General features: G+C 43.2%; 7 protein-coding genes and 2 long non-coding RNA genes across 15 annotated transcripts; 6 read left to right on the forward strand and 3 right to left on the reverse strand.

The window, feature by feature from the left end:
- Positions 1-3,257: 3,257 nt before the first annotated feature.
- col11a2 (collagen, type XI, alpha 2) lies at positions 3,258-45,630 on the forward strand. Its single transcript, XM_076302061.1, has 65 exons — positions 3,258-3,762; positions 11,697-11,858; positions 12,764-12,974; positions 13,694-13,853; positions 14,338-14,460; positions 16,070-16,189; positions 21,529-21,657; positions 23,088-23,309; positions 24,658-24,711; positions 24,952-24,993; positions 25,130-25,192; positions 25,395-25,469; positions 25,681-25,767; positions 25,909-25,965; positions 26,151-26,204; positions 26,373-26,426; positions 26,667-26,720; positions 26,815-26,868; positions 27,103-27,156; positions 27,365-27,409; positions 27,905-27,958; positions 28,047-28,091; positions 28,308-28,361; positions 29,267-29,311; positions 29,406-29,459; positions 29,857-29,901; positions 31,331-31,384; positions 31,764-31,808; positions 32,102-32,155; positions 32,369-32,476; positions 32,748-32,801; positions 32,913-32,966; positions 33,555-33,599; positions 33,862-33,915; positions 34,009-34,053; positions 34,146-34,199; positions 34,301-34,354; positions 34,523-34,576; positions 35,050-35,247; positions 35,492-35,545; positions 35,690-35,797; positions 36,090-36,197; positions 36,320-36,373; positions 36,486-36,539; positions 36,689-36,796; positions 36,927-36,980; positions 37,238-37,291; positions 38,418-38,471; positions 39,083-39,136; positions 39,227-39,334; positions 39,426-39,479; positions 39,715-39,768; positions 40,161-40,214; positions 40,310-40,363; positions 40,506-40,613; positions 41,112-41,165; positions 41,277-41,438; positions 41,849-41,902; positions 42,606-42,641; positions 42,757-42,810; positions 43,041-43,305; positions 43,649-43,761; positions 43,979-44,047; positions 44,252-44,494; positions 44,956-45,630. The coding sequence occupies exons 1-65, from the start codon at positions 3,648-3,650 to the stop codon at positions 45,100-45,102; spliced, it is 5,436 nt and encodes a 1,811-aa protein (XP_076158176.1). The 5' UTR covers positions 3,258-3,647; the 3' UTR covers positions 45,103-45,630.
- A 2-nt stretch (positions 45,631-45,632) lies between these two features.
- LOC143140909 (uncharacterized) lies at positions 45,633-47,539 on the forward strand. The gene is made up of 2 exons (XR_012990701.1): positions 45,633-46,117; positions 47,073-47,539. It is a non-coding gene; the product is annotated as an uncharacterized LOC143140909 (long non-coding RNA).
- Positions 47,540-48,066: 527 nt separating this feature from the next.
- hsd17b8 (hydroxysteroid (17-beta) dehydrogenase 8) lies at positions 48,067-52,674 on the reverse strand. 2 transcript variants are annotated; one of them, XM_076300999.1, is made up of 9 exons: positions 52,593-52,674; positions 51,362-51,564; positions 51,112-51,228; positions 50,906-51,001; positions 50,383-50,468; positions 49,679-49,763; positions 49,291-49,333; positions 48,793-48,867; positions 48,067-48,344 (listed from the first exon to the last, which is right to left on the reverse strand). In XM_076300999.1, the coding sequence occupies exons 1-9, from the start codon at positions 52,642-52,644 to the stop codon at positions 48,325-48,327; spliced, it is 777 nt and encodes a 258-aa protein (XP_076157114.1). In that variant the 5' UTR covers positions 52,645-52,674; the 3' UTR covers positions 48,067-48,324. The 2 variants fall into 2 exon arrangements, with proteins under 2 accessions (XP_076157114.1, XP_076157113.1); XM_076300998.1 differs by lacking the exon at positions 52,593-52,674 and adding an exon at positions 52,342-52,519.
- A 180-nt stretch (positions 52,675-52,854) lies between these two features.
- Positions 52,855-57,550, forward strand: LOC143140911 (uncharacterized). Of its 2 annotated transcripts, none has more exons than XR_012990703.1 (3): positions 52,855-53,082; positions 54,990-55,263; positions 55,733-57,550. It is a non-coding gene; the product is annotated as an uncharacterized LOC143140911 (long non-coding RNA). The 2 variants fall into 2 exon arrangements; XR_012990702.1 differs by having other exon boundaries at positions 55,781-57,547.
- Positions 57,551-57,583: 33 nt separating this feature from the next.
- Positions 57,584-70,859, reverse strand: brd2a (bromodomain containing 2a). Of its 2 annotated transcripts, none has more exons than XM_076302063.1 (12): positions 68,579-70,859; positions 64,699-65,014; positions 64,242-64,379; positions 63,609-63,756; positions 62,990-63,180; positions 62,278-62,751; positions 61,730-61,858; positions 61,081-61,302; positions 60,516-60,802; positions 59,827-60,131; positions 59,504-59,632; positions 57,584-59,271 (listed from the first exon to the last, which is right to left on the reverse strand). In XM_076302063.1, exons 1-12 carry the CDS (start codon positions 68,608-68,610, stop codon positions 59,141-59,143), a joined length of 2,502 nt encoding a protein of 833 aa, XP_076158178.1. In that variant the 5' UTR covers positions 68,611-70,859; the 3' UTR covers positions 57,584-59,140. The 2 variants fall into 2 exon arrangements, with proteins under 2 accessions (XP_076158178.1, XP_076158177.1); XM_076302062.1 differs by having other exon boundaries at positions 61,069-61,302.
- A 7,434-nt stretch (positions 70,860-78,293) lies between these two features.
- On the forward strand, positions 78,294-96,833 carry ago4 (argonaute RISC component 4). 4 transcript variants are annotated; one of them, XM_076302065.1, is made up of 18 exons: positions 78,294-78,481; positions 84,097-84,271; positions 84,420-84,540; positions 85,353-85,534; positions 85,747-85,883; positions 86,072-86,206; positions 86,718-86,805; positions 87,255-87,402; positions 87,683-87,802; positions 89,032-89,193; positions 90,496-90,644; positions 91,161-91,345; positions 91,728-91,887; positions 92,254-92,569; positions 94,463-94,597; positions 95,236-95,337; positions 95,712-95,911; positions 96,168-96,833. In XM_076302065.1, exons 1-18 carry the CDS (start codon positions 78,463-78,465, stop codon positions 96,274-96,276), a joined length of 2,643 nt encoding a protein of 880 aa, XP_076158180.1. In that variant the 5' UTR covers positions 78,294-78,462; the 3' UTR covers positions 96,277-96,833. The 4 variants fall into 4 exon arrangements, with proteins under 4 accessions (XP_076158180.1, XP_076158181.1, XP_076158182.1 ...); XM_076302066.1 differs by having other exon boundaries at positions 90,511-90,644; XM_076302067.1 differs by having other exon boundaries at positions 89,032-89,160.
- Positions 96,834-104,824: 7,991 nt separating this feature from the next.
- On the forward strand, positions 104,825-105,678 carry cldn35 (claudin 35). Its single transcript, XM_076301000.1, has one exon. It carries the CDS (start codon positions 104,830-104,832, stop codon positions 105,517-105,519), a length of 690 nt encoding a protein of 229 aa, XP_076157115.1. The 5' UTR covers positions 104,825-104,829; the 3' UTR covers positions 105,520-105,678.
- Positions 105,679-106,694: 1,016 nt separating this feature from the next.
- Positions 106,695-109,014, reverse strand: airim (AFG2 interacting ribosome maturation factor). The gene is made up of 4 exons (XM_076301001.1): positions 108,449-109,014; positions 108,173-108,371; positions 107,964-108,087; positions 106,695-107,631 (listed from the first exon to the last, which is right to left on the reverse strand). The coding sequence occupies exons 1-4, from the start codon at positions 108,715-108,717 to the stop codon at positions 107,594-107,596; spliced, it is 630 nt and encodes a 209-aa protein (XP_076157116.1). The 5' UTR covers positions 108,718-109,014; the 3' UTR covers positions 106,695-107,593.
- A 228-nt stretch (positions 109,015-109,242) lies between these two features.
- On the forward strand, positions 109,243-114,878 carry cdca8 (cell division cycle associated 8). Its single transcript, XM_076301002.1, has 11 exons — positions 109,243-109,326; positions 109,821-109,917; positions 110,155-110,286; positions 110,414-110,451; positions 110,614-110,683; positions 110,769-110,833; positions 111,543-111,625; positions 111,727-111,822; positions 112,048-112,177; positions 112,372-112,458; positions 114,156-114,878. The coding sequence occupies exons 2-11, from the start codon at positions 109,824-109,826 to the stop codon at positions 114,189-114,191; spliced, it is 831 nt and encodes a 276-aa protein (XP_076157117.1). The 5' UTR covers positions 109,243-109,326; positions 109,821-109,823; the 3' UTR covers positions 114,192-114,878.
- The last annotated feature ends 27,021 nt before the right edge of the window (positions 114,879-141,899 follow it).

Here is a 141,899-nt window from a genome sequence, read left to right on the forward strand (position 1 = left end):
GGAGGACACGGAGACGTGACTGACTGCTGAATAGTGCATTTTCTCAGAGGAGAACTTGCCCTTGAGTCCAGACTTTTTGACTTCCCCATGATGCGATTTCATTGCCTCATAAAGGGTTTTGAGGAATAGCCAGAGTTCTGTGTTAATGTTCTATTTCAGTGTGGGACCTAAAGAGGATCTCCTCATCTTGTGCACATCTGCTGCTGTTGCTGAGGCTGCAATGGCTTTGATGAGCAGAATTTCTATGGTGATTTAACCTCATTGCCTTTATATTGCACTGTGATGATATTACCAAACACCAGCTTCTACAGGTCTGGCTTGTGCAGAGATCTACTGTAGCAGTTTGTTTTCTTACATGGAGTAAAGAAGAGACTATTTTTTTCTTTTCTGACAGTTCTAGACATGTTCAAATAGTTTATACCAGATGCCGTATAGGACACTCAAGACTCACTCATAGCTTTCTATTGAGTGGTGAAGATCCTCCATTATGCCAATTTTGCAAAATGCCCCTGTCGGTGAGACATATTTTGATATGTTGCCCTGCCTTGAAAACCAAAAGACAAAATTCTATAGCTGATGTTTTTAGTAAGGTCCCACCTTTGAAGGTTTTAGAATGTCTAACAAGCATAGATTTAAAAAAAAAACATATTTAAGCTTCTATAGCATACAATGCTCTTGCCATTAAATAGCCTTAGTTGCCGAAATGGCCTTAAATAAAACAAACAAACAAACAATCTTACATGGAGTAAGACCTAGTCCTAGACTTAAACTTCAATGATAATCTCCATTGCAAAAAACATTCAATCTAGGACTTGGCTTAATCCATGTATGGGAAAGTGGCAGTAGATGTTCATAGGTGAAGCCAGTGTAATTGGGCCCAAAACTATATTCCCCTTCCATTTACGTATATCCAAAAATATCCTAATTATATCTCAATTTGGATTTGATTTGTTCATCACTACGGAAGTTGAGGATGAATGTAATAACCTATCCACTTATCAGTCAGTTACATCCCCTTTTTCTAAGTAATATGTCCACTTTCTTTCTCTGTCTGTCTTAGTCTGTCTCTGTCTGTCTGTTCCTGTGTCTCCTCTTCTGTGCCACTGTCAGTGGCTATACCACAGCCCTGACACAGACTGTCATTATGTTTTAATATGGAAACGAGTTCTGGACCAACATGGCACCAGGCCCGGGGAAGCACAAAGTCATGCAACATCCCTTTATCTATATTTCTCTCCGTCTCTCTGACTCTTGCTAGCCCTCTATTGTCAGTTTGTGGCATGTGGAGGGCAAAGGGACTCTTGGCCGAGCCCCAAGGTGAGATGAGTGTTGTTAAAGTATTGAAATAAACCGTCTAAATATGTCTAGATTATTGTTTTTTATGCATCTGAAAACAAAACAGACCCAAGTGGACCTCTTGAATGGCCACCCAGCCACTCAGTCTGGCTCTACATAGTTGTTATATTTGGTACTGAGGCCCAGTTGAGGCACTGGTCGTCGTATTGATATGATCTCTACATGTCTCGAAATGTCGTAAGCAGTAGGTCGGCGGGTGGCCATTCATTTAGATATGGTGAGTCAGCCTTTTTTTAGCTTCTTATGAAAGGATGTTCATTTGTTGCAGTCAGAGGATAATTGAAGTATTCAATTATGAACTGTAGCAGTCAGGCAGACATAAGTGAAGGTCTCAGTTGCTTAAAGCAATTGCAATTGTAGGCTACTGCATCTATGTATGGTAGTGACTGAAAGCAAAGGAGGGGTAAAATACCACTAGGTAGGCCTTTTCGCTGAATCAAAGACAGAAATAGGGAGAAATGAGAGGGACTGAGAGAGAGAGAGAGCTAAAGGGAACGAACATCAAAGCGATTATGCTTAATTATTGCCTGCTGCTGGCATATGCCATGACGCTGAAAGAAAGTGGCCTAATGCCAGCTATATAGTGCCCTGCTGCACTGAACTCTATGAGGTTGGTAAGATAAATGAACAACATTAAAATTACTTTATGTTACTAAAAGAACGATGGGGGAAAGCTGAAAAAAGGGGATCAGTACTTTAATGAGATAAATAAACATTAAAATGAAATATTGTAATCAATTGAAATATAACACATTTATTCTTTGAAAGTGAGTATTGTACAACAATTCAACATTCAAAAAACACACTGAATTGTTTGATAGAATCATGACACTTTCCATGAAATTGTGTACCAACATTTCTATTTGCAGTAAAATATATAATGCACCAGCATAGGATCTACCCACCTTTAATTCCTTTAATTCTTGCTTAATTGAAACAACTAAGCATATCTCAACTAACTGGGTTAACACTATTAAATGAGAAGTTGTGACCTTGCTTTGTAAGTTTGTGAGGGTGATGGTGTGCAAATTACTTTTTACATTTTGACAACTTTCGGTGCAACCTTATTCAGCAGGATATGTCAGCTATGGCTTTTTCTATCAGGGCTGCAGTAATTACATATCACAGGAATGAGGACATTCCACTGGTTCTTAAAAGATGATTTTCACAGTTATTGGCATTACGCACATAATTTCACATTTCAAGAGAAATTCTCTCTTTCGAATAAAAATGGGAAATCCTTTGTTTACCTTCCAAGTTGCACCTGACTTTTACGCTACGTGGGATTGGCCAATCAGGAAACGCAGTGAGCGAAGCAAAGTCAGTTGAGAGGTCTGTAAATGGGCGTGGTTTCACGCTATGGGTAACGGAGAATGCATTCTTTCACCTGATTGGCTGCGCTACATTCTTTCAGAATTCCTCGGACCCATCGGTCCCATAAGGTCCAACTGTGTTATCGGAGATAAATACGGACAGAGATAGTGATTATAGACAGATAATCGCTCGAAGCAAAAAGTCCAGAGTTGGCTTGTCATCTGAGCCAGGGAGAAAGACATGAATTGGAAGTAGGATCATTTCCAATAGGTATGACAGACAGTGATTCAAACAAAAATGCTTTCAGTACAAGTAAAATAGGGTCTTTTCAGGCTCCGAGATGTAAAACAAAAGTCACTGAAAGTAATCCAGTGAGTAACGTATGTGCATGCCAGGGTCGCTAAGGTCACCGTTTGATAACTTTCCATAAAGCCCCCTTTCTGTATCTTTGTCCGCACCTTTAGCTCATTTGCACACGTAGCCTACGTGTACCGGGCGTATTCATGCACAGCTCTCCCTCCCTCTCTCTCCACTGTGACTCTCATTCACTCTCTCTCTCTCCACACACACACACGCTCCCTCACTTTTCGTGGGAGAAAGTTGGAAGGGGGAGAGCGAAAGAGAGAGAAAGGGAGAGAGAGTGATTTCAAGTCTCTCTCTGCTCTCTCCACTTTCGGCACTCATATCAACTCTGCTGACTCAATGGGGCTTTAGCATTAGGGAATCAAGTAAAAAACAAAATATTTATTTCCCGAATCCCTATTTCTATTTAAGTTTTTGTACATAGGATAGGTAGATAGGTAACTTATTCAAGACAAGGTGGGTGTGAGGTCCAAGGCATCTCTTAAGGCGTGCCATTTTCATTTTCGCCTCACAGAAAGTTCAGTCGGTTGGGCTGACTTTCTGTGAGAGAAGGCATCTCTAATTCAAACCTGTCCTGCCTTGTAGTACAAGCAATCCGTCAGAAACCCTTCACTATGGATATTGGAGAATGCCTGTTTCGGAAGAAGCGGAGACCGTGGCGCATGGATCTCTCGTTCGCCTTGGTGACTCTGGCTCTCGCCCTGTTCCAAACGCCTTTGGCACAAGCAGGTAAGATCGCTATACTTGTTTTGGTACTTGAAATTGCATGCAATTCCTGCTATTTGTATATACTTATGTTATGTTTAAATTTTGTTGTGATAACGTTGCTCTTATGCGTCAGTAAAAGTATGCGGTTGCTGCGCTTTTACGCACACAGGTGCGCTAATCTCAAAGAGAGCTTGTTAGACGAGATCTAAACTTTCACTTTGCGAGCTTTCTTTGTAGCATTCAGGGCAAAGTTCTGAGTGGCATTTTAAGTGATTAATGTTGATAAAGTGCTTCCTTGACAGATGTCAGTATATCTACGGGCTGCCTTCACACGATTTGTGACAGCTACACTTTATTGTATGGTCTTTAAAATGGTTTGGCGTTTGTGCTACTGTGTTTTTTTTTGTGTAAAAATCCATTTTTACATTTTACTGGATCTAATCTGACGGTGTGCTATGGCGCCGTTACGCAGCACTGATGTGTTATCCCAGACGGGGCCATAGGGTAGGACGGTGCATTTTACTGCCAAGGTTTTTACCAGGCTTGCCCATAGTGAGTTGGCATCAGTGTTGTTGAGATTTAGCGCCCACCAGCCTCCTGCCCTTTACAGACAAAAAGTGGATTCACGGAACACAGGTTGAGACGGTGTCCACGGAAAAGCTTTAACCACTTTATGATTTCTGAACTGGTTATCTAATACTCTACTCCCAGTTTGCCTATCTATTTGTTATGCAAATGCCTGTGCCGATCCTTTTCAAAGTGAATAATTGAGCAGGTGATCAATGTCATAGGGACATCTTTTTCTGTGTATGTTTTTTTTCTTGAAAATTGGCTGGAATAGTCTTTGTTTTGCATTTCACACACTGTCCGCGGGATAGTATTGTATTTTCCCTAAATGTACATATTTCTCTTTGGTTGCGTATTGTTTAAGTGGTTTTAGTGATTAGATGTCTTATCCAACACCAGCAACGGAATACTACAGCACTACATGGTCTCAGAAGTAGTTTTTATTCTCTTCCCATTTTCAGGATGCGATAACATCATCTAAAATTAAAGTTCAGTTTTGATGACATTATTACCACAAAGCCATTGGACAATGTCGAACAATGTAATATTGGTATTTTCTGTTGTTATTTCAGAATCAATAGGTCTTTATGAATATATTAAGGCGACCTGGGGTGGCTTCTGTGTGTTTAGCTGTTGGCGGTTAGCGTGCGGGTTTTTCTAGCAATTTGTGCGTTCCGTTGTGTGTTCCTTGGCTCAAGGTCCAATTTCAGATTGCAAGAGCGATTGCGCTCTCCCTCGTCTGACTCCCGTGTGTATTTTGGAGGAAGTCTGAATATTTTCGCGTCTATGAATAGGTTATTATACAGCGGTGAGCTTCTGTGAGAGCGGGTCCCAGGGAGAGAGACGGGCAGTGAATGCGTCAGTGTGTCGCTGTGTGCGCGTTCTGTACAGTTATGTTTGTGCAAATGCGCGTGTGGAGACCTGAGGGGATTTTTTTCAGCTAGTGCCTCAGGCCGCTGAATGTACCCCCTGTGTGTGTGGGTTTGACACCTTAGCTTGAAAAGCAACGCATCAAGCCCGCAGATGTGACTGGAGTCGAATATCGAGCTGCATTTCACTATTTGAAACATTTCTCTCCCCGAGCAGCAAATACCCCCCTCCCACACGCCCCCTCATCCTGCGTTCTCTACTGGGCGTTTTGGTTGAGAAAGTGCGTTTGTTCATGCAGGCGCGTCCACTCAACCTGCCCCCTCGCACTCACCTGAGGAGCAAGACTGCAGTGATTCTGCAGTCTATAGTTGAACAGTCCATTCACTTCCATGAAGTCCACACAGAACCAGTATTCTAATTTTATGAAATGACAAAGGAGAAGCGAGTGTGGTTGGAATAAAAATGAAAGCATGTTTTTGTGATGGAAGAATGTAGGTGGAGGATATTTGTTTAACATGGATGTTCCTTAACCTCATTTCAAAGCAATTGCTCTCAAAGAACAGCCTGTCTGGCGTGCCCTAAGCAAAACATACCCACTCCCTCCTCTCCCGCTCCCTTACCCCTTCTTTCCCCTGCTCCCTCGGTAGTGGGCCGTGAATGGAGGCACTGTGTGGGGAGGAAATGCCCGGGATACTCGACTGCGGGTGTGCACGTGAGGGGTGTCACTGTGCCTCTCGTCCTCCTCAGCGTGTCACCTGCGATTAGGCTACTTCCATTTTCATCTCATGATGTCCACTCACTGCCACTGCCACTGGTCTTTCAACTTGTCCTTTTGTTCATTCTTGCAGTCATATAGAAGTACAGTAGGCCCCTTTCCGCTCTCACTCCCTCCGTTTCTCATTTCCTCTCTGCCAGTAGTTGAAGCATCACTATGAAACACTTTGTAACAGTTTTTGACGTTTGCTTTTGTCAGTCTAGTTTTGATAGTTTTAGTTCACCATCCTCAAATTCATTTTGATGGTATCATTCCCACCAGCTATTATGGATATGGTAGCAAGCCTTTTATCAGTGCCCAATGGGGCTGTTGGTGGTGTTTGCAAGGTTTTGCATGTCTTTATATAAATATCTAGACCAGAACTCCTCACTGCTGTTTAAAGCCATATCTAATCACTCTCTCAGGTAAACCCAGGTGTGTTTTTGTCTCAGGTAAACTCAGGTGTGTGATTGCTTATCCTCTCTGTTCTGTCCACATCACAGCACACAACTGCTCTTACATGGCTGGTGCAGAGGTCCTCATTCCAATTTGAATGTCACACAAGCACTCAACTCTGTGCTGTCATGGCCGTCTCCACAAAATCGCAACAACACTAAAAACATGAAATACCCATCCATTGGTGGCTGAGGTTGCAATATCTGCAGAAAGATTTCAGAAGGCCTCAATAGCGCCACTTTGTGGGGAAAAGTGTCATGACACTCGCCCCTGCTGTGAACAAAACTTTGGCTTTAGCCTTTTGAGGCTGCGTTCTCAAAGAGGTTTGAGGTAATTGCACTGGCCACTGGACTGGTTTTCAGTATGGAGGGGTAACTGCTGGCAGTGTCTGCCCTTGACCATGTCCACTACTCCCAGGCTCCTGCCAGAAGATGCTTATTTAGGTGGCAGCAGGAAGTGGAACTGGGAGTTAGTGGCATCCCAATGCATTGAAATAGATCAGTGGATGTCTTCCCCAGACTCAATGCATGGCTGCTGCATGCAGTCAAGGAATTTGTGTAATACAGTACGCCGCTGAAGTATTCTGCATAAATAGAAGTTCATTTTGGATCCAAATTTTGTGGAAAAAGAGCATGATTGCTTTTCGGTCAGTGTATTTACATTGTATTTTTATACACCAGCATCTCCTAGACACCCTGCTCTTTGGAATCCAGACAGAGTTAAATTTAAATGGCACTTTCTGGGCAGAATTATGTTGAGTTAGGGGGCCCCTCACTCATTGCCCCTCTGTCATAATAGTGCATGTATGTGTGCATGAAATCACTTGAGCATGTTCATGCCAGTGTCATCCCATTTTGGGATTTAAGGTACTTCTCTACGAAGGTATGGGTAATTTCACATCAGGGGATTTTCCTCTACTCTTAATGGGCTTTTCTCAAAGGCAATGATAACTACACCCTTCTTTTCTTTGGTCTTCACTTCACACCATTCCTCTCATTTTCTGAGGATTCCTTGCCACCATTCAGACAAACATAAATCATGTTTTAATTTCACCCTGTTTCTTTGTAAATTGAGTCCAATCAGTCACAGGTAATGTGAAGTCATAAAACCTCAAGCCTGTACTTAGTATCTGAGAGGCACTTATGGAGAGGCACTATGATTTTTTACTCAGAGAACAAGACTCTTTGGTTTGTCCTAACAAGAGAACCCTTCATTTTTCTAGAGCACCTAAATAGTGTTTCTGCAATATGTAGCCCCAAAGGTATTCACTATAGCCTTTAAATACCTTTAGAAGAAGGTTTTGTTTATTACTGCTTGACTTAGCTACCAACACTTTTAATGTATTTGGACTAGAGATATTTATATATATGTGACAGCTGTTCCAGTGGGTCAGGTGAAGACTAGAGAGATTGTTAAGGCCTGACGCCCGGGGCTGGTTCTCCAGTGTAGCGCATAAGCCGCAGGACGTTTACTTGGTGTATTTACAGAACTCTGTATACAGTCTAAAATGTAGTCGAGGGGGCACCATTTAAGCTTTATATCTTTTTGCAGTGGGCAGTGCTCCTTTAGAGGCTACTGTGGTTGGTGCACCCACCCTCGCAGCGAGAGTTTGGCCTCCCAGGCTGGCCAGATTGAGTCATGCCCAACCACATGTAGGGCATATGTGGGCACTCTTCTTGGCAGAGAGAATATGGGTAGGGATTATGGCATACTGCTGGCAGAGTGGGTATATATGCCAGATATTTCCATCAACCATTAAGGATGTTAAAGGACTCAGAGGGAGATGTGATTAGTTTAATTCTTTTTAGAAATCATGAATGAATTAACCTTTTGACTTTGTGCACTTGTTCTTGGATCCTGGAAAAGAATGCAGACATCTGGTAAACCTTGTCACAGTAACAAGATGTGCATTGCTTTCATATTAAATGTTTTTTTTAATCCAGAGTTTTTAATACCCTGTCATTATAGTTGTTGAGGTTATGATAGCTATTCTATGTGCAAATGTAGAGCATTATACATACATCATAAATATAGAGGATGATGATGCAAATTATAGACTCTGCTCGTAGCTGTGCATACACGCCTAACTACTGCGGTTGTCTGTGGAGAGCGACACGCAGAGAGGGGAGGAGATGAAGGGCACAGACTCTGGCTGTCTGCTCTTGTCTTCTCAAACCCACTCTGCTCTTCATCTTCCTCTTCCCACTTTTTCATTGTTTACTGTCATCTTGTGTTGTTTTGTGGCCTTTGGCTTCCAGCGCTTTCATCTATTGCTAGTTCTGTCTTTTTTGCTCTTCTCTTTTCACTGCTCTCTCTCTCTCTCTCTCTCTCTCTCTCTCTCTCTCTCTATCTGTCTGCCTCTCTCTGTCTCTGTCTCTCTCTCTCTCACACACACACACACACACACACACACACACACACACACACACACACACACACACACACACACACACACACACAGTAGCACCTTTGTGCCAGTGGAAAGGTGAAAGTGTAGAGGTCAAGGTGTCAGATGGTGTATCTCTCTGGTATTTGACACCGGCGCACAAGTATGAAGGGAGGAAAAGTGAGAGACTGCGAGCGAGAGGAGTGCAGGGGTCGGCGAGAGGGGAAGGGGGAGGAGGGGTGGGGGGGGGGGTGTGCTGGGGTGGCATCCGCAGGAACATCTCTTCCTTGTTCACTGTTTGGTGATTACGGCGGCTAGCAAACATACTGATGCCTCAGAGTTCCACCAGGTCTGTGTGAGAGAAGCCTGATCATTCCCAGTGGTGATCTGAGCGTTTCTGTGCTTCTGTTGTCTTGTGTGTGTGTATGTGTGTGTTTGTATGTGCGCTTAGGCCACTCAAAGGGCATTTGTTTGTGTTTGTGTTTGCTGTCGCCTAGTGTGCTTTTTGCACGTTTGAGCTGAAGCTTTTTGTTTGTTCGGGCATTTCTTTTTCAGGGTGCCCAGTATCCAGTGGTGTGAGGTTCAGGTCACACATACACATACACACAGATAACCCCCCCCCCCCCCCCCCCCCGCCCCCACACACACACACCGTATTTACACATACAGATCATTGCACTGATGTTTCTTATGTTTATTTAGCCTGTGGTTTGTGTTTGCTAGGATTTGCATTTTATGCATTCTCCAACGTGGAACGCCTTCTCCAGGATTAACACAAGCTAAATGAATGTGTTAGCCAAGGAAGGGAAAGCTGATTGAACAATCCATCTTCACTCTTTACACTTTAATCAGCATAGTACTTTTAATATTGTCCCCCTCTAGTGGTCAAACATGGCAGGTCACAGTTGTAGCTCTTCTCTCACCAATGCTCTCTACACAGTGCAGTCTTACATTACACATTTGGCTTATTTATTCGTTAGAAAAACACAGAAAACTTAAATATTCTAAATGATACCCACCCTATTCATTATACATGTGATCTTAAGCCAGGAGTTCTCTGCATGTCCGATTGTCCAAAAACAAACACTTTACTGTATGAGATGATGGTTAAAACCGAGGAAATGGACCCTGAACGAGCGGCTGTTGCCAACTAATGATGACTGAAGCTGCCGGGGGCCTGAGAGATAGTATCTGTTCCTCATCTGCGGTTACCAGAGGTCCCCCCCGTGTCGCCGCAAGCCTGCTGGGCAGTGGGGTGGTCCCGGGGCATGTGTGAGTACTTAGCAGGGTGGCAGCAGAGGAAAGCGCACGGGGGCCTCTCTCCCTCGCTCCATTCATACGCCCTTCCTGCCGTGTCCATTCCAATTTTTTGAACCTCTGAAATATACATGCCAGTGCGTATGGGTGTTGAGATGTGTGTGTGTGTGTGTGTGTGTGTGTGTGTGTGTGTGTGTGTGTGTGTGTGTGTGTGTGTGTGTGTGTGTGTGTAGGTGTGTGTGTGTGTGTGAGAGAGAGAGAGAGAGTGTGTTTTTGTGTGTGTAACCTGAGGTGGTGTTTTTGTCAACATATTTTTGGGGCCTCCTCTGGACAGGGAGACTGTGGGAGCAGCTGTGTATATCCGTGTGTGTGCGCCTGCGGGCATGCATACGTGCACGTGTGTGTGTGTGTGTGACTGTGGCTTTTTAAACAGAGGCTCGCATTGTGTGTTTTCTTTCTGCTTGGCAATCTGATACAGTAGCTGCCATCTCCACCACTGCTTCTTTCTCTCTCTCTCTCTCTCTCTCTCTCTCTCTCTCTCTCTCTCTCTCTCTGTTCACGTTCCTGTGTGTGGATTTCAATGGCTTGTTGAATTTAAGTTTTCCATTGGGATTTCCTCCTCTCCTTATGTTTTTTACCCCCCCCTTTCTTTCTCTCTCTCATCTTGATAGCAATAGTCCATGGCGATGTGCTGTATTAGCACAACAGTCTTCTGAGACTATTTACTCTATGTGCTAACTTACAATCAGTATCTATGGCTCCAACTTGGGAAATGTTTCAACATGAGAGTACTGGACTTCAGCGCTCGACAGACCCATATTACCTCCCCTTGGCATTTGTACACTGTACAATGCACTTGGATGACTTACCAAACCAAATTAGAGATGACATCTGTTTCTGCGAATGCGGCCAGGAAGCTGGCAAGGCCACAGAAGAAACTCTTGACCACTAAATTAAAAAGTAACCGTTGTAGTCTATTTGCGGTGGCTCAAAAACCCTTTACATAACTACATAATTTAGCTTCAAGTCGATTTATTGCCATTACATTTTGTTAACCAGTTTGAGGCAAGACACCGTAACCCACAAAAATAACTTGTGTTACTCCACTGCAGTTATTTAGTCTTCCCTCAGTTTTGGTGACGTCAGCCAAACGGCAACCAAAGGCTGAAGACAGAACCACTTCAAAGTTGAGGACTGGTGGATCTGGTGTGCTTAAACAGATGAAGCTACAGAATAGATGTGGAGAGCTTTACAGCTATTTTACAATTGACAAAAATGTGAGGGGGATCTGGAATGTTGTTTCTAATTTTGTCACATTCTAGTGAATTTCCTTGAAAAATTCCACAAAAGCACTCTGGGAGCATGAACACAAAGCTTGTGAGCCACATTGACTGTTACTATCACCAGCCCAGCACCATGTCGCTTAGTTATTTTAGGGTGAAAATGCTAATTCACAGTCATAAACATCTGGACTTGAAAAGAAGAGTGCTGTCAAATATGTTATTGTGTTGTGAGATATAAAACTTTTTTGTTCTTATTTGAAGATATCTCTAACCATTATTTTTTTTCTTCCTCCCCTCTCCACCTCTTCACCACCTTTTCCCCTCTTTCTCTCTGTCACTCTCTTGCTACCTCTCTCCCTCCCTTGCCGTCTGTCTCCCACAGATCCAGTGGATGTGTTGCGGGTGCTGCAGCTGCCCTCTCTCCCCGAGGGGGTGCAGAAGGTTCCGGGCTTCTGCACGTCCCGTCGTGCTGGCACCGCTGACCATGCCTACCGCATCAACAAGAAGGCCCAGATCTCCGTCCCCACCAGCCAGCTCTTCTCAGGTACCATACCTGGCCTCTTAGCGTAACGTCATGCCTCACTTAATCAAAGAAGATGCATGACAAATATTCATTGATTTACTTTGCATTTGTTGTTTTGATGTATACAGTCAGTGGTGTCTGCTATTCTAAGCGAGTTTTTCCTAAAAACACACAGAAATGTTTTTTTCCCTTCCCTTTTTTTCATGATTTGGTTTTGTAGTTGTTTCGGTCTTGTTGGTTTTATGGTGGCTCCATATTTCTTTTCTCTGCTGCAATTATCTTGAGAGCCTATGGTGAGACTGTGATGTTGCTGAAAATGCTTTGAATTCTCACCATATAATTTACAAGTTCAAGAACAAGTGCGCTGTGCGAAAGCCAAGACATGTTGAACATAAAAATCTTTGCATTGAGGGTATAACTACACCATATATGGTTACATAAAGGAACCCAAGAGCTACACATTTAGCCAACTGGTTTAGTCTGTGCTTCAGATCTCACTTCTCACACCTGTGAGGTGATACCTTTGAGGATTTAAAATACAGTATACTGATGGTGTTTGATGATCCATACCATGCAAATGATCTTTTTCTCTTTGTTCCCTTTCTTTTTCTCTCCTGTTATTTCCACTTTTGTCTAAATCCTGGGTTTCCATTATTTCTTCATTCATTCATTTTGTGGCAACAACTCTGTTCCACTCCCCTTTTACTGTTTCCTTTTTCTGTTCTATCCATCCTAATTCTCCTCTTTGCATTTCCTCTTCCTCTCTCCTTCCCACATTCATCCTCTGTTCTTCATCTTTCACTCCCACACTCTGCACATTCCTCTGGCCCTGGCTCTCCCTCCCTCCCCTCTCTGTCTCACCCCCCCTCCCTCCCTCTCTCCCTCCCTCCCTCTCTCCCTCTCTCTCCTGTGTTTGTGCACAACAGGTCGTTTCCCAGAGAACTTCTCCATCATGACCCTGGTGAAGGCCAAGGCCGGCCTGCAGGCCTTCCTGCTGTCCATCTACAGCGAGCAGGGCGTGCAGCAGCTGGGCGTTGAGCTGGGGCGCTCGCCCGTCTTCCTGTACGAAGACCAGCACCGCAAGCCTGCCCCAGAGGACTACCCGCTCTTCCGGGGTGTCAACTTGGCCGACGGCAAGTCAGTAACCCCCCCTGCCCCCCTGCCCGATCCCCTCACTCACCTTACTGTCCCCACTGTAACAGTTCAGACTGTAATATGACAAACCACGGCAACACTTTGATAGCCTACCAATAAGGTCACTTTATTACACAGCTGGCCATTTCATAAGACTTGCATTCATATCTATTACATAAATGGCTTCAGTTCCAAGGTACAATGTATTACATTGTTAGTACTTATCTTTTTTTATTACAGTCTGGACATTTACACCAACCTAACTATTGCTCTGAATCTTGCCAATACATATTTTGAACTGTGCTATTGTGCTACTGTGTTGTAACTGCTTTTTACTCCAGAGTGTCCAGAGTGAGTGTTCATGATTCTAAAGAATTCAAACTTTTCCCTTTCTCATGAACACAATATTATGTATTCATGATGGAACTTGGAGTTTATGTGCACTTGTGTGAGTGATCCCTGTGTCATTTAAACCCACCACACACACGCAAGTATATGGAACCGTAGCCACTCACACACACTCTCTCTCTCTCTCTCTCTCTCTCTCTCTCTCTCTCTCTCTCTCTCTCTCTCTCTCTCTCTCTCTCTTTCTCTCCCGCCACACACACACACACACACACACACACACACACACACACAGACACACACATCCTCCCAGGCTCCAGGTGTGTGTTCCTTTTCCACGTTGACACCATTATGTTGTACCTCCTCCCCAACTGCAGGTGGCACCGCATTGCCATCTCCGTGCAGAAGAAGAACGTCACCCTGCTCTTGGACTGTAAGAAGCGCATGACCAAGTCCCTGCCCCGTAGCAACAACCCCACGATTGACACCAAGGGCATCACCGTGTTCGGTTCTCGCCTGATGGATGAGGTGTTCCAGGTCAGACTGAGGTCATGGTCACTGGGTTTGTGGGATAGTGGTGGTCCACGTTGATGAAAGGGTTTGAAAAATGTCTGCACTCTCAGCTGGAATGGGTATTTCTGTGTATGAACTCAGCTGTATAATCTACAGTAACATATAACCAATGCAATACTGCACACTTCATTTTCCATCCACAAATAGTCCTGCTACAACCGCCATCATTTGCCTTATAACTGTGGAATCCACAGCAACTCAAGTCTCATAGACACACCTTTATACCACCCACAACCTTTAAACTGTATCATTTCTAAATGAGATAACTGCTCTCATATTAAGCGTAGTGTGTAGTGTAGTGTAGAGTGTGTGTGTGTGTAGTGTAGTGTGTTAGTGAATGTGTGTGTGTTGTCTGTATGCTACTGAGACCTTGAATTTCCCCTGGGGATCAATAAAGTATCTATCTATCTATCAGTATTAATTTCTTCTCCGTTGTCCTCTCTTGCAGGGTGATATTCAGCAGCTGCTGATTGCATCCAACCCTCAGGCCGCTTATGACTTCTGCGAGCACTACAGCCCCGACTGTGACTCCCCTCTGCCCAGGATTCAGTCCCAGGACCCCAACCCTCCCGTGAGTAGCGCCTCACCACACCCTGGGATACACACCCCACGCTCTCCATTCCCAAAAAAACAAACAAAATGCACAGACTTAATTATGAAGGACTGGCTGGCCAGCGCTTTCCTTCAGGAGTCACAGTGAGTGCTTGTTTGGCAGGCTTTCTGCGATGCCAGTGGACTCAGTGTAATACTTTCTCCTTAGTGGACCAAAGAATCCTTTAGGATCAGTGACAGACCACCTTTGAGGACTCTTGGTAGAATTCATTTAATGCTTGTTCGCTCCAGAACATTGAAACACAAAATACTAAAATGTGTCTCGAGTGTAATATTGGCTTCTTGGATTCTGCTCTTACTTTGGATAACCAGACAGCTGGTGATTCTGTAACGGATTTGGCCGTGATCTGGTGAGGACTAGATGGATCTGGATCGGGATCAGAACGAGATCAGGGTTTGATCCTTTACAGAGACAGCTACTGTCTGGCTAGGAAGGTTGGTCATGTGACTAAATACACATATGAGAGGAAGGCATTGACTTTGCACTAGGGTTAGATAAGCATACGGTATAGAGTTGTGTGCCTCCACCTTTCCTTTTGAGGCTACATATACATACATATTCACTGTGACTCTCTAGGGACATGCTGTTGCCATTAGTCAGATAAAGAAAAATTCCATTTGACAAAAGAATGTGACACTAATTCCACAACAGGTATAGACATTGTGACTTTTGAGACAAGTTTGTCTCAAAGGTATTGTACCTTAATTTTCCCCTTAACATAACGGTGAAAGCTAAGTTACACTACCCCCCACATAAGACTTCACCCTGGTCATCTGGAGCTCATCAAAGTTCAGCTCTGTCCTATCAAACACAATTTGTATCAGTCTTTCTCTCTTGTTTCATTTTATGAGCAATCTTTTTTAAAACAGCAGAGCCCTTGAGAGTAGGAGAGAAGAGATGCATAGAGACATGTGGCTGACATCTCTCTCTCTCTCTCTCTCTCTCTCTCTCTCTCTCTCTCTCTCTCTCTCTCTCTCTCTCTCTCTCTCTCTCTTCTGTCTCTCGGATGGGCTGTGATGATTTCACAAGGGTCTGTTCTCACCTCACCACCAAGCTTTATTTTACATCTTTGGGGAAACTATTCAGTGTACATCCTTGAGCATTATCCAATATTTCACTTCATATTATGATATTACAAAACACATGTATTTCATGTCACCTTAAAATCACTTCCCATAGTATAAAAGCCCATTTAATTAGTCTTCCTTTCCTAATATAGAGGTGTTTCCTTATCTAAGGGAGGATATTATTATTTGTCTCTGGGTGTGCTCATAAATGAACAAATGTGTTTACCTATCACTGTGCTTGTGACTGATTCACAAAGGTGCCATGTCTGTCATCAGTGTATGCAGTGGAGGACCCATGCATCATGACATACCGGCCCTTTATGAATAGATCAAACTCTGCTTTGTTTGTTTTTCCTCCATGTTCAACTGTCTACTGTTTTATCCCCCTCTTTCTTTTCTCTCCTTCTCTTTTACATTCAACCGCTCACTCTCCTCCTCTCTCACGCATTCCACTGGCTCCTCTCTCTTTCTCCCCCCCCCCCCCCCCCCGTTTCCCTCAGTACTTTGATGAAGAGCGGGATGACTATGAATACCCCTTTTATTACGAGGAAACAACCGGCACCCCCTTCCCATCATCCTCCTCCTCCCCTTTCCCTTATACGGGGGCCCCTGCCGAACAGGTAAAGAGGGAGTGAAAGAACCAAAGGAGGAGAGGAGTGAGAGAGAGAGGGGGGAGAGAGAGATGAATGAGATAATGCTGTTGTGATCTGCGATCGTTGAAGTTTGATCTTCCTAAAGTTGTGTGGCTATGATATTGTTAGTGCTCAGTTTTCTCAGTATCTTTCGGTCTCAGCATTTCTCAACAGTACTCAGTGTCTCTCTAGTCCACTCGGTCAGTTTAGCTTCTCTCTCCTCTCCGTCCATTTTATACTTGACGCGTTTGTGTCCTTGTCGTCCTCATCCGCCCCCGCACATCGTATGCACCATCCGTCAGTGGTGTTGTGTTCTCCGTTGTCTGGATGTCATTTTCCCTGTTGTCAGTCATCTGTTGTTTACATGTTTGTATGTTTGTTTGTATGTATGTATTTGTATAACTGTGGAAAAGTGTGGAAAATACAGGGGCACTGGGGGTCGTTCACTACAATGGTCTGTACACACACTCAACTACATGTGGACATAAAGACTTCTAACACACACACACACACACACATACACACACACTCACACACACACACACACACACACACACACACACACACACACACACACACACACACACACACACACACACACACTCACACACAAATATGCCCCCTAAATCACTGGGTCTGACCAACTGCTTAAGAGATAGATTTGCATGTCTGATTTGTCCTCATGTCTAATTGACAGACAGAGTGTATGCCATCTGCATGACTTTGTATGTGATTTAGATTTAGATTTATGCACATGATTTATCTGACTTGATATTTGTGTTGTCCGTCTAAGACCACTGAATGTGTAGTAGTATGGTTGCCTGTCTGTCTTTTGATCTGAATGCATCTGCATCTTTGTGTGTCTTGTGTCCTTTCTGTGTTTGAATATTTGCAATGCGTAAAGTCTCTTTTAGGTTTATGTATGTGTCTACCAGCATGCGGTATTCATGTTTCTTTCGGTTTTGAATAGAATCTAGTAGTCTCTTCACATGTGTCTGCCATAACAACAGAAACTATTCATCCACTGGAATTAAGTGTATAATACTCCTACATTTATGCACACATAAATATAGCACCATAGTTATACTGGTACATAATACTGTAGTATCTTTCTATTAATATTTGACACTTCCCAATGGTAATATACTGTAAGTTGCTGCACTTTCATATAAAGCATGTCATGCATGTGTCTGGCAATGAGATGTAACTATCTCACTCCATCTTATGACATGCTTTGTGTGACCTCATGTAGAACCTCTTGTAGGATCTGTAGCATGTCCGTCTGGCTCTAATGTTACTTCTCTTTGCACAGTTGGCTCAGTGTGATTTCCTGTCATGACTAGTACATTTAGTAGCACTGGCTTTACCTGAGCAGCCCCACCGCCACCCCAACCCCAGCCGAACTTGACCCTTCCACCCAGTGCCCCTGCAAACCATAAGCACAAAGTTGCTGCTTTTTTAATATGGAGGTTGGCATTACTGGAGAAAATGGCCCTAATAGTTTCCTTGTTGTTTGACAAAATTGTACATTATTTATCATGCTGATGTAGGTGTCATTATAACACCCTTTGGGTGTGATTTTTCTAAGTGAAGTCTGCCTTTTTATGAGGCTATATCCAGTAATGCCAGAGGAGTCTCAACCAGTCATCCAAGCTTCATTGTATCTCAACACATCAACCTTTGTCTTTCTCTCTCCATCTGTCCATCCCCTTTGATTTCAACCCCTCCCATCCCTGGTCTTTTTTTGTCTGTCTCTGTCTGTCTGTCTCTTACTGTCTCTTTCGATCTCACAACACCCACATCCATTCAAAATAAAACAACAACAACCATATCACATCTAATCAACACACGTAATAGGGTAGCAAGGCAAGTAATGGTGAGGCCAGCAAACCCAAACCTGCTCCAGCTAAAGCTAAGCCTGCCCTCGGCAAGCCTGCCCCATCAAAGCCTGCCGCAGACAAGGCCAAGCCAGTTGTGACTAAAACAGCTAAAGTACCTGCAGCCCAGGCCAAACCTACCAAACAAGCCAAAGTAGAGGCAGCTCCTACTGGAGCTAAACCACCCAAGGCCAAGCCCACCGCCATTGATATCCTTCTGTCAAAAATCAAACCGACAGCAGCAGCTCCCAGAAATGGAGCTGAGAAGAAAGCCAATGGTAACGGCAAAGGGGCAGAGGAGAAAAAAGTCAATGGGGAGGTGAAAGTAAATGGCAACGGCAAAAATGGTGAAACCAAAGTTAATGGCAATGGTAAGGGATCTGAGGAGAAGAAAGCCAATGGCAATGGTAATGGCAAAGCCAATGGCAATGGAAATGGGAAAACAACCAACGCTCCCGCCGTTGTTGAGAAAAAAGAAAATGGCAAAACCAAAGTGGCTGAAGAAAAGGTTACAGTTGTTGAGGAGAAAGTAGTGACTGTTGTTGAGAAAAAAGCCAATGGCAAAGCCAACGGTAATGGCAATGGTAATGGTAAACCTGCCACTGATAAAAATGGGGCTGACAAGAAACTTAATGGCAATGGCAAAATCAATGGCAATGGGGCAAAACCAGCTAAAGCTGAAGTGAAAGTAGAGACCACAGCTGTAAAGAAAGTTGTAAAAGCTGAAGCTGCCAAAGCTGCCTTAACCGAAGTTGTCAAAGAGGCAAAAACCAAGGTCACTAAAGTGGAAAAGAAAATAGAAAAGACTGATGCAAAAGCCAAAGTGGTAAAAACTGAGAAGAAGGAGGTCAAAGTTGCACCAGCAAAGGCAGAGGTTGTGAAAACTGAAACTGTAAAAGTGGTTGCTCCCAAACCAGAGATCACCAAAACGGAGACTGTGAAGGTGGTAGCTGTCAAACCAGAGGTCACCAAAACAGAAACAATAAAAGTCGTAGCTGCCAAGCCAGAGGTCACCAAAACTGTGAAAGTGGTAGCTGGCAAACCAGTGGTCACCAAAACGGAAACTGTGGAAACTGTGACTGTCTTAGTCACCACACCAGAGGTCATCAAAACAGAAACTGTAAAAGTTGTAGCTGCCAAGCCAGAAGTCACCAAAACAGAAACAGTGAAAGTGGTTGCCGCCAAACCAGAGGTCACCAAAACTGAAACTGTAAAAGTTGTACCCACCAAGCCAGAAGTCCCCAAAAAGGAAACGGTAAAAGTGGTAGCCACCAAACCAGAAGTCACCAAAAAGGAAACCGTGAAAGTTAAAACTGAGAAAACTGAAGTTAAACCTGCCAAAGCAGAGGTTGTTAAAACTGAGATCAAGGTCACAGCAGCTAAACCAGTCACCAAAACCGAAACAGTTAAAGTTGTCGCAACGGTAGCAACCAAATCCGAAGAAACCAAAGAGGTCAAGGTCACTGCTGTAAAACCAGAGGTCACTAAAACAGAAACTGTTAAGGTCAAGACTGTTAAAACTGAGGTGAAGGCCCCTGTTAAAGCAGAGGTAATCAAAACAGAGAAAGTCGAAGTTGTTGCTGCCAAGCCAGAAGTCACCAAAACTGAGGTGGTCAAAGTCAAAACAGAAGTCAAAGTTCCAGCTACAAAACCACCACCTCCAAAACCAGAGGTTGTTGTAACTGAAACTGTTAAGATTGTTGAGGAACGTCCAAAACCTCCCTTTAAACCACCACCTAAGAAAGAGGCACCAGCTCCTGTACCCTTACCACTTCCTCCTCTCCCCAAGCCAGAGAAGGCCAAGGTTACTGTTGAGGTCAATAACGTCAAATCCACCTCCAAAAATTTCCCTCCCTTCGACAAGTCTGTGGTCAGCGGCACCACCCTTCCAGTGCCAGAAAAACCGAAGAAACCGACCAACGGTTATCAACAGGTACAAATAGAGAGCCCGTGGTGGCTGTCCAGAGCTTTATGTCCAACCCGATGATTCTGGGGACCATGTTACTTTCCACTCAGTTGCCTGCTTGTAGGAAAACAGGGCATGGCCTTGTTCAGATGCACCCTTAGTTCTGATGTTACGTTTTAAGCTTGACGCTATAATTTTGCAATGTGTGATTTGTTCATGTCGGGATTGTTGCAGCACAGTTCATTCATTTGGAAAGAAATGTGGAAATTTCCCTTTCTTTGTTAGTAAAGCAAATCAGATAGCTTGGAACTAGACAGGACAAAAATACTCAGGGATCTTTAAAATAATAATAAAAAAATGGCAACCTGGTCCCCAGAACGTTGGTACATACTGACCTAGACTCTCTCCACCATATCACATATCAATATGATCAGTACGATCATGACAGACGATATGATATAGCGGACTGTGATACTGCCGCATGACTATCTGTACAGTCTTCTATCTGTTTCCCATTTTGATCTCCTGTAACTTTGAGTCTGCACTCCAAGTCCTACACTCGTTCTGCTGTCTCTCTTGTCTAGTGAGTAGTAAGAAGAAAACAAAATGATGCGCATGCTATCTTTTAAATAGTGACTTAGTACGCTACCACACAAACACATACAAACAGTCTGTAGATGTTAAAATAATACACCACAAGTTTCAAATCTGTCTGTCATTTTCTCCTGTCTTGTCTTTCTTTCATTGTGTATCTGGGATGCCTCTGTCTTGGTCATATTTTCCCAAAATATGAGTAAACAGTCTCACAGAACAAAAGAGTCAATTGTTAGCATTCTCTCATTTGATCTGCATGGTATGCTAATGTAGCAGTACAATGCAGGTTCAACACCACATTGAAGCTTATCATCCAACGTTTGCTTATATACCCAGCAAACAAAGTAAATATGTTAAGGTGCAGCTGAAAACAAATGATTTATTTATGCTCTTTCTGTGAGGCTGTGATTTGCAGTGATGTATTGTTCACCTTCTGTCCTTCAAATTTCTTTAGAGGATCTTTTTGACCTAACAGAAGACAACATAACTCACTTTTTAATGTGCTGGAGGCGATGACTGCAACTCTAATCAGTGCCAAAGGACTGGTCAGGTTATGGGCCTGTTGAGGTCATTTGCCTGACATTCTAAGGGGTTTACCCCATCATGGCATTGTGGCACCTTTAATATGTTCTGGAATTTTGGGGAAGAAATTCCTGCTGGGATATTAGATCTTGTTGAATGCCATAAACCTTTGGGATGACAAGGTTTATGGTAAGATCTTTCATGCCAGCTTCAAAATTCTTTTTAATCATAGTGTAATGTCATAATAACATTTAAATTACAATGTTTGTCAGCACGGTCATTTGTGCCAACAAACATACCTTCTGTGGCCCTTGGTCTTCCTCTTCTTCTTTTAACACAGTCATTGGGATCTTAACCCCAACTAACCACTCACTCTTCCTTAAATATTCTTATCTCCACCCTGAATCCACCTACCCCCATCCAATCAGGACATAGATCCTGCCTACTCAGAGAGTGGTCCCACCCCCACTGAGACGGATTATTATTACACCTTAGAGGAGGAATCAGCCCCACAACCAGATGGTGAGGTGATTGGACATGATGCAACTCCTGGCCAGGTAAACCTGACACTTTGGTAGGAGTCACAGAACCCCCCCCCCCTCCCAGAAAAAGTAATAAATTAGACATAATCATATTTAAAAAATACCATATGAAACATGAGTTTAGCAAACCAGGTCATACTTTGTCAAGGAATATGTTCCACTAGAGATTTAATGAAAATAGCCTGTCAGATTCCTCATAGTCAATGGTGGCAGTCAGATACCTCAGTGTAATAATGGTGGAGGTGAGTCCAGTCCCCTTTGGTTGTGAATTAACATGGAGTAGTACAGTCATTCTAACCTGTTTGACTGGTTCTAACACACTGTAGAAGCACTATCAATCTGATTTCTTATCAGTGTATCACACCTCAGCCAACAGTGCCATGAGAAGTGCAGCACTTTTTTTCTGGAGAAGAATGCATAGCCTTCATTCTTATCAAACATACTTGTATGCCACACACTCTATCTAACCCCAAGATAAGACTTTGTTCTCATATCAAGACAGGAGACAACAGCTCTCCACTTGACATAAGAACAAAAATCTTGAAAGAGTGCGAGTCATATTGGAATGTTTATCTTCTAAGAGAATGAATATCATGCATTCTATCTCATTCAACAGTAGTCATCTAACAATACAATATGGAAGTAGTCTATTTTCTGAAATGTTTATTTTTGGTCATTTTTGGGGGTATTGGTAAACTGTGTTGTGTATACATATTATATAAAATATATTATACAGTATATTAAATACATGGTAAATCTCTCATTGACATATTCATTAACGTGAAGTTACGGTAAGACAACTTATAATAAATTTGTGTCAACTGAAAGGTTTTTCATTGGGAAAGTATTTTGTTAATCTCAAACTAAATGGTAAGTTAGCTCTAGTGCATTAGCCATAGTTGTACAGTAGCTGCCAATGTCTCTCACCAAGCAAAACACATTCATGACATTGCAATGTGGTGATTCATAATATCATTCTGCATTCTGTACCTAGACATTTCACATTTGGGTTCAAATCAGGATGTATACCATTATGAAACATCCGCTGTATGAAGTGTCATGCTTTGGTGAAAGACAGTATTTGAGAAAGATGGAATGATGTACATGCAGCTAGTGAAATTCCATAGACACTGAAAGAGGATGCCTGCTTTGGGTTCACAAAGAGGCATCATTTGCAACTCAGGGCCTCCTCCAGTGTCTATGTATCATCTCAGGTAAGCCTTATCTCATTTGAATCTCCCTGCCTCTTCCCTCCTCTTCCTCTTTGACCTCTCTTGACTCTCAAATACTTACCTTCCCTCTTTCACTCTACTTTTGAATCCTTGATGAACATTCATCCTCTTCCTGTCACCCTCCTGTTCCATTCTGTCCAATTTCTGTCTTTGGTGTTTCCTATCTGCCCCCCCCCCCCACCCCCACATCCTCTTCCCAATGGTCTGGCCCAGGTGGAGGAACCAGTGGTGGAGGAGGTAGACATGACCAAGGCAGGTGGCGAGGGGGCGTCTCAGTCTCCCGACGAGACTTTCACAGAGGAGTATGTGACTGGTGATTTTGGCATGAAGGAATACGACTATTCCTACAAGGACTACAGCGAGCCTATGCCCGAGGGAGAGACCGACGCTGGCCAGATGGGCCCTGCTCTGTCCGCAGTGACGGACGAGGGAGGCGTAAGTCAAGCCCGCTTCTCACCAAATCCCCATTTCAGAAGTCACACACAGACACTGAAATGGGATTTGTGCTTGTAATTCTTTTCCATACTGTTTGCACATTATGGAGTGCAGATATGCACTACAGTTCAGAGCGGATTTCAGGGAGCCTGGCGATTTGGAGAGGACCACTGTGACACATCCAGCAGAACAATCATAGCCTTGTGCCTCGTTAGAAGTGGATTTTCTGCTGACTTGTGCCACATTTCTCGAATGTCGTTTGCTACAGTGGATCAAAACCTGAACCCAAATGCTGTGTGAATCAGGCCCTTCAACAGAAAAAATAAATAAATAAACAAACCTGCTGTCTCTTCAGTATCCTATTCAGACAGCTTTGGTAGAAGACTAGCTACATTTGTTTCAGCTTCAGCTATGTTTACACTGACACAAACTGTGCTGAGCCTTGCCAAGCGTCATGGAATTTGAGTCAGACTACTCCTAGCTATACTAAAATGCAGAATGGTTCGTTCATATTGGGTGCATTCTGTATGTGAGATTAACTTTCTCTGAATAAGGTTTTGTTGTCTAAAGTAATTTTAAGGCCTAACTCAATTGTGTCAGAGTAAATCATGCAGAGTTGTATTTGTTCATTGGAGAGAAGGTTGTCACAAGCACCTGGTAATGTTACAGGTAACAGTTTTCATCTAATAATTTAATAATTCTGGGCAAAGCTAAGTTAATTAGGCCGATGGGAATATTGTACAAAGGAAGCACATGGTTTGTATATAGGAGTGTGGTGCTGTATTGAATTGTTGATTACAAGTGCAATGAAATCCCTAACAGTGCATTGGTATATTGGTAGCAACACGGGTAAAATGCCACAGAATCAAATGTAAAATAGGTGCATAGGGGCATTTTTGTGGAAATTCTCCAGACTAGAATGTAGCTTATTTATTTCACAAGACAAAAATGTCATGCATTGTCAGGCATGTCTCATACATTTTTGTTAGACCTTGTGGACCATCATGTGAGCATGACATAAGTTCTCATTTTTCCCAAATATGTGTGGCTGTGAAATGAGATAACAGCCTTCAGTATGAGCCTCCAGTCTCTATGGTTCTACCTCATACTGGAGCCCCATCCACGTCATTCACATGGGTTCTTCCTCACAGTAGCCCTTCACATATCTGATGTCAACATTTTCTCTCTCGTTCCACTCTGTTTTCCCTCATTAACCGGTCCGTCTGTACTCTTTGCCCAAGAGGCCAGTTCAGCTGAGGGCAGTGGGCCTGGCGTTGATTAGGGCAGCTCTCTCGGTTCCCCTGCACTGACTTAGCTGTGTTTTGGGTTACATATCTGTTTCCCACAGGCCGCCGTGAGTGCCCAGAAGGGAGAGAAGGGAGAGCCTGCTGTCCTTGAGCCTGTGAGTGGGAACTGCACTTACACCTCCTTACCTACAGGGGGCCCTATCCAAGTCAAATGTGTTCCGAACTCAGACAGTTATTGTGCTTCGTGATTCCATTTTTCATTTAACAGAATGATAATTTAAATAACTTTTTGGCTTAATAAATATCTAGGACATCTTAGTTTTAGTCTTAGTTTCAAAACTACAAGTTTTGAAGACTCTTCCACTCCTCCCTCACTCTTACAATGCATCTTACAGGGCATGTTGATTGAAGGACCCCCAGGACCTGAAGGACCAGCAGTGAGTGCTTCTCATATTTCATAATATCCATGGCAATTCTAATCATGTCCATAATTCATCACTGTATAAGTCCATCCATACTGTTAATGATATGTGTTGTAGTTACACATATACCCACAATGCCTCTCATTTTCAGGGTCTCCCTGGTCCTGCCGGCCCCTCTGGACCGCCTGGCTCTGTTGGTGATCCTGGGGAGAGGGTGAGTGTGTCAGTGTGTGTTTGTTAGTATGTAAGTTACATATGCTATGCATATATTTATGTGATGCGTATGATTCCATTATGACCCCAGGTAGCTCCTATGTCCAAAATATGGATGCTGATGTGGAGTAATGATTTAGTGATGTATCGGTGCGGACCAGTGTTATGATCAAATGGTTGACCGCAGCACTTTCCTCCGTCAGGGTCCCCCTGGCAAAGCTGGACTGGCTGGTGCTGATGGAGTTCCTGGACCCCCTGGCACCTCTGTCATGCTGCCCGTAAGTCTCATATACCTCCACCTCACCCAGCCCAGCCTACACACAACTTACACACTTTGCACCCGCCCTGCACACACGCCCTGTTAGGCCCTGACTCTTACTAATGTCCCTCTGTTTTGTCCTATAACATGTCCTATACCACAGAAAACAAGAGTGTACCTTTACATGCATGTCATTAGGGAGAACCAATCTGATTCCCTTCTTCTTGTAGTTCCGCTTTGGAAACAGTGCTGGAGAGAAAGGCCCAGTCGCCTCAGCACAAGAGGCCCAGGCCCAGGCTATCCTGTCTCAGGCTCGGGTAAGCAACGTCTTCCCCCTATGGACACTCCTGTAGTGTCTAAATCACCTGTGTGTGCTGACCAGTGACAGTGTGAATGGTGAGCAGGACTAGGTAAATGCCAGCTTGATGCTGTAACTGACGCTGTCTTTGTCTCTTTAGCTTGCTATGAAAGGACCACCTGGCGCAATGGGCTACACTGGCCGTACCGGACCTGTGGTAAGAAGAAAAACACTGCTGTTTATCTTGACTTCAGATTCTTACTTACTGCTTCAAATTCTTGTGGCAACATATCTGAGAGTGTTTTTGAATCGTAACTACTGCAACACAACAGGTTTTCTTACAGAAAATAAAAACATATCAACATAATGAAAAACACGAAACATCTGCCTTGTCTGTTTTAGGGAACTCCTGGTAGCCCTGGCCTGAAGGGAGAGAGTGGAGACCCTGGACCTCAGGTAACAAACACTCACTCCCGCAACAACACTACAATTCATTTGATAACAATTCAACATTGATTATGCATCTAAACACAAGATTGTTGTAGTTGTTGGGATTTATGGTTGATAATTGTTGTGATCTGTGATGTTGGGCACACTAGAGACACCTCTGTTGTTTTTCCGCAGGGTCCTAGAGGACCTCAGGGATTGTCTGGGCCACCTGGCAAATCTGGACGCAGGGTGAGTCAGTGCCGCAGGTGTGGTGCCATCTGTTCGCTTGAGATCTGAGATCTGTGTTTGACAGAGGGGTAAATTGAATGGGTCTTTAAATGAAGGATTGATTAAATCAATGTTTAAATGACAGAAGAATTGATAAATAAGCAACAGCTCTTTGCCTTTAGTGTGTGTTATAGTGATTGGAAGTGCTTCTGTAGATCTGAATGGTGGAGATGTTTTATCTGTTCCTTTGTCTCCTCCTAGGGCCGTGCTGGAGCTGATGGAGCCCGCGGTATGCCAGGAGAGTCTGGTGTTAAGGTAAAGCTAACCTATTTAATACAACTGCCAGTGCATCCATTGTGTCAAAAAATCAATAGTTTTGTTCAATTCTGTTTCTACTTGTCTTTCTTAGGGTGACCGTGGCTTTGATGGGCTTCCTGGGTTGCCAGGAGACAAAGGAACGCGGGTAAGTGTCCTCAGTTTCTCCACAGCTCTGGAGTCAATTTGGCATTGAACACCCATCTCCTGTCCTGACAACTTACAATTGTATTACAACACGTTCCTTCATCAGTGACAAGCAAGCAAAGACGCCACAAGTCCACAAGTCCGCTACACAAGTAGATCTTGTGTAATTGAGTAATAAGTGGGTGATGGGAATAGTGTCCAATGTTTATGAGTGTTTGTGTTTTCTGCTCTGTAGGGTAACACAGGTGGAATGGGAGTCCCAGGATCTCCTGGCGAGGATGGAGAGAGGGTGTGTAAAAACCATCATGACAAACATCATTACGAAAATGTGTTCTGCCAGCTCTCCAACTTTGTGTACTGACTCAGGAGTGCAACAGATATGTGTCTAAGGGAACCATGCTGTAATAGCTTAGCATAGAGCACTGGGTTTTTGGAAGAAGGTAATTGTATTTGCATCTATGTCCATCTGCTCTCATGAACCTCTGTCTCGTTTCCAGGGAGATGACGGAGATGTCGGACCCAGAGGTCTTCCAGGTGAACCAGTAAGTGTTTCTTGAATGCCTCGGCATCAAAATCCTACCTGACTGTTGATTTGATTTGGATTTATTATGTGCTCTTTCTAGTACAGAGACAGCCGTTATTGGCGTATTATGGTATCTTAGTCCAATTTACATCCAGGAAGCCTACTTTAGGGAATAAATCATTAGGAAATGTTATGATTGTGATCATTTGCAGTATTGAGGTTTAAACCACATGCTGGCAGCCCTGTGCTTTATGTTGTCCTCTTGTTTGCTATGTCATCATACTTTTCTCCAGTTCTTCACAAAGATAGTTAATTAGTGCCCATTTGTATCATATTGTAAGGATATGACTGAAAGCAGAATCAGGTCACATGTTAAACGTTTGGCCACAGTGATTCTGGCAGTGATGATATACATTGTCTATACATTACATTGCAATATGTGTCTATGTCTATACATTTCCCTCGTGTCCATCTCCTGAATTGTGTCTGTCCCCCCCTCTCTCCTGTACTTTAGGGACCCCGTGGTCTGCTGGGTCCCAAAGGTCCCACTGGTCTCCCTGGACCTCCTGTAAGTATTGATGCACTCAGATTATCAGGGTTTTCATGCATGTATGTATCTCTACTTATCCTCTAATCATTTTAATCTCTAATTTTAGGGTGTGCGTGGAAATGATGGTCCTCATGGTCCTAAAGGAAACTTGGTTAGTTGTTCTTTGTTCTATTGTTAAAGTTACACATTTGTCGAAAGTCATCTGTATCACCAGACAAAACTTTTACACATATTTTCATTCTTGATTCTTGGGCAGTGTAGCAGTAATTGTATGTTTTTGATATGATATGGACAGTAAAAACTATGGCAAGAAGTAAATGGTCTGGTAGCCTTACTCACCATCATTTTTCCTGATCTTCTGTTTTAGGGACCCCAGGGAGAGCCCGGCCCACCTGGGCAGCAGGGTCAACCAGGAACTCAGGTAAGAGGTCAAAGGTCAATTTGTATATACATTTGGATGGGGGGAGCGGTGGCACAAGCGGCTACAGCATCCATACCACATTCAGGTCCAAGTGCCCACATGGACCCGGGTTAAAATCTGACCTGCGGTCATTTCCCAATCCCACCCCATCTCACTCTCACTGTCCTATCTGAATAAATCCAAAAAGTCTAAAATATATATATATACTTAAACAAATTGCTGGACAGGCTCAAATGTTGGATGTTTACCCTATCTTTTCAGATTTGTCTTATTTTAGCCTGGAAAATGTTTTTCACAAACCAGAGGTTCCAATTGGAGACCTATTTTAATCTTTTACCAATTTGCAAGAGGTGATGCCTTCTATACTAATGGACCCTTTCCAAGTTGACTTTTGGCTAGATGAACACATTGGCTTTGACATTCACTGCATTTCAGGCTACACAATGAATAGATTACTATTTACTATTTTTAAAATAGTGTCTCTGTCCATTTCAAGCCAGGCCCAACTTTTAATGAGTGCCTATGCTATAGGCTAGTGCAGTATGCAAGTGTATAATTATAGCTAGTCATATAGGCTGCTGACTTTGTCCATCAAACATCCCAGAAGTAGCTAAAGCACATCCTGATGTGCATTGATAGTATACACTAGTTGGTATCACTATGCTGCACCCATAGAATGTATCAATAAACCCAAGTAGTCCAGTAACTCAACAGAATCACTTCATCAGTAGTTGGATAAACAACAAGCTTTGTTCTGATTGATATTGTCACAAAGCGACTACTATTATTTCCCCCAGCAGTTTGATCAAATAGCAGCAGTCCCATTACAACACGCACATTGTTTCGTATTAAAATATGCTGACTTGTAAAAGATGTTAACATGCAATATTAACATGGGATTTCAGGGAATGTCAGGACCTCAGGGAGCTAACGGACCGCCAGGCGAGAAGGTAAACACAAACTGAAAAATAAACTCTGTCATTTTAAGTTGGCATCTTTCACCATGCATCAGAAGTGGCATGACGCCGATTTGGTTTCTTCCAGGGACCAAGAGGAAAGCCCGGTCTGCCAGGCATGCCAGGAGCTGATGGCCCCCCAGTAAGTACTGTACCGTCCCTCCTCTCTGTGAGAAGGAACCAGTCACCTCCTGCGGAAAATCTACGAGTAGTCTGTGTCTCAGCATACAGACCAAAAGATTGACAGCTGTTATCAAAATCCTACAGAATTTCCATGTATCTGATTGGACTTGTCAAAATTACAATGCAAAGTCCATATATTGACCAAAATTCCCCAGCAGATTACAAGTAGCTATCAACAGATAAGCCCCAATAATTAGGTTTTTTGTCATGTGAAGTCAAGCATGAACAGCACAGTATGGCACCAGAGATTGTGCAGGCCAATAAATGTATGCATTCATTGTGCTGTGGATTAAAGAATTCACCGATCTTACATACGTCGAGTTTGCCCTCCTGATCTCTTCTCCTCTTACCCCCAGGGTCACCCAGGAAAGGAGGGACCTGGTGGCACCAAAGGAAACCAGGTGGGTTCAGATCAAATACCCTGACTGATTAAATATCACCTTCAACAGGGAATAACTTTGTATCAAGGAACATTAACTAAAAATCTATGAACCTTTTGTATGGGAAAAGAATGCCCTGAGTGTAGACATGAATGAAAGGGTGCCTTTGAGGGCACTTTATTCATGTGGGTATTAAGGGATATTGAATCAATGACTTTAGAAAAGCAACAGAACTAATAGTCACTTGTTTAACATACTAGTTTTTGTTTTTTGAGTTGATACAGTAAAGAGAAAGATGGAATACATAATTTTAAGATCAGCAGTAGTTAGAGAATAAATTAACCTTAAGAACTCAAGAAAGTCATGTCTGTACTTTTTGTCAGTTTTTTCTTGCAAACATCGATTGTATCTCCTTATATTTTTGAAGGAGCCCTGTGATTTGGCCACATTTGGAAATATGTAGCAATGTAATTTTACAGAATTACATTTAATTTAATTAAATATCTTTAAATCAAATAAATAAAAAAGTGAAAAAGCAAACTTGCACAGTTGGGTGCTTGCCAAGTCATGTGGACAATTCCCATTTCAGAAAGTGTAAAGCTTCAAGCTTTACCAGGATAGAGCCTCACTACTTTTTCTTCTGATTTCTACTTGGACTGATTGCTGATATATTATGTTGTGTTGTTAGCTAATATGCTACATACAGCTTGTCATTACATATTATGTGTAGCAACACTACAAGTATGCAGGTTTTTAAACCATTTTAAGGTATTTATTTGGCTGCAGTTAGTTAACTTTATAATATCGATACAATAAAACTATCATCAAATTATATCAATTATTAATTATTATATTAATTGAAATTAATTGAAATTATTTATTCAGATATAAAATTACCCAGGGGTCCCACCAGCTGCCAGTGCTTTTCACAATGTATAACACATATCTTTTGTAGCACTATGTTGCCAAATATATTGAACATGCCCAAATACCACACTTCAGTTCACTTCAAGTTAGCTACATTTTATCAGTGCTGTTGTAGATGTTTGTAAGCACTTTGGTTGTTAGCTAGTTAGCTTGTCAGTTTTATACAAAACTCTATGCTTACAACTCTGTGCTTAAATGTTAAGGATGCAAACTATTATTTAGTTCTATGGACCTAATTTAAATGCTGCCTAATAACTATGCAACATCTATTTGCAAATGTAATACCACGAGAAAGCTCCTAAGCACAAATATTGGTGGGTCAGCTGAAATCTGTCTCACGCCACGTAATGCCGTTAGTTCATGCATGAGAACTTTGCTCGTAGACTTTACACTTTTCCCTGCATTCAAATTAGGCCCCCTAGTGTTAGTTTGCAGAGTTTACACAGATATACTGGTATGTTACATTGTATCCCAACTTCAAAGAATCTATTTTTCTCATGTCCTCTTTCTTATCATATTCCAGGGACCCAGTGGCCCTCAGGGTCCTATTGGCTATCCTGGCCCTCGTGGAGTTAAGGTAAGTCATGATCATCGGTATTACCAAAATCATACCATATTGTTCATATTTGGTGAAATATGTTGGTACGGTGTGACTTTTTACATCATGTTTAACTTGTCTATATCCAACAATGCATCATATTTTCAAATGGCAGATGATTCCATCCTCATTTGTTAAAACTGTTTTATTTTACACAGCATTATACAGCATAATTTATAGGCCTGTATTTTGTATCTTATAATATTAATTAGCCTAATTTCCCTTTTAATATATATTTAATTAAGTTATACACACTGTTCTATTGTTTCCTATAGTTTTACTGTCATTGAATTGTTTGTGTAACAGTACTGCACTTTTTGAAATATTTACACAATAAGTTTCCACACAAACATTACAGGGCGAGCAAGGTATCCGTGGACTGAAGGGACACAAGGGTGAGAAGGTACGTGACAGTTTACGTGAACACTGTTTTATCTTCTGTAATGCAAACAAGTAAGACTTATGTGCATATTTTAGAAATGTTATCAAAATTATTCAGTGGATAAACCATTGAAGTAATGCAATCAACAATGTGCATGGGTGTCAATTAGAACAGCTGTGGATGCCATCCTTCTCACCTAGCATGTTCATTCATCATTTTGTTTTAAGTGTTTTTGTCCCTGACCTCCATATTGAGGTTGCTCACCATCGTAATGAGACACTGAATATTCATGAAGTCATTTTCTGGATTGCTAGGGTGAAGATGGATTCCCTGGAATCAAAGGAGACTTTGGAGCAAAGGGAGAGAGAGTAAGACTGATCTACATCCTTTTATTTACATATCATCACACTTACATCATCATTCTGATATTATCTGATATTTTCAATCAGTGTTTAGACCACCAAATATTATATTAACTTCTGTACTTCAGTCATTTCATGCAGATAGGTTATATATCAATAATAACTGTGCACACTATTTGTTTAATTAATTGAAGAATAATGCATTGAATGATCTGATAGGGAGAGTTGGGAGTTCCTGGCCCCAGGGGAGAGGATGGTGCAGAGGGGCCAAAAGGTCGTGTTGGACCCCCTGGTGAGATCGGCCCTCTTGGACTCATTGGAGAGAAGGTGGGTCAACAAAAAGAATCTTTCATCTAAAACGGACCTGGATTACACAGATAGATTCTAGATAAGCCCTTTAAAGGACTCAAGGGAAACCATTACCAGTCCTCCATGAAAGACAATGTGAAAAACTGTATTATAGATGTATGTGTAACTTTATGTATCCTTTATGTGTTTTTTTTTTTATTTAAAGTCTAATGGTTTTATAGTTTACAATGTTTTTCTGAAGTGAGACATATTTTAGTTGTCTTATCCTAAAACTTGTATCTAATTACAGGGTAAACTTGGTGTTCCTGGTCTGCCTGGATATCCTGGAAGACAAGGAATCAAGGTCAGTGACAGAAATTACTATAATTGATTTACTATGATAATTGACTATGATAATTGATATGACAGCTACTGTAGGTGCTCACAAACCTGACTTTATGTGTTATGTCCACAGGGATCTCTTGGTTTCCCAGGATTCCCTGGTGCTAACGGCGAGAAAGGCGCAAGGGTAAGGGCCATTACAGGCATAAAGGATAAATTAGATTGCAGAATGAATGAATGAATGAAATGAAAAAATATGATGGAAGTGAAAAATTTCAAACAAAGCTCACACTGCCAATGTCAATGGAGATGGTATGACTATATATACTTTATACCGTGGCCTACTGGTTAGTGCTTCGGACTTGTAACCGGAGGGTTGCTGGTTCGAACCCCGACCAGTAGGCACGGCTGAAGTGCCCTTGAGCAAGGCACCTAACCCCTCACTGCTCCCCGAGCGCCGCTGTTACAGGCAGCTCACTGCGCCGGGATTAGTGTGTGCTTTACCTCACTGTGTGTTCACTGTGTGCTGAGTGTGTTTCACTAATTCACAGATTGGGATAAATGCAGAGACCAAATTTCCCTCACAGGATCAAAAGAGTATATATACTTATACTTATATTGACTTTTTAACATTGTATAATGGCGATATCATCATGCTCAATCTGTTATTACTTGAGTAATGTAAATAGAGCAAAATAGAGAGGACATACTTGTTCAAAAACACCTGTTTCTGAAGTGCATATGACTTTAACAGCTCATTTTTACATTTTTGTAGGGTATTATTGGAAAGTCCGGTCCAAGAGGACAGAGAGGACCAACTGTAAGTTGCACAACACCACTCACTTTAATAGATTTACAATAAAATGCATTAGATATTTATGATGAAATTAGTTCAGTTCACTTTTCTTGGTCAGTCTGCATGCGTTCATACACAATTTAGGTAAATTCAATTGTACTGTTGTATTTCAATTCCAGCCCCATTCTGTTTCAGTTTACCATAGTTCAGTTAAACTTATTTAAACATTTGTTGGTGCTTGTGGGCAACTTTGAATTTATATTGTTATGTGTTGCATCTCTTTTAGGGACCCAGGGGTCAGAGAGGTCCTCGTGGTTCCACCGGAAAGCTTGGAGCCAAGGTGAGATGCCAAAAATGAAGTTTATTAAAAAGGAATTATCAATACACGTGAGCTCAAGTAAACTAATTGCTCTAAACATTTTTTTTCTCACAGGGTTCATCAGGAAGCGATGGCCCCTCCGGTCCACCAGGAGAGAGGGTGAGTGACTCATCGATGACGCTTATTTATTTGTTATTAGATTTTAACAAATATTACTATCATGACTCACATTATATCACTGTTCTTTACAGGGACTGCCCGGGCCTCAAGGAGCAAACGGATTCCCTGGGCCAAAGGGACCTCCCGTAAGAAAGACCATTGTGCATTAATGCAATTTACACAGTCTAGCAAGAAAAATGCTATGTCACTGTGTCATATTTGAACTTTTTCCTTTAATCCATCCAAGGGACCACCAGGGAAAGATGGACTGCCCGGACACCCTGGACAGAGAGGCGAAGTCGTAAGTTTTAAAGCGTTATTACAGTTGCGCAGTGATTTACAGTACTCAAGTTACAGGGGTACTCATTGCTATTTCATACAGAGCTCATTATTATTATTTGAATATTGTTACATACCCTAGGAGCCCATGAAGCATCATGACTGAACCAAATAATTCTCTCTTTCTCAGGGATTCCAAGGCAAGACTGGCCCTCCTGGAGGACCAGGAGTTGTTGGACCTCAGGTAAGCCATTTTTGTTGCTGACTGGTTCAACCTTGGGGTACAAACCCATGACCTCGGGCTTTGGCTTTCTAGTACTGGGGGAAATACACTTTCCACTTCACTTTTTACCGAAGCCTCTCAAGATTTGAACACTTCCAATATATATGCCCTTAGTCATAATTATTTAATTGAAATAAATTGGAAATGTGTGAGATTTGGCTGTGTAGCCTGCATATTCAAGGGATCACACAGCAAAAAAAAACATTGTTTGCCATCTATGGATGTGTTACCTGATGACACCTATTGGGAACCTATAGTAAATTGGTTTATTAGATTAATTACTGTTGTCTATGTTGTCTTCTATGATGTGGACTGTATCACCTGATCTTGATTGATTGATTTGGGTGTTTGTATAAAAACACCTTGCATCTGTATGTCAACACTGCATCGTGTCAGGTCTTTTTACTCAACTATTGTGTTATGTATTGTCATAGGGTCCTGCAGGCGAGACCGGCCCAATGGGTGAGCGTGGACATTCTGGCCCCCCTGGACCACCAGGTGAGCAGGGCTTGGCTGGACCTTCTGGAAAGGAAGGAACCAAGGGTGACCCCGGTCCCCCTGGTGGACCCGGAAAAGATGGACCCCCTGGTCTGAGAGGATTCCCCGGAGAGAGAGGACTGCCAGGAACCCCGGTGAGAAGACTGACCAACCAACAGGGTTTTGCTAAGTGCTAATGCTGGATTATGCTAACGTTAGGATATTGTTTTGCCACTAAAGGCCTATTTCACCACACTGATGAAAAAAAATCTATATTTTCATTTATCAGCCACAGAATGACCAAATACAAGATACAAAAATATGTTGTATTGCAATTGCTTCACACAATTGTAGGATGGATATTCATGAAATGCATTAAACCGTTATGCTCTTTTGTAGGGCGGCCCTGGACTCAAAGGAAGTGAAGGCCCAGCTGGTCCTCCTGGCCCAGCCGTAAGTCTCTCAAACAAAACAACCATTAGATGTTATCACTACTGGTGTTATAGATGTTATGAGCCACTTTACTGTGGGACATTCACAATATCCATATTCATAAGTGGGACTGGTGGTGATTAAATGTTACTTCCATAACCCCAGGGATCTTCAGGTGAGAGGGGCTCAGCTGGCGGAGCAGGCCCCATCGGACCCCCAGGAAGACCAGGACCTCAGGGACCACCTGGAGCTGCAGGAGAGAAGGGAGTGCCTGTAAGTTTGTCCTCCTCACACAAAGCCTGTGACACAGGACATATTACATTGTATTGTATTGTATTGTCTTTGCTATTGCATAGTCTTCTGTCTCAGCATCGGTTATGATTATTTCTTACTTATTTAAAGTATATTATTTTGTCTGTTATTATCTGCCTCTCTGGTATCATAATATAACGGTCATTAAAAGGCTAATTGGTAAAATTAGTTGTTGACAGTAATGTTGGTTGGATAGTGTGATGCAGTCTTGATTCACTTCTTTGTACCACTTTACTTCTTCCGTCCCTCTCAGGGAGAGAAAGGACCTATGGGCCCAGCTGGTCGTGACGGACTCCAAGGCCCAGTGGGTCTCCCTGGCCCTGCAGGACCACCAGGAGTTCCCGGAGAGGACGGAGACAAGGCCAGTGACCCATCCAATACCTCTAAAGCTGTTACCATATGTTGCCCGTTTTAAGAACTTAGGAGGCTCTGGAGAGATTTGTTTTTGTGTACCATGTCCGTAATGCTTTGGTTTTGCTACAGGGTGAGGTTGGTGAGCACGGCCAGAAGGGAGCTAAAGGAGGAAAGGGAGAGCAGGTGAGTAACACCGCAGTCTTTGATGTTGGTGTACAGTGTACAGTAATTGGACTGGAACATCGGTCTCTCTCAATATTGCCTATCCCTCAATATCTGTTTCTTTATTCCAAAGGGTCCTCCTGGTCCACCAGGATCAATGGGTCCAGTTGGCCAGCCTGGTGCTGCTGTAAGTATGAGAAAAAACATTGCTTGATGCGCTATCTAATAGCTTCTGATAGTTCACATTCACATTGTCCGTTGGCTTGGATGGAAGTTGATGCAGGAAGTTCTGATTCCAGTTGGAAGTTCTGATTCCAGTTCCTATGTGCTTTGTAGGGAGCTGATGGTGAGACCGGTGCCAGAGGTCAGCAGGGTATCTTTGGAGCCAAGGGAGATGAAGGAACAAGAGGATTCCCAGGACCTCCAGGTCCTATTGGTCTGCAGGTACACAGACATTTCTTTTCTTTTCACACATTCACAAACATAGTGTGTCTGTCTGCATATTTCTTTTGAACCTTCATAGTTTGTGTCTGAAGGATAGTTTGTGTCTGAAGCTGTTCTTTCCTCTGTGTAGGGATTGCCTGGCCCATCTGGAGAGAAGGGAGAGACTGGAGATGGTGGACCAATGGTAAGTTACCACTTTCGATGCATATTTACATCATATCCACATCTCATGATCTATAGCATGTATGTCCCTGTAACTAGCACTGTATCATTGGTACACTGCAACTACACACCATCAACAAATCCACCCACAACAGCAAAACCGATTATTGAGACTTGTGCCTTGGTTTGATGTCTTTTTGCAACACTGATCATTAATTGAAACATAAAATGGAATTAATAGTGTGGCTGACTTGGCTCTTTTTTGGGTTTTCTCGACAGGGACCTCCTGGTCCTCCAGGACCACGTGGCCCAGCTGGTCCCAACGGTGCCGATGTAAGTCTGTCTGTCTGTCTGTCCATCTCTCTGGTCATCTGTCTGGTTGATATGTTACCATAGTCATAGCTGTCTATCCATTGTTTTGGATTGCTTGAGCTAGCTTTGCAGCACAAGTTGGCACTTTAGACCAAAGTAATAGGCTGGAGTAGGAAAAATTCCCCCCCTTACACACACCCCCACACCCCAGATTGTCACAAGTGGTGAATGAAACACAAAATCAGCCTGATTCTCCTGTGAGATGTGACAACACAGGACATGACCGTTCCGCTTCCTCCTTCCTCTCAAGTTACTGTATGTCAGTGCCACATTTGGACTAAAATAACATAATGTCATCCTATCACTGCAGTCGAGGACATCATGCTGTTCTCATATACTCTAATTATCCATGTATAGCCCGTCATGGTGGTGTAAGCTAACGATTTAGGTGGAGAAACTCGGATCGTGTGCTGAGACATCACCGACCAGAGAGCATAAGGGCAAATACAACACGTTTTCACAATAGCTTCTACCCAGCAGCCACCAGACTGCTGGCTAAGGACATTGTATCTGGTTTAGAATACCCTGTCCCACCTCAGACGCGGACTTGACACACTGGGACACATGCGGTTACGCACACACGCACACACGCACACACGTACACACTCACTCACACACCTACCTCATCTTGCTGTGTAATCCCTAGGGGGACAAGCTGGCACTAGTGCACTATGTATTTATTAATTTTATTAATTGTATTGCTTTTTAGTAGTGTATTTTTAATTGAGTGAATGAGAATGAGTGTTCTGTCTTTTTATACATGCGCCTGTTTTGCAAATGGCAAAAACTTGACTTGATATTCTCTATGTTGGACTATGTATCATTTTAGTTGTAGTTTTTAACCTTACTGAAGGGGAATCCAACTCGTTCAAATTAGCGAATTGCCATCTCAATATCAGTGTTGTTACAATGCTAGATGCTAACAGGTACTGTAAGATTACATGACAATTGTTTCACTCAGAACAATTGTTCTTGTCATGTCAAAGACACAAAATACACATGAGCAAATTAAATGTACATTATAATAATTGTATATTGCTAATAATTTTTTTGATGCCCACTAATGCCACATATGTTTCCTCATTAGGGTCCTCAAGGTCCTCCTGGAGGTATTGGCAACCCAGGTCCTGCAGGAGAGAAGGTATGATTTAAAAAAAAATGTAAATGAGTTAAAATTTGAATTGTTAATTTGTCACTAATGACTGATGTGCCTGGTGGGTATAGAGTCAGCATCCTCAAGGAACCATACAACAAAACACAATTGTGTGCCTCTATGTTTGTAACAAATAAATATCAATGACAATATCAGTTATGTTAGTTAAGAGTGAAGGAGTGATTGTGACACTATTTCTATTATGTATACCTTTGCAGTCAGTAAATTGCTGATCATTGGTAGTTGCACAAGTGTTACATATTGCTTATTTATGGGCAGCCGTGGCCTACTGGTTAGCGCTTCGGGCTTGTCACCGGAGGGTTGCAGGTTCGAACCCTGACCAGTAGGCACGGCTGAAGTGCCCTTGCTTCCCGAGCGCCGCTGTAGCAGGCAGCTCACTGTGCTGGGATTAGTGTGTGTGCTTCACCTCACTGTGTGTTCACTGTGTGCTGAGTGTGTTTCACTAATTCACGGATTGGGATAAATGCAGAGACCAAATTTCCCTCACTGGATCAAAAGAGTATATATACTTATACTATTGAGAGAGTTTTAACAATGACTGAAACCATGGACTAACCAAAGATATCTGTCACTGACAGGGAGAGCCTGGTGAGTCTGGTCCACCTGGAATTGGCGGAGAGCCTGGAAAGAAGGTAATTGTTTACTTCTGTCATCCCACTCATACCTGAAGTAGACTACATCAAATCAGGTCTATGACTGACAGCCATATTGTCCAATGACAGGGTCCTCGTGGAGAGCGCGGTGAGAAGGGAGAGTCTGGACAACCCGGAGTTGCTGGACCAGGAGGCGGAAGAGGACCTACCGGAGATGACGGACCCAAAGGAAACCCTGTTAGTGAAAACCATGCATGTTAGTCAGTGCAGGAATACAGAATCTTAAAACGTGTAAAAAATGTATTAAATATTAAATGTATTTTTGTAGGGCCCTGTTGGTTTCCCTGGTGATCCTGGCCCCCCTGGTGAGGTTGGCCCAAGAGTAAGTACAGACCGATCATTTATCCTGTAAATTATGTCATACGTTTGAAAATTCAGCATTAGATATTTTGAGATAATAGCATGGAAGATATAGCTTGGTTATACCTCTGATTTGCAAATGATGGTCAAGATTTTTGGTTTAGGTTGGCTGCAAGTGATTGCCTATGATTAATGCAAATAAGGCTGTATCAAGCCAAACCAACTGAGTTTTATAACATACATTTGGTCTTTTCTAGGGAGCTGATGGAGCCAAGGGAGAAAGAGGAGAGGACGGTGAACAAGGAGAAGCTGTGAGTACCTAACCATCACTCCTGTTTTTACCTTTGCAAAGTACCACTCAGCTTCTTTTCTTTTTAGTTACCATGGTTACTACTGCAGTACTTTCAGACCCTGTCAGCATACTTGCTGTCTGGCAAGTAGAAACAAAAGTACTGTATTCCCATTGAGTGTCTCGGGTACAATAGCATACACAGTAGAAATAGACCATTTCTTCTTCACTTCTGCTCCTTACACAGTAATAAATTGCATGTAAAATTATTGTGACCAAAATGCAGATGCATTATACTGGTAGACTGAATATGATGCAGTTTAATTATTTAAATCTCAAAGAATTGCTTTTCATCACAATGTTATATATTGTGTCATTCTGATGAACGGTTTTCTCTTATTCACTCTAATCTAGGGCTCTCCAGGACCTTCTGGTGAGAACGGACCACCTGGGCCTCCCGGAAAGAGGGTATGTATTCTGTGGAATATTAAGTCCAGCCACTGCACATCATCAGTGTTCACCCATGAGTAATCATCTTCAACTTGTGATTGTTCAATGTTCAGGGTCCTGCCGGCACAAGAGGACCAGAGGGACGTCAGGGAGAGAAGGGTGCCAAGGTAAGTGTGGCCAGGTGTCACTAATGATGCACTTTCTGTTATGGTTTCTAAAAGTAAAAAATGAGGCATTAGCCAGACTGTACTGATTACAGGCTTAATGCAACTGAATGCCAAAGCGCTGCTTGCTCTTCTTCTGCTTTAGGGAGATTCAGGTGCTACTGGACCTCCAGGAAAGACCGGCCCAGTCGGAGCTCAGGGCAACCCAGGAAAACCAGGAACTGAGGGTCTGAGAGGACTTCCTGGATCAGTGGTATGACACTACGCTTTTCAGCCATTCAGACCTTTCTCCAGGAAACTGGACTGGGCAACCCAGGCCATCACAGCAGGGAACCGCACAATCTCCACTGCTGTCTTGCTCCAAAGAAACAAACAGTTATTTTGCTTAGTTGAAATAACCCTCCGGTAAAAATAGCCCAGTGTTAACAGACCTCCCCGAGTCTTAGAGCAGTTCAACAGGAAATGTTTGAATGAAACAGCTGTTGTGAGATTATAATGGTTTGGCCCCCAATCCTCTCTCTCTTTACACTGACTGTTTGTGGCTGTGTTCTGCAGAATAAAGCAGTCCAACCCAATTCAATACAGTGATATTTATAGCACACTTGGCAATAACCACTGTTATTGAGTCTAGGGTATCTTATGTATAGGCACAATTGCATAGGCCAGTTGCAAATATTATATCATACCTTTTTTGAGATTTGTTTAAATCCTTCATGGGTGTTGATCAAATGCTTCCCTCTCTCTCTTTCAGGGTGAACAAGGCTCTCCAGGCCCTGCTGGCCAGCAAGGACCTCCTGGACCTCTTGTAAGATAATCAGATAACCTTATTAGAGACTCAGATAATGGCCGAAGGCAATTGGAACTCTACTTCCTGTATTGTTTCATTGACGTCTGTCTATTTCTTTCTCTTTCCCAGGGTCCTCCAGGTTTGCCTGGTCTTCACGGAGACCCTGGTGCCAAGGGAGAGAAGGGACACCCAGGTATGATCGGTCTGATTGGACCTCCCGGTGAACAGGGAGAGAAGGGTGACCGAGGACTTTCAGGACCCCAGGGAACAAGTGGACCCAAAGGAGAGACTGTGAGTGATATCCACCATCACTGTTTTTCCCACGGTAGTTTGTACTCTCTGAAGACACGGCTAAAATATACACCTTTGGGAACCTTGGGGAAAGTTGCTTCAATCCTCCGTGGAAGTTTTTTGGAGTATACTGCACGTTTTCAAGGGGTTAGGTTAGCAATAGCATTGGGCTTAACTTGCCAGATTTCCAGGATAACTGTATCCATTGTGTACCATAACACCATGCGTTGTGCTGTTGAACTGAAGTTCTTTGACATTATCAGAGCGTGTGTTTGATGCCACAGGACTTTTGGCCTTGTTAGTGTTAACATGACTTTGGTAGAGACTCTCAGTTAGCAATATCTCCTACTGTACCATGAAATCATGTTTTGCATAATTATAACCTTTGTGTATGACCTGCTCTCCTGTAGGGTATGCCTGGTGGTACTGGACCTCTCGGCCCTGCTGGTCCTGCTGGTCTGCCTGTAAGTCCATTTAACTTACTTATTGTGCTATATTTTGTGTTTCAAGGAAAGATCTCCATACATTTACAAAAAAACATGCTAAAAGATGTGTTGTCCCTCTAATGAGATAAAATAAATAAAAGGTTCTGACTTCCATTGTTAGTGAGTTAGTGACCGCAATTCTGTCCAAAATGCCCTCTATTATTCCCTCCTGTCCACATTTGGCACACGGTGGCAGTTGTCACACCAGTGTGTGTGTGTGGGGGGGGGGCTGAAACTAGATCTTAAACGCTATCATTTTATGCCTCAAATGGTCTGAATTGACACCCTTGGTGTGAATGAAACTACATTTTGTGTCAGACATAGCAGTAATCATTCATGAAGAAAAACCCTGTCCACGTTCATACCCTTTTGACAATGAATATTTGCTACTTTTATCTGAGTTGGTACCTCACAGCTCACTCCAAAACCTACTTGACAATTGATGACTGTCTTTGATGACCGAATTTGCATTTGAGTGGGAGATGGCCAACGTGTGAATCTTTCCTTATTTCCATGATAAGGTCATTTGGGTGTGCACATCTTGCCCTATTTTCATGATAAGTGTGACGGTTGGATGGGGCGGAGGTGTTCTAAATGCATTGCGTCTGACTGACTCTCACATTATGGCTGTAATCTTTTTGAAGTATCTTCTTCTCATTGTCTGTCTGTCTGCCTTACCCAGGGCCCCAGAGGTGTCAAGGGTGCTAAAGGTGCTTCAGTAAGTATTTCACCTTTAATTCCAGTTTCAAATGATTTGATTACGGCAGCAGTCATAACAGAATTTTGATCTCCCAGATGATGGCAGAAACTAATGTCTGTGTCTCATACTTTAGGGTGGTGCTGGCCCCAAGGGAGAGAAGGGTGTATCAGGATCTCCAGGACCCCCTGTAAGTTATCCTCATGTATATTGACATGTAAGATAGATGTGTATAAAAAATGTGCAAAACACATGGACATTTTCTGATGTATAGCGATGTTATACTCATACAAGTAGAATTGTAGAATTGTCTAGAAGAGTAGAATTTGAATTGTCACCATTTGCCAGGACAAATGGTTTAACTTCTTTAACATTATTGAATAGAAAAATCAATTCTTTCCCATTCTGCTCCGCATATAGGGACCTCCAGGTGATGTCATCCAGCCACTGCCCATCCAGATCCCCAAGAAGTCCAAGCGTTCCATCGATGCCAGCAAAATGGTGGAGACTGATGGCACACCAGCTGATTCCGCCGGTGCCGCCAACGAGGGCATGGAGGAGATCTACGGCTCACTCAACTCCCTGCGCCAGGAGATCGAGGCCATACGCTTCCCTCTTGGCACCCAGGAGAGCCCAGCCCGTACCTGCCAGGACCTCATGCTCAGCCAGCCAGAATACAAAGACGGTATGGCGACCCAAATGAAGATCTAGATAACACTACAAACATATTAAGCTTGTTAGCATGGTTAGCTTGTTGTGTCAGAGTGTTTCTGCATCTGTACAGTCATACACTGAAAGCCATGGTGGAAGTATCTGACTCTGCATGGTTAGCTGTTTAGCGCAGGCTGATAGATACTGTGGTGTGAAGACAAGACAAATGTAAAAAAAATAACAAACAAAACTCATCAGTAAATCAACTGCAGCTGTGGCAGTAATTTAGGAAATCAAATTCACAATAAAAGCACACATCCCATAATAGACATCGCAACAGTTTTTTGACTGACCTGTCTCTTTTGTGGCCCCCACAGGAGAGTACTGGATTGACCCCAACCAGGGATGCCATCGCGATTCCTTCAAGGTTTACTGCAATTTCACAGCTGGTGGAGAGACATGTCTCTACCCAAGCAAGGCCATGGAAAATGTAAGTCTAAGATCTGTGAGGTTTCCATAAAATCAACTTTCTTAACGTGGTCCAGCTATAGCACTTCAATAAAGTGACCAGAGGCACATCTGGCAAATTAAAGCTTGTGACATCACATTACTCTTCAGCCCCTAAGCAGGTTTTTCTTTTGAAATGGTTATACATAATACTGAAGTAATCAACTGAGTGTTTTATTATTCTCCCCATCTTTTGCCAGGTGAAATTGAACTCTTGGGCCAAGGAGACTCCTGGGTCCTGGTACAGTAAATTTTCAAAGGGCAGCAAGGTGAGAATTCCACAGGGGTTTTGTCTTCATCACAGTTCAATACTTACCGGTACCTCAGATAGAAAAAGAATGGATTACACTGCTAATTCATTAGAAGAAATATGCTTATGCTTCTAATCGATTAGACTTCTGATCCATTAGAGTGGATTAGAGAGTAGAGAGTATCCCCTCTGAATGACCAATTTCTTCTCACACTTCTTTTAGTTCACATACGTGGACTCCGTTGGCGAGCCAGTGGGCGTAGTCCAGCTGGGCTTCCTGCGGCTATTGAGTGTCCAGGCCCGCCAGAACCTTACCTACCACTGCCACCGCTCCGTGGCCTGGGCCGACCGCACTACCAAGGACAAGGACCAGTATCAGCGGGCACTGCGCCTCCAGGGCGCCAACGAAGAGGAGCTCGCCTACGAGACCAGCCCCTACATCAAGGCTCTCGAGGACGGCTGCTCGGTACGCACCAACAAGCTAGCAGGGACAATAATGTTCATATGAACTTTCTGAAATTATGCCATAATACAGTTACTGGTACTCTCCAAGAATTTACACCCAAAAGGCTTACTTGGTACCTGGGACAAAGAGAAGCATTAGTCTCCACCTAACTTAACAAAAACAACAGAAGAAGTGAATAATAGCAGGACTAGATAGTAAACCACTATTGCTTCTCCAGTTATATAGAAAGCTCTGTAACAAGAAGCTTGAGAGAAGCTCAGTTCTTGAGCGAGTGGTGATCCCTAGCTTTATCACACCATTGGGTGCTACACATTGGTGGTGGTTAGTGAGGTTCATTGTAAAGCAAATTGGATGCCTTAAAACGTGCTATAATATGTTGTTGTTATCACTGTGGTATATTTCACTAGCACTAGTGTAACTTGTGTGTGTTTGTGTGTTTTTTGTCTGCTATGTATCTGCAGTATCGTAAGGGTTACGACAGGACGGTTCTGGAGGTCAACACGCCTCAGGTGGAGCAGCTCCCTCTGCTGGACATGAAGATCTCAGACTTTGGGGAGAATAACCAGAAATTTGGCTTTGAAGTGGGACCTGTCTGCTTCCTGGGTTAAAACACATGCAGAAAGAGAGGGGAACACAAGCATCGACACACTCGAAGCACACAGACATACACTTACACTGATGCACTCACTCACCTACACGTACATGGACATGCACTTATACAACACATATTGATACAACCACATAGATGTGCCAATATGAATGCTCAGTGTTTTATTATTTTTTTAAGTTAAAAATGTGGAATACACACACTCATACACTTGCACAGGCATGCACATACACACGCCCACAAAAGCACACACACAAATACACAAGATCTGTTGTTAAACAGACCTGCACTCACTTAAGAACATGCCCAGGGAAAACGACTCCCAAAGACCAACGGACGAGAAGAGAAGAGTAGAACACGCCCACACTCTCGCAGGGAGGAGAGCCAAGATAGAACTGTGAGAGGAGAAAAGTGTTCTGGCCCGACTAGAACTGTGTTCTTTTGTAATGAGTGGCTGAACCTAAAGGGTCAGCGACAAATCCATTTCCGCCCGTCCCCAAGCCCCCCCACCCCGCCGCCCCTCCCCAGGTTTCGGAGATCCCCCCCCCTCTCGCTCCTGTCCCCTCCCCGCTGATTTTTCTTTTCGAGGCGTCTCACCCTCTCTACCTCTTTGCTTTGTCCCTCAGCACCCAGCCTCATAGAAAAGGCCCAGCCCTCCTGTGCCTCACGTCCTGTGTCTTGAAACGCAAAAAAAAAACAAAAAAAATGGATGCCCTCAAACGCAAGCCCAAATAAACCACGGAAGTTTCGCCAGCTGACAATGGACATCTGTCGACTGACAAGTAAGAGGATAAAATCAGACTGAGGAATAGGGAATTTAAAAAAGCGCACACAAGGAAATATCAAGCAGGAACAATAATGTCAAATGTGGCTTTACAGTGTGTCTGTTGACAGGAACCTCCTGTTCATAAGTCCATCTACAGCGACACGCCTGATTTATCCATGCTGTTGTGTTACACCTTAAACAGTGTGCTTCACGGGTGTGTTCCCTACAAAGCTTCTGAAAATGACAAGAGGTAAGACGGATACATTTGGCACAGCTGTTGGCCTAAGTTTGAGAAAAGTCATTTTTTTCAACCCCAGCAGTAATAAAAAAAAAATCTCGTCCTAACAGCAATGTGTTCTGTACTTCATGACTGTTTATTGGGTTCACAATGTTGCATGCATTTGGGCAGAAGTGGGATCAAATGTACTGAACTTGATGTGTTTGCTGTACATGTATTGTAGATTTGATTAAAGTTGCCATTGTTCAGTTAATGGCTGCAGTTTATAGGCAAGGCTTGAGCACAAATGCCATCGTACCAATCCAGTATTGATGTTTTGGAAGGTGGAGGACAGTGGGTTATAACATCTGACCCTTTGGCAGATGCAATTGGTATTAGACTATCAAGTATGCCTGGGGTGTAAAATGTGTATGTATGCGCTCTTTTTGGTACTTCGTCTTTTTCTATGTATCAGTGAATAAAACAAAAAAGCACACAAACAAAAACTGTGTTGCTAGGTGCTACTTCTACTACCAAAGGAGGCAGCGTTCAGCACGAACACTCATTTGATTATGCCGCCCTTTCATGTCAACAATGATTTTGTTTTTCTTTGGCTGGACTTTGTGCATTACAAATCATTTGTACAGAGATACTGATATTCTATTGTATTTATTGTTAAAGGGAATGAACAGAACAGGGTGCTCTAAATCCTACCAAACTCTTTGCCGTTTTCAAGAAAGAAAAATTGTGGTATTTCGTTTGTATTTATTTCCTGTAGTTTTCACTTGATGGGTCATAAATCAATTAAATATATACATTAAAACCCTAATCTGACTTGATCTGTGCAATACTCATGGTCTGTACATGTTAACAGGGCGTGTTGCTGTCAATTGTCTGACGTAGTCTCTTTACAATCACGCAGTTCACAAGGACAATCCTAGTTGTGGACTTTGTGTGGAGTTTGATTCTTATGCTTTGTCATGGCTAGGTTTGGCTGGGCTACTGTGGGCCATTGAGGTTCCGTGTAGGTGTGCAAGAGAAACAAAGAGTGCAGGATGGCATGGATGTGGGACCCCAGCGGGCAAGAGATGGCACGTAGGAGGGTGGGATTGGGGAGGACAATTACCAAACATTGTAATATAATTAATTAAAGCAATGGTGAAATACAATATTGTTTAATTTTTTTTATTTTGTGTTGCTTTGATTCTCTTGTAATATTATAGGGATTGGGGGGATGACCGATGAAAAGATAACCTGGGTAAATAAAAGTTGTCCGTGTGGTTTTCATTAGAAAGCCGTGCAGAAAATGCATTTTTTTTTTTGTTTGTTTGATTTCAAATGAAAAACAGACATCTGTTTCATAAAAATATGGTGCTGACAAGAGAAAAAATATTTTATGTTTGTAAGTAATTTTTAAAAATTCTGTTTCTGTAATATATCATCTTTTTAAAAAGAGCTGCTTGTCTTCTTTGTTCATTCTCCCCTCAATATGCCCCTTGTTACAACCTTTGCTACGGGCTGGATGCATGTTGCGCAGGACAATTGTGGTTTGTGTTTTGAATAAATTTCACCTCCTTTTTCTCACTGCAGTCAGTAAATAAGACGTTCACTATCCTCCATGGTTCATCAGTCAAGATGGCCAGAAATAAACTCCACCCAATAGCCGCAGTGCACCACAGAGAGCACACAGCCTTCACCAGGTCTGAATTCTCAGACATCTTTCACCTTTGTTCTCTCTGGTGGCTGTGCAGTATTACTTGCTTTGGCTTTTGACCACAGTTTGAGATTTTGTGTGTGTGTGTCTGAGCTCACTGTCCTTTTTTTCTGTTCAAAGTTCCCCATTAAACCACACGCCAAGGCACTTTCACAGCCTGTACATTAGTGTCTCTTGTTGCAATAGTACTTAACTCAGAGAGAGAGAGAGAGAGAGAGAGAGAGAGAGAGAGAGAGAGTGTGTATGTGTGTGTGTTTATATGCCTGTAACACTTACAGTAAGTAGGCTACTCTGTAAAAAAGTAATCCATATCTGCATATAAGAGGGGCTGGTGCATTTTATCCATTGGCACAGTGGTTATTACATATTACACAATTTATTATAATTTAAGTGTTTTATTTTGCTAATGCATGCAAATTACAAAAATAGTATTTTATAATACAAATAGTATAATCATATTATGTACATATATATTTAAGAAAAATGTAAGGCCTAATGGCGGTCATTCTCCATATGCGGTCTTGAGTCAGCCCATGAAAAGCCCTCCTGAAACAAAAAGAGGGAGAAAGCCATTCCACCTGACATCAGGGTCCAGAGATGCACCTTTTTAAGTAATATGTACATAATTATATTTATATAAACTGTAATTTGGCTACAGATACTTGGTGGTAAAATAGATTTTTCCTGTATACCGATACTTTCAACCAAAATTCATCTGTGTAAATAAAAGCCACAGCTAATCAATAATGTGTATGGCTATTACCACACAAAAAGTAACTGAACAGCTGCGCAAAAAAGATGTCAATTTGTAAACAAATGAATGAGTTTCTCGCCTGGGATTAGTTGATTATAATTTCCTGACTGTTTTAGAAGACACATTTACTTATAGTAAATCTAGGGCCAAATATATCATTCTACATCTGTGTACTACATACTGGTGGACAATTCTTGGATGGAGAATCATACAATTGATGGATTATTAGATCAGATTTACCTGTGACTTCTATACAGCTTCCAGTGATATAGAGACTGTCATCAGAAGCCAGGAAGGCACACACGTCAGCCACCTCTACACAGAGACAGAAATAAGACAAACTAAAGTAAACAGTTTGACATTGTTATTGTATTTGTGTCCTGTACTTGTAATGATACGTATAACGAAAGTCGGTACAATCCACTACGCTGTACTTAATCCACTACATACAGCACACACTGTTTAATGAAAACCATGTGTCAAGCAAGCCATTGCTCTTATGTTGTACTGCATTTGTATTCCCCTTATTCAGACGGCGGCCATTGTAAACCAAAACGAGGCTACAGTGTACACAAACCATAGGATTGTTGTGTTCTATGCATTCACCAGTAGGTGGCGAGAATGCATTAATGATATAGTCAGTGTACCCTATATAGCCTTGTTTTGGTTTACACAATGGCCGCTCCCTGAACAAGGCGAATTTTTGAATTTGTTTATGATGCTGAGGCTTGTGGTCACCTGCAGGGTCTCCCATCCTCCCCAAGGGCACAAGGGAAGTAATCTGCAAAGAACAATGGAACAAGGAAACAACTTAACACTGTACACTAAAAAATGAAGGACCGGTAAACGGTTACAGACTTTGTATGTGTCTACATGTTACATTCATAAACATGGTTGCAATCTATGATTGTGAATGTGAGGCTGTGGGAGGAAAGGGAGTTTTTTGGCACAGGGAACATCTGATACGGATGATTGACATAGTATGCCGTAATCCCTCCCTTTATCTAATATCTTTATCTATTACATTTCCTCACTTATGAAAATGAGAGACTAAACATACAGATCATTGATCATCCTTACAGTTATTTCCTCAGTTCTCGAGTTATATTTTTCTTTTGGTGCTCACCCTGCTGATCACTTTTTCTGGCACCTTGTCTGTCATTGGTGTGGTGATGAACCCTGGTAGAACACAGTTACACCGGATGCCAAATCTGATAAGGGAGACAAACATCCATTGAAGAATCAGGGGGTAAAGGGGCGTTCACACCAGGAACGATAACTATAAAGACAACTATAACTATAACGAAGAAAGCATCCGCACTGACCAAACGACAAGGAAAGTCTCTCCTCGTGTTGATTAATGTGATGGCTAAATTTGATGGATTCTAATTGGCTATCAACTTTTTATCATTCTCAAAATCACTCTGAAAGTGATCCCCAATGATATCGTTCTTCACGTCGTTATCGTTATAGTTCATGTGTGGACATCCGTCATTTATATGATCTAGAACGACACTTTTTTTGCAGTTATTGTTATAGTTATCATTCTTGGTGTGAACCTTCAGTCAGAACTAAGTTTACATAGTGATGCATTTTAATCAATTATATATTAATAAATTGAACTATTCATTTCATTCTCACAAATCATGGGACATTTTATTCACACTAAATTCAAGCTGATCTGTTTCTCTGTGACCGACACACCAGTGGGGTATTCCACACAGCCACATTTTTTTCTGTGATAAAACCAGGCAACCACCAACTCTCAAAATCTGGAGGTAAAATATGCCCAGACTGGTGCTCCACTAAAGAACACCTGATGGCTCTCACCTGCTGAGCTCCTTAGCAGCTGTTCTGGTAAGCCCCTGGACACCGGCTTTGGAAGCCGAGTAGTTGGCCTGGCCCACATTCCCCACCTGTCACAGCGGAAGCCACATGCATTAAACATCTGCTTTTAAACATCTGATGGCACCAAACAGAACTCTGTATTAGAATTGAGGCCTTGACCTTCACACTGGTCACCAAAGGTCACCGTCCCACTATGAATATCTAATAGGATTTAACAATGCAATAGGATCAGAACTGAGTCCAGAAGAAGTGCAGTGTTTGTATGTATATGTATCATTGTTATTATTATTATTTTTATTATTATTATTATTATTATTATTTTTATTATTATTATTATTTTATGTAAAGCACTTTGGTGCAATGCTATTGCTTTGAAATGTGCTATATAAATAAATTTGACTTGACTTGACTTGACAGTGTGGCATTACATTATGGTGCAATGTCCTGTGTGATTCCTTTGCTTTTTTTGCTTTTGACACAGGCAGCCTCAGCGAGGATGACTCACCTTCCCCACGATGCTGCCCACGGTAACAATGGAACCTTTGGGAGCGCCTGCGGCTACCATGGCCCTCGAGAAAGCTTGAGTGACCAGAAAGGTGCCCTGGGGAAAGTTGTGAAAGAGGAAGACAATAAAAATGGTGGACGGATGAAAACGCTACCATTTAATTCACAGCCATGTCATGCACATTTAAGATGGTGGTGGGGTTCTACCTTAAGATTGACCTGAATCACTTTGTCAAAGTCCTCTTCCTCCATTTTCAACAGGAACTCATCCTGTGTAATGCCAGCAGCATTCACACATACAGATGGGGGCTGGAAGTACCGTCGCTAAATGGGACAAGTTACAGAGGATAATAGATTACAAGTTACCCTGGTGTGCGTGCTTTTGTGTGTGTGTGTATGTGTGTGTCCTTCCCACTACAGTGTTACTGATAAACCTGGAATAAGCATGGCCAGGCACCTGTATACTGTTCAGCAGGTTCTCCACACTGCTGCGGAAAGCAACATCCACCTCTGCCACCATGTGTTCCTGCCCTTTATGATCACGAGACAGGTTTTCCAGGGTCTGATTGGCCGATTCCACGCTCCTGTCTGCAACCACCAGTGAGGCCCCCTCTGAAGCAAGGCGCTGACAAACTGCACGCCCAATGCCACTGCCCCCTCCTGGTGAAATAATATAAATGAAATATGAAAAATAAAATAAAATAATGGAAAAAATAATAGTTATGTATACAACAGAGTATCGCACTGCCAGTTCCTACAAGGGCAGGGACATCCCTCTCCATTTTCAAACAACTCCTGAAGACCCAGCTCTTTAGAGAACATCTCCTCTCATAGCACCACAACAAGTCTTGCCGATCCTAGCACTTACCAGTTATTTGGTGTTGCTTTAAAACTTAAACTGTTAACCATGTTGTTAGTCGCTTTGGCTAAAAATGCGTCAGTAATGTAATGTAATGTAATGTATTCTTCCACTCGCTCTGATGGATCTTTAGTAAAGTTTGTGATCTGCACAGGACTTTTTGCAAAGGCTGATGGCACAAGTGATTGGATTTTTAAAAATGTTCACCACCATTATTAAGGCTCTTCATGGCTGCTGTACAGGACTCAAAACGCACTCATTTGAGGGTGGTTATAGACACGGCTCAAACATAGCAGAGAATCCACCAACACGGTTCTAGACTGCACACAAGGGAATTAATCTGACATATGTAATTAACATATGTAATCACAGGACAAAAGGTATACACTACGTTGTTGGCCTATATAACATTTTACTGCAATTATTCTTAATTTGCTACTATTAAAATAAAAGGTCTTCAATTATCACGAAATGCTTTGCATTGCAATACCGTGCCGTCATGAGGGCCCGCTCTGCATTGACGTATAGAAACATGAACCTACATTGCGGATGGAAACGTGATGTGGCCGAACACGTACCGAAAGAGGATTTTCTATCTACCTGAGGCAGCGAAGAAGTGGCTCTGTTTTTTCGAGTCATGTTTCAGGATTTACAAATTGGCACTTCTTAAAAGTAGGAAACTGGCACTGTGCAAAATGTGTGCACTGCACGTTCTCCTAAACTACATTCCCAATAAATACGCTTATTTAGAAATCATCGGCCCTAATATCTATCTAAAACTAAATTACTTATACTGAAAATGTCGTGTCTCGTATGTCATTCTGCTCACCTGTGACTACAGCTAACCTTGATATGAGACGTGGTCGTATGGACGCCGCCATGACAGTATTGCTGAAACTGCGAAAATGCTTTCAAAGGCCACTGGATGGTGCCAAAAGACCGAGCTGTGCAGAGCATAGGGTGCAGAGCGGTGCAGAGCCGTAGACTTCCGACAACTGTGTTTAGAACGTTCAGACAATTCTGTCGTGGGATTGGTTCAAAGGTAGTCACGTGTTTTGTGTACGCCATCTTTAAGACACAACCAGGCATTATCTGACCAGGCTCTGGACACAACATTAATCAAGCAATCTTCATTATCGTTATCAACAAGTGCTTTTCGAAAGAAAATGCCGTGTTGTGCAGCCTATGGTTGCTCTGTACAGCCTGGACGTGGTAAACGTCTGCATTATTTCCCTCGGGAACCTACTAGGAGGAAATTGTGGGAGCAGAGGGTCAGAAGGAAGAACTGGAAGCCGAATAATTTTTCCTTGTTGTGTGAGGTAAGTACATTTCCATCATGGACTTTTGTAAAGAAAACACATTTGGAAAATATTGTTGTACCCCTTGTTTTGTTGTTCATGGCATGCTTCAAAAAAAGTACTAACCAAAGTTAATTTGATTTGAACTTGGCCTAGCCTTCTCAGTCCCCATCCCCAATGCCTTTAGCTTCTACTTGCCAATTATACATTGAATGAATAAGGTCGTTTCATTTTGAATGCCATTTATGGTTTAAATGCCATTCGGAGAAAATCAATAGAAGTCATTTTCTGAGATAGCTACTCTCTCGGCTCTGGAGCTGTGGATAGAAGACGCTTCTCTGGAACGCTTCTCGAGACTGGCCAGCTCGGTTTCAACTGGTTTGTCCTATAATTGGTCTAGGAACTGCCATGTGACTTACTGGCGACATTTTGTTACCCGGCCTTCTTTTACTGTATATGAGTGCAATCCGTATGAAGAAGATTGTTAGTTTAATATTTGTTTAGTAGGCCTAATAAGTAAAATGCAGTATGGTTCGGCATACGGATGTAAAAATCGGTCGGCGAAAGTGGAAACTGGAAATCAAATATCAACTCTGTCTTGTTCGAAGTAAGTAATTACTTCGATAACTGATAACTGACCATCAGTTAACTTCAAAACAGGCACCTTAATTTGGATAGACAATAGCAATATCATAGGAGTGATTAACGTCAGAAAAGCACCTATGATATGTTTAATGTTGTAAAGACGTCAAATAGCCCGTTAGTTACCAAAAGGAGTAAGGAGCCAGAAGTGAACACACATGACGGCTATACAATTGTGCTTTCATATGCGATGCACCATTTGTTTGCACCTTCAACAGCATGGCGTACCTGCTACCGCCCACAAATGCCCGTGGGTTTGTGTGAAAGAAACAACTCTTTCTTGTCCATTTCCCAGCCTGTCCGTCAGGCCGGCACCTCGGTTTTCATTGGATGGCATATCCAAACGAAGAGCCTTCAGTTTTTTTTTTTAAAAACACATTTTTTAGTTGGTACCAAATCTGTCCCACTGCGCCAGTGATCAATGCAGCACATGTTCCAGTACCGGGTCATTTACCCACCTCCCCCCAACATTCTAAACCAGGGGTGTCAAACTCATAGGATAGAGGTAGTGGGCCGGATTTGTTGGAATGAGACCTCGTGGTGGGCCGTCATGGTCATTATCATTTTCTGCATGGGTGTCAGAGTGTTATTTGATGTACGAGTACAAATGATGTACTGCTGTAATATACTGCTCTTTCTCTCTTGAAATGCCCTACTTCCATGTTAGTTTTCAGCTTATTCCTTGCTGAGGATGGTTTGTAATGCTAGGTTATCAATTTGTCATATCATAGAGATATTGCTTATTACACATTGTTAAAGACAACTGGATGTGATCTTTTTTCTAATTTTCCCTTCCTACCTAAAACATCTGGGGGGCCAAACCTTCTGGCGGGCCTGATCTGGCCCCTGGGCCTTATGTTTGACACCCCTGACATTTTTTTCATGTACAATCTGTATAGTGCTATACATTCTCAGATTAATCTTATGTCTCAATTCAATTTGATCGAAAATGATTATAGGCCAAAGTATGTAGGATCAATGATCTCCTAAGTAGATGATGTACAATGTCGGGCAAAATACTCAAAATGGGGCGTGTGCATAAGAATTTAAAACAGTGCTACTGTGCTGTTGATGAAACTTTGATGCAGCTTTCTTGATGGTGCCGAACATTTTGTTACAAAATAATACATCTTAGAAACTGATCAGATGCATTTCTGCAGAGCATGGCCACAGAACCCTACTGCATTCTTCCATCTTGTGGCTGTGTTGGCTCAACAAAAGTGACACACAGTGCACATTCAAGGTACCCATGTAAAAGTGATGTCTTCTTTTCTTTTTCTTTGCAGGACCACTTTGACGAGACACAGTATGAGAGTCACAGGGCTGACGGTCTCAGGAAGCTCAAGCCAAATGCTATTCCAACTCAGTTTGTCTTCACAAAACCAAAGACCTCTCGTCCCAGAAGACCTCCAAACAGACACATTACCAATTCAGTTGCCCTGAAAGACGTGATGGTGTCTGATGGTGCAACAAAGAAAGTTAGTCAGGATCACTCGTATTGCAGTACCTCCCTTGATACAGCTCAGCCCGAGATACACAGAAGTGAGCCCAGTGCTGATGGTAATTATGTTGTTTTAAAACTATACTTTCTACTAGAAACTGTGAATTCAAATTTTCAAGTAGTAAAAGCAGAGTAAAGCTTTAATTAGATACTTGTGTGTGTTGACATTTAGGAGAGAAAAAATGATGCACAAAAAAAGGTTGCAACTCCTACAGGTGGAGTTGGAGCATATTTCAGATAGGTTAACTACTCATTTTCCACAAATATGTAGTATATGGTATGTTTATGAGAGTAGGCTTGCTTGCAAAGCGTTGTTGACTAATAGCAAGAGCTGTATACAGCCATTGTTATTTTATTTTACAAGAATAACATATTTCTAATGTTTAATAGAGAAACAAGAAGGTTGAGAGGAGAGTATTGTATCTTTTTAGCTGGTGTTTATTTCTGCATTTATAATCCATGTTGTCAACTTTATGCATGTAATTTTATTTCTGGTTGTTATGCATATGTGTGTTTGATATCCAACAGATGTTTATAAATCAGTGCTTCCACTTGCACTTTGGCCTTTTTGAACAGATGGCACGGAACAGGGTATTCCAGATTGCAATCCTAACAGTATAAACGTGGACCTGCCAAGCAACAACCCCACACAATGGGTGTGTTTGCCTCATGCGTCGTGTCCTGTTATGAGCTGTGAAGAAAAGCTGAAAGCCTTGACGAACAAGGTATTAAGACTACAGCAGACTCTAGCCAAGGAAAGGCGAGAGAAGTGGAAGATTCTCAAACAGAGAAAACAGCTGGAGGAAAAAGTTTCAAGAGTTTTCAACAAAGATCAGCTCGCCAAGCTCTGTCAGTCAAGTACACGAGGGACAAAATGGTCAGATGACACAATCAAAAAGGGCCTTCAGTTACAGTTGGTGTGTGGAGCGGCTGGATATGAGCTGCTGCTTGCCCAAAAACAACCTCTACCATCAGTTAGATCACTGAGAAGAGTGCTGGTACTGGAGAAAAAAAGTCCTTCACTTTGACGTGGCTGCTTGTCCCAGGGGATTTCATTGTATAGCTCTTTGACACTGAGAAACAAAATGTCACTTATTGTTTAGTTGGACTCTTTTATGTATGGCTCTGGTTTACATCAAACACACTGGTGAACTTCATTGTGACAACACAACAAACAGTCTTGGATACTTCGTTGAGGTTTGCGACTGATTTGAACTTTTCAACAAAGTTAACACTAAACTGTAGCTTTTCACCTCCCACCCTCTTTCAACAGTGTAAGCTACCTCCTGAAAGAAAACAGATGAATATACTGTATGTTTTTTTTTTACTGGGGGCTTGATCTATCTTAATTTCTAGACTTAGACACATTTTCTTTAACCAGTTTTCTGTTTTTCAAATGGATGTTGTGGCTTCAATGTTTCACTGATTCACCCCAAGAACATTCCACTGAACCATTCGCCCAGATCTTCCATGTCAGACAAGCTCTGCTGGCCTGTCTTGTTCAGTGCTGCTCTACCCATCTTTCCATGACAGCCATTGGCATTCAATGTCTGTCATGGATTCAAGGCCTATTTGTCTTCAAATAAATCTCAGGGATGATGTTGCAATACATTACATTATCAGTCATGGAAATTCTAGGCTTTTCTATGTGGTGTCGTGTGTACATAATCTACTCACACATCAGGGTCCATCAGCATCTACATCACATCATTACTCATTCTGCATACTGTTTTAGCCAAAGAAACTTGACACTCGGAGCAATGACACTCTTTAGGGCCTCAGGACAGTAGAAGACCTTGGAGTAAGCACCAAGTACTAAATCTGTTTAAAATGATGAAGTACAAGAACAGGTAAAGAACAATGCAGTGGGTTTGTTAGGGGAGGTTGTTGGAGGTTTTGGGGCAGGACTTGTCACACAAGAGTTTAAGAGATTCTTGAAGATAGAAATAGAATGTTCTGAGAGCATTGGGAAGCTTGTTTCACCACTAGGGAACCCCAAATGAAAAAAGTTTGGAGACCGAGGGGACCTCATGTGCAGGGTAGGCAGACGGCGTTTGAGGAAGTGGCCCAGAAAGTGCATAAAGTCTGTTTAATTCTGTTCAAGAAGATGGGTGCAGATCCAGAAGACACCTTGTAGACAGCAGTCAGTGACTTGAATTTGACTGTCTATAATTTGGCTCCATAAGGGTTCAGTTAGCTGACTCAAGTACATTTCAATGAGACATCAGAACAGAAAAGCTGGTCCCTTTTATCCTGATGTATGTAACGATTACATAAATGTTTCTAATGGTGTTCAGTGCATCTGCACATAGTAGGCAAGTAGTCGGCCTAAAATGGAATTCTGTGTTCTAAGTCTATGGATGATGGCACCAATAAAGGACACACAGACAGTATTTTATTTTTAAAAGAATGGTCATTGCTTTTATTTCATTTTCCAAACGTAAATGATGGTATACTGAAGCAGTTGATCCTACATCAGAAAGGGTTGGGACAATGCCTGTAGCTTGACAAGTTTCTTTTTTTAGAAAACCCCAGGGCAAAAAATAGGCAAAACCCCATAAGTCACATGAAGAACAACAGAACACAGAAGTCAGAATAAGAAAAAGGGTAAACCATGTCTCACCAATAGCTACATACATGCTCCGGAGCTGTACAACGGTTGATTATGTACATGTTTTCTTTTTTTGCAAGACATCTGAAACAAGTATTGTGTTGTGTTGTAATTCATATACCTGTACAGTTCCGTGCAGTAGTACTAACAGCAGTGATACAATATTAATTAAAACCACTCCCGAATCAACAGGAGTTAAAAAAAAAAAAAATCACGTGTATGGTAGGGATCCATTAAATTGTTAAAAGACCTGCATTAGGCATCGGAAGTCTCCAGGCAAATAAATAAGAACTGAAAATACAGACATACACACACACACACACAAGCACACCTTAAAATAAACAAACCCAGTAAGACAAAATAAATCACATTAAAGCCTCATATACAATTCTGCTTTTTAAGCAGTACGTCTGGATCTTAGGAACAATGAACTGAAAATACTCCAAGCTATCTCTTAAGCCAACCTCCAGAGTGGTTTTCTTGGGGTAGGGAGATGAAGACATGAAAAACTGACAGAACAAAAGGAAAAATATCTACAGAAGTTGATGGGATGATTTAGCATTTGCCACTACATCAACAGAAGGATTCAGATGCAAGTCCATACAATATTGCAGATGTCTATAACAATGTTGCAGATGCACTGCATAAACTTGGGATTGATTTTTAGATATAAGACTGGAAAAAGTGGGAGCCAGGATTCTGTCAGGCAAGCAAAGATATTGATGTAGAACCATGTATCAAGCTACAAAACACCACTATCCTGGTTTGTGAAAAAGCGGCACAGGTTCCAAGACACATTCACTACCACCTAAACCAAACGTATCCAACGCCTCTTTTAAAAGGGAAAAAAAACTATAAAAGCAAAACAAAAACAGTCTGACCACTCACTCTCTCTCTCCCCTAATTGGGGATTCCTTAAAATTCTTCTTTATAAAAGAAAAATAGATATTTACATTATATATATATATATTGACATGTATTTACATGGTAAAGAGAAGGGGGGCAATCTAGGCAGCCCTGCCACCCCAGAGAATGAGTCCGTTTTCTGGCATGCCCCTGTTCCATCGATCCCCCTCTCTTTTGTGGAGGAGGGGAGCAGCCCCATCATTCTGCTGCAGGAGACCTCTCCTCTTCCTCATCCGATCTCTCCCTCGTCTCGATCTCTACGGTGATCTCGTGGGGCATTCCATTCACTGGTCGGGAGGAAAAGTTCTCTCTCTGCCCCTGGTACCAGACACACACATCCTGGCACCAGGCTGGTCTTATCTGCCTACAACGCTGGCCTGGGCGACTGAGGGCGCCAGGCCCGTGCCCGGCCGCGCTGCTCAGCCCGAGTCCGACTCGCTGGTGTCGGAGGACGACGATGAAGAGGAGGAGGAGGAAGAGTCTGAACTGGAGCTGCTGGCACTCAGGCGAGAGGCAACAGCATGTGGCTCTACTGTGCTGGGCTTCTCCGCTGCAAGGAGAGGGAAACGGTTCAACACAAGGAAATTATGAAGGGGCTCAAAAGAAAAGACGACAAGACTGCAGTTCCTAAGTTGACACATAGCTTGTAGTTAGCATAGTCCCTTAATTAGAATTTCAAAAAGATTTAATCTTTTCTAGAGCAGTATTAGTTGTTCAATGCAGATATGAGAAGAGACCATTCAAGAGGTTTTCAATTGCACAAGTGTGTGTGTGTGTCTTACCTTTGGTTTTGACTGGCTTCTTGCCGGAGTTGAGCTGGCCACTGACGTCCTGCAGCCTCCGCTCCAGCTCGCGTTTCTTCTCCAGGGCCAGCTCCTCCTTGGACTTGCCCGCTGCGTTCTTCTTCAGCACTGCAGGGTTGGCACAGAGCACAGGGTTACACCCAGCACAGCACATGGGGATCGCCACATGGCGCAAGATCACACACACACACACACACACACACACGGCACAACACAGGGCACAGGTGTGTGTGTGTGTGTGTGTGCGTGCGTGCGTCATGTTTCAGGCCACTCCAGAGCAAAGACAACATAATGCAGCTCACCTGTGGTGGGTTTGCGCGGTTTCTTGCGCAGGCAGGTCATGACGTATCTCTCCAGCTCGCGCAGCGTGGACGGCTTAAGCGTCTCGAAGTCGATCTCGATCTCCTCGGGGTTGGTGTCGCGCAGCGAGGGCTCGCGCGCCTGGATGATGTGCACCACGCGGCCCAGCTTCTCGCCCGGCAGCTTGTTGATGTCCAGGCTCAGCTGCCGCTTCTCGTCGTACGACATGGGGCTGGTCTCCTCCTCCTCGTCCGAGTCGTAGTGGGGCAGCAGCGGCACGGGCGGGGGCATCGCCTTCTTGGAGGACCTGGCAGAGGGGGGAATAGATGGAAGAGAGAGAGTCAGGACTAAGACTAACAAGGAAGGACAACAGGGCGGGCAGGTGTGTGGGTTACACTTGAGTGAGCCTACATACAGTATTTTGGTCTGACCAATGGTTTTAAAAAATAGTTTTTCACTGCAATACAATTTGTTAATTGCCAGAATCCTTGAACCGGGACTTTTACTTGACATTAGAGGACAGTTAGTTTGGTTAATTAACTCAATTAACAACTACAATGATCAGACATCATCTGGCTTTAAATGAAGCTGGTTGTGGTGATTAGGGATAGCCACAGAAGACTTTAAATGAAGCTGACTGGTGATTAGGGATAGCCACAGAAGTCACAGATGTGTGATCATGCCCACTCACTTGCTCTTGTTGCTCTTCTTGGTCGCCCCCTTCTTGCCCTGCGTGGAGGTGGGCGCCGCCTTGCTGCTCTTGGTCTTGGGCGTCTTGGCGACCTTGGGGACCTTGGGCACCTTGGCGGGCCGCACCACGGGCTCGACGTCCAACACGGGGGCGGGGGCGGGAGCGCGGCTGCTCCGGTGCTTCTCCGGCTTCTTCTTCTTCTTCTTGTCCTTCTTGTCGCGCTTCTTCTTGGGCTTGACGATGGGGCCCTGCGAGAGCGCCGCCAGCTGCTCGTGCACTGCCCTCAGCTGTGAAGGAAAGGTCAAAGGTCAAGTCAGATCATGAAGCCATGTGGTGCTCTGTTCTGTTATTATACTATAATACCTGTATGTGAGACTTATTTAGTTTCACTTCACTGTACTGTACTGGCATGCTGCATCAAGAAATTACTAGCAACAACCCAAACCAAACTGCTAGGCTAACATCCTGGGACAAGTTGACATTGCCTGGCTGAATTGTGTTTGTGTTTATTGGTCTGTGTGTGTGTGCGCGTGTGTGTAGGTGTGGAGTCTACCTGCATACACACCTGTTCCTGCAGCTCAGCCAGGCGGTGCGCACGCTCCTCCTCGCTGTCCGAGCTGGGGCTGCTTTCGCTCTCGCTCTCGCTGCTGGGGTCGCTCTCCGACGACGACGACGACGAAGACGAGGAGGAGGACGAGTGACCGCCTAGACCACCGCCCAGGGATGGCGGCGGCATGCGAGACAGGGGCTCGTCTGGCATCTTAGCGAAGCGGAACTCAAACACATCCTGGGAAAGAGGACAAGAGACGACATGAGTACGCGCTGATATACGCATCGAGTATTTCAATCTGTCCGTAAAAGTGCAAGTGAAAGCAAGGGTAGTTGTCTGAACTCTGGTCTGGAACATGCAAGTGAAAGGATGCTTTAGAGTGAAAGTCAGCACTGGAACATAACCTATGGGTGACTGCATTCAGCGAGTACATTCAGCGTGTTGTGCGTTTGTTGTATGTGTTGGGGACCAGTGAGGCATATCTAATGCCTTCTTGAATGTGTGTGTTGATTTGTGTGTACGTTTGAGAACTGTGAATCAACGTGTGCCAAATCAACAAACATGCCTCCAGTGTTACACACAAGGGAAGTAAAATTGTGTGTGAAACTGAAGCAAATCTGCCGTTTCTGTTTGTGTGTGTGTATGGGTCAAAACTGACACACACCTGCAGCTTTCGGGCCATAGCCACCACGTCATGGTCGGGCGGGTTGTACTTGTAGCAGTTGGAGTACATCAGCCGCACGTCGGCGGCAAACTGCTGTGCTTCTCGGTACTCCCGGCCATCCATCTTCCTCTGAGAGGGAGAGAGCAGAAGTCAACACTTGGTTCATTTCCTCTCGGCAACAAACTCGCTTTTGACATTTCGCTTCTGCCATTGCAAAGCCGATATCAATGTGGTTTAAGGCACTTTCCACATTCTCTACACCTGCTATGCTACTAGATATGTGTGGAGGGATGTTTGTATGCAGGGCTCTGACTTTTGATAGAATTTAATTAAGGATATACATATTATGAATATAATGATACAATTGATTTTAAATGTGTACGTCTACACATATTCTGTAAGGGAGCACTTGACATATTACAAATACAAATTGCTTAAGCAATTCATCTGCGCTTTAACCACCGTATAACTTGTTTCAACAGATTTAACTGATGTGTTAGCTATGCTTCTGCATGTTGCTGGAGGATTTGTAAAAAAGTTCGGCTCACCTTGATGGTGCTGAGGTCCATGGGGTGCTTGATGATGTCATGGTAGTCGTGGAGGCCCAGTGTGGAGGCGTCCACGGGCTTGTAGAAGGGCCAGGCGTAGGCGGCGTGCTTCTTGGAGAGCAGCTCCTTGAGGATGCCGTTGCAGTGCTTGAGGCTGGGGCTCAGCTTGCCGCGCCGGGACGGCTGGTGCTGCTGCGAGTCCGGCAGGTCCTTCTTGGGCGGCTTGATGGGCCGGCCGCTGCCTCCGCGCCTCGCCGGAGCCTTCCCCGCCAGGCCGCCGCCGCGCCCCATGCCCAGCATGCCCCGGCCGGGCTTCGAGTCCATGCCCATACCCATGCCCAGGGACGAGAGGGTCAGAGGGGAGTCGCTGCCACTGTCCAGGCCCATGCCCAGGCCCATGCTGCCAACGCCCATGAGAGGCATGACCATGGTGGTGGGGGTGGTGGTGTCCGCTTTCCTCTTCACACCCTTTTTCTGGTGAGAAAAGGATAAGAGGTTATTTGTTTATACCTAAAGGTTTTAACATAGATCATAAAACATAGGAAACAGGCAAATTATTTTTCACATAAATTCAATTCAGAGTCAGTTCCCAACCGTAACTAAGGCTAAAAGTAACAATCCATCTTAGTGTTTTGGTTGGGGTCACAATAGCAGCTAAGTGCAATCTCTGCGGACATCAATGGAAACTGGAGGGTGGTCAAGTGGTTCTTACCTTGGTAGTGGGCTGTGTTGGGGGGACAGCCATCATAGCAGGCGGCATGGGGGGCAGACTCTTGGCCAGCAGAGTCTGTGGGGGGACCGCGTAGATGGGGTCAGGGGTGTCGGGCGTCGGGGGCGAGTACGCTGACTGCGAGACCGAAGAGATGGCCGGGACCTGGTGGGCCGTGGTCACACCGCCTGGAGCTGAATGGAGATCAGAGAGAAAAAGGATTGAGCAATACGCAGAGAGTAAGATGAGGAAAGATGATGAAAACTGAAACTCTATTCTTAGTTCAACATCAGCTTCTACACATGTGACCAGATTGATGACAGACTTCTCTACACACACACACTACCCCTTCCTATACACCTACGGTGAAGATGGTTATGACAATGTGGGGCAACTTTTTGAGCATTGTTGACAAGCATTCACATGGCCAATTCCATGAGTTTGGACTGGATGATTGAAAATTTGCCTACTTATGATTAAAGTTCTCGAGAATTTTTTTTATTACCCAATATGAATAGGGAAGTGTCTGAATAATATTGCTCAAGAACACTACCCTGAGACATCTGCTCAAAAAGTTACCTCATCGTTCTCAACATCTTTTCACCCTGTCCTTTCTGCTCACCAGTGTTTCGCCGGCCTTTTCCCACCTTGCCCGGTTTGGCCCGTGGCACAGGGGTGGCCATTTCCACCTCGTCCTGAGGCATCTGGGCCACCTTCTGAAGGAACGCCTTCTCCAGAGACTGAGCCATCAGGACAATGTCATCTGTAGGCTGGACACAAGACACATCAACACAATTAGAAATAGGATGACATTCCCTGAATATCCTTGCTAAAACTACTTATTTGAACCATTATGAGCCATTTTCTCATAATATAAAAAAGGAACACTTTTTGTGTTTACTCATCTACCTCAATACATAAAGAGTATTTTAATTCCAATGGCACTATGCCGAAGTACCAATTCAACCTATGGAGGTAAAAACATGGCAGAGTTGCAGCCCCCTCTAGTTGTGGACTTTGTTAATTGGTCAGTTCAAACTGAATTGTGACCATTGCAAACACTGCATGATGTGGTCGCTGCAGAGCATCATGCACTTCCCATTGCCATGTATGGTGAACTCCAACTAAACCTTTCATCCAAGTTTGTATCATTCATTGAGTTTATGATAGGACTCCCAATGCATGTAAATATCCCACACCTAATTGGTCAATATAGTTGAAGATGTCCATGTATGAATGAGTCTATCTACTGTACCTTGTTGTAGATGTAGCAGTTGGTGAACATGGTGTTGAAGTCCTGCATGCACTCGCTGGCGCCACGGTAGTAGTTGTTCTCCAGACGCCTCTTGATGGTGCCCATGTCCATGGGCTGCTTGATGATTTTATGGTAGTCCTGAGGGAGGACAGGTACACAGAAACTGAGGTCAGCTCTGTGACTTAAACAGTTGGAAATAGGTAACCATTATCATTAACGACTGAATGGCTCACAGGAGGGCAAAAACATACATACATGTGAGCTTACTGGAATAAAATACAGTGAATAACCAATTTTGTGATCTGATATTGGCCACGCTACTGCCCCCCTCTGGAGTATTTTTTTTTATTCATATTTTGTTTGTGTGTGCATGTGTATAATGATTTGAACGACATTTTATTAAAGACTTCACACAAAAATATTTAATGAAACTTGTAGTACGAGGTGTTGCACTCACAGGCAAGTTGAGTTTAGAGGCGTCCACCGGCTCGTGGAAGGGCCAGGCAAAGTGGTGCCTCCAGAGGTACTTCACCACCACCTTTTGGAGGAACTGCAGCTGATTGGTCATGCGGCCCTGGCGGGCGGGGTCTCGCACGGGCGGCTGTGAAGGCCCAGAGTTGGGGGCCGAGTGGGGCAGCAGTGGGGGACCCTCAAAGCCCTCGAAGAGCAGCGATGGCTTGCGGATGCGCTTGCCCGCCCCTCCGCCCGACTGCTGCTGCTCCATCACCGCGGTGATGCCTTGCATGACCAGGTCGCCCCCGCCCAGAGAGAGGCTGTTGGAATGGACGGAGGGAGACGGTGAGGATGGAGACGCAGAGGGATGAGAGGGTGCAAAGGATGATAGGGAGAGTTAGAATTAAGGAGGAAGAGTAAGAGTGGAGGTTTTGGGAGGAGATGAGGGAAAGGAAAACAGAGAGAGGGTGAGAGATTTAATGGCAGGAGTGTAGGGAGAAAAGGGAAAGAAACGTAGAGAAAAGAAAAGAAGGCAATGGAATGTCTACTCAGCCCAGAAACTGAAACTGAAGTAAGATGAGAGGGAACTGACTAGCTGCTAAATCATCACACCAATTTCACAGCCTCCGACTATTTGAACAAGGACCACTGATGAGTCACACCACTGCTCGACTTGATGTGTTCCACTTCTTATGTCCAATACTATGACACATCCCTATACTCATATAGGGACTCTGCTGATCAAAGACAGGCTTGGTTCCTGCTGTTTCACAACCTCCAGCCGGTATATGATTAACCCTTAGGGCAAACACACTTAACATTTGCCAGGGCTGTCATAAATGACTCACTTGGCCTGCTTCATATAACTAGACCCCCTTTTAGCTTGAGTTGTGTCCTGGTTGCAGTGAGGAGTTAAGATCTGAGCACCACCAATTTGTTGCCTAAAATAATGGTACTAGGTTTTGATTTGGCTGTTCAGCTATACATACTCACAGAATGCCTATTTAAGGGACATGCACTTTTCATAGGTGATTTCTCTTTGCCGAAATCCGTAAGGAGTTCAAATCAAAGGAATTTTACTTAACAGCCCTTTACTTAAATTGAACATATCAAGCTTTATTGGTATGTTTTGCATGCTTTTTCTACCGAAGCCCTCAAGGCACTGATGCTACAGCACCTGCCTATTGGAGGATGGGGAGGACACATGAAGTTAACTGGAGTTAAAAAACAACACCTGCATGCAGTTTACTGCCCAATTCCCTTATGTCGCCTGGCAACCAAGCTAACAGGTCCACTTCATTGGCTGCCAGACTAGCATAACCATGGCAACCAAGTCGCACACCCCCTCCAAACAGCAACCTACACTACACAACACAGTAAGGGATTGTGCAGTGATAAAAGTCTGCTAAGCTGATATCCAAGGCCGTACATTGTGGGCTGTGGTGTGTGGGCTACTGTGTCTATGTACACAGACCACACTAACAAGCCATGGCATTTCAAACATATTTTAAAAACAATTAAAAATTAAAAACATGCTACCTTTCAAAAGCTAATATTAAGGGGAGCGGACCGGCAAATTTTCCTTTTGAGCACAGTGCGAGCCGAACCCTGTTGTGCATACGGCTACCAAGTTAAACTTCGTTCTTTCATACAAATTGCACCTTTCCCTTCTAGATGCAAACCAAACCAACATTCAAATGTGAACATAGTAGGCATGCAATTATGGGCCTGCTGCTTGTGGCTGAACAACAATCCACAATAAATCCTATTTACTTGTTTCTTGAAAAGGTCTTGGAGTGGAACAAACCAACAAGTTACGCTGTTACCTGTACCCTTCATAAATGCTCTTCTTGACCCTTACAATGAGAGTATGGTGAAGGACTACTTGGTTATGTTGACTTACCTTTAGACTTGTCAGTATCAAGTAAGCCTAATAAAACAACCAGTTTCTAAATATATGGAGGAAATATTTCATGAATACGGTATTGTCCTAAAAATCTGTAAAGGTTTTTCTATTTTTTTAGTCTTGGCTCAAGACTCCAAGCATTGGATTTTGAGAAATTGCTCTCATCCAGTGCAACTATAGTGAGGGGGTAGGGGGGATTAAAAAGAGGACAGTGGTGTCAGTTAACTGACTTAATGGAACCAGTATCAATGATGCAACTGTGCTAGGGGGGGCTTACATCACAACAGTCTCAGGGACCGGCCTACTGCTCACTTGAAAATGTTTGAGTAGGGGGCTAACTTCTTTAGAATTTTCCATTCTAAGAACTCGTTCCTCAAATGTATCAGGCGTCTCACGAGTCCACTTGCATCACAAATAGCATCAAAGTTGTCAGGTTCTTTTTGACACCAAAATAATATTTCCAATCTCTGATGTGATTTAACAAAGTTCAGTATTTCCTGTTAATGACAGTGTACCCACACACTGGTACATGGTGACCAACACTGAGCCAGTAGGAAATTACAACCAAGCTGTCCTTCAGCTCAAGCTAGTGAACAATTTTTACAAGAATCAATTAAAGGACTCATTAGTGAACATGTACCTGTAAACGTCTCCTTGCAATAGTTTGGGAAAACGATCCCAGTACTCAATCAGGTTTAATTTGTCTTAAATGACACAAAATTAGAAACAATTGATATTTTGCAATAATTTTATTATAGTCAATAAAAAAGGCATTAGTACAGAAAATCATGTCATTGGCTTGTCTGGTATAAGTAAATGTGCTAATATTTGTGATAATAGTTGTGAGCCTCTAGAAAAAATCATTACATTACTACAGAGAAAAACAAAGCGAGTTGTATACTGTCGATAAAGACTACCTTCACAACTGGTTAACTGCATTTTGCGGGAATTGGTATTGGCATGCTTGCTTAACTTCCAATGAGACATGCAGGTTACTAGGCAACCGAAGTACAACCATCCCACCACTGGACCAGTCTTGAAGAATTGAATGCATGCTTAATGCATGAGTTAAGTTTACTGACAATCAAAGTTAAGATCAAACAAAGTCAAGACATATGGTTCGCCCGGTCAAGATATTTTGGGTTTTGTTGTGTGACAAACGGAGTAACGTTATCTTTACAACTAACCTACATAACGTTAATGTCTCATGTGGCTGACCAAGACGTCAATGTATCCAATTCGTTAAAGACATATATCGACATCGCCCACTGATTTTACATTTATCACACTAGGGAGCTCGATCACAAAATGCACTAACTATTTCGCCATTACGTTTGGTATGTTCAAGCGTGACATTAAGCAAACCTTAGGATTCGTTAGTTGACATGAACGTTCCTGTTGGCGGCTAACGTTAGGTAACGTTAACTTATGGCTAGCGTTATACACAGAATGGGTTATTCGCTAGGCTACTACACATGCTAACTTAACGATCCAAAAGCAATCACCTAACGTTAACGACTCAGCTAAACTCTTACCAGCAAACCACAACAATACGGCCTTCTACTTCATAAAAAGATCTGTTACATCCACACAGAAAGTGCACCAACTTAATGTTAAGTGTTACAGTTGACTTGGCAACAAATGCTAGGGAAAATGGCGTCGGCGCAACGACGTGTTGGGGAAAGGCGGACAACCAATTCAAAATATAATTTAATTTAATTTTATATATACCCAACCTGACTGGCATACAAATCTATTGGAATGACCAACATTGCCATGAACTCGGTGTCCTGTGCTCGGCTGCTAAGAACAACAGTTGCAAGTTACGGAGTTCAACAATTTGTGCAAGTTAATCCGCCCGGCATCAGCGCTGTTGTCATATGCCAAACGGCATCAATAAATCCAAAGTTACTAACAAGTTCCGAACAGCAATACTCAGTCAGATTGCAAAGTTATTGTCAATTGTTCCGATTGGTACCTGTCAAGGGGCGGGTTTAAGGCCGTCTCCATCAGGATGGATCCGGATTCTGTTTAGTATACCCGTTTCTCTCAGGTTCCCGTATCGCCTTTCCTCCCAGTTCCTTTCCGACCTTCTCAACACAGCTTCAGTGAAATGGCGACAAAATGAATCCGCCCGACTATTTATAAAACATCTAGCAACACTATTGGCTTAAGCACACCAAGAAAGCCACGCCTCCCTGACGTCTATACGTTTACCCAACCGTCAATCAAATAAGCCACACCCAGATCCTCCCGTAGGTTCACCGCCATTGATTTCCATTCAGTTGCTACCTACCAGGAATTCTCAACAACACTGCGTTTGTAAACCAGTAACTAAAGCACAACCTCCAGAATACTACTGCCCTCTCCCCGATTTTCTAGTCTTAATATCCAAATGGCTAATAGTTTTCCGCCAGTTGCATTACACCAACATGGACTAAAAGATAACCCCGATTGGTGTCTGAGACCTAAGCGCGGGCTTTGAGCGCAACGTCAAGGCACACCATTGGTCCGTTGATTACATCACGAGTATCAGACTACTGCCACATACACCACGAAACACCATGCTATTTTCTACTTTCCCGCAGTGGACTCGCCTCACTATTCCGATGTGCCGTCGCCATTTTGGAAGGTTGTGATAAGCACTATTTCACGATAAAACGCCTCTTCTGAACCCAAAATCAAACGTTATGCTGTTGCAATCTGTAACATTTTCACTCAATGACATTTACACCTTACGGGAAAAGACTACCAATAACTGAAACCTATGTCTCACAACAAGACAAGCTGCACATGGCATTATCATTTTAATCCACGTGGTAATTGCCATTTGGCATTTCAGAAGTGCTCACGAAACTCAGTCAAACGGGTTAACTATTTTAACATGACCCTTTCAGTTCATCGGCTTCCTACAACGGGGCAGGTTCTACAAGGCCTACAGAAAATGTCCTCCATTGAAATGACACAGCACTTTTAACCAAAACCAGTTTCCTCCCTGGTTCCATGTTCCTTGACGAAAAAACACTACAAACTAAAGTGAAAGCATGGCAGGAAAATGCATCCATGTGTTTTCTGCTAAAAAAAAAAAGCAATATCTGACCCATTTCCCCAAGGACGCCACAAATAGCACGTGAACCAATGTCAACTCGCAACACTTTGTCAAGCCAGTAAATTCCAAAATTGAGTGCGAAGACGCCATTTTATCTAAAAAAAACAACAAAGATCTAAATTACAGACTTGGTGCTCGTGCCCTTAGGCTCACTTACCAATTCAAACACCTATGTTATGATCAACACTAGGCCTACAACACAAGATATAATCTGTTATAAAAGAAAGATACCATGATAATTCTCAACTTTAAACTGATTACCACTGCATTGTTAGCTTATCTAATGCAACTACTTCACCCCACCCCCACTAACAAGGTTACACGTCTGTTGCAATGACACTCAATAACACAACTAAAATTTCTAAGCGATAAAAACGTCGTCTACATTGCTTGGTCAGCTTTTAACGTTAAGTCTACAATACATGATATCGTGAAATATATAACTAGACTATTAAAATAAGATTAAAAGTGATATGTTCATGTGCCCTTTGCCAAGAAAAAAAGATCCCAAATTACATTAAGTCAAAGTAACAAGCCAAAAAAGTCCATCTAAAAATCCGCATACTTCAGACATTTCCTTTTTTCTTCTTGTCTTCAGCCACGTTTCTTAATTCAACATTTCCTCCAAACATGTCCGACTTCTTCCCCCTTCATTGGATCGGGTGGGGGAGGGTGCGTCATGTGATATGTGATTAGGATCGGATTCTTGGCGCAGAGTTCATTAGGGGGAAAAAAGGCCAGATGAACGCCGCATTAACAAAAAAAAGCACACAAGTTTAGATCCATTTGCTACTGTGAGGTATATTCCATCCATCTCCATATTAGCCATTACCCGTATATTTCAAAGCATTTTCAGGTATTACGGATAAATCCACAACAAAGAACATATTTCACAGCAACGTCAGCGACTCCCCTATTGGTTAACGACGATCACGTGGGTATACAAACTTTGCCTCAAAATAAAATCTAGTATGTTTTGTCGTTGTCGTATTACCTTGGTGAATTTTCGAGAGTACACGACTTAGTTATTAAAGCGTTTGAAATATTATCTTTACTTTGGTGATAATCCCAGTAAGCTAGCCTACTTCCAACAACGCGGACATTCCACACAAACATGGCTCCCACTGCGCCCAGAGGTCCTTCTGCGCAAACGCAACACTGAGGCATAACATCACATGTCTTGTTTACAACGATTGATTGGGGGGGGGTTGTATGGTTGGTTGCCAAATATCATATTGAAACTGCGTATTCTGAGTAATTCCTTTTTTAAAAGACTGTTCTCTATTGTTTTTAGCCTACATAAAAACAACTATTACAGAATAGAACACACTGTAGCCTGGCCAACAGTGACAGGAGGTTGTCGGCTATGCATCAGACATTTAGAATTGAATTTTGAGGAATAAAAATGTTAATGGTCACAGTCTCAGTTCTCAAATACTATATTTTGTCTTTCTGGTGTTCTTGGTTAGCCCTTTAATACATCAGGTGATTATTCAAAACAAGTAGGCCTAATCCTATTGTCTTTCCTTCCCAGCCCCAATAATTATGAGGACCTGAGGCATGTTGAGTGAGTCATCCAGTGACTAGTCCCACATAGACTGCAACAGACTAAGTCACTTTCACATGACCACTAGGCCAGCAGGGGGACTGGTTGCTATGGAAGCTGTTTCCTTTGCAACCATGCCTTTCACTTCAGTGCCTTCCACACGTAGTCTTTGACAACTGACACATCAGAAGCTAAAGGGAAACTAAACAGAGTCATCCAGATCCAGTTTCATCTTACCTCTGCATTTTTGTCACACAGTTACAACCACAGTCGCCGCAAACATGGAATTATTTTCCAAGAATTCTGCATTAATGTCACCAACCAGCAGGAATTTACTTCCAACAGCCATTTCCACACTGGCATCATGTTTATTTTTTGTCAACTATTTGCTTTCAGTTCATTATAATCCAATAACAAAATCTTTTAAGGACACACAATAAGGAATCTATTGTGTGTATTCCGGGAACACAACTGCAAAAGCTGGCTGTGACTTGATGATAAACTTGATGACAGCTCCCTAACAGTCCAGTGCCCAAGCTGAAATGAATCAATAGGCCTGCATCACCACAAATTAATCTATTCATTAATTTTACTCACAGAAATGGCCACAGTCTCTATGCCGTTTTGTAAAATTTTGGCATTTCCACTTTTTCTGTTTCTAATTCAAACTACCTGATTTACATTATTGTTAATGGTTAGTGATTTGTACCTGGTGTGACCTGCTCAGCCTGTGAATTCCACATCAGTTCTCACATTTGCCTCTTGCCTGCTGAAACCATGACCACAACACTTCCATAGCTCACACCCTCACAGTGAAGGTGAGAATGGATGGTATGCTGGCCCATTGTTACAGAAACCCCACCACCATCCACATATTGTTTCCTATTTGCTGCCTTGCAGTTGTGATTGGGAGTGGGAAGGAGTTGAAAATCAATCTTATTTATAAACTGTTTTCATTTTGAACAGGAAAAATATAAAGATTTTGAGTTATGGTATTATATTTATAAGTTGTGGTGCACTGAAGTGGCTTAGATTAGAAAGACTGTTAGAAAATACAACTGTACTTTAGTTCAGCTGCATTGTTTGCTGTTCAGTCTTGTTGACTTAGATAAAGGATTAAGAAAGAATGGAGGACTGTGGGATGACCAGTTTATGGGAGACATGAGCATTGGCATGGATGCATATCCACAGCTGCACTTTGTATCTTATTCTGAAGGCCGTGGAAGTGAATACACTGACTTAATGATAGAAAGGTGGTTGGCTTCTGTTGGTTTGTAAAATCAGCCCAAGAACTAATCCAGATATTGGTACCATCCAAGGTGGCCAAACAGTAATGATACCAGAATGTTGGTAAATATAATCGTCAAATACTACAATGACACTTCCCCAGTTGATTACTTACAATTAATGATTATATTACAAGTTTAAATATGAAGTATCATTATTTAATTGTGTTGACATATTAGGAATAAAAGGTTTTTAGTAGGAATGTCTGTTGGAATAAATGATCAAATCAGGCTATGAACCCCTCTGTAAAAATATAGGAATAAAGTGGGAAAGTTTGGTGTTATAGTTTGAGTTTGTGTAGAATAAAAACTCATCTTGAGAAATCAGCTTTTACTGTAATTTGGAAATCTATTGACTCAAACAGTGCAACACAAAGTGTAAAATATAAAGTGCCCTCCAGAATTATTGGCACTTCTGCTAAAGTTGACCAAAAAACGGTATAAAAATGATCTGTTGGTGATTTATTCACAATGAAAAAATAGGAAAAATCCAACCTTGAAGGGAAGCAAATGTAGGCCTATATTGAGAAAAAGGAAAATTTCATAAATAAATATTTCTAACAAAAACACATCGCTCACAATTATTGGCACCCCTGCTTATAATATCTTCTTAAGTCTCCCTTTTCCAATAAAACAGTAATATTCTCCTATGACACCACATAAAGCTGGAGAATACAGAGCAATGGATTTAAGACTGTTCGCCTTTACAAAATCTCCCCAGATCGTCCAGATTCCTAGGTCCACACTTGTGCGTTCTCCTCTTTGACTCACCCCACTGTTTTCCTATTTAGATTTAGAATTTAGATCAGGGGACTGAGATGGCAATGACCGAAGCTTGATTTTGTGTTCAGCAAACAATATTTGTTTTGATCTGGACGTTTGTTTTTGTTCATTGACCTGAAGAATGATCCAATCATGACCAACTTTTAGTGTCTTGGCAGAGATTGACAGATTTCCTTTGAAAATGTTCAGGTTTTTCTTGTGTTCATGATACCATGCACCTTAATTAGGTTACCAAGGCCTTTGGGAATAAAAACAGCCCCATAATAGCACAGCCCCTCCACCATAATTCTCTTTAGGCATGGGGTTCTTTTCAATATAGCCATTATTCCATGTACGCCAACACACCTAAAGTGTTTCTAGCCAAAGGGTGCAATTATCATTTCATCTGACAATAAACCACACTTCCAGACAAAGTCACTGTACCATTAAGTAACTCCTGCCGTTTACATTGGTAATTAAATGACTGGACAGGCTTTTACCTGGCATGCCCTCTAAATAATCTATTAGCAGTGAGATCACTGTGGGGTGAGTCCCCCAAAAAAAAAGTTTTTTTGGGGGACTTGGTGACCCCAAGATGAGGTGACCCCTTTGTCTGTAACTCAGTAACAGTGGTTCTTATGGAATTTTTTGCTTATCTTACCATCCTGCATACTGTACTAGGGGGCAAGATAACCTTGGGTCCTTGTCCAAGCATGTTTGTCACATTTCATATAGAACCTTTTAATCATTGTTTTAACTGTAATATAGGCATTTTTAACAAAGTACCTGTCATATAGACATTCTCTGACTTACAAATATGAACATTTTCTTTTTACTTAAATTTAGTGTATTCTCTTGTCTTTCCGATGTTGAAAAATGACTAGAGGATTTAGCCTCTGTGTGACTTTATTTTCATACCATAGTGAAAAAGAAAGTCATGAACTACTTCTGAAAGTTCACAGACACTCTGATTAACTTAAATAAATTGAAATTAGATAGGAAAATGCTTCTTTTAGGTTTTGAATATAAGATTTTTCAGGGGTGCCAATAATTGTGAGCAACGTGTTTTAGTTAAAAATATTTATTTATTTATTCTTTTCCTTTTTCTCAAAATAAATTTGCTTCCTTTCAAGGTTGGATTTTACCTAATTTTTTTATTGTGAGATCTCGTAAACCCATATTTAGCAGCAAAAAGGACATAGAAAACATATCAAAAGTTGAAAATGAAAATTTGGACTATTTCATGTAAAGTATATGTTAATTTTGAATTTGATACTAGCAACATATTTCCAAAAAAGTTGGGACGGGAGCATGTTTACCACTGTGCTGCTTCACCTCTTCATTTAACACAATTCTGTAAATGTTTAGGAACTGAGGAGACCATTTGCTACAGTTTTGAGAATGAAATGTTGTCCCATTACTCCCCAATAGGATTTCAGTTGCTCTATGGGGTATTCTTAGTCATGCTTTTCATTCCATTATGCACCTAATTTGACAAATCTGCACTGCAGACAGGCCATCTTAGCACCTGGACTCTTCCTCTATGGAGAAATACTATTTAAATATGTGCAGAATTCATTTTGGCATTGTTGAGATCCTGAAATATTCAAGGTTGTCCCTGGAAAAGACATTGCCTGGATGGCAGTATATGTTGCTCAAAACCTGTATACATCATTCAGAATTGATTGTGATTTGCCAAATGTGCAAGATGCCCATGCTATAGGCACTATGCTCCTCAACACTGTCATAGATGTTGGGTTTCGAACTGAGCACTAAAACAAGTTGAATAGGTTGGATACTTGGATAGGCCCTTTCCTCTTTAGCCCAGATGAGTCCATGATTTCCAAAAAGAATGGCCAACTTTGATTGGTCTAACCACAGGACCCTTTTCCACTTTACATCAGTCCATTTCAAACAAGCTCAGGCCCAGATAAGAGGGTATATTTTCTGTATCATGTCTCAATACAATTTTAGCCATTACAATTTTGGCTGCCGTTTTTGAATTGAGTATCAAACTGGGCACCTAGACAATGGTTATCAGAAGTTTTCCTGAGCCCATGCAATGACAGGTCTGAAAACGGTTGGCAAAGATTTCTCTGGATTCTCTGAATGTTTTAATAATATTATGTCCTGTAGATGATAAACCCCCTAAATATGTCACAATTTCATGTTAAGAAGCATTAAAATGACATTGTTTCATCATTTGTGCACACAGGTTTACACAGAGTGATGAATACCCCTACATCTTTACTTCTAAGAGACCCTGCCTCTCTGGATGCTCTCATACCCAATCGTGTTGCCAGTATTAACATATATTTTCCATGAAATAGTCAAATTTGTCTTTTTCAACATTTGATATGTTGTCTGTGTCCTTTTTGCAACTACGGTAAATATGATTTTAAGAGATTTGCAGATTATTACAAGATTATACACAAGTATATATACTCTTTTGATCCCGTGAGGGAAATTTGGTCTCTGCATTTATCCCAATCCGTGAATTAGTGAAACACACTCAGCACACAGTGAACACACAGTGAGGTGAAGCACACACTAATCCCGGCGCAGTGAGCTGCCTGCACACAACAGCGGCGCTCGGGGAGCAGTGAGGGGTTAGGTGCCTTGCTCAAGGGCACTTCAGCCGTGACTGGTCGGGGTTCGAACCGGCAACCCTCCGGTAACAAGTGAACACACAGTGAGGTGTGCACTAACCAGTAGGGAGTACTCATGACTTTACTCAAGTACATTTGAGAGGCAAATATTGTACTCTTTACTCCACTACATTTCTATCCATAACCGTGAGTACCCGTTACTACTTCTAAAAAAAAAGGAAAAAGGAAAAAAGAAAAATCTCGGAAACCCTCAATTTGTTGTTTCCCTCTCAAACGTGATTGGATTGTGCAGGCGCCACTGATTGGGACAGCCTATCAGCAATCACCTTCAGCTTTCCGACAAAGTTAGCCCTAGGGGCGCGTCTAGATTTCTAGGCTACTCCATGGTCAGATTTAGATAAGAGACGAAACCATGGACGAAACAATGGATGAAGACGCAGCAGGTCCATCCTGGGAATATGCCAACCTGTGGCCCCACCTCGCTAGACTATTTAAATTTTCTGAACAAGTTAATGATAGTTTTCGCTTCAAGTGTTTCAATTACAAAATAGTATTTTGTATTTGAAATACGTATTTTAAATACATGTATTAGAAATACCGCCCATCCCTGGCAACATGGTAAAAAGATGAAAATTACTTGATTTTATTTCCAATTCATTTTACATTCACCAAGGTATTAACATTAACATTTTTCATAACTCCATGTACGCAATGTAGGACGTGAAGCACACACTAATCCCGGCGCAGTGAGCTGCCTGCACACAACAGTGGCGCTCGGGGAGCAGTGAGGGGTTAGGTGCCTTGCTCAAGGGCACTTCAGCCATGCCTACTGGTCGGGGTTCAAACCAGCAACCCTCCAGTTGCAAGTCCGAAGCGCTAACCAGTAGGCCACGGCTGCCCCAAATAGTGATATTAACAGTCTTGCCCTGCTAGACTATTCATTTGTGAAAATGTCAGTCTTGGCCCATGGACAGGATTTAGAGATGCTTAGCTGTAAGAAGTTGTTTGCCCAAGTCCCTTTCTCAACATGGACCATGTTGAGTGGCTGCAAAATGTTAAAGTTCAGCTCTAAACCATCTCTAATACAGCCACATCAACTTTCCAGATTCTGTGTAATGCAGTGACATCTAGTGGCTATTTTTTTTTTTAACTCCAATGTACCTCAGGTAACATCAGGTGGTAGGCCATAGGCCTATATTCTTTTACCAAGTGCAAAAGGTTGGTTAAAATAGATGTGTACACACATAAAACAAAGAAAAATATAACAAACAGATTACATGTATAGGTTTTTTATAATAATGCTATATAACATCTTCAGTGATGAAAGTCACTGTCAGTCAGTGATGACTCCTAATGGAAACCATATGGTAACACCATAGGCTTATTCGCCAGTGTTTAAGCCTTGGGCTAGCCAATAGATTGTTTTGGGTCCCATCAAACACCTGTGGCGACCCAGACAGGGATGATCAGCCCCTGACTGATGATCAAATGGCGTTCCCTGTATTTAAGGCTTTTCCATTCATTGGCTCCTTCAATAATCCTGTCTACCCATGAGACAGTGAATCACCACTTGCTTTGTTAACCCTGATTTTAACACAATGTCTGGGTTGAGGGAGGTTGCTATGGTTTTTGGGAACTTCAACCCACTCCCAGGTAGTCTTAAATTGCCAGTCATGTGCAGGGGGGGTGGGTGAATTCTGGTAACATCAAAATTCTGGAAACATCAAAAGAGAATAGGTTTATGAAATATTTGAGCACATTTTGTTCAAACGCTGCGGTCTCTCGTCCATCCCGTTGCATGTGATATATAGTTCACCTCAAGAGGGCAGCCAAGTACAAATTAATAGGCCGAAGCTGGCCGAAGAATGCTGAGACTTAGGAGGACATTATCCAAAACTGCCTCATGGCTACCATATTAAGTGACATGATGTTACGTGTGATGTTAGCTTTAGAAATGTCAACGTTGTAGTTGTCTCTTGCACAAACGTATAATATAAGAAAACTGCCAGTAGCCTATATTGTTGGTATACACAAGAAAGCAGAGCCCCCTTACACAAACATTAACATGCCACATGGTCTGTTCATTTGGTGTAACACCTAGATCCTCTTCTCACTAACGCACAATGTAGTGTCACATTACACACCTTTTCAGCTCTCTTTCCGTCTCACACTCACACATGGACAGACATAAGATACACTCAGTTTACGTTGATGATCACTATTAGTCTGTTGATAATAATCCGCTAATTTCCAATAAAATGTACCTTACTGTTCATTCTCCCACTAATGTTAGCATTGCTGTTGTCTGAGACAGCTTGTGTCGCGCACGCGCAGTTTGTATTCATACGTCCTGACGCATGCTCGGTTAAATATCCCCAGGATCTGCTTTAAATCACTCAGAAGACAACGCACCCTCGAAGGGCTGTGGACATCTACGCATCTCTTCCATTTCTTAAATTAGCCCTACTAAGCTTCGAGATACCGCCCCCAATTTCAGTGTCGGTACGGAGCCGCCAGGCCGGGACAGAGACGGAGAGAGAGCCCTCGGCCATGGAAGCGCTCGGACCCGGTAAGAGCTAAAAACGAGAAGCCTTGTGACAGAGTAGTGCGGGCTAATGGATTGCCTCACTGGGGGCCGTGGATGATTGCATGATAGGCCTCAACGACGAGAACGAAAACAAACGAGGATATCAGGCCCTAATGTATTTTTCTAATAAACATGCTTGATGATATTTCTACATTGTTATAACTTTAACCTTTAACATACGATTAGAATGGGATCAAGCATGAACTATTGGTCCAACAAGCTAATTTGTTTGCTGGCGTTCAAAGCAGCAGGTAGCCAAGGAGGGCAGCACGGCACTGTGTGGGGGATTTAACCAAGACCTTCTTCCGTGTCGTGTGTGTGGACGCACGTCTGCTGTCATGCAGCTAGCAAGCTTACCACTTTGGCTTGGTTTAATTTATGAAACTGTGGTTTGCTAGATATACATACGTGTTAATAGTGCTGGTCTAGTAATCAATTTTAATATCGTGAAAGGCGATTCGATGCACTGAATGAGGAACACGTGAACAACATGGAATTTTGCATCCTATTCGTACAGCGTGATCACTCTGAATAGTGGAGATGTAAATGGTAATGCCTTTACAAAACATGCTGGAGGTAATGGTTTTCGCGCGTCTGTCACTGTTCGATTACAGCAAGTCTTGTGCAATGGACACAATGCGTGTTTTGGCCAATTGCGCTTCTACCTATTCTATTGATTGAGGCAGGAAGCTTGGCCTTAAGCAGCATAGCGATAGCTAATGTTAACTACAAAAACAATGCATCAAGATGGCATCGTCGGTTAGTACACTCGACGCTCTTTGTCTTTGATTGACTGTATTTGAACATTTGTTTCAGAAAGCAAACGACCAGAACGCCTGGTTCTGTTTCACACTGCAGTGTAACGACGACTTCTCATTTCCACCTATTTTGTCGTCTATGGAAGCCATTCGATGTAGTTTTCCGTGTCCAATGCTACCTCGGTTTGTACACATCTCTGGCAGCCGTGTCCGTAACATTGGTGTAATGATTTCCCATGGCTCACTGAATCCTGTAGAAAACTGAGATTAGCAGCTGTTTAGTCAACCTTACTGATATTATAATTGTAGCAGCATGGCAGAATATGGTGTAACACAGCTAGTGTGTATGAGCCAAATGCACGTAGGGCTAATTCTTTTTTCTTCACATTTGCTTGCACGTTTATGTCCAAATGTATTCTTGAACTTGTGAAATGGACATATTTGTTTTCGCGGAACATTGTTTAAGCGTAACAGTACAACGTTTAAAAACACAGAAGCCTAAATACATACACATGTAAGCAATGCAATTATCACAATAAGTCCTCGCACGAGGGCTACTGGGCCTTACCTACAGTTTGAGAACTGCCTGTGGGAAAATGCATGTTTTGTCTAGTAATTCTGCATTGGTAGATTTATTTTGGATTTCGGATAATAAAGCTAACTTATAGAAATGCTTTTTGTCGCCCCACACCTTCACAGAAGGTCCAGTTAACGACACACCGACAAGTCTGTGCATAGCCAACAGAGAAGTGGTTAAATTCGTTTTGAGGACGATCGGCTGTCCTGGTTTCACTGTGTTCCATGTATGATTATGCAATTGATAATGCATGATTAGAATACAGCTTCTCGACACTCAAAATACATTCTTTGAAGTCTAAATATGTTTTGTAAACAAATGGTGTTTAAATATAATCTTTGCCTGAAACAAAAACATCAACACTAACATCAGCAAAACATCAACACTATGTACCAGCATCATTTTTGCTCACTGGACCAATGATACAAACTTCCATACACACACAAAAAAAAAATCTGGTTGGTTTGTTAACCATTTTGACTGTGTTTAGGGTTCATGAAATGCTCATGCAAAGAAATTAGCATGGCCTGCTCGTCTACAGTAGTAGGGCAAGCACTACAAAATGTCAGATTTGAGATTAACTGTCATTTAAGTGGGGTACCCCGCAGAACACCTTACTGCCAGTCCAAAATTGTCCATTTCAAATCTCAACCCAGTTGATTTCCTCAGTACCATCAGTGCCCAAGGCTAATTATACTACTAAGGTAATTGTGAAGTGTGAAAATGCACCAATTCAGGCAGCACAATGCATTCACTAGGCTGCCATGCTAGCAGCCATTCAAACGTTTACTCAACAGCATTATATCCCACAAGGCAGGTCAAAGAGTGAATGCATTGCTTTACTAACTTGGGGTCAGCCCGGATATCATGTCAGTGGTTGGATGATCAGCAATGACTTTATCATACCAGCTTCAGAATCAATAGCCACAGCCAAAAATAATGGATGCATTCATAGAGGTTACCTCTTAAGTTAGTCATGTCCTGGCAACTGAAGTTGCTTAATAAATGATGCTCTTGAAATGCGTACTTCACATCATAATTGATCATCCTATGTAGTATGTTGCATGAAATTGGACTAATAGGTCTCAGGCATGAGGTTTAAAGTGCAATTTTCGTTCAATCAAGAGGTGTGACTGTTGGCCACAAGAGTACTTCTGGGACTGTAACAATAACTTATAAACAAATAACTTATATTAGGAAATGGAGAAAAATGCTGGAAAAAAATGACTACTGTAAGTATAAGATATATAACATCCTGCCACCAAGGCTCAAAATCCCAAGGGATCAGGGAGTAGACGTTCATATTTAGTATGTTTTAAATGAGTGCTTTTGTGAAAATATCTGCTTAGTGAATACTAGTTATTTAATGCAGCCATAACGTGGTCTTTTCAAATATTCATCATGTGTAATTTATTGAGCTCATTTCTGTCCATTGACAAATATTCCATGTAAGCCTAGGGGAATTAATATTAAATGCATTTTTGTATTAATTTCTCTTTGATTACATCATTAAAGCATTCTCTGAAGCAGTGTGATTTGGGCTACCTGCCGTGAGTTAAACTGGGAACCGCTGTGAAAAGATTAGGTCACTCATGCCTGTTGTGTTGGCATAGTTGAGGTCCTATCTCACAGATTTTTTTGAAGATTGTAGGAGGCCTCATTACTTAGATGGCTGTCTAATTAGCTAAGATTAATATTTTAATTTGGATTTATTCAATTGATATTACAAATTTGTTCAGGCACAAAGTGTAGTCAGTTTAACTGGGATTTGACAGTCATCCTGTCATTTGTCTATGTGGCTACAATGCATTGTGTCAAAATGCCTCTGATAAATGTACGCTTATCATGCAAGCCCATTATATGAATAACTTAGTCATAAGCAGCAACAATAGAGCTTTGACATGACTTGACTTCAAAAAAGTTAAGTGTCAGACATGACTTGTGGAGGTAACTACATAAACAGAACACAAATTGAAGGAAGAGCTGAAATGCTATAAAACAATACATGCAATTAAGACCAGTAAAAACATTTTGAGTTTGCTCAAACGTCCCTGTTCACATGATGTAAACTCGAGACAACACAGAAGTTTTACCCCAAACGAGACATCAGCTCATGACATCACAAATTGGGCAGGTGAAAAGTGGATCTTGCCTCTAATCCAGGTGATTCACAGTTGACTGTGAACACATGTTGTGGTGTCCCCACTGACTCATCATTGCAGTCTTCCGTTTCTTTATGCTAAGCTCGGCCACAGTGTTCTTTGTAGAGGTCATGTCTAGAGCTATCTGTTGGCCTACCTGGCACTGCCATGTTGGAGGGAAAGTTAACTATTTGTGCTAATCACTGACTCCTGAGTTTATGTCTAGCATTCTTTGCTCTCCAATGAGTGCTAATTAAACACATTTTTAGAACCTATCTGAAGATGATGTTTAGCAGTCACCCATATACGGATTTCAGGAAGAAAAGACACTCTTTTACAGGGAAAATAGTTCATCGCTAATGCACGAATTTCACTCAGGACCTCTCCACGTTTTGAGCGGGTAGCCAAAAATTAGATTGGCGGTTCAGGTTGTCAAGTGGAGACACGGTGTGATGTACAGTGCATTTCCAGTGATCCTGCTGATAGATGAGCCGTGGCTGTGAGATCCAGTGGTGAAGCCAGACGTGGAGTGCGACAGTGTGTGGTCGAAGTAGTGAGGGGGTGCCGGCCGCTAGCATTCCACCCAGGGACTACGGTGACACCGCCACAGCTCCTGAGCACCAGCTGAGAGGCCTAAATATAGAGCCGTCTCTGCTTTTGGTGTGTGTGAGTGTGTCTGGGTCTTGACAGGGCTACCAAGTACAAACCCACTCCTGACCTGCTAACCCTACCCCAGTGGGTTTTCATGAGGGAAGGGTGTGTGTGTGTGTGTGTGTGTGAGGGGGGAGACGGGAGCAACCAGTGGCTTATGAGTGTTTGGAAAGCAGAGGAAGAGCTTGGGCGTGGAAGGGGAGGGTGAAACAGAGGGGGGTATAGATTGACCCCCAGCCTCCACACCCATTCGCCCTCATCCCAATCCCCTTTCCGCCTGACTGGCTATCTGGAGCATGTCAGGACATTAGAGACTGGACTCCTGCAAGCTACTCATCAGTTGGAAAATCAGTGAAGCTTCATTCTCACCCCATCCCAAACCTATATTACTCACCAATAGCAACCCCCCCACTCCCCTCCCAAAAAAAACAAACACTACACTAGTTATCTTTCCTGCCCACTCGTATCACTCTTGCGCCCCCAAATTGGTCTAGTCGTGAGTCCTCTCGCCATTCTCCAGTTTCCTTATGCTGAACCTCAGGCATTAAAAGCGAGGCTAGTTGCCAGAAGATGATGTCACGCGTTGTTGGTACAGTAGTTCTTCCCCTCAAGCCTCAGAGGGACTTTCCCTCTCTCTACCCACTGGTGAGTGGGACAGAACCCAACACTGGGCAGTGCTTTAAAGGGAGTCTGGTTAAGGCGGCCTTTTTTTATATCATAGGGGGAACCATGTTAAGTGGTTTCAGTGGAGATTTAGCAGTAACCGCGTAGCCTGAGGTAGTGCACCCGTGTCTAGTAAGACATACATACGGCAATAAGAATAAGCTGTGTGTGTGTGTGTGTGTGTAGGCAGTGAGTAATCCCAGTCTCTGTTGCCCCCCATATGGCCGCGCTGCTTTCTGTCTCAGCCACGCTGTTCTTTGTCTGGGTGGCTTGTGTGCGTTTGGGAGGGCGGGGGGAGTGGGTTGTCATTGGGCTGGCGGTAATTGGGTTTGCATTGTTCTATATTGTTCTCCATGTCCCCTGTGGCCGCCCTCCCAGGTCAGAGGTCAAGGCCCACCGCAACAGCCTTTCCTGTGGTGTGTCAGGGCTTGCAGGCATAGGCTACGCTTGTGTTGGTTTGTGTGTACACGACTTGTGTATAGAGGACTGAGGAGTAATTTACAGTGTGTGTGTGTGTGTGTTTCACTTTGTGATTCACTTAAAATACAGTCAAGTTCTAAGAGCAACCACCACAAGCAAGTTGATTCTGTCTCACAAAGGCGTTTTGGATCTGCTCATTAAATAAAAAATAAAGAAAAAACGTGCGTGTGTGTCAGTCCTAATCACTGCACTCTTACTTTCTTACAATATGCTATTGTTATGTAGCAGCAAGTTGTGTTCAGCCACTTATAAGATATGTATTGATTATCTGACATGTCCATGCTCATGTGCAAACCTACGTTTGTCTCTGTGCATGTTGTTCCTCAGGCCCCCCTGCTGCCCCTCCCTCCCTCTTCCAGCCACCACGGCGACCCGGCCTGGGCACCGTGGGGAAGCCGATTCGCCTGCTGGCCAATCACTTCCAGGTGCAGATCCCCAAGATCGATGTCTACCACTATGACATCGACATCAAGCCAGAAAAGAGACCACGGAGGGTCAACAGGTGCGTGCGGTCAAGTGTGTTGGAGTATGCAAACAAAAGAAGTGTGGTAATGTTATTTGTCGCTTTTTTTTTTCTCACTGGAGCTTAATCTTATCCTTCTCTTTCCTGTTTTCTCCTTCTTTCTCTCTTCTTTCCCTCTGTCTCACAGAGAGGTGGTTGACACCATGGTCAGGCACTTTAAGATGCAGATCTTTGGGGACCGACAACCTGGATATGATGGCAAGCGGAACATGTATACGGCTCACCCACTGCCCATCGGAAGAGACCGGGTAAGGACCCACCTCCCTACCTCACCAACTCCATTGGGATGCTGTCCATGGCCAGTATTAAACTTCTCAGGCTCAGATTATAGCGTTAATAATCTGTAATTTGCACTGTATTTGTTTGTAGTTTAATGTTTGTCTGCTGCAGTGAGGTTAATTAGGTAGGTCAGGTGAAGGGAAAGGAAACCATGCTACTGCTGTGCTGTCATTGCAAATGCCGTCATGGTCTCATCATGGGTGCATTCTGATCGCCTCGTAGTGGACGACGAAGTCAACTGTACAGGGTGGTCAGCCATGTTAAATGATCTTCCGTTCCGTAGGGAGCGACGGTGTTCAGTTCGAAGTGAACTGCACAACGTGTAGGAAGCTAGTGAACATAGCTACATCACTTCACCGGAAGTTAGATGGCACCCGGAGTTCAGTAGATGGTCTGAAGCGGCCGTATTTGCAGATAAACGTCATTTGTGTGGCTTTTTTAGACCTGTACCTGTTATTGTAATCCCAAAACAATTCTAAAATGCTGTGAGCCAACTATTGAATGTTAGCAAGCTAACTTTCCACTGTTTTGAATGGATAATACGTTGGACACATCTTGTGAATCCAAAAATCTCTATGGCAACTATGGACTAGCAGGGCATTCCAAATAAAACTGTTTTAGTGATCTGAGTTCCCTGTGAATTTTACACCCTGTGCATGGAGTAGGGAATTCAGCGTAGGGACCCTTGTAATCGGTGTCTGTGTGCCATTTGTCTAATTTTGTTCATCTAGATAATTTAGTTCCCTCTCTCTTCACTCCTCTCTGTCCCTTTGTCCCTCAGGTGGATCTGGAGGTGACTCTGCCAGGTGAGGGGAAAGACCAGACCTTCAAGGTGTCTCTGCAGTGGGTGTCGGTGGTGAGCCTGCAGATGCTCCTGGAGGCTCTCTCCGGTCACCTGAACGAGGTCCCTGAGGATTCTGTGCAGGCACTGGATGTCATCACCCGTCATCTGCCCTCCATGAGGTAACCCAGAGCAGTTTGGAGTCAAAAAAGGGGGTCAAAAGTAGAGGGGCTACACATGCATACATCTGACAGACTTTCAGCTCTGGTGATGAATCTATTGTTGACGGCAGTATGCTCTGCAAATGAAGCTTTTTAAGGGTGAAAAATAAGTGGGTTGTGAAATAAGCCTGAAGGGCTCTTTTCTCATTTTGGCCTCCCTCTCTATAATGCAGATACACCCCAGTTGGGCGCTCTTTCTTCTCCCCACCAGAGGGTTACTACCACCCCCTCGGCGGAGGCAGGGAAGTGTGGTTCGGCTTCCATCAGTCCGTCCGCCCGGCCATGTGGAACATGATGCTCAACATCGATGGTAAGACCTCGGCGGGAGTCCGCTCATGCTTTGCAACGGTTCAGCAGTTCAGAACTGAAGAGTCCAAACAGTAAAGAGTGAAAGTGAAAAAGCTTGTTTTTAGGAGGATCATGTTCAACTGGCCATTGGTCACTAACCTAGATGACTGAGGATCCTTGCTTGTGTTTGTGTCTCCTCACGCCCCAAAGTTTCAGCCACTGCCTTCTACCGAGCCCAGCCCGTCATCGAGTTCATGTGCGAGGTTTTGGACATCCAGAACATCAATGAGCAGACCAAACCCCTAACAGATTCACAGCGTGTCAAGTTCACCAAGGAGATTCGAGGTGTGTTTTTTTATGTTGTCAAGTCTGTGTTATTCTAATGAACTTAAATGGGCCACCTTGTAAAAGAAAGTGTTGCGGAATGTTGTTTAAATTTGATTATCTATTTTTTTTCAATAATCAAGAAGTTATATTTTGGCACAAAAAAATCTAGAAATAACTGCAAGCGCCTTCTAACTCATTTTTCTGATTTTATGTTCGCTTGTTTTTCCATATCATTGCCTGTCTTAATGACTGAGTTTGATGAGCCAAACAATCTTGGCTTGCAGAAAGCCTGATGTTTGGAAGTTTATTTGATATGGCTTATTGTCAGTGACATGAGAATTAGATTGGGAATTGGAATTGCGTGCATTTACTGGCTATATGACTAGGAGAGATGATGGGCACGAAATTTAGTTTAAGCCTGCTATAACACAATCTCAATGTCTTGCCTTAGGCAGTCATTCTTATTCATTAGAATTTAAGTTTCAGTGTCCACTAATGCAAACCAACTGCTGTTTCCGTGCTTGAACAGGCCTGAAAGTGGAGGTTACTCACTGCGGTCAGATGAAGAGGAAGTATCGTGTGTGTAATGTCACCCGCCGCCCAGCCAGCCATCAGACGTGAGTGTCCGCCATTTTTAACAGCCCGGGCACAGAGAGCTCTTGAACCTCGTTGAGTCTTATACAAAGCTCTGTGCAGCATTTTAAAAAATAAAACTGCCTTGGCTTTGTCATAACCATCAGTAAAATAACTAAACAGTTGTTGATGTGTTTCTGCACTCTGAATGATTAACGCAAACAGACCACAGCTACTAATAACAGATTTCCAAAGGCTTCTACTTATTTTGTATGTGCACACAACATTGAAAGGCGTGGACATGGTAGACTTATTTTGCAGAAGTCCACAAGTTTGCCTAATTACGCTTGCTGCAGATTGAATCTAACTTGCACAGCACAGTTAATGTTTAAGTCATGTTTTGACCTCAGCTGTGGCTTGTTCGAGACTGTGACACCTGTTTACACACTTAAGTGCGACTCTCTCACTCTGAAGTGTTTGCTTTCTGGTGCAGGTTCCCCCTCCAGCTAGAAAATGGCCAGGCCATGGAGTGCACTGTGGCTCAATATTTCAAACAGAAGTACAGCCTGCAGCTCAAATACCCCCACCTTCCCTGTCTCCAGGTGGGGCAGGAACAGAAGCACACCTATCTGCCCCTCGAGGTCAGTACATGCCCCCCTTGATACACACGCAGACATGCATACATGCACACAGGCATACACACACATGCCCCCTTCCAGCTTTGCAGTGCAGATATACAGCATGTGGATGATGGTGATAAGATCATCTCACCCCTAATGCTGGCTTACAAGCATTTAGACTCTTAAAACTGCACCTCAGCTCAATGACTTATGCAAACAGTGCAGAAACCAATACCAATAGATTCTCTCTCTCTTCTCTTCTCTTCTCTTCTCTGCTGTCTCTTTCTGTCTCTTTCCGCAGGTCTGTAACATAGTAGCAGGCCAACGTTGTATAAAGAAGCTGACCGATAACCAGACCTCCACCATGATCAAAGCCACAGCTCGCTCAGCCCCCGACCGGCAGGAGGAGATCAGCAGGCTGGTGAGTGCAGCTGCAGAAAGATCTGACACCCCCCAAAAACCCACATGCTGTAGCCTTCAGGTTCAGAGGATTGACAGCCAATGATGCCTGTTGCCATTATCTGTTGCCATCTTCATTATTGAAATTTAATAGTCACTGTCTCTATACTCAATTGTTTTGAAGTACTAAACTCTGTTGCATGCTTATTTAGATCACAAGTGTGCAGTTATGAATGCAGGATTCTTAAACGCATCACTCCTAGATCAGCCTGATTATCTTTTTTTATGTCAAGGAAGGGGAGTGCTGTAACTAATACACCACTTTCTGGGTTGTAAAAAGTTTCCACATATTCTTGGCGGAGTTCCTTGTATTTTTGAGTGCTCCCATCCTGGGTAAATCCTATCCAATATCGAGCCCATTTTCACGTACCGGTTTCTGGCCTAAGGCGTCCGTGTATGGGCGGCCGTTGTTGACAGACAAAGTCAACTCCAAATGTGGGAACTCGGGTAGTGTCAATGTTTTTTCCGTTAGCCCCCCAACACCATCTCTCAGGTGTTATTTTTCCTGCTTCAGTGGAACTGTTTGACGCGCCATTCATAACATTCCTCAAGTGCTATTGCCGTGCAATTGAATGCACTAATCCAAGATAAAGCCCTTTAGGCTGTGCCGCAAAAGCCTAACACACTCCAACTCCTGACACATCGGAGGTAGAATAAACATAACCTGGCCTAAAGAACTTGAGTGCAATCCAGGTTGTCCCTCTGCAAGCCTACTCTTACTGTTGGAGAACACAAAGGTACAGTCTGTGATTCAGTGAATTGCTCATCTTTCAGCTCCTAAGATTGCTTTTCAGTCTTCATGTTGATAATGTTCAGTGTTTGTACACCAAAACAGTCCAATGTTTACATACAGTTCAGGTTCTATAAATGGAAACCACAGTAGCTCAGACCAAGCCACGAACAATCCCAGTCAATCAACTAGGGCTATACCCAAACATTCAGTTGTTTGGATATTCGGTGGGTAGGTATTCAGTTTTCCATCTTGAATTTGGTGTATTCTTATCTGATGTGATATGCACTTAATATTATCAGTTAGCATTGGATAAAGTGCAAGGTTTGCACACCCAACTGATGTTGAGTAAAAAATATAACACAAGGAAGATGCAAATCAAGGTAAAACTATAGGATGTGTGGATATCCTACCTCTTAACATTACTCATAATCACCTCTGACTGACTCCCTGTCCACCAGGTGAAAAGCAACAGTATGGTTGGCGGCCCCGACCCCTATCTGAAAGAGTTCGGTATAGTCGTTCACAACGACATGACTGAGGTCACCGGGCGGGTCCTCCCAGCGCCCATGCTGCAGTATGGGGGCCGGGTGAGTACAGACACTGGGAGGGACTGTGGCAGGGTGAGTACTGGGGCACTGGGCAGGGTGAGTACGGGTGGGACGGGTTACTAGTGGGGGTGCGTGTGAGTGTGTGTGTGTGTGTTGGTTTGACTAACCTAATGAGGACAAAGATTGGACTCCATTTACTCCCAGCAATTCAGAGGGAATGTTTTTGCATATTTGACATTTGTGTCAACATAGTTTTTTTGTGTGTGTGAAGCGAAACTGTTTCCATGGAGCTGCCAGGCTACTTATTAGCCAGGTTTTGCACTGGTGAAAAGTTACTGGTCACTTGGGTTCACTCAGCTCTCAATTTACTGTGGCTTTATCATTACTATCAAATCATTTCACTGTAATGTTATGTAATGCAGTTTTTTAAACCTAAGTGCATTTACATGTAATATGGCTAAAAACTGTTTAAACCGGTATTGCTGGGTAATGAAGTCTTATTTTTGTCTCTCGGAGTGGATGAAAATGGGGGGAAATCTGACGAGCTGGTTTCCTCCTCATGAGCACAATACACAATGCACTCAACCAACCATAATTAACTCACATTCTACAACTTTTGTTGTAGAAGTTGTACAACTTTTGTAACTTTTGTTCTAAAAGCTTATTGAAAAGTCCCTTCACATTTTCTGTACTATGACGTGAGGAGAAAAGCAACTCGTTTTGCTGTCTGTTTTGGCCTCTTTCCACAGGGTCTCTCTGGCCTTCCCAAGTTAATAATGTCTAATTTTAATCAAGGGGCGACTTGGCACAACTCCACAGTAATTTTTCTTTCTTTGAAAAAATCATTGCCATCGCTGGCCTACATGATAATGCCTTATTGACTTACAGACAGCCGAATTCTCCAGTCTTCAGGGTGTTGTGTTTAAACAAGCTTGTTCAAACATGAATGTTTACATTTTGAAGAATTTTAAATTTGAAAGGCTTTTTGAAGACTGGAACTGTGTTGTTCTCTTTTATGCTGGTGTTGGTGATGGTGATAAACAAATTGCTAAAGTAAGATGTTTATTCTGGGGAATAAACTGGGATGTATTGCTTCTGAATGACTACACAAGCATTTTTTTTCTTTCTCCATCATATAATTTATGTGTGAAAACAAGTCTGTAATTTCTTGCTTAAAGCAATCTCACCCTCCCCATTCCCAGTACTGAACACAGTGCCAACTACTGTGGTCCAAGTTTTGAAAGGAAGTGATGAGTTATTTGTAAACACTGCCATGTTTGTTTGTATTATTGTGTTCTGCTGGGGCTTGGGTGGGATGGGTTGGCTCGTGTGAGCGAGCCAGAGGGAAGACCGAGGGGTTCACTAAGAGTGTAGGGACTCTCTCCCCAGAACAAGACGGTGGCTACGCCCAACCAGGGCGTGTGGGACATGAGGGGCAAGCAGTTCTACGCCGGCATTGAGATCAAGGTGTGGGCCGTGGCCTGCTTCGCCCCTCAGAAGCAGTGCAGAGAGGACCTACTCAAGTGAGTGCTTCCTCTTCCTCTTAATCATCTATTCCTCTTCCCTTTCTCCCCGTTTGCTAATCGTGTAGACAGAAACAGTTCCCATAACAATGCTCCCATGCCCCTTTTTGTATTAGCAAAATGTAGTAATCACCAGAGGTGCGTTCAAATTCACAAACATAGGCGAACGTTTGCAAACAGGTGTCTGTTTGCCTTGAGTTTTTGGCGAACATTTTCAAATCACTCGCAAAGGGTCTGAGGAGGTAGTTCTCCGCGAACATACAGTGGAGCTGGACGTGAGCTTGACTAAGGCAACAACCTTTACAATTGAATGTTGACACCATATCGTTCAAATTGAACTGTTTGCCGAATTTGAACACACCTCTGGGAGATGTGCAAAGAATTGGGGGGATAAAGGGGAATAAAACTGTAGTGGTCTGTAAGAAAACACTGAAGATAAAAAAAGGGAAAAAACTGTAGTGAAATTGTGTTATGTAGTGAAAATCCTCTCTGTTTATTTTTTTTCACTGACACCAGGAGCTTCACAGACCAATTGAGAAAGATCTCAAAGGACGCTGGCATGCCCATCCAGGGCCAGCCGTGCTTCTGCAAGTACGCCCAGGGAGCGGACAGCGTGGAGCCCATGTTCAAGCACCTCAAAATGTCCTACGTGGGCCTCCAGCTCATTGTCGTCATCCTGCCCGGAAAGACTCCTGTTTATGGTGAGGGAATTGCTGCATTCTCTGTTTCCATTGTTATTTAAGCGTGTGTGGGTGGATGTAACCGGTCCAGGCATAGCCAAGTAGTATTCTTTTGTTGGAATTAATCACATGTGTGTTAGTTCCTCCCTCATATCTATGAAAGAGAGCAAGTACATGGAGTATTAAGTCCTCACATTCCTGTGTTGTGTTTGTGTGTGTGTGTGTGTGTGTGTGTGTGTGTGTCACATTCGGTATGGGTAAGGGAATACATTGTCTGTGCATGGAATTAATCGCATGTGTGTTAGTTCCTCCCTCATATCCATGAAAGAGAGCAAGTATGTGAAGTGTTAAGTCCTCACATTCATGTGTGTGTAATTCTCAACCTGTCCCATCTCCGTTGCAGCTGAGGTGAAGCGTGTTGGGGATACTCTCCTGGGCATGGCCACCCAGTGTGTCCAGGTGAAGAATGTGGTGAAGACGTCCCCCCAGACCCTGTCCAACCTCTGCCTCAAGATCAACGCCAAGCTCGGTGGCATTAACAACGTCCTGGTACCCCATCAGAGGTGAGTAGGAGGGCATTGTCCTCCCAACTTGTCCATATATCCCTCCAACTCCCTATCTTAAATAAACCTGAAGTTGAAACGGCTAACTGCTAATAACTACCCTGGAAAACTAGTCAGTTAGCGAACTACTAACTACTCCGGAAAACTAGTCAACTAACTAACTACTGGGCAAATCCGCGCAAAACTGTCACACCCATAATGGCAACACAATGCCATGGTATTAAGTTGGCGTTACGTGACCGTTTTGCGTGGAATTGCCCAACTAATTACTCAGGAGAGATAGCTAATTAGCTAATACGGGCCTATTAGCAAGGTATTAAAGTTTATATTTTGACCTGACCATTTGTCGTCCCTCTCCTCCCCCAGGCCCTCCGTGTTCCAGCAGCCCGTCATCTTCCTGGGCGCAGATGTGACCCATCCGCCGGCGGGTGACGGTAAGAAGCCGTCCATCGCTGCGGTGGTGGGCAGCATGGACGGCCATCCCAGCCGCTACTGCGCCACGGTGCGTGTGCAGACTTCGCGGCAGGACCTGGCCCAGGAGCAGCTCTACAGCCAGGAGGTCATCCAGGACCTCACCAACATGGTGCGCGAGCTGCTCATCCAGTTCTACAAGTCCACGCGCTTCAAGCCCACGCGCATCATCTACTACCGAGGCGGGGTGTCTGAGGGACAGATGAAGCAGGTGTGTGTCTGTGCGTCTGTGTGTGTGTGCGTCTGTGTGTGTGTGTGTACTGTATGTGAGCACAAGTGACTGGGGAATGGAACTTGTCTTGCTAGATGTACTTTCTAGATGTTCTAGATTTACGTCCCTTGTGGCTAACGACGGCTGTCGAATGTGCTGTGTGCTGAGGGTATCTGCACATTTGCAAGTTGTACAAGTGCAAATTTAAAGACTTTTTAAGACCTTTTCAAGAAATCTAAATGAAAATTAAGACTATCCCACCCCATTTTGGATGTCTACAGTTACCAAATATATTTTGGCGAAAGAAAAATAATTGTGTGTGAATTACCTTCACAGCTATAAATGCCCAATTTTAGGGTCTGGGCTGCTTGCTTTTGAAACTGGCTGTACATTTGGTTTTGCTTACTGCTGAGGCAGACTGTTCTTCACCTGTGTCTGTAGTAGCATAGGGCTACTTGGCAAAGACATGTGCACTGGACTGGATTCCCTTCAATATTTTTTTCAAAGTTAGACTAAGCTATTTACATATTTTAATAAGCCTACTTTATATAATTTACTATGTGCATCTATTGTCCAATATGCAGCACAGCAAATTAAAGTTAATCCACTACTTTACATTTTGCATACCGGTTGTATCTAACCAACCAAAGCTTGACTGAAACATTGTAAAACCATTGACTTGTTTTAAATTAATTAAGAGACCGGTCCTCCTCGCATGATCCTGCTGAAAACTGCTGGTTTCATCTCAAGCACGCACGTATTATGAACGCACATATATTTTTTTTATGTAGCAGTCGCCGACATTCAAAAAATATGCGGTTATATTTCACAACTTTTGCGAAGTAGGCCTAGCCTAATGGGAAACGCTGGCAAGCAAGCTGCTGGCAGATATTACAGGTAGGCTATTATAACTTAGACAGATATTTTCTTTCCTAGGCTAGGCCAGCAACACACGCTGGAAAGATGCAAACAGATCAACTTAACATATACAGTATTTCCTCCTGATTGTGAAGCACTGCACATAATTTGACCAGCAGTCTTCGCGTCCATAGTTTGTGAAACGATGCTGCGTCCGAGCAAAGACTTTAGATGCCAAGCGCAACTCCAAAAAGGAGAACAAATAAGCGTCTGGCTTGAGGGTGCGCCGGACAGGGCTTTTAAAATCCATATGTCCGCCCTAAATTCGAACATATGGCCAACCTATAGCTAACTGGCTTACCAACTCTTTCTCCCGCTCATTCTACCATAGGCTCCCTCATTCCACGTAGGCTACGTGTCTATCTCTCAGGCCTCAGCTACACCACGAAAACGTCAGGCATATTATTTTGTACATAGGCCTACTGTATTATTACCCTTTTCACACCTTTAACCAAACCGTGAAAAACATCTTCACTCTGCAACCACTACACTTCCTCCCGTAGCCTAATAGACTAGTCACTTATACAATTGCGTTTAAAGTACACGAAACTGGATGGAGACATCACTCGCTCTCTTGCACTCGCTGGCGGTCCCATACACACATTTAATACCTCTCTTTCGAAAATTCAGTTGTATTTAAGACTTTATAAGGATCCGCGGAACCCTGCTTTCTGAATGAAATAGTCTGACATTCTCCATGAATTTTAATTCTATGAACTATGCACTTCTTCGTTGGTGTTCAGCCGTTTCTTCTTCCGGTCGGCGGAATGGGAATCGAAACTAGGAATCGAAATTTAAACTTTTGAACGATTCCGGGAAAATCGCAAAGATAGTCCCGGTTCCAACCAATATTCGATACCCAAGCCTAGTGGTTGCCTATTTTATGGTTTGTGAGTGAGGGACCGCAAAATAACTAGTGTCGGAGAGTGCACTACCAGCCTGTGGTTGCTCAATGGTCTGCCGATGTCTCATCAGGTGGCTTGGCCCGAGCTGATCGCCATCAGGAAGGCCTGTATCAGTCTGGAGGAGGACTACCGGCCGGGCATTACCTACATAGTGGTGCAGAAGCGCCACCACACACGCCTCTTCTGCTCCGACAAGGCTGAGCGGGTGAGTGAAGAGATCTTAAAGCATCCACACGCAGCGGATGTCCAAGTTCGCATCGGTTAGTTGTTGTGCAGACAAAAGTTTACATAGAATGATTGAGTAATTCTTGAGCAAATTCTATTTGGGTGCAGAGCTACTCATAGCCAGGCAGACTTTGTTTTCACGGTGTCCAACTGATTATTGCTTAAGTACGAGTCATTGAAAATGTCTTTGTGCCACAAAACGAAATTCAAAACTGTGGTTTCCTGTGTTTTCCGCTCATTGATGGCAAATTCATGGTTGTCAGTGTGACTGCAGGTGTCTATGGACCATCATTTCCTCTTGTCATAGAGTGCAAACTATGGGCTGCTCTTGGTGAAAACAAAACCACATGGTTGTATTTGTTCATTGAAGGTGTCATGCAATTTTTCTGATGAGCTAGATAGAAAGGCAAAAGCTTTACAGTATGAAGTTGATTATAGCCTAATTGAGTGAGTGAGTACCTGATTAAATGGCTGAATACTCAGTGCCATTTTTGAATTCACATCAGTTGTACATGTGTGTACATTTCACCGAGTTGTCCCAAACCGTATGTGGTCGCGATATGCCCCATTATGTTTTTTAAATTTTTTTTTTGTCTGTGTGGTTGTTGCTTTCTACAGGTGGGGAAGAGTGGCAACGTCCCAGCAGGCACCACAGTGGACAGCACCATCACCCACCCGTCTGAGTTTGACTTCTACCTGTGCAGCCATGCGGGCATTCAGGTCAGTGGCAGGACCTTGTCCACCCCGACACACAGAGAAAAGGATTAAATGACCTCATGAATGATGCCAGCATTTTCAAATCTGAAAGTGTTTTACATTGTGATGTTCCACATAATATTTGTGTAGAGCTAAATAGACTTTTTTTGTGTTTTTGTTGTTGTGTTTTTGGACGAGTGTAAATAAATACCAGATGTGAAAAACCTTTACTATATCTATTGCTAAAAGTTGATCGGTCAGTTTTGAAACCAAATTTGCCTTAACTGCTCCAGTCACCCACCAGGGGTTGACCTTAGTGTATAGCCTAAATGTGTGTGTGTGTGTGTGTGTGTGTGTGTGTGTACGTTGTACTCAAACACTCTCTGGCCATCCTACAGGGCACCAGCCGGCCCTCGCACTACCACGTCCTGTGGGACGACAACTGCTTCACGGCGGACGAGCTGCAGCTGCTCACCTACCAGCTGTGCCACACTTATGTGCGCTGCACCCGCTCCGTCTCCATCCCCGCGCCAGCCTACTACGCCCGCCTGGTGGCCTTCCGGGCGCGCTACCACCTGGTGGACAAAGACCATGACAGGTAAGGCCCGAACTTATACTTGAGATGGGTCACTTTTAAAAAGAAAAGAGACCGTGTACTGAGTGTACAGAACAGCTAGGGAGGAATCAGAATAGTTTGTGAGGATGGTGTTTGCATTTGTTTGGTTTTGCACTTTTGCTAACACCTTCTTATTTTCTTTCTTTCTTTCTGTTTTTTTTTTTTTTCTCTCTCTCTCTCTTTCCCCCTCCCTCCCTCTCGTTCTATTTCTCCCTTTCGCTTTCTCTTTCTCTTGCAGTGCGGAGGGCAGCCACGTTTCGGGCCAGAGCAATGGTCGTGACCCTCTGGCCCTGGCCAAGGCGGTCCAGATTCACTATGACACCCAGCACACCATGTACTTCGCCTGACCCAAGCCAGCAGGAGGCGCCCTTGCTCTCTTTTTAAATACTCTTTGTTTATCTCCGCTCTTTTTCTGTCATTTCTCTCTCTCTCTATCTCTGTTTTGCGCGTGCGTCTTTTTCTGCGACGAAGCGGTTCCGTAAGCCAGCGAACCAGGCCGTCAGTCCAAGCCGAGCAGACCGGTCCCAACGGAACCGCCGTTCTACCAGCAATCCAGCACTGAGAGGCTTTCGGGTTTCAAATGCACACAGAAAAAAAACTTAAGAAAAAGAAAAAAATATTATAACACACGCATACACACACTCACGCACACAACATAGGAAAACCCAAGTTGAGCCATTTTTTTAGTTAATTTCTTCATTTTGAATGTTGAAATTTATTATTGTTGTCATTGTTTGTCGTTTTATGATTTATTTCCTTTTTGTAAAGATACACTGAGCGCGAGCAACACAGAGCTGCCATCTTGGCAAGTGAAGCTTTGCCTCTTTCAGCTAAGCAGGACTCTCTTCACTTTTACCTCAAGCCCTCTGGGGCAACAAAAATGTCACAAATGTCTATGGCGTTGGGCGGGCGGGCGGGCGGGGAAGGGTTCGGGGAGCGCGGGGCGTTTTCAACTTTCAGAGGTGATGACAATGAAGTTTTTTCTTTCGTTCCTTTTTACAACTGTGTTTTAACTTTTTCTCCTCTCAAAAATATTTTACAAACGAGGTGACCTGGGTAGCCATTGCCCATTGCTACTTCTCTATCTCCTGTTCTGCAAAGACTAGCTGCAAGCGAATAAGTGTGTGTGTGTGTGTGTGTGTGTGTGTGTGTGTGTGTGTGTGTGTGTGTGTGTGTGTGTGTGTGTGTGTGTGTGTGTGTGTGTGTGTGTGTGTGTGTGTGTGTGTGTGTGTGTGTGTGTGTGTGTGTGTGTGTGTGTGTGTGTGTGTGTGTGTGTGTGTGTATACATGTGTGCGTGTGTGTGTGTGTTTCATGGCAGGCCACTGAATTGTAAAGGGAAATCAAGGAGAACTGCTGTAAATGCCTCAGTTTTTTATATTTACACACATATATAAATATATATAAATATTTACATCTATATATGCGTCTTTCGGTAGATTTTACTGACTTGCATAAGCTGGCGGCGGTGGTGTGTAGCAGCATCAAGTATCGTGCCCCTTTTTCTGTGTGGCCGACTGGGGAGAGCACCCTGGAAGTCGCACTTGTTGCCACAGTAACCTGTGGTGTCCTGAGTGACGACCTAGTGCCCTCGTTTAGGTGATGGTGATTAAGTTATGGAAGCAAGTACACGGTTGTGCGTCTTGAATTAAATGCGATAGCTAGTCTGGGTGGACTAGTGAAAGAAGGCATCTTGTCTTGTCAGGCCTAGTTCGTTGTGTGTGTGTGTGTATTAAAGGTTGACTTTGGCAGAGTGAGCAGAGGGCACTCTTCACCGCCCCCACCCCCACCCCCACCCTCCTACCTTTTATGCATTTATAAATTCAGATCAGATTTGTAAGAGTTTAATATAAATAAGAGACTTTTTTCGTGACTTATCTTGACTGTTCTTAGAGTTAGATGATGCATTGTTGTTGCTCTTGTTGTTAATTGTTGTTCTTACTATGATCGTGGTGGTGATGCGACGACGATGATTATGATGAGTATGATTACGATGGTGTGGGGACTGTCAGCTGTCTAGATGTTTGGTAGTTCAGCATTGAAGGAGATGCTAACGGATCTCTTAGCAGAGTCTGTAATGTGTGTAGCGTGCGCAGGTCTGTGTGTTTGGTGTGCATGCATGGGTTGTCTGCTGGATCCAGTTGTTGTTGATTTAAAGGTGGGGATGTTTGGGTGGGTGATGGGTGTCTCCTCCTTTTGGCTCCTGATGGATGTTCCTGTTTTTTGTAGTTTTTCTGGAGATGGAGTTGGTTGGACGTTAGTTTCCTTTACCCTTGTCCTTATATTGACTTCACGTCCCAAGGACCTGGGGTCGTCCAATTGCACTGTTTCGGAGACTTGCCCGCTGCGGCGTTTCTGTTTGTTTTTGTTTTTTTCCCTTTTGTGTTAGCTCGGTTAGGTTTTATGATTACATTTTTTTTTTGGCTGAATTTTGAAAGTGACAATCATCAGAGCCAAAAGGAGGCAAAATTGGCAGAAGCTGACAAGCAAGAAAGAGAGAAAACGGCAGCAGGCAGTTGTTTTGAATTTTTACACTTAAAAAAAGTTTCTATCCCTGTCGTGTGTATTTGACCATGTGTATCTATATCTATTGATAAGTCTGTACCTATCGTGGTGTTAATTTTTTTATTATTTATGGAAAAAATAAAATAAAAAAAAAAAGCTAAACACAGATTGATCTGATGCCAGCCATTGGAGCTCACAGTCATAAGCACTGCCCTTTCAGATTTGACGATGACTAGCCAGAAGGAGGCTCTTGAGGTCGTGCTCCCTGGGTTTCGTCGTTTTTTTGTGGAGAGGTCAGGTTGTGGGGAAGGGGGATGGGGTAGTAGGGGGATGGGGAGGGATGGTCAGTTAGGGGTGGGGGCGGCACTCCACGCCTCGGCAGGGAGGGGGCGCTCTGCAAAAAACACTTTTGTAATAAACCACCGGTTAAAGCAGCAGGTTTGCTATGAATGAGTTTGAGCGCTGATCCTCCGGGGGGCGTGGAGAGCGCCCCCTTCTGGCCAGGACCAATAGGGAGCCAGATGTGACGAGATGAGGAAGAGGAGGGACTGGGTTGGGTGGGCAGGTTAACATGGAGTCCTCGGGCCTCCTCTCCACACCGCACGATAACCCCATACTGGCATCATTATTCCTGCAAAGCGTGTCCCAGTTTCTTATCAGGTCATGGCAGTTTCCACTTTCAAACTCTTATTCTCACGTATTCTCACTGCGAAGCAATATGAACCCAACCCGATGTTTTTGCATTGCTTTCATTTCCTCTACAAGTAAAAAAGCTATAACTGCTTGTTTTGTCTGTTGCTATGGCTGTTGGTCTGATGTGCGGTGTTTGTATTTCCTGTGCTAGTTTTTTTTTTTCTCTCACTTTCCTTTCCTTGTTTTTTTTTTTTTTTTTTTTTTGCTTGTATCAATCAGTGGGAATGTGCTTTTGGTGGACTAGCTCTTTAGACTTTGTTAACAGTTTTAAAAACGTTTTAGATTTTGCTCGCTTGCATGCCAGAATATCGTCCTTATGAGAAAAGAAAGAAGAAAACTCTTAGAGACTATTTATTATGATAACAGAAAGAGCAAAAGATCTTATAAAGGTTTCTCTTTTTTAAAAAAAACTAAAAATAAGTATTTTAGGTGAGACTTTTTGGGGTAGCAATATTTGCAGAGTCTCTTTTAAATGACCGTTGGATTTCACAGAGATAGAAACAAAATTAACGATTCCTATAGAAATGTCATTAACTTGCGGCACAAGCCGAGGTAGGGTTAGGGTCATTGGGGTCGGGTGGGGAGCCAGGCGAGGAGCCGGGAGTCTTTGCACGCGCTCACAAAGTCAAACGAGGTACTTTCTTCAATCAGGGGCTGGCGAAGACTCCAGTCCTGCTCCCGTTCTTCTACCCACCCTCGCCCCGTGCTTTGTAAGGGCATTTTGCCGTCCTTTGCTGGCTGCCCTTCATGACCCCCACCATCGTACCTTGGCGCGGCCACCACCCCCCCACCCCTCCAAATGCACTTCCTTGTAGTGGGTTTCGACCCCCCATCCCCTCATCCCTTTTAGGGCTCCTAGCAACAGGATTACCTCTTTATAAATGTTTTATTAATTCTCTCTGTAACTTACCCCCCAACCCCTCCTGCCCCCACCAACACCCTCCACAGACATCAACAGAGCATGATTTTATTTTTTAATTCCTCTTTGATATATGTAAGGATTTGTTATTCGATGATGTGTATTGTAATTTAATTTTTTTTTCCTTTACATTATTATTTTTTTTCTTTCTCGGTTCTTATACTGGTGTGTAGCGCTGTGCTGTTTTAACTCTAGTGTTCCGAGCTGTGTGACCAGTAGCAATAGGGGGGTACCCTTGAGGTCCTGCAGGGGAGATCTGGGGGGGTTTGGGGGTGGGGGGGCTATAGCCAGCCTCTTCTGACAGGGTGCTTGGTCAGTTGCTGTATTGCTAAATTGACATGTTAAAATCCTTTTTTTTAGCCTGCAGGGAATATTTGTTTTATTGTGCAAAGTAAGTAATAAATTGGTATTTTAATGCCTCGCTCATCTGTTCTGTGTCTCTTCCTTTCCTTCTCTTTCTGCTATTACAATTTCATCATAAGAGATAAGATGCATATCTAATGAGCTCTGAATAACATTATCAGAAATATTCCTGTTCTTAAACTGACTTCTTGAGCAATGTTCCTGAATATTGTTGTGGCTTGTTGTTGCTAGAGTACTTTCAGAGACGGTTGTAGAATCTTTGGTACTTTAATGATCAGGAGGCATATTTTCATGATCATCCAATCAGAACACATGGAACCAGTAATGTAGTTGCCCAGCACCATTGCTCAAAAAGTTATCCCATGAATCACCACATTTACAGCTGTCAAACTGTCACCACATCACCTAATACTGTAATTACTTCTCAAATATAGCCATTTGTTCTGACTCAACCATGACCTTTTAAAGGTGCAGCCAGCCATTGTACGCAATTTCAAGCCCATAACATTTGTCACATTCAGCACACATCTCACAATCCTCTAGCTGGCCATCCTGTGAGTAGGCTACACTGTTAAAAAACCCAAAGTGGGGGCTGGCTGTCCCCTGTCAAACAAAAACAAAACCCTGTGTGGAGTTTCTCTGGGAATACTGAGGGGAGGGGTGAGCTACCTCTCTGGTGTGTTGGGTTAAAATATAATGTACATTGTTTTGGAAATGTATCTGCTAAGAAGTTTTACAAACACAATTGCAAGCACAATGCTGACTACCTTTTAAATCTAGTTGCCAGTTATTTCTAAAAGGAAAATCACCCTGTGAGTTAGTCACCCTATACTGTAGAACAAGACCTAGTTCGTTATAGCGTAGATTGTATGTGCCAGGTGTTTGTGGGGTTCCCCTGGGATCCTGAGAAACTCTGATCCCATTGATTTCCACAGCTGTCATGTGTGCCAGCTGACAGTCTATAATTAAAACAGTCACAGATCATACAGATGTCCAAATTGGTTCTGATCTAATGGCAAGGCATGTAATGCTGATACATTACAACAAAGCTCTGCTGTTAAGGGATGCTATTAGCAATCAGCTGTCACTCTGATTCCCAAAAGCACCATATTTCTACATAGCAACTACTATGATATACTATATAAAGTTTGAGTCAATTTCAATTTCAAGACATGTATGCCTGTTAAAACTGACCATTGTTGCTAATGCTTTACCTTCAGCAGTCAAACCCTGGTGTTGTTCACTGCTGAACCCTAACCATAACCTGGGTTTAGTGTGAAGGTGTGGCTGAACATAAATACACGTGTTATTGTGAAACACTGGGTGGCCATGTTGTCAACATCCGCAATACAACAATGTTTTGAAATTCATGCCCTACTGTATTTGTACAACATGTATGTATTGTATGTTTTTTGGTATGTTTGAACTGAGATTTTGAGACCTTATAGTGTTAAAAATGTGTTCCACCTTTAAGTATTTTTATTGTTAATAGCATTGAAGCCCTGAGGTTGCTGACAGCCATCTGTGTTTTTTCTTTGTGTTTTTTTGTTGTTGTTAGGTAGAATGGTGTGTGTTGTGTTATGTCAACTGTTGATCTTCACTATCACTGCTAGCCCACTGGACCATAAATACCACTAGATGGCAATACACACAAAGGGTAGACAATGCCTCATGAATGAACATGAGACCTGGGACAACAGAGATTCTTGGCAACACCAAATAACACTTAATTAGTGTCCTCTGTTCAGCACTGTAGCTTTGCACAGAAACAGAAAATGGCTCATTACAAGCAATATGGCAGTTACTGTATCTGCCATATTATATATTTGTGTGGGATTGTGAATACAATACAATAAATAAAACAACATGTTGCTCTCCACAATGACTTGAGAAATAAATCCTGTATTACCAGTATTATCCAGATTTACAGACACAAATAACAGACAAAGAAAATATGTATTTAATCTACAACCATTAACATTAACTAGGGAACAATGACAAAATACAAATGTTAAAATGGATATATTTCGTTTTTGCCAATATACAATTAGTATAACCATTTTAGTCAATTTTTCACATTGTTACAATTTCATTTACCGAAATATTGCAGTCTGGCCGACAACATGCAGCAGATAGTCCTTGGTTTTCATAATGAAAGACACACTTGAGTATTTCACCAAAAGAGCCCCCCCCCCTTCATGTCTCTTTGTATGTCCCACCTCTTTCATTTCCTGTGTCCCATCCCTGTCGCCATGACCACTGTTGCCATGGAGAAGAGGCCACACGAGAAAGGAAACTTGAACTGGGGATCTTGTAGCCATAATATTTAATTCATAGACATGGACACAGACGTTCTCCCAGCAATGCGTTGAGAGTGGGGGAGGCGAGTACACAACCACACAACAGCACAAACAAATCCTCAACAGCAATTTGTGGAAAAAACATCCGCCCATACAAAGGCCTTTAAAACAATAGCCTCATTTTTAGAGCTTAATACTTCTGGCTAAGCTCCCCCTTTCCATCAAATGGGTATTTGTGTGCCTATCAGCTCAGGTTAGCAGTATACTGTAAGTCATAAATCATTGTTTTTGTGCATGCTTAGGCAGATTAAATTTTGACTTCAGTGCCAATAGTGACTTGACTCTAAGCTGTTTTTTTGGGGCTCAAACTTAATTATGTTGGTATTCTTTCTATGGTATCTATCAGGAAGCACAACTCTCAACTGTTTCCTTCAAGTCCAATCGCCCAGGCAAAGTTGGTGCCAGATTCTGCGTAGTTGCATATGGTGTTTAGCTTTGCTTATTGGTGTTGTTCAGCTCTCCTCATACCCTTCCAATAAAAACAATCATGTTCACAGGCTCCCCACCACCTCCTCAGAGTGTTTTCTCTCTTAACTGTGTTGTACAACAGAAAAAGCAGAGCAAAAGCATTTTTTCTCCATTTGTTTGTGTGGAAAGCTGGGGGTTTAAACCTCAAAGTTGAGGCCCCCTACATATTCTTTTGTGTTAATTGATCCACCTACAGACATGACTCTCCCTCTCATTCCCCTCTCCCTCCCTCCCCTCCCTTGTTCAGTCTCTCTCTTCTCTCTCTCTCTCTCTCTGCCCTTCACAGATTCAGTGGATGCTTTGTCTACCGTTGTGTCATGCGTCCATCCCTGGGCTTTGAGAAACGGGTGTGATTCTCTGTGAATCTGTCTGTGTCTTTTGATGTCTCTGCAAATGATTGTGGTGCTTTTGCCCGATCGGGCTTAACCCAGCCGGGACTCACTGCTGCGCCGTGGGTCTTTGTCAGGGCTGGAGTGGCCCCCGTGGTCTGACCCCACTGCATTTCTCTCTGGATTGACCCCCCCTCCCCCCTCATCTGGCAGGAGGTTCTTAAAAACACTCAGAGAGAGAAAAAAGTGACTCCAGGGGCAGAGAGCTGCTGATACGGTCTGCCTGTTCATACCGCTGGCCAGGACAATACCCCACGGACAATATCCTCATTACCTCCGAGGCTGAGCAAGAGAGAACACCATGCTGGACAGCAGCAAGACTCAGAAGGCTAAGTGAGGGCAAACTCTTGAGGATTTCTTTTTTTCCCCTTTTGTTGTCTACAAAGGTCAGAGACACTACAGACTGTTTAAACACTGATTGTTTATCTTTTGTCTCCTGATGCTTTGGGGTCAATTCTTTTGCGTGTTTTGTATTTTTTTTATGTCTCACAACCTCGTCTGAATTTCCTGGACCGCAGACGTTTTGACAGCTCCCTGGAAAGGATCCATCCTCAGCAGCGGGGCTGCGCTATCAAATTTTTATCAGCCTCACCCATCTGAGTAAACCTACTCTGAACTCGGACGGTAACTTAGACACATGTCCCCTCCGCTGGCCAACGGCTTAGCTTTCAGCAGGGTGAAAGGACCAGAAGCAGTGCAGCTGGTTGTGGCACACAATTTATTTGTGCTGACGACGCGCCAATCAAGAGGACGGCGCTTTGTCGGTGGGCCAATCCATCCCAGTCAAGTGGTCCGAGACCGGGCCCTTTTCCTGACTTGTCAATAATTAATCAGTCCAAGCTCAACAGGGAAGTTTGCAGGAGAAAAGACAGAAGGAGATTAAAAGGGAGGCGCGACAATCCCTTAGAGGAATTACTGAAAAACAGCTGGTAAAAAGTCCAGAGTGGGAGACAAAAAGGTCAAGAGGGTCCATAATCCAATTGTGAAACAGTTTGGGGCAGAATTTTGGAGCTTAACAATCTTTTTTGATCAGCTGGGAGCCTAAGAGGGTGCAAGAAAAAGGGGGAGGAAAAGCTTGTTAGACCAGACCACAGGGAAGAGGGGGAGAGGGGGAAAGGGGCCACGTCGTCTCTGGCAGCAGGATCACCACCAGCAAACATCGGGTCCAGGCTGTGGCCGGTTGTGGGCAGCAGAGAGGACGGAGGGATGGTGAACACGGGCATGCAGCTAATCAGCTTCACCTGCGCCGTGACCGGATGGATTATGGCCATCGCTGTGACAGCGCTGCCCCAGTGGAAGGTGACCGCCTTCATCGGCAGCAACATCCTCACGTCGGAGATCGTGTGGCAGGGCATCTGGATGAACTGTATCTATCAGACTACAGGCCACATGCAGTGTAAAACTTACGATTCCATGTTGGCCCTCCCGCCAGACATACAGGCTGCCCGGGCCCTGATGTGCGTGGCCATCTTCCTGGGCTGGCTCTCATGCACTGTGTCCTGCTGTGGCATGAAGTGCACCACCTGTGCCGCCGACGACCGCCATGCCAAAGCTGGCATAGCTCTCTCCGGCGGCGTGCTCTTCATCCTCACGGGCCTGTGCGTGCTGGTGCCCATCTCCTGGACCGCCAACACGGTGGTGCAGGACTTCTACAACCCCAACGTGCCCGTCGTGCACAAGCGGGAGCTGGGCCAGGCCATCTACCTGGGCTGGGCATCCGCGGTCATCCTCATGATCAGTGGGGCGGTGCTGAGCAGCACCTGTCCCCACATCGAGGGGGGGGGAGGCTACCAGCGTGGATACATAACCCGGAGTTTCACCACCACTCGGCCCTCTGCGCCCGACCCGCCAAAACCCATCACCAGCAACAGCTTGCCCCTCAAAGAGTACGTCTAATAAGAAGGAATGTAAGTGACGGTGAGGGGCTTCAGCAAGGATGGTTGATAGTTGGATTACAGTATGTAGGGTTAATGATGAGAGCACTTTGTAATATAAGCTTTGGAAGGTGTAAGTCAAGTATTAAGGGCATTTAAAGACCTACTGGAATGAGTCAATTCTGGTGGTCTGCGACCTCTATTTTTTTCTCCCTTTCAGTTTTGAAATAAGCATGATGCATAGAAATGCAGTTTCTCTTCTAGTATTTATTTAAATTACTTCAGTTTGTCTTGGTGTTTGTATTGTTTCAACCGTGTATTGCCATGGGTTTTCAGTGTTTTTTTTAATATTGGCATTACTGAGTTTTCTGGGTGTGCACCATTGCTGTGAAAATATGACAGCATAAAAGCTAGATCACAGTGACATTTGTGTATTTTTAGTACATGTCATTAAAACATTTGTTAGCTTGCGTGCTACAGTGTGTGGGAAATGGTGTATCTACCTGTCTGCATGTATTCATGATGTGACATGAACATCTGACTGCCTTTGAAGACACCAGATGGACAGAATAAAGTGTGTGAATTCTAAAAAGAGAACAGTTCTGCACTGACAGTTTCAATCCTAAATCAAACAGAACTCCCCCACCCATTGCAGGGTGAACCATATGAAACGATACAGGGTGTTAAGGAACATTCCACTTTTAACAAGGAACATAGGCTTTGGTGTTTTAAGTAAAATCAAAGAAAATGTGTCAGTGTGACGAAAACTGTGGTAAAGGACAAGGCATTCAGATCCTCTTATCAGTGAATATGAAAAGGATGCATTCTCAACATTCTCCTTGTATGAATATATTAGGCTTGGACGTCGGTTTCTGTCATGAGGGCATTGTACCAAGAGAAAGTGATGTTATTAGCATATCCATTTGTCTCCTTGGCAGTCATTCAGCCAGTACACTCAACCGGGGATGTACACTTGAATAAGCACCGAGTCCTGAGGCATTATGGATAATCTGATCTGTACATGACACATAGCTGATCTCCTCTGCAATAGTCCATAGGAAGAAATGTGTTTGAGCCCAGTTATTATTCCAATAAATACAGTACATACAAATATATGTATATAATACAAAGAAATCAGGAGCTGAAGTTCTGTTTGGAAAGTGCCCTCCTATCGGAAGGAAACAATGGGGAAATTGGTTTAGGCAGAACACTTTATTAACAACATTTACTGTAAGATAGGGGTGCACAATTAATCAGTTTATAATCACAATTTGAACTAATACAGTCAGGTAATCGCCAAGGTAGCAATTAATCACAAAGCTCATAACTGTCCGATTGGTTAATTTTGTCACATCTATGATTTTTGTTTTCATACCATCCTCCTTGTGGGACAGACAGTAAAGTTTACCACTGGAGTGCTGTACTTCTCGTGAGCAAAATTTGGAAAACTAAAGCTTCACTTTAAAAATGATATTGTGAATCACTCAAATCGTGCAACCCTATTTAAGCATAGGACCACTGGCTGAAGCTAACTAGTCTGTCTCTTGTTGTAGCACAAAAATTGAAATATATCTAATATATATTTTCCCACCCAACTTACATCAAAAACATGATTCCCATATAATTGTTATATAGAGTAAAGAAATGTTAGTGACTGTCTGAAGGACTACTATCCACTCAGTGGAAACATCAAGTAATTTATTTCCCAAGAGGTATGATTCTCATGAAAAATTACTGGTGATTTTTCCAGACTTGACTAATCTTGTATTCTCTGTTCATCAATACACCATAGCCTTGAGACTGACCGTCTGCACATCAGTCAATTCCAGACAAGTCACAGAAGGCTTGCTGAACTCAGTCTGGTATCCACCACATAGCCTGTCCACTTTCTCCAGCCTTAGTAGTTGTTCAGCCATCCCGTATAGCCAGGTGTATGTCAGACAATGTCTCTGGAGGGATTCACTGCTACTAGTTATTCCTATTCAAGTCTCCCTTCCTCTTCAAATCCAAGGTGAGCGTACAGTGGACAACATGCCCATAGAAACAGGGAGCAATAGACATCATACACTTTCACCAAGTCTTCAGTTTGTCAGTTGTTAGGAGTCAATGAAGAGGCTGACTCTCGACAATGTGTCTGCCAAGAGAAAAACAACCAGAAAGGCCTTAACAAACAACACTGAAAGTGAGATCCAGTTTTCAGTTTTAAAGTAGATTTTATCCTTATACATATTTAATAACATCCTCAAATTAATTTGACCATACTGAACAAGTCAAGGAGAGATATGTGGTTGAACTATATTGCAGAAATATATCTATTAACACAAGCTCTTCTTCATCAGCTGTTTTGACTGTTAGGTTGCTATTACATGTTAGGCAAAACAGAAATACTTTTTACAAGAGTTTAATTAAAATGAAATCTGCAGTCTGCAAATACAGCATATACTTTTTGCTTTTCAGTGAGCGTACCTGAAATATGCTCCTCTCCATCAGGTGAGTCAACAGCTTCCCATCTTTTTGGAACATCTTGGAGGAGAGAGAGGTCATCAGGTTTCAGCACTTGCAACAGGTATTTTCTCCTCAGGAACCTGTCCTCAGTTAAGAAAAAACCTCAGCAATCTATTCCATCCATATCTCAATGTCAGTCAAATCTACAAAGAAATCTCTATCTCCACAACATTACTGAGAAAAGGATATTGTTGGCGGTAGTAGCTATTGGCATCTTGAAGCCACTCAAGCATGTCTGCTATGGATGGTGATGTGGACGACCTCAAGGTGCAGGTGGCCAGGTCGAGTGTGGCCGTGTTCTGCTCGTAAAACTGGAACACTGTAGACACTTGGTTGTTCATGGTTTTCAGCAATCTCTGAAGCTCGTCCCTATAATAAGAACAGCATTCTCACAGACTGGACTCACACAGACCAATGCAACATCGTAGTCATAGTGTTATACTTACAATTTATCTGCCAATTTGCCCAACTCAACGTCGACAGCCTGTAGTAGTTTAATGCGCAGACGTTCCTGCAAATCAGGAAAGCGCTTCAGTGGTGTAACATCGAGCTGGACATTATCCAGGGCAATTAATTGCTCACCCAGGTTTCCTAGTGAGTTGATTAGAGGCGTGCATTCGGTCCATACCAAGTTCCATGCTTTGTGATTAGTTTCCAATGTCTGGAAACATTGTTTCAGCTTTTGATGACATAACGCAACACAACTTTGAGCCATTTTCAGTCAATTTACGGCAAAAGTTTTTACTCAGAAGGGCTAAAGAAAGGGGGATTCAAGTTTAGAGGATCTTGAACAAGTCAGCTTGCAAACTGATCACGTTAAAGTAACGTTAGCACGTTGGTTGACTGACGATGTAACAATACTGTTCTTCGGATATCGTTAATAAGGCGAATGAGTTGAACTTTTACTACAACACTGAAAAGTCATTCTTAAGGCACAAACCACACATAATCTGTAAAAACCCGATGAAAGTCACCACTGCACCAAAAAGTCGTAAAACCTTTAACACGCTAAATCAACTTCCGCTGTTATGCTTGTCAAATGTGCATCAACAACCAATCAGTATTCATTTTGCATTTGGTCAATTCAGTTTGTCTTTCAATTATTGGTCCTTTGGCTAGTGTGGTAACAAAGCTGTTTTCGATAGGAAGATAGGAAACTCTTCAGAGCTGGTGATTGGCTACTGATTGAGGCGTCCGTTACGTCACATCCAAGTCTGCTCTCAGTGGCTGGTTGGTTCTCCGCGACAGAATTTGAAAACCTCACCAACTGCTGTGTTGTGTGCCGAGGAAAAGGGAACACGTAGAGAAGTTACCATAAAAAAAAGTAAGACAATTTGTTGTAATATTTGTTTAGTATATGCTAACGATCTTTTGTAAATAGCTTTCCAGATCAACGGTGTAAAAATACCCATGGCAATTGACTTCGTTGCTGTTGTTTGTGTTAATCGAGCTTTGCTTTCCTGCCTGCTTTTTGACACAGCCGGGTAACAACAGCTAATCATAACGTTAGCTTTCTACCGAACAATTACAGTTTTTACAAGACAAGAGCTTACATGATTCAAAACACTGTAATTGTAGTAACCTAAGGGCTTCGTGTCATTCGTAACAATGCTATCTGTGCTAACAAAGTGCAAATATCTCTAGTAAACACGATTAAAAAATAAAATAAATAAATAACACTACACGTTAGCTAACGATAACGAGGTGGCTATAGTGCTACTTGATAGCTATTTTCTTAGTGGCTAACATGCGCTATTTTCTAAGGCTAGTGTCCGAATATAATCTTTTCTGAATCTGAATGTCATTTAACTGTTATAGATTATGGCACCAAGGAAAAGGACCACAAATAAGAGTCGGAAAAATAACCCAAAGACAGCCAAATTGGAAGCTTTTTTGGCGGACTTTGATGGCGAAGGTAAGGACTTTAACTTTTGAAAGCAGCTGGACCGAGACTCATGTCTTCTTAAGGTACCATAATGTTGGGTCAAACGACCAATTGCAGGAAAGCACGACATTCTGACTTATATTAAATACTCTTATATTGTAGTCAAAGTATATTGCTTATGTAGGACACTAACACAGCCATGGTAACAGTTAAAGATTAATGTCGTAAAATACACATTGTCATTAACCATTACTGGATATCATACAGTCCAGAGCATTGTGGAGCGCTTGAAGGAGAGGACCAACAACCTGCTGAAGGATGCAGACTACTTGTATAACATGGCACTTATCAAGCTGTCCAAGTCAGCCCGCCAAATGAACTGGCTTGACTACTGTGGTGGTATGTGCAACTGACATATTTAGAATTGCAAGTCTACCCCAGTGTATAGCTTTAAATTGAAGTAAATGTCAATGGCTCACATCACAATCTGTTTTGGTAATCTAAAATAATTTCTTTTGTGCTCAAGCATCTGAGAAGCCCAAATCGCCAGTCCTGGATGAAAAGGTGAATACCCGCCTCATGTTATTTTTCTTGTTTGAATTTCATGATCATTCAATCTGATCACTAATTTCATGATCATTCAATCTGATCATTTACATATGCACTGTAGATGCACCACTTTGCAGTGTTGACTCCCTCAAACAAACCTCTTTATGTCTCTTGCAGAAGGATGCTGAGGAGGCTGCTAAAGTGGAAAGCGCATTGGCTGAAGACCATACAAAGTCCACCAAAAAATGTAAGATACTGTCTATTTCCTTTCTCATTGTCACCTACCTTCTGATCATCCCAGTGGTGTTATTCATGACAACTTTCCTCTGCAGCCACAAAGACGTTGAGCAGAGTTGAAGATGAGGAAAATGTCCCCCCGAAGTCCACTGTGAAGAAGGTGATAGATTTTGGTTCTCTTTTTGACCATTGCAGTTACTCTGTAGATGTTATAAGTATCAGCTGATGCCAGCAGAGAGACTAGGACATATTGTTATCGTTATGAGGATTTCTATTACTTAACCTTTTGAGTTGTCATCATTACTGTGATACACTGGCGTAAGAAACAACTTTTGGATGCATGTGTGGTGCGTTCAAATTTGGCAGTGCCGAACGTTCATGGCAAATATGTTTACAGTTAAACTTGAATGCTCACGCGGAGAACTACCTCCTTAGACTGTTTGCGATTGTTTTCAAGCGTTTGCCAAAAACATAATGTTTGCGATTTTGAATGCACCTGGTGTATGCTCTATTGCAAACATCCCAGCAAGCTATTATTGCACTGACCCTGAGTAGCACACAAAACTGTTGAGGGCCAGGAACGGCTTGCTCTCAAGTTTTGTGGTTCTGGGGGGTATTCCAAATACGTGGTTTAGTGACAACTGGGTACGTTAACTCAAGAGTAAGTGATAAACCCCCTAATAGAAGAGCTGTATGGCTTCATTCTCTTTAAAAAAAACAATGCCATAGGGATCTGTTGTTGGAGGTTTACCACTTACTTTGAGTTGACTTACCCAGGTTTGTCACTAAACCACGTACTTGGAATACTCCACTGGCTTTGTGTTGACCCTGTTTTGGACTGTAAACCAAGTTGTTATTTATTTCTTCAGGTTGGCAGACCTAAGAAAGTGCCCTCCACCTCACAGAAGAACAAAACGCGTTCAGTCAACAAGCAAAACAGTGCCATCAGGAAGTAAGAAATCCAGGGACATTAGATTGCGCCCCATCTATTTGACTAGTCTTTGATATGGTGTCCATTTGACTAATCTACATACCATATCGCCTTTCTCCTAGGTCTGCCAAGAAGCCCCTGTATACTCCTGCTCGTAGCTTTATGGAAACCTCTCTCTTGGGTCCCACCCCGCTTGTCACCCCTCGCTTTGACTCCAGGTAGGCCTTAGGTTAACACAGTGGTAGAGCCTGACTGAATGCGATAGTTTGGTGACTGATTTCCCGTTATGATTTGTAAATTGAAACTAATTGTTACTGGAACTGCAGACAGTATGGCGCCATCTTCCTCAATAAGATGTATGATGACAGGGAATGTACCCGAAAGGTGCCAGTATTTCTGTGTGGAACCTAAGATCATGCTAACATTTGACCTGGTTTGTTCAGGCTGCCCAAGACTCCTGCAGTGAGGAACCCCCGCCATAGAGAGAAGGTCTACAGTATCTCTGTCAACGGCTCCCCCATCGCAGGAGGCAGTCAGGATGTAGTCATCAATGTGCCCCTTGGAAATGGAGAGGTCAGCATTATGTGTTCTGAGCATGTACTGAATCAGACTCAAATATATTCCACTGAATGATTGAATCCTTGCTGGAACACTCGCTAGAACAAGTTTTTGAACAATTTGAGTAACTTGATATGAGATCCTCTTTTTGACTTCTGAATTGCTGTTGATAGATTTTTTTATTTTTTTTTATTTGTCTGGTGTTACAGTGCATTCAGCTTTTGGCCAGTGAGATGGACTCCGTTGACTTCAGTCAGTTGGATGACAATGCTATTAGGAGTATTCGGCAACTACAGGTAAGTGTTTGAGGAACCGGGTTGTTTTGGCTTTGGGAAAGTTTCCCCTCAAAAGGTTTCTTGTTGAAGCACAATGCACAGCATTGGAATTGATCTAGAGCAGAGGTCTCCAACACGGTGCCCGCGGGACACCTATGAGGCGCCCACAGCGCATTTTCTAAAAATAGCAAACAAGTCGCCTGCCGATCACGCTCTAAAACATTCTCCATTGTGAAATTTGTAATAGATATTTAATTGTAGACCACACATCTGCAACATTAATTTGATATTGGTGATGCCTTACAAATTGTACCTGGGTTAAATTTAGCCTTTGGCTCCGAATCCCTTTCCCATTCAATCTTTAAACAATAACGGAAGCGGAGCGCATACACGCTGCTCGCACGGATAGACGGTAAAAGAAAGGGTAAAAAAAAAAGCTTGCTCGTCTGCTGTAGCCAATGTTTTTCAAGAACTGAAAAACAATTGCTGTAGCTCACGGGCCCTTTCTCCTCCGTAGCCTACTGGTGTAACAGTAGTGCTGGAAATCTTGTGGCCTGCATGCTATGCAATAGGACTGCATTACCTGGAAAACCTTTTTTGTCTAAATCATTGAGAGATTTCAGGTGTACAATAACTATAAAAGGCGTCTTCATAATCTAGGGTGGTGCTGGTGATTGCTATTGAAATGTTACAATCAAATTGTCCACTGAAATCAGAACTTAAACAGCCTCTGAATTCTTAATGGTGGGTAATGCTAAAATTGTAACCTAAATTAGTAATTGCACAAAAAAAATGTTTTTTTCTTTGTCATTTAAAAAATTAGATTAGATTCCCTATGGAAATGTTGAAATGAACAAACTGAACAAAAATGTTGGTAGTGTTGCATATTGATATTGAAGAATCAGATGAATATATAAAGGCTTATAGGCCTACATCATATTGATAATTGAAATGTAAAAAATCACATAGGCCTATTATTTAGGAGGATTACCCTCGCAAAAAAGGGGTGAGGGTCTGTTTGTTTCAAATGAGTAGCCCTCCATATGATTTCGGGTCCTTAAGGTAGCCCCCATTCCCAAAAAGGTTGGAGACCCCTGATATAGAGCATGCAATAAACTCTGTGTGTGTATATATGTCAGGGTTCCCACGGGTCATGGAATTTCTGGAATATCATGGAATTTTAGAAAGTCTATTCCAGACATGGAAATTCAGGCAATTGTATGATTTTTGGGACAAATTCATGGAATATTAGGGAATTTTGTTGTAGCAGTTTAAAATGTACTTGCCAGAATACATTAATAGACATTTCCATGCAGAATGTGTGTGTATATCTGCTAATTAGCTCTACTGCTTGCTTGAGTATCCCAACTGTGTTTATTCAATGCTCATTTATTCATCTCCCGCTCTAAAAAAGTAAAAGATTCTTGACCGCTACGCGGGTGCTCTGAAATCATTGGTCGGTGTACTATTCATTATATAGTAAGTCACGGAAATTCAGTTTTATTTGTCAGGGAAAGTCATAGAAAAGTCATGGAATTTTATATTTGACTTAGAGTGGGAACCCTGATATGAGTTAAAATATTGTTTCTCAGTGTAACTTCCTGTGTTCTCAGACTGTTAGATCGCTTTAGTATAAACATATTCAGAAAGACTTGAACAGCAAACACACATCGTTGGCCAGAATGTTTACCCCTTCCTTCTTTTTTTCCCCTATACAGAATCGGCTAACGGTGCTCTGTGGATCTTCCAAATAACTGCAGTTTTTATACAGTTTTTACGTGATCTTTACATATTCCAAGGTGTTATGCATTTTACTTTCTCTTCACTAAGATGACCTTTTATTCTTGCACAATTCTTGTGTCATTCTGACATTCTTGTCCATCTGCTTTTGTATGTGTATCCTTATTCTTTAGATAGAAATGCAGAGTGGGTGAGGGGAATTAAAAAAAAAACAACAAAAAAAAACTGTCTAACTCTGGACTGGTATGCTAGGTGTAGCATAGCTTATTTTGGTTTCCAGTTTTGTAAATATACACAGAAGAAGCCAAGGGCATTGAATCCCAGCCCAGAACCATAGTAGACCATTGATGTCCATGTAAAAAGAACCAGCAGTAACAGTCCTGGCATTCATTTTTCTAGGTCTGAATATACATTCATTGCAATACAATTTATGATGGCTAACGGATTGCTTGATTGTAACATTCTGTACAGATCTGTAAATATGACTACTTTCGGAAGATGTTTGCTTAGATGTACCATCCAATAGTAGTAGTTTACAAGTAGTAGTTTGTGGTGTTGTAGTGGTGTTGTAATGGTGTTGTCAAGCATGATCTAACCTTGAGTTTTCAATAATTTTAACACTGTACTTTCAGTCACAAGCAAACTTTTGAGCATCTGCCATCATATTATTTTTAAATAAACATTTGAATGTCTTTTTCACATCTTAAGCTGTCAGCAGTTGTATTTATGTATGATCAGGCTTATGAGTGCTGCTTTTGTGACGAACCATGTTGGTTGTGCCTGTTTTGTGGCTGTCAGACTACTTTTAAATGGCTTTGCAAGAACCAAATCCAAATACTTCCCATAGTTTTAGTGTCTTTTTATTTTAAATTCTCTCGTCTCCAGCTTCTCTGCCGTATCCATCAACATCCTCCTATCACACAGGTAGCCTATGTGGCAAGTTCATGCTGCATTGATTAAAATCATTTAGCCAATGATTTATTTGAAAGTGAATCGTGAGTGAAATACTGATGTTATCCTTCTCATGACATTTTGCAAACAACCTGAATATCATTACAAATATTTTCTCGTAATATATATACTCGTAACTGTGGGCAGGTGTCCTCGGGCATCCACTCAATTAAGATCAGCCTACGCACCACTGCTCTTCAAGCCGTTGGAGGCAGTGTTATGATCTGGGGTTGCTTCAGTCTTTTCTTCCCTGATGGAATGGGCATGGCATGCTCTAGGATTCAAACTGCTCAGAATGAGGAATAATTTTCACAGATGAATTGGCCATCACAGTTCATTGACCGTGTTGTTTTGAAGACTTACGCAAAGGGTCAAGTTTCCTGTCATTTCCAACTCAAATAAATTTGTGGTTGCATAAGGTTGTCAAAGCAATACGTTGGTGAATACTGGAATGTGCTCCATAATTATAGTGAAAGGTGGGCTAATGAAAAAGTGGAGTTGGTGAGTTGGACTGACTCTTTTTTGGCCAGTGTATAACAGGAGTCAAACCCCCCCTCCCCGCATGATATGCAGTTGTTGCAGAGCATGTATTTGTCACTTTTGATGAAAGCTGTTCAACTCTTAAAATGTGTTGGGACTTCTTGATCCAATTCACATCCTTCAATTTAGGCAAAGTTAACTTACAGAGAGACCATGAAATGAACAGTCCTCTTTCCTCTGCAGTTCACCCAGCCCACTCTTGCTGGTAACTAATGCGATCCAGGCAGCAAGAGTGGGTAACTTAGAGCCCGCTGGGCTCACTATGCGTTCATTTACCGGATGCCTGACTTAGCCTGGACTGCTGACTGCCAAGGCAACGAGATACCCTGACCTGGAATTCAATTTCTGGGTTGGTGCATGAGGTATACTGCACTCTCCTGACGATTAATTATGCATCCTGCTGCGTTTGAGGCTGTGGGTCGTCCTGCTGCATTTGGAGATTTGGGGTATCCAGGCGTGGGGCTTTAGCTGAAGCATAACAAGATTTTGGCTGGATGTGTGGAAGTTTAGCGGGTGTATTACAGCAGTAGTTGCCATCGGCCTAATACATCAGAAGATGTGAAACTTTTAAGTCATGTTGTTGTGGCCTATCCTTTGTTTTCAGGCCCTTTTTTAGGTCAAGGGCTTTACATGTGCCACGGGAAAATGCTACACCTATAGTTGCCTTGTGTGAGGACAGGAATACCTGTAGAATTTCAAATGCCTTGGTAGTACATTCAAGTGAGAGTGCATGCTTTGTTTTGATGTAGTGAACTTTGCTGTTGGTTTAATGATCAGCATGGTTTAAATAGATGGTTCTGTTGGGGGGGAGAGGGTATGCTCGTTTGGAACTTAGCCGGTAAGGCATTACAGAAAGCATCTGACCGGGGGGGGTGGTTATGTAAATGTTGGTATCCAGAGCCAAGTTCAACCAACAGTCAGCAGCCAGAACAAATCAATGCACATCATCCTCTGAAAACCCAATCTAAAAGAGGAATGCACTTTCTAATGCTGTTAGGAGTCTGTCTGTGAGCATGTATACTTTTTGTCCACATGGGGGCAGTATGATACAGCTAAAGACAGCTGTAGCACAGTAGTGTAGTCCCTCTACTGTGGAGGAAAAAATGGATGCAGACTCCTGTTCTTTAAGAGGAGCTGTAAGTCAGTATAATAGACTCAATTTAGACTAAAAAGCAGCTGCCGAAACATCCAATAATGGAATTAATAGATCTGGCAACCATTTCATCTTATTTCACGGTCAACTTGTCCATGACTAGTTAGTTTCCCCCCCCCCCCCTCTGGTCCCAACATTACCTTGAAACATGTTCACATATCCAATCAATACTACTGTAAATGCAGGAACTTTGAGCAGTTGATAATTCCAGTCTTCTTTTGGCAGTAGCCACAGCATCTCCCTTGGCCCCTTCAGCTTGCTGTGTCTCTAACCTTGAATTGGCAAGTTCATCCAATTAGTGCCAATTAGATGCAGTGAACTCACAGGACTCAGACAGTAGGTCCGAAACTGACAAATTACAAATGCCCAGACGATGCTGAAGTCTTTGCCCTACCCTTGGAGATGGTGGCCTCTGTTATGTTTTTTTAAAGGGATTCCAGTCTAAATTTCAGGTCTCTAAGTTTCCTCTCTCCTTCTCCTTGTGTAACTTCCTTCGAGTCCTCTCGTTACTGGCTCCCTACCCGCTGTTCTATCCGGTGCTTCGGCGCTGAAATCTAATTCAGCCGTTCGACAGATGTTGTGATCAGTGGTGCGTGCGGTTCAGCTCCCTCGTTAGCGGATTCAGTGGTGCGCACCTGCTTTACTTATCACGGTAGGGCCTTCCTGCCGAATATGAATTCTAACTTGTTTCCTTTTTTTCCTCAGCAAAAAAAAAAGGGGGGGGGGGGGGGTGATGGCCATATTTCATGCATGGCTTCTTCTGTAATAAGCGCACGTTTCAAGCAGCACCAGTGACAGGTGTTGTATGGATGAGGAGGGGTTTTGGTGGCCAGTGGCATTGACCCTTGCGCATAAATCACCCGGAGAGACAGTGCATCGCAGCCGCTCTCCTGTGAAGAGGGGCACTGTGCTCCAGGATGCACTGATGCCTGTTACCATCAGTCATGCGTTTGCGGGGAGACTAAAGATGAAGGCTCTTAACTTGCTCTAGCCTAACGTGTTCACTTGAGAGAGCGATCCGTCATGGTCAAGGCCGACTAGCCAGTGTTTCAGCTGAGCAGTGCGACTCTTTCCAAGACCCCTTCTTTTGTCTTGCAGCCTTGCTTTTCTCTCTTGCTTTTATCTCAATTCATCTTCCCAATTACCACCACACGCCGCCACCTCTCATAATCCCTCTTTTTCACCTTTCCTCTTCATCAAATTCCTCAGAAGCGTCATTATTAACCATCATGTCTGATACATCCACTAAGCAAATCAAGCATATGCATCACTGCTTCAAAAAACCTTGAGAATACAGCCTAATGAAGCCCTGGGATGCAGGAAATTACCGAATTTGTGCCAAGATGAATGGTGTTGGCAAGGCCCTCTTTCAAGCCAAATGAATCCTCTGAAGGGTGTCCGCTCCCCCAACGATGCCCATCCGTCAAGCAGCCTCTAATCAATTTACTCACAGACTCTTCGTCTGCCACATTGTCTGAGGGAAGAATACGAGGGGTTATGGCAAAGTGTCAATGTCCAGTACCAGCCAGGTAGCTGTTAGTGCAGACTAGTGTAGGAAATCCATATGTGAAGTCATAGTCTTCTTACCATGCAAAGATGCCATTTGGTGCCATATTGACACATTGGAGCAAATAATTGGGGCTAATGATGCCTTCGGTTTGGGTAAGCATGGGTGATTGTGCTTTTTTTTTTGGTGAAATAGCTTCATTATGAAAACCATGGAGGCTGGTTGACTCATTTGTTCTAAAATAAAACCTAGAATATTCAGTCACAGATGTCACAGATTAATAGACAAAGTCTGAGTTACTTTGATTTAGATTCAATGGACACATTATATATCTCTGAAACGTTTAATATAAAAAAATCCATTGACAGTCATTGATGCCTGGAACACCATTATAGACTTAATGAGCAGATCCGTAGCTTACAGGGGATATGATACAGCCTGGCAGTTAGCTCTCGTCCATATCACCAGAGCTGCTTGTGAGCTGAGTGTCTCTTTTAATACTCCAAGGATATGAAAGACAAACACCACCAAGGCCAGGGGAACAGGAATGAATTAAAGTGGGTTTACTCTGCTCATTCATTACGGCCAATGAAAGTGGGGGAAAAACTGACCATACGATGGCGGTGAAACAGCACACACTTACCTCCGAGGGATAATTAGCCCTAGCCCAGATGCCCTTTTAGCGGTGGTATTCTCCTCAGTCCTCCACTGAGTCAGAGATTGACTGAGTCTCTCTCGGATCGCAATTGATGTTGGTTCGTGGGCACCCTTTTTATCAGGCGCAGCTTCGATAAAGTATATCACCCTATTTGCGAGAGTAATATGTCCCAATGCGAGCCTAAATTACATATAAATGACACAGCGAATGGGAAAATTAGGAGGGTGGGGAAGGGTAATTTGCTACCAAACAGGGTAAAACCAATTCATTAGGTGAGCAGACTAGAAGGGCGAGGTTTCTGTTGTCCATGAAAAATCAGACTTTGGGGCTGGCCACCTTTCTTGTCATGCTGATGGTTTTTGTCTATTACTGTTTGTCATCTTTAAGATGCGATCTAAACATAAGAACCTATTCCAATGAGTTGCTGAATTTTCAAACGAAAACTATTAAAAAGGTAACTCCATTATGTAAGTACAGCGGCAAATATTGTACAAAAGTATATTATCAAAGACAGGTGGCAAACTTTTAAGGACGTCAACTCTGTAATAGCAAGACTCTTTTAAGATGAAGCACAGATTTTGTTGTTTGTTTATATTTATGCCTTTTTAGTGGGCATGATTTATAAGAATGAGGCCGTGGTGCCATGTCGGGCCATATTTGGATCCTCCTGTATCACTACTCTGTCCATCAAACACCCAACTACATGGGCCCTGTCCCCAGAGAGAGATTATGACTGGGTTCTGGACAAAATATACTTCTTTCAGTGAGGAACATTCAATTTAGTCTCAACGAGACCTAATCCACATCTGGGAACTCAGCCCATAGAGTTTTATGACTGATCCAGGACAGCCTTAACTTTAATCAGTAAATTGTGTTTGTGGACAAACAAATATTGTTGCCATAAACTAAAACAGCATTACATCAGACAGGTCCAGGGGCTTGTTGGGTGACAGGAGTCTCCATACAGATTGATGAAGTACTTGTTCTGTTTTTTATGTGCTCTTTTTTGTAAACTAAGAAACATCACTCTTATGAAATACAATGTTACATCAGACTAGTCTGCTGGCTGGCTGTGTTTTGACAGCAGATTGAGAAGTGTCTACATGACATGATGCAGCATTTGTGCTCTGGAGCAGGAGATAGAGTGAGTGTGAGAAGGAGCGATATATTCAACCACAGAATCGCTGACCTTGAGTGAGAAACCCTGCGCGACCTTCATGCTTCAGTGACCTGTCAGGCTGGCGAAGAGGACAGGCCCACCCCATACCTGGCAGGTCAGGCCGCTGAGATGCCCGACTCTCTGAAGGCTAAAACTGTGGTCTACATCAACAGAGCCTATATTTATCCTGCTAACATGACTGATTTTTTTGCCCTTTCTTTTCTAGTGTTTTTCCCCTCTGTTAGATTTTCTGCCCTAGCTTCGAAGATAATAATATACTGCCCTTTGAAAGAATCAGAGTTGATATGACATTGTGCGGAGTAACACAGAGAGCAAGAAAGAGCATCTGCACAATATTCTGTTTATACACTACTAATGTCAATGGTCTGAAAAGAGATATGGTGTTTGGTGTTGAATTTAAGTCCCCTCAGACTTGTGTCCAGTGATTTGGCCCTAATGTCATGGTTTGAGGGCATTAGACCTCTAATCACCTACTGCTAATTATACTAGCGCATTTTCTGATCTAGCCCCCTTCTCTTCCTTTCCCCCCTAATTCATCCCAAACAGTTGACTCCCACCCTTGCTGCATTGCCATTACAACACACACACACACACAGACACACACACACAGAGGACCAGATTCGTGGTCCTCATAGAGTACATGGGCCAGGTGGGTCTTTCCCCCTTGCCAGTGGAGGGTATGTGAGCCACAGACTGCTTAGCAGCTTGAGTCCAAAGAGCATGGTCCAAAGCCTGAGAGGAGCGAACTGGCCTTCAGGCCCCCCTCCCCAACGAGGGGAGTGGGATCTCTCTCACCATCTGCCAGCCTGCAACTTTAACCCCTTTACCAAACACACCCAGCCAATCAGGGAGCTAGAAAGGGTCGGCACTCTGGAGCTTTGCCATCTGAATGTTCCCATCAGCACCACAGTGGCTGCTAATGCAGATCACCTCAGAGCCTGTGCCACCGCCATGGAAATGCCCCTTCAACAGGATATTTTCCTTTGTACTTTGCATTTAGCTGAATACTGCAACAGAGCCATTTCTGGAAGAAGAAAATAACTGTAGGTTAATATATGGCCGTAACGAACACCTTTGGTAACTTTTGCTCTGAATTTATTTCAGTAGTGGCATATGGATGACATAGAGTGCAAGCTTTATACTTTGAGCTTATCTGCGCTACATCATTACAACAAAATATATGTGGCAGATGTCCACATTAGGCTACAAACTTTCTCCGTAGGGAGTGTTTGCTATCGTTGTTTGAATCTGTGTCTTTTGCATACATACATTAGTCATAAATTCATGCTTGCTGCCTCTTTCTGGAGATTCTTGCATTTCCCTGTGTTGGTGAGGACCGTAAACAAAGGGATAGCTTTCTACTTCTGTTGCCCTCCTCTGACCTCTGGTCAGCGTCTCTGATGAGGCTGTATTGCACAGCTGTGTCTGTCATCTGGAGAGCTGAGGCAATAAAAAGGATTTGTTTACTCTTTGTTTACTTTCATCTCTCAGCATCTGACAGGCATCATGCCCATTTCCCTACTTGACATTGAGTACATGGCTAGCACAGCATCCAAGTATCCAAATCTAAACTGTCAATTCGATACAAAGAAGTTCCTTTTTTATATAGAGTGTGTAAGTAGAAAAGGCTATCTGACTAGAATGGTAGCATCTCAGTATGCTTCACATGTTGTTAATTGTGAATTGTCCCTTTTTGGTTACTCAGCAAAACCTGATCACCAGTGTCATCAAATATGAAGTGAGTAGATTGTGTGGGTCCACATAAATGCCTCAGAATACTTAAATACAAAATTGGCAAGGTAAAAAAACAATTAGGAGGAAGAGCTTTGCTTTTAAGATGTTTTCCAGGGTAATTAAGACAACAGATTAAAAGGGGGAAATATTGTTCTTTAATAAGTATCACATACCAAATATGTTAAATTTCAATCTATTCAAATGCATGTTGCAATCTATTCAATGCAATCCATGCAAACTATGATGAAACATTCTTATCAAGTCCAACAAAGGTTTAGCAAAACCGAGAGAGATATTGGGAGTAAGCATTAAAATGCAACTTAAGCTCAAAAGTGTTTTGAAGTAATTCAGAAATAGAACTTTGGTAGATTGTTCATTGCCCTTAGCTTCTGATGACCTGAGACCAATATACCTGAGTCTAATATCCGAGAGATGAATAAGAGGACTTGTAGAGGCAATAAAAGCCTCCACCACCTTTTATTGAACAGCAGGTGACAGGTGAGATCTCATTTTTGATTGTGCCAACTTTTTTATGCTCTCTTTAAAATTCAGACCTGAATTTCTAAAGTAGCTTAATAGCCTATCCCTGCTGAAGACAGGATAAGTATAAAATAGCCAACCTAAGTTTCATGGAAAGTTTAGTTGGAAACAATAATTTATAGCCACATTTGTGACTAATATGCTCCCCCCAGCAAAAATAAATATGATAAAGCATTAAAACCACCAAGGGGGGTATTTTTGTGCTGTTCCAGCGAGCAATACAATATATACAATATATACAAAATATTCATAGTGTGGAAATAACATTCAAAATCTATAAGTGGTGTTTTTGCAGAGCCCCTTGCCATTTGTGCAATTTATGGGTCAGTCTGATCTGAGGCCTAGCCTAGGCTAAGCTACTGCACTTGATCTTTTTAGTGCTTTAAGATTAGACACCACCTCAATGCAGACCACACGTAGACATGTCTGCTAATGATTGATTCATTCTGAGTTTCCCTCACGTCATGGACTAGCTGTGTGGTACCGGTAGGCCTACATCTAAGGAAAGACATTATTTTAATATGACTCGCACATTCCGTTATTAATGTTTAATCACGCGCAGAGTGATGCTTGGAGTTCGGTTTTCTGACAAATAACGTACGGTGTTGTTTTGGCAAATGGGGGTGTTGCGAGGTGACCTTGTTTGGATTCGGCTCAGATGGCATTCTCCTCAGAAAGATAAATAAATTAGGATAAATAAGCATCTATGGGTGACAGCCACAAGTTCGCCGTCGTGCTCGGAGGTGTGATGGATGGGGCGTCTCGCGCAGCAGTCCTCCTCACACTCTCTACAAGGCGCACGCAAATTAAGTCCGATGACATATTGTGATGAAGGTCATAGCCATCTGCAACTTAGAGTGTGTGAAACGGGACTGCTTTCATCATAATGAATAAAAACATTACATTAATGCTTCCTACACCCTGTTCTTTTGTAGGCTACACCTTGATTAGACTGATACATCTCTGTCAGTGGTGGAAACATTTTAAAATTGCGTAATTACAAAGCAATCTTGCTGTTTAAGAATATTAATATGTAGGCCAATCTCATGCCCTTTCTTTTCGTCTACGTACTTGTGTTTGAATTGCTTACTTTCATTTGTCCTTTCACTTTAAAGGTCGACTACTAATTTCACTCCATCTGCCCTGCTCCTTAAACGAGTAACTGGAATGCGTGTTCTTCATCTAAATGGTCCTTGGTTCCATGTAAAATAGTTAAAATGCCCCCATTACAAAGAAGAAATGAACTCTGTCATTTGGTGTGGTCTAGCCAGTCAATTTGGTGGCCTTAAGCATACTTACATAAATGAAGAAATGTGGGTAGGCTATGCAATTATTATGTAAAATAATTTGTGTTAGAGACTGATGCTAGGACTACCCACCAAAAGTGCATTTAAATAGAATGCTGGAATAATATTAGAGTGAGAGCACCATTCTACATTACTAAAGTGCATCCATGACTGCTGAAATGTGATCCTAAGTGGAGTCTGCAATATTGTAGTTCAATCTGAAATGTGTTATGAGCACCCATATTAAGTGCCATAACCACTCACAATCTTAAAAGCATCAAATTAACATGTGTTCTCTTCCCCTCCTACTGTATTTGATATTCAGAGAATGTCTGGCTTGATCACACACACATTGGAAACACTAACATTTTGGGAAATATGTTAAAAAAAAACAGCTTGCAAAATGAGGCATTAAATGTACCAATATTTCTTGTCACACACAATAAATATATGCAGGATTAGATTTGTTACGATGAGCATCTGTCTCTGCCTATCATACTGCATATCTGTCAGTTCTGCACAGTCGGTCCCTCTGTGATGTTTTTTTTTCTGCTTGCACATCTAAAGCAGTGCGTTCTTTGGTCCTCCATACCGCCAGGCGCATTCAAAGGAGGCAGAAGGAAGCGATGAAGGAATTGGGCCACTTCATGGCTCGGAGGAGGAAATACAAACGTGTCAGCAAAAGGTGCTATTGGTGGTCCGGTTACTGTCCACCTAATTCCGCACCTTCAGCCAGCTGTTCAAAGCCCTGTCTCTCCTTATCCAGGTGCACCCCCATACCCCACTGAACAGGCAGTCACAGGCAAGTGAGCAATATTTGCTGATCGCATGCGTTTTACTTGGTTTCTTGATTTACCTTGCACACAGACACACACACACACACACACACACACACACACACACACACACACACACACACACACACAGACCACCACCACTGCGAAATGGCCACACACCAGCCCACTGAGCCCAGTGTATTCCAGAATGGATTCATTCTACTCTAATTCTCACTGGTCTCAATATGCTGAGAAAGCATCCAGATAGTCTCACTGGGCCTCCTTATAACCAGAGCCATTTTCCCCTTCTATCTCTCTCTCTCTCTCTCTCTCTCTATCTCTGGCTCTCGCTCTCTGGCTCTCTGTCTTCCATTCTTCGTCAGTTTTTGAAACTCATCCACGATCCTGTCTCGACAAATCTTTTTATCCTCCTTGTCTCTCTTTCTCTGTTTTTATCTTCTTCCTGTTAAGTCTTTCTCATCATCATCATCTCTCACTCTCTCTCTCTCACTCTCTCTCTTCTTCCTTCTCTTTTTCTCTCTCTGCACCCTGACCTCTCTTGTCTTCTCTGAGCACTGATTCCTCCTGCTCTAAACAGCTCGGGTGTCTCTATCCTGTCAAGTGCTGATGGATGGATGCAGGTAATGTGACAGGCTTTCACATCACTTTTTCCCCCCCTTCCTCTCTCACTCCTCTTCCCTTCTCACTCTTTTTCTCTCTCGCTGTCTCTTGCCAGGTGGGACATGAGCGTGGGAGCTGTAGTCTTAATAAATGAGGAAGAGGCGAGCGGGACGTCTATGTGTCTGTTCATCCCTCCTCCGGCTTTCGCCATGGAGCAGACAGGTGCTATCTCCATCTCTTTTTCACTCCCTCTCCCTCTATCCCCCCATCGCTCTCTTTGTATATCTGTTACGCTGTCAGGCGGCTTGTCTCGTCTTCTATCACCTCCCTCTCCCACCTCCTTGTTTGCATTTTTCTTTTTTCTCCTCTCTCTATCTCTCCCTCCCTCTCTCTCACCAGTTCCCCCTGCAGTATCTCTTGTCCAACCGCTCCCCACATAACAGGAGTCTCGTCCTCTCTTCTCTGTCCTTCCCCCACACTTATTTACTAATGATGTGCACTAAATGGCTTACTCCTCTCTTTCCCCCTGCCCTTTACCTCTCCTCCTGACCCCGCCAAACCGCCGGCCCACCATAGTCCCCTCACCCCATCCTCTCAGGACCCCCAAGGTTACCACAAGATCCTTTAATTGCCTCATATCAATTAAGTGTTGACTTGTGCACACATGGGGGTACTAGCAGTGTGTGTGTGTGAGTGTGTGTGTGTGTGTGTGTGTGTGTGTGTGTGTGTGTGTGTGTGTGTGTGTGTGTGTGTGTGTGTGAGTGTGTGTATGTGTGTTTTAGGGGAGTTGGCAAGGCTAGTTATCTGTGTGCGCCCCCTGCAACCCCTTCCACGCCCACCCCTGCTGATGTTCGGATGCTCTCTATTTCTGACGCCACCTTAAATAGCTCCCTGTGGCGCAGGAGAAGGAGCGCTTCGGGGACCCGGGGACATAATGCCTTTTTAATGAGAACGGCTGCAATGTGACACTGAATAGGCAGGGTATCAGGTGTGTGTGTGTGTGTGTGTGTGTGTGTGTGTGTGTGTGTGTGTGTGTGTTTGTGTTTATGAAGGAGGAAATGCTATTTCTCTCCCTCTCTCAACCCCATTTTCTCTCTCTCTCTCTCTGTTTGTCTTTCTATGTAGCCTATGTGTGTGTGTTTATAAAGGAGAGCAATATCCCTTTGCCTCTGAGTGTGTGTGTTTCTCAGGGGGACATGCAGTCTCTCTTTCCCTTTGTGTGCTTGCGTGTGTGTGTCTGCGTGTGCATGCGGTGGTGTCTTGGTGAGTAATATGTATGTGTAGAGGCACACTCAGCTCAGGCCATTCATCTGGCCCTTCCCTCTGATTCCAGTTGATGTGTGCTGTGAACCAGTTGACCCTCTTGTTTGCCCTCCAAAACATGTTGTGGAGTCCATCTCACACCCCCTCACAACACATTAGCTCGACTGAACAAAATGTACAAGGCTTACAATGATCATGATTATGGCCATTAATATTCCCTGCTTTTAAAATGTGTTTTTTTTGTTTTAAGCTGTCAACTTGATGTTAGAAATGCCTGCAGTGCTGCATATATTACAATATTCTAGCTTCATCTAATATTGATGACAGTTGGGCAGATATTGTTATATGGCGTGAGCGTTTGACGGCTAAAGTGGAGCGTTTGCTAAGGAGACAGATTACCGACAAAAGAAAAATCTTGCTCTTTCATTATTAAAGCGGTCAATTGAAAAATAATGGAGCGCAAAGCATGAAGCAGCTCCTGAAATATGAACTGAAGACACCAGTTAACTGCCGCTCTTGTGGAGGAGATTGGATGAGCAGAATATAGGAAATGAGTGAGGTAGTTGTGAGTCTAGTCATTAGAAAAATCACATGACATCATTTATTTAAATTTTGCTCTTTGGTGCTTGCTGAAGATAAAAATTAATAAATAAACCAAAGACCAACTTTTCTTGTCTTTCTACTTTTTTCAAACCTTGGATACCTGGAGGAGCTGTTCGGGATTCTGTAGCTGATACTTCATTATTTTGTTCCCAGTGAAGTGTAACCCGTGCCAGATCCCGTCGAGACTTTCTTTATTACCTCTGAACGTTCCTGCAAGCCCCTGCAAGTGCCGCTTTTGGCAGGGGTGCACATAATATGATTATTATTTATAAGTGTGTGAATATTCCAGTCCCTGTGCATGGCAGTCGTCATGCATTTTTCACATTCATGAAGTCAAGGTTCTGTTGTTCATACACACTGTTGGTGCTTTGGATGGGCCTCTGGCTTTTTGGGATGTGTGTGTGTGTGTGTGTGTGTGTGTGTGTGTGTGTGTGTGTTTGTATGTGTTTGTGTGTGTGTGTGTGTGTGGGGGGGGGGGTTTGGTGGGGGTGAGGATTGTCATGAATGTTTTATTAGTCTGAGATGGGATTTTAAGGGTGGTAGTGGTGGTGGTGATGGGGATTGGGGGTCGTCCTTCATCTTCAAACAGCTCCACACCAGACTCTTAGGTTGTTTATTAGAGATAGCAAGCAAGGCATGTTGCCTTCAATTAGATATCTGTCTTTGTCTTTGATATCTGTATCTGGTTTGTTATGTCTGTGTCTGTGTCTTTCTCTCTCTCTCTCTCTCTCTCTCTCTCTCTGTGTGTGTGTGTGTGTGTGTGTGTGTGTGTGTGTCTGTGTGTGTGTGTGTGTGTGTGTCTGTGTCTGTATGTGTGGTATTTGTGTTTGTGTGTATGTCTGTGCATCAATATGTGTGTGTCTATGTGTGTGTTTGTGCATTCTATGCGTGTGGGTGTGTGTGATAAGGATTAAAGGCACCCAACAAACTTGTGTTGACCTCAGAGTGTGAAGATGTTCTCACACTCATTATCAAAGTGTTTAGAACTGCGGTGTGTGTGAAGTGAGAGTGCAGTTTTCTCATCGCTCTCATCTAAAGGCCCTCTCCGCCTCTCTGCCCCAGCGGGAAGCCACCGGATCACACACACACACACACACACACACACACACACACCCTCCCTCAGATGGGAAGAGAGGCAGGTGAGAGTGTAGCTGAGGACAGGTGCCTTGATCCGCACTCATAAGGCGCAGCAGGGTCTTCCTTTTGAGACTATTACAAATGCTGTGTATGACTGATGGGCCTGCAGCTAAAATCTGTTGTGGCTGTGTTGCAAGTGGGCGTGGACGATGCCATCACTTATCTTCTACATAGGACACATTCTCACCTGGACAAGGGGAAAAGTGCTGTGAGAATCATGTTCTTTGATTTCTCAAGTGCTTTTAACACCATCCAACCCCTCAGACTGGGAGACAAGCTCTTGCAGATGGGAGTGGACACTCACCTGGTAACCTGGATCACAGATTACCTGACGGAGCGACCACAGTTCGTCAGACTGAAGAACTGTCTCTCTGACACTGTGATCAGCAGCACCGGAGCGCCACAGGGAACTGTGCTCTCTCCAGTCCTGTTAGATAGATAGATAGATACTTTATTGATCCCCAGGGGAAATTCAAATTCACCTTGTACACATCTGACTTCTGCTACAACACTGAGTCATGCCACATGCAGAAGTTTTCTGACGATACTGCAATTGTGGGGTGTATCAGGAACAGGCAGGAGGAGGAGTATAGGAGCCTGGTGGAGGACTTTGTGCAATGGTGCAAACTCAATCATATCCAACTCAACACTTCAAAGACCAAGGAGATGGTGGTGGATTTCCGCAGGGCTTCTACATACCTGACGCACCCGACCGGTAGCGCGACAACGTGACGTCAAAATGACGTAAATCTTACTGGCGCGCCAGGATTGAAGCCAGGTAGCGAGAGGTAGCGCACCACTCATTTTTTTTCAGACGAGCGCGACAAGGCGGAAACAGGAAGATGGACTAGTTCGAGGGCAAGCGAGAGTTGCAGTGTTTTGTTACAGTCGTGAATTTTTAATAGTTTGCTATTAAGTTACCAGTGAGAGTTGCAACACATGGAATTAAGGAAAGAATAGAAACGATTTATTTTCAAACAAAGGATATCTATTAAGGCCTGAACAAAATCTCTTCCCACTTCAGGAAATTACACAAACTCAGCCAGCTGCTAGCTAGCTAGCCAGCTAACTAAACTGTTTAAATTATTAAAATTTCCCTCGGGATGACTAAAGTATCTATCTATATATCCATCTATCTATCTATCTATCTACCTGTGCACACACCTTGGAAACTAGATGATAATGCTGATGGTAGTTGTGAAGTGGCCCACTCTGCTACCAGTCTCCATTGATGGGGTCAATGTCGAGGTGGTAAGCACCTACAAGTACCTGGGTCTCCACCTGGACAATAAACTGGACTGGTCAGCCAACATTGACGCACTCTACAAGAAAGGGCAGAGCAGGCTGTACTTCCTGAGGAGGCTGCGCTCCTTCAATGTGTGCAGCAAGCTCCTCAGGATGTTCTACCAGTCTGTTGTTGCCAGCGTCCTCTTCTATGCAGTGGTATGTTGGGGAGGAAGCACAAAGAAGAAGGATGCGGGGCGACTTGACAGGCTGGTAAGGAAAGCTGGCTCTGTAGTGGGAGCTGAACTGGAGTGTATTACTTCAATATCTGACAAAAGGACCCTGAACAAACTGATCAACATCTTGGACAATGAGTGTCATCCACTCCACAGCACTATTGTTAAGCAGAAGAGCCTGATCAGCTGGAGACTTCGCTCACTGCCTTGCACAACAGACAGACTGAGAAAGTCATTCATCCCCAGGGCCATTGAACTGTTCAATGCATCACTTAAGGGAATAGACTTCTCCGCATAGTATGTCTGCCTCTTCACCACCTCCATGTCTTTAACTGTCTGTCCACTAGCCACTTTACCATTGTCTTCTGCCTCACTGTTTACGTGCTTTATTAGCACATATGCACAACCCCTCCCTCTATGCCACAGCCGAACTGTGACCACACTTATACCTTTCTTAATATAGTTATTTATATATAGATATATAGACTTTATTCTTGCACTATTGCACTGTTTGACTTACTCATTTGCACCATCACCATGACACTCATTCACAAGAGCACCTTACCTTACCTTATGCACAGAGGACCACAGGCTCAGTCCCTGCTTCAGTCATTGCAAGCGCACCTGATTGATTAATCACCCACTATGTGGATACTGTTTTGTAGAATTGATTTAGATTAAGTTTTATTTAGTATAATTTGTATTTTAGTATATTTAGTATATTCTTTATCTTCTACAGTCCTTATTGCTTAGTTGTGTTTTTTATATTATATACTTTTAATTACTTTTTCTGCTGTTAGTGAATGTGTGTGTGTATGTTGTCTATATTGTGACCTTGAATTTCCCCTAGGGATCAATTAAGTATCTATCTATCTACCTATCTATAATACATTTAAACGGGCACCCTTTATATCCTCTATAGGATTTTTTTCTTAGAGTTTTTGTACATCTTGTAATGAATTTTTTTCTTTCATGATGTGGTGCACACATTGTTATGGTTGTCTTCTGTGTCTGATGTGGATGGACTGGGAAATGACTTATTTAGAGTTTCATGAGTGGAGGACTGGAAAGACATTAGAAGGTCAGTTCATTATAATACAGTTCTGATTGATATGTTTTGTGTATCCTTGTTGTGAATGTGAATGAGAACAGAGTTACTTTTGGTCTTTCTTGAATTCAAAGTGGAAGTTTTTGTACATGTGATGTTCCCTTGTCTTTGACACAGCAGTCATGTTCCCTATATGTCTGTACTTTGAGTTTTCCTCAATTCACACTGGCTATACTGTGTGTGTGTGTGTGTGTGTGTGTGTGTGTGTGTGTGTGTGTGTGTGTGTGTGTGTGTGTGTGTGTGTGTGTGTGTGTGTGTGTGTGGGCATGACCGACGAGGTGTGTTCTTAAAGGTGGATGCAAATCCAATGCAGTCTAAATGCAAACTCCTTCATGGCTTAAGCCAATTATCTCTTTTCATCAGCTTATCAACCTTCACTCTCTCTCCCTCTCACACCACCAGCACCCCCCCCCCACACACACACACACACCACCCTTCGCTCCAAACTCCCACTTTCTCTTGTGTTCTCGCTCCCCTTTTCTTACTCCCCAAAGTGCTTATCCTCATTACGGTATCGATCCATGAAAGCAGAAAAGCTTTTTTTTTCATCAGCACCCACCCTTACTCTCTCTCTCTTTCTCTCTCTCTCCTTTTCTCCTTTTCTCTCGCTCTCCAAGATCCCATCTGTGCAACAAACAAAAAAAGAAAAAGATCCCGTGATTCTACTGTCAGAGAGCGAGAACAACAACAACAACAAAAAAAACAACAACCACGACAAAAACAACGGCAACCTTCAGCAGGCGCTCCCCGTGGGAGCCGGGGGGCCAGGGCAGTGATGGATGCCGCGGTCTCGCGTGTCATCAATCAGTGCCTCTGACTACGGAGATCAGCCCCTCGGCCGACCCCGCCGCAGTCCCCCTGGGTGTGTTTGCCGCCGTACCCGAGTTGGGACGCTCTTCCCCACCCAACCCCACCACCTCCACATCTCCATACACCGCTGCTCCAAAACATCCCTGTGTTTTGAAAGAGAAAAAAAAAAAAAAAGCATGGCTGCATTGCTCACCTGAGACCTTAGAGGCTCTTCACTGACAGGGCCCGAGACAGGTGGAGCTTTCTCATTCTCCCATTTTCGCTTTCTATTCCCACCCCTTCCATCTCCTCACCCCCACGCCTGCCCCCCACTCCATCTCCCCCCTCCTCCTTCCCCTTTTTGCTGTAATCCCTTTCTCATCCCTGGCCCAAATGAAATGGGCCTTTTCTAACAAGCCGTCTGTCCTTGAGAGAGAGCACACTCATCATCAATCAGCTACAGCCTGGAAGCGATAGAGGGAGAGAGAGAGAGAGAGAGAGAGAGAGAGAGAGAGTGAGAGCGCGAGCGCGAAAGAGAAAGAGAGATGGGCAGCGCAAGGGGCACAGGACAGAGACAGACATGCCAACAAGTCGGAGAGGGGTGTGGAGAGATGGAGGGAGCCAGTGAGTTGGCAAGAAAAAAGAAGGAGAGGCGAGGAAGCGGAAGCTCCAACTTAAAGATGCGCTTTTCTCTGCCCAATCCCCTCTAATCCACCCTGACGTGCAGGCTTCCCTCTCAGTCCGCCACTATAGTCCAGGCCTTCGCCCCGAAGATCCCGGGCAGCTTTTCAAAAATCTATTCCCTTCCCCTGTCAATTCAGTGCCGGCTCACCTATGCCATCTGCAAGGGCTGTCTCATCAGTCCTCAGTATGCGTGCGTGTAGAGATGGGGTTTTTGTGTGTCATTGTGCGTGTGTGTGTGTGTTGTTTCTGCAGAGGCGGTCGGGCGGCGACCGCGATGTTTGTACTTGCCGGTCCGCGTGTCTTCCTGCAACTCTGATGGCAGCCGGCTGCGGCTCTGCTCTTCGGTGGCATTAGTCAACCTGTCAGTCACAGCCCGGAACATTCTCCGTCCATTACTCTCAATATCGCTTTTCTGACAGACATGTGGAAAATTGCCAGTTAAGATGGAAACTGCAATATGTGTTTGTGTACCGGTACGTGTGTAAGTGGGGAGGGTGTGTATGTGTGTGTGTGTGTGTGTGTGTGTGTGTGAGTATGAGTGCGTGTGTGCATGCAGGTGTATGTTAATAAGTTGCCATAATGTTATGTCCAGGGAAATAAATCAGTGTCTCTCTTTGACTTTGCTGCCATTGCAAGGCATTTGAGAGACAGAGATGGAGAAAAGGAATGCGAGAGACAGAGAGAGAGAGAGAGAAAGACTAGAGTAAAATAAAGAAAAAGATGAATGCAGGCAGGCAGATGAAAAAGATGAAAAGCATGGAGGCTGTCAAGAGGCACCGTCTGGCCTCCCTCTCCATCCTGATTGAGCGTGCATGACATGCATGCACATTTTTGTGCGAAGGCCTTGCAAGAACAAAGTCTCTTTGCACTCTCTCTGAACCACTGACAACACGTCGAACGCACGGCAGGAGCAAACCCATGTTACCACCAACTCGACTAAAAACCCCCTCTCGCTTTTGAGTCGCGCGGCATAAGTGTGTTTTCTCTCTCCCTCTTCATTTTTTGCACATCTTTTTTTTAGGTCAGAGAAAATTGGGTGTGCCAGATTCGGGTTGCCTCATCGCAGGTTCAAACTGAAGTCAGCGCAGTGTAATTAATCGCTGCATTAATGAAATTAAGCAAACTCGTGTGAAAAATGAATAAAGTCGCATGGGGCTGTCCTAGGGGGCCTCCGTCAGCGTGGCGCATTTAAAGATGTCTTTCCGCAAGACCCAGATAAGGGGAAAGAGAACCGGGGCGCTCGCAATAGGGGGGGGCGGCACGCTGCCACTCAGCCCCCAGCTTTGTGTGGCGAGAGCCGGGGTTCTTCGGGAGGACAAGGCCCCGGCGCGACTGCTTGGGAAATGCTGTTCTCATGCAATCAGCCTGCATCTGCGTCAGTGTAGCTAATTAGGTGACTTGCTATTTTAGTGTGTGATGCAGTGGCAGAACACCTTGTATGGGGACGTCATAGCACTTTTATAATGTGCAAGGTACAAAACTTACGCCTATATAACAAACCATCATAGAAGAGTCCCTCTATGTGGATGTAAGTAGCCTTACAAGTAGTAGTCAACATTTCACACATATTTCCTAAAAGGAAGTTAATGAGTGCAAGAGAGAAGAGTGTAATGGTTGATTGGTGGGATGTTTGATTGTGCTGGTGGGGAGGTTTGCTTCTGTTTGTCTCTCTTTACCTCCAACAGTGTTGGACATGAGATGGTCTCTATTCACTGCGGTTGCCATGTAATCAAGCTGGGATGTGAGGTGACGTCTGCCAATGCCCTGGGTGAGTAACACAGCAAGTGAATTGTGTGTGTGAATTTGTGTGCGCCGTTTTTGATTGTGTGCGTGCATGTGTGTTTGTGTGCTTGTGTGTGGTTTGTGTACTGTTTATGTCTGTCATTCTTTGTGCCACCCTATTTTCGTAAGCCTTTTCAATTTAATTGAACTGGTTGTTTTTATTAGAATTTGTACACACATCACTGACAATTACAAGAGCATGAGGACTAATTGGAAACAAGTCTCTTTCAACATCAACATTAAAGAGGAGCTCTTTTACCTTTTAAGCAAGACACTTTCTCTAGAACATTCCAAATTAAAGAAGGCCCCTCAGACTACTTTATATCTAACATGTCCTATCACAGCATATCCTCGCTGGCTGTGCCATGTTGCCCATGTCACAGAGCCATCCTTGAGAGAGAGGTAGCGAGTGACATTTCTATGCCTGCCGTACGACTCTCATATGTGTTGTTATTTATTTGAGGGTTATACACAGTGCTCCGTTTCCATCAGCTGTACAGGGCATCTGCTTTTTCATTTTGGTTTTTCATATGTGTGTGGCGCGTCATTTCACTCGGTTGAGTGTGTGATATGTATGTGTGTGTAGGTGTGTGTTTTATTGGGTGACTGGGATATTGGTGTGTACTGTTACTTGTGCGATTTTGATGTGATTCCCATGTGTGCTCATTTTTTCATCATATCTGTGTGTAATGTACATTTTTCATTTCTTTTTCAGTCTGATGTGTGTGTGTGTGTGTGTGTGTGTGTGTGTGTGTGTCTGTGTGTGTGTGTGTGTGTGTGTGTGTGTGTGTGTGTGTGTGTGTTTTCCTCTGCCCCCTGCGTCCTTGGCCTTGAGTTGCAGTTCGATCTCGCAACTCCCGTTGTCTCCTGGAGTCCTCTGCCAGTGCTTGGGAGATCTAACACAATATGCGCCGCTTGATCAATTCTACTCTGTGCCGGCCCTCAAGTGTTTGTTAGCTTTCTCTGGAGGTGTAAAAGCTTGCTAATCATAGACTTCAATAAAGCACCTCGGAATTGCAATTTGCAGAATTGCGGGGGTGGGGAGAGTGAGGAGAGACTGATAGAGAGAGTTGGTTGTCTTTTGCGCAAATTAAATGAGGAAAGCGAGAGAGTGAGAGAGATAGAGAGAGAGAGAGAGAGAGAGAAGTGGGTTGAGAGAGAAAAAAAAGAAAAAAAAAAGCCTGTTCCCACGTTACCGCAATTACAGGACTGGATTGAAGATCAAAACAGGGTTTTGCACCGCTCATCTGAAGTGGTTAGGTATGGGGAGGAAAAAAAAAAGAAGATCTATTTAAAAATAATCCCTCGAACATCTCATTCTGCCGGGTGCCTCTGTAAAAGAGCAAAATGAAATGAAATGAGGAGGTCATGAGTGGCACAGTAACTGTGTGGGATCCCTGGATTAATAGCGCCAGGGTTGAACGTGGAGTACGAGCAGTACGAGCACTCTGCCTTTCATGGGGATTGTGTTTGCACTGAGAGGGTTTAGTGCCTGGCCAGGACCGACAGAAAGAGCAATAGAAATCGTTTGCTTCCCATCCGCGTGGAAAATGTCAGCGGATTGACAAAACAGCAACGCCGACCTGCGCAGTTGTGCTCAGTACTTTGCGTTATTGAATATTTATTGATTTGGAATGTTACGGTCAATTCGAGTTTTTAACCAATCTAAAGGATTGTTTGTGCTCATGACACAGCTGAGTGAACTCTCATATCTGAGCTGTGTGTGTGTGTGTGTGTGTGTGTGTGTGTGTGTGGGTATGTGTGTGGGTATATAAGTATGAGTGCGTGTTGTTTGTGCATGCCAGCCACATGTGTATGTGTGTGTGTGCGTGTGTGTGCGTGTGTGTGCATGTGTGTGCATTGAGTAAGTGTGTGTACCGTTTTTTGTCCTGTAGTGTAGTACGGACAGTGAGTTTGTCCAGTGATTTTTAGTGACGTCTTCTCCATTTCTTTCAGATTTTTCCCTCTGCCCACCCGAACACTTCCTCATCAAAACCTGTTGACAGAAGTGTGAGATTTCTATTGAAGTGAAGCCCAGTCATGATGCCCCCCCCCCAACTCTTCTTTACCCTCCCTCCTCTTCTCATCTCTCACACACAAACTCACATGCTTGGATGATTTATATAAAAGGCAGATTTCTTGAGCCATCGCCTGCTGTTGATGTATTTCAGACGTGTAAACGAAACGGCTCATTTCCACAGCTTGAAAAGCCGTGCGAGGGAGAGGGAGAGCGGATTCATTTCCCCGGCCAGTCAGCCCATCACTATTCATCATGGTCCCCTAAAAGCCCAGACATGAATAGTATCAGAGCAGAATGCAATTAAAGATGAATGAAAGCTGAACCACAAACTATTGATCATGCACGGAGTAAGTGTGTGTGTGTGTGTGTGTGTGTGTGTGTGTGTGTGTGTATGTGTAATGTGCAAATGATGTGAAGGGTCAGTGAATAAGTAGTCGCAACCGGATGCCTACGGTACGGCAAACAGTCAAAAGAGGAAGATGGAGTCCCCGAGGGTCTCAAACATGGCTGGAGATGGGAGTCTGTGATGTGGATTTCAGCTTGAGAATTGGAGAGCTAGAGAAGAAAAGGTGGGCCGAGAACATTTTTTTTTGCGGAGTGGAAAATGTTTTGTAAAAGTGCATATATATGTGTGTGTGTGTGTGCGTGTGTGTGTGTGGTCAGAGAGAGAGAGAAAGAGAGAGAGAGAGAGAGAGAGAGAGAGAGAAAGAAAGAGAGAGAGTTCACAAGAGTGCAAAAGAGCCTTTGCAGTTGATGTCAGACAAGCCGGCATTCTCCAAGTGCAGTTGATGACAGCATGGGGCCCCAGGGCTTGTTTCCACGGTGATTTACGAAGCGTGTTGCTCTCTTGAAGAGAGAAAAAGGCAGATTTAGCCACTGATTGTGCGTCAGCGCTTCCTGCACACTCCATATGACTTAGCGGCGCTAACCACTCGGTCACAGCCCCCCCAACCTTCCGCCCGACTCAAGAGAGCAGCAAGCGGCCACCGACTGTAACACCAAAGGAACTATGGAGCGCGATCTACGCACACTCGCCACAGGACCGCAGAGGAAGGACGCTTGCTGAGGGTGGTTGGTTGGGGGTGGGGGAGGGGTATGGCGCGGAGCAGTGCCTTTTGGCAGAAGAGGTGTTTAGAGCCTACCCCCCCCCCTTTTTTTGTCCTGGGGGGCATCATGGTGTTTGCTTCTTCTGGTCTTGCTGAGAGAGGTGCTGCTATGAAACAGAAAGACTGATGAGGCTCCGACTCGGCTCAGGTGAAGAACCGCGGGATTCGGCAGATGGGGTGTTCTTAAAATACCTCTGTTTACACAGGCGCACACACACACACACACACACACACACACACACACACACACACACACACATTCAAATACCAACACACAAACATGATTTATACAAACACACACTCATTCTCATACACTCATCTTTTACAGTAGTACACTCTTAAAACGAATATGTTGAAAACAACACAATTTGTTGTTTTTAACACATCACTGTGTCCAGATAGGGCCAACACATTTGTTTTAAGAGTGTATAAGCACATGTTCAAACACACACTCTCATTCCCTACAGTTGGACCACACCAGGTTCTCAGCAGCGCTTTGAGGCAGAGGTCAGTGCTCTTAACACAGGGAGGTGCAATTACCTGGTTCTGCCTTTAGGAGGTGCCCTTCTCATGCACAAAGGGCCATGCTCCCTCACACAGGCTGCACTGAGGGCACATGCCTCAGCAGAACTCTTTCTTTCTCTTCCTCGATTTCTTCACTCGCCCTCTTTCTCTCTCCATCTATCCATCCCTCTCTCCTTCAGAGCCCTATCTGGCTGGCCATATGCGAGGAGGACGGACGGTATATGAGATGGAGATCTCCCGCAGAAAACCTGCTCCACCACTATACACGCCTCCTCAGCGGTCAGCAGTGGTCCAGACATATCATGCTTCATGCTTTGTGAGTGTGTGTTTGTGTGAGTGTGTGTGTGTGTGTGTGTGTGTGTGTGTGTGTGTGTGTGTGTGTGTGTGTGTGTGTGTGTGTGTGTGTGTGCTGTGAACACACCAACAGAGAAAACACGAGAAAGAGAGAAAGCAGGACAAATCGAGAAGATTACATGAGAAATAGAGAAGTGGAGAGCGACCAGATTGAAAGAAAAATGAGGGGACAAGAGAGAATGTTCCAGTAGCTCAATTTTCAAAGCATCAAGGTCATGTGTCAGACTCCCAGGGGGGTACAGATAACATGTAATTACAATGTACACAAAAGTCTCAGCTAAATAAATAAACATACATTTTACATAACGAGAAAAGGACAGCAAGAAATGAATCATTAAAGGTGCTCTAAGCAGTACCACACGTTTTAGGCTAAAACATTTTATGTCACTTACTGCAGACATCACTTAACCAACTGCTAGCTATCTGTGTCCTGAATATACTGTAAGTGTAAAAATGCGATTTCTGTGGACAGCCCAGGCTCCAAAAACGGCAACAAAAACAACCTGGGCAAACCTAGCCCATAAAAACATAACAAACTGTTCCAGCAAATCACAGACGAGATGCACGTTTAGGAGAGTTTCAATTGCACGGGAGCAGCACGGAAGGGAGGGGGAGGAAGTAGCGAGCTAGCTCTCTGTTTTGTTTGAAAGTCAACAGAAGTGACGTTACCCAGCATCGCTTAGAGCACCTTTAAAAAGGGAAAGGTAAAGAGTAAAAAGAAATGTAGAAACGCAAGTAGAGAGAGGAGAGAGAGAGAGAAGAGAGGGAAGGGCAGAAGGGGGGGGTTATGTTTCTTGTCAGCTTCCTTCCGTGCTGCTTCTTACAAGTGAGTCACGCATGTCCCCCCTGCACAGACCCACGTCAAGTATTAGAGCGTGTGAATTATTGAGATGGCGCACTAAAAAAGAGCACTCTTCGAAAAGTGTGTGTTAAAAATGAAGAGGATGGGGATGATGATGAAAGAGATGACTATGGGTAAAGCAGTTTGTTTAACATGGCGTGTGTGTTACTAAAAACAGAGAGAGAGAGAGAGGGAAAAAGAACTGCCAAGTCTCCACTGTTACTGTCTCTACTACTACCCAGCCGTGTGATTGACTATTCTAAACAGCTGAGAGCCTGGTTTGAGAGAGTTTAGTTTGATTTGGATGGAGCTCATTTATTTTCAATTACTTAGGCTATTTAGAGAGCATCTATGTTCGGGGACAGGGCGGAGTTTTGGACACTGTCCAAAATGTCCTGAATCCAGCTGCTTTAGACTTTTTTCAGATGTGAATGCTGCATCAATAGGCTACCACCAGATGAATGACACAGTTCCAAGAATGAGTCTGTGAAAACAGCATATTATTTATGTGGGACTGGGATAAAAATAGGCTGCCTAAGTCCCTGGAAAGAGGAAGTAAGCCGTGGAGATTTTCGCAAATAAACGCAGGGTGTAATTTGTGGAACGGTGGAAATCAATCTGCGGGACGCTGCTACATTTCCACTAATAAAATAAATCAATGCAATCATGGCCAATAGATAATCAGCCATTTTGTCAAATTACGCGCATTCATGCTCCCACTGGCACACAAAGAAACACTGCCATGCACGCACATACATACATACAATTAACCCATGCATGCAGATGAACACATAGTGTCACTGCTGCTTGTCATGTCATGCTGTTAAGTATATGACCGTGTGTGTGTGTGTGTGTGTGTGTGTGTGTGTGTGTGTGTGTGTATGTGAGTGTGAGTGTGAGTGTGAGTGTGAGTGTGAGTGTGAGTGTGAGTGTGAGTGTGTGTGAGAGAGAATTGGCCTCATTGAGTGTTCAGTGTAGGCCTGCGTGCCTCACAGGTCAGCACCCTGATGTGAGCTCCCCGCAGTGAGGCATTTATACATGACACGCAACCCCCTACTGGGACCCCGGCGAGGACCCTAGATAGACCAAGAGAGACAGGGGAAAACAGAAAGATGGATTAATAGAGAGAAAGGAGGGAAAGGTGAGGTGAGGCTAGATAAATGCTGATAGATGCAGGAAGGACAACAGAGAGATAGGAAATGAAGGATAGAGTGGAGGAAAAGGACAGAGAGAGAGAGAGTGAAGGAGAAAAAGGGAGACATAGATTAAGGGAGATGGAGGGCGGAAGAAGGATGAAAGGGGAGCTGGGGTGAAAGAGAGTTGGGAAGAGTCTGAGGAGCTCTCCGGGGGAGTACACTTTGCCGCAGGCTGGTTTGTTAATGAGCCCCTGAGGCTACTTGCATGTGTGTATGTATGTGTGTGCATGTATATGTGTGTGAATGTATATGTGTGCATGCATGTGTGTGTGTAAATGTACATGAATACATTCAGCATGAAAATGCAGGTCAAACTCGAATATGTGTTTCTGTTTGTGTGTGTACTATGTGTATGAGTTATGTATACTTGTGTGTATGAGCTATGTATACTATTCATGCTGAGAAAACTCCAGGCAAATGCTGCCTGTTTCTGACAGAACACATTCACTCACTCTTAAGTGCTAACATGTCAGCTACACCAACTTCTGTCCCATGCCATGAAATCTCTTATGCTTTGAGTGATGCCTCACCTTAAACCTGATACATACACCTGATATATGTATAGTGTATATATTTCATGAATAGTTTTGATGAATCTAGTCATAGTCATGAAAATAAAGGAATAAAGGAAACTCATTGAATGAAAAGGTGTGTCCAAACTTTTGGCCTGTACTGTATATATATATATACACACTTGATATAATGTATGTTCATATCCGTGCACCTGATATATACATACCCATGAATACCATTATGTAGTGTGTCATTTCTTATTTTACATTGATTTCTGCACTATGAGCTGCCAATGGTTCTGCTGCCTCCTTAATGTAATTTGAAGCGTGTCTCATGGCTGTAAAATTAAACATGTGCTGTGTAGTGAGATTAGTGCTGTCATGTTGGCACCAGCCGTCTGCAGCCAGGAGAGGACTAGAGAGAGAGACAGAGGGAGAGAGAGAGAGAGGGAGAGAGAAAGAGAGGAGCACACAGATCGATACGTACTCATAAGCATTAATATGCTGTTGATGCAGTGAACAGGGATGGAAGTTTCTTTCTCTCTCTGCTTCTCTTTACCTCTTCACCATCCTATCTTTGTCTAGCCTACACTTAATCTCAAACATTGTATTCTTTTCTATTCTTTTTTTGTATTCTATTTAACTATCTGTCTATCTATCTATCTATCTATCTATCTATCTATCTATCTATCTATATCTCTCTCTATATCTATCTATCTATCTATCTATCTATCTATCTATCTATCTATCTATCTGTCTGTCTGTCTGTCTGTCTGTCTGTCTATTTCCTTGTGTGAACCTCCCATCCTACTGTATCTCTATCTCAGCCTCACTCGGCCTCATCAGGTAACATTGATACTTTATTGTGTCTGTCAGTGCCCATCCAGGTGTGTCATTAGGTGCTCCTCTCACTCACACTCATATGCAGCAGCAGCAGCAGCAGGGTAATATCATCGCCAGCCCCCCACTCCTCACTGCTTCAGTGGTCTGGAATCCCTCCTACACACACACACACACACAGACAAACACACATGCACACACATGCACAGACACACACACACACAAACACATACACACACACAGACAAACACACACACACAGACAAACACACATGCACACACACACACACACACACACACACAGACAAATACACATGCACACACACACACACACACACACACACACACACACACACACACACACACACACACACACACACACACACACACACACACACACACACACACTCACACACTCACACACTGCCATCCCAAATCAAAATGATATTGAAAGGGGAGTGTGAATGGGGGGTGGAAGGGGGGACTCTATTTGCTCCAGATCCAGATAATTGTTTGTCACTGAACATGTGAGATGGGTCAGGGAACCAGTGATTGTT

Source organism: Alosa pseudoharengus, unplaced genomic scaffold, assembly GCF_046254945.1.
Source record: "Alosa pseudoharengus isolate Yale_2024_CS ecotype anadromous, Long Island Sound unplaced genomic scaffold, YU_APseudo_1.1 YU_APseudo_1.1_scf_23, whole genome shotgun sequence".
NCBI lineage: Eukaryota > Metazoa > Chordata > Actinopteri > Clupeiformes > Clupeidae > Alosa > Alosa pseudoharengus.

What these genes read in the sequence shown, in the direction of transcription:
- cdca8 (XM_076301002.1), top strand. Translation starts at nt 109,824, where the DNA reads ATGGCACCAAGGAAAAGGACCACAAATAAGAGTCGGAAAAATAACCCA. An exon ending in CGCCAGTCCTGGATGAAAAG is followed by an intron (nt 110,452 to 110,613) that starts GTGAATACCCGC and finishes TGTCTCTTGCAG; the next exon opens with AAGGATGCTGAGGAGGCTGC. An exon ending in CAAAACAGTGCCATCAGGAA is followed by an intron (nt 111,626 to 111,726) that starts GTAAGAAATCCA and finishes CCTTTCTCCTAG; the next exon opens with GTCTGCCAAGAAGCCCCTGT.
- cldn35 (XM_076301000.1), top strand. Translation starts at nt 104,830, where the DNA reads ATGGTGAACACGGGCATGCAGCTAATCAGCTTCACCTGCGCCGTGACC.
- brd2a (XM_076302062.1), bottom strand. Translation starts at nt 68,610, where the DNA reads ATGGAGACGGCCTTAAACCCGCCCCTTGACAG. An exon ending in ACTGCTACATCTACAACAAG is followed by an intron (nt 63,757 to 64,241) that starts GTACAGTAGATA and finishes TCTTGTGTCCAG; the next exon opens with CCTACAGATGACATTGTCCT. An exon ending in CAACACAGCCCACTACCAAG is followed by an intron (nt 62,752 to 62,989) that starts GTAAGAACCACT and finishes TTTTCTCACCAG; the next exon opens with AAAAAGGGTGTGAAGAGGAA.
- ago4 (XM_076302065.1), top strand. An exon ending in TGCAGAGAGGACCTACTCAA is followed by an intron (nt 90,645 to 91,160) that starts GTGAGTGCTTCC and finishes CACTGACACCAG; the next exon opens with GAGCTTCACAGACCAATTGA. An exon ending in GTGGACAAAGACCATGACAG is followed by an intron (nt 95,912 to 96,167) that starts GTAAGGCCCGAA and finishes TTTCTCTTGCAG; the next exon opens with TGCGGAGGGCAGCCACGTTT.
- hsd17b8 (XM_076300998.1), bottom strand. Translation starts at nt 52,402, where the DNA reads ATGACTCGAAAAAACAGAGCCACTTCTTCGCTGCCTCAGGTAGATAGA. An exon ending in TGGGCAGCATCGTGGGGAAG is followed by an intron (nt 50,469 to 50,905) that starts GTGAGTCATCCT and finishes CCGCTGTGACAG; the next exon opens with GTGGGGAATGTGGGCCAGGC. An exon ending in AAGCTGTATAGAAGTCACAG is followed by an intron (nt 48,345 to 48,792) that starts GTAAATCTGATC and finishes TTTTTGTTTCAG; the next exon opens with GAGGGCTTTTCATGGGCTGA.
- col11a2 (XM_076302061.1), top strand. Translation starts at nt 3,648, where the DNA reads ATGGATATTGGAGAATGCCTGTTTCGGAAGAAGCGGAGACCGTGGCGC. An exon ending in AAGGAGGAAAGGGAGAGCAG is followed by an intron (nt 36,374 to 36,485) that starts GTGAGTAACACC and finishes TTTATTCCAAAG; the next exon opens with GGTCCTCCTGGTCCACCAGG. An exon ending in AGGGTGCTAAAGGTGCTTCA is followed by an intron (nt 42,642 to 42,756) that starts GTAAGTATTTCA and finishes CTCATACTTTAG; the next exon opens with GGTGGTGCTGGCCCCAAGGG.
- airim (XM_076301001.1), bottom strand. Translation starts at nt 108,717, where the DNA reads ATGGCTCAAAGTTGTGTTGCGTTATGTCATCAAAAGCTGAAACAATGT. An exon ending in GGCAAATTGGCAGATAAATT is followed by an intron (nt 108,372 to 108,448) that starts GTAAGTATAACA and finishes TTCTTATTATAG; the next exon opens with GGACGAGCTTCAGAGATTGC. An exon ending in AATATCCTTTTCTCAGTAAT is followed by an intron (nt 108,088 to 108,172) that starts GTTGTGGAGATA and finishes TTCTTAACTGAG; the next exon opens with GACAGGTTCCTGAGGAGAAA.